This window comes from Elgaria multicarinata, chromosome 13 (assembly GCF_023053635.1).
Source record: "Elgaria multicarinata webbii isolate HBS135686 ecotype San Diego chromosome 13, rElgMul1.1.pri, whole genome shotgun sequence".
NCBI classification, from domain to species: domain Eukaryota; kingdom Metazoa; phylum Chordata; class Lepidosauria; order Squamata; family Anguidae; genus Elgaria; species Elgaria multicarinata.
This window is the reverse complement of record NC_086183.1, coordinates 24,695,867-24,838,842: the sequence shown is the minus strand read 5'-3', so window position 1 is coordinate 24,838,842 and position 142,976 is coordinate 24,695,867. Positions and strand designations below refer to the sequence as shown.

At 46.0% G+C, this 142,976-nt stretch overlaps 4 protein-coding genes across 7 annotated transcripts; 1 reads left to right on the top strand and 3 right to left on the bottom strand.

Annotated features, from left to right (window-relative positions):
* Positions 1 to 9,545: 9,545 nt before the first annotated feature.
* Positions 9,546 to 12,615, bottom strand: LOC134408099 (lens fiber membrane intrinsic protein-like). The gene is made up of 4 exons (XM_063140186.1): positions 12,441 to 12,615; positions 11,541 to 11,690; positions 10,930 to 11,064; positions 9,546 to 9,607 (listed from the first exon to the last, which is right to left on the bottom strand). The coding sequence occupies exons 1-4, from the start codon at positions 12,613 to 12,615 to the stop codon at positions 9,546 to 9,548; spliced, it is 522 nt and encodes a 173-aa protein (XP_062996256.1).
* A 21,662-nt stretch (positions 12,616 to 34,277) lies between these two features.
* Positions 34,278 to 53,541, top strand: LOC134408164 (myelin-associated glycoprotein-like). Of its 2 annotated transcripts, none has more exons than XM_063140313.1 (9): positions 34,278 to 34,379; positions 42,083 to 42,247; positions 43,417 to 43,797; positions 44,955 to 45,248; positions 46,365 to 46,637; positions 49,424 to 49,714; positions 50,763 to 50,862; positions 51,277 to 51,442; positions 52,829 to 53,541. In XM_063140313.1, exons 2-9 carry the CDS (start codon positions 42,205 to 42,207, stop codon positions 52,964 to 52,966), a joined length of 1,686 nt encoding a protein of 561 aa, XP_062996383.1. In that variant the 5' UTR covers positions 34,278 to 34,379; positions 42,083 to 42,204; the 3' UTR covers positions 52,967 to 53,541. The 2 variants fall into 2 exon arrangements, with proteins under 2 accessions (XP_062996383.1, XP_062996382.1); XM_063140312.1 differs by having other exon boundaries at positions 49,424 to 49,738.
* A 2,072-nt stretch (positions 53,542 to 55,613) lies between these two features.
* Positions 55,614 to 63,957, bottom strand: HAMP (hepcidin antimicrobial peptide). The gene is made up of 3 exons (XM_063140254.1): positions 63,743 to 63,957; positions 59,159 to 59,233; positions 55,614 to 55,957 (listed from the first exon to the last, which is right to left on the bottom strand). Exons 1-3 carry the CDS (start codon positions 63,818 to 63,820, stop codon positions 55,856 to 55,858), a joined length of 255 nt encoding a protein of 84 aa, XP_062996324.1. The 5' UTR covers positions 63,821 to 63,957; the 3' UTR covers positions 55,614 to 55,855.
* A 25,557-nt stretch (positions 63,958 to 89,514) lies between these two features.
* USF2 (upstream transcription factor 2, c-fos interacting) lies at positions 89,515 to 119,817 on the bottom strand. Of its 3 annotated transcripts, none has more exons than XM_063140762.1 (11): positions 119,734 to 119,817; positions 108,505 to 108,551; positions 105,768 to 105,883; positions 105,347 to 105,466; positions 99,939 to 100,092; positions 98,733 to 98,820; positions 96,046 to 96,104; positions 94,537 to 94,631; positions 92,458 to 92,505; positions 92,140 to 92,268; positions 89,515 to 90,573 (listed from the first exon to the last, which is right to left on the bottom strand). In XM_063140762.1, exons 1-11 carry the CDS (start codon positions 119,784 to 119,786, stop codon positions 90,484 to 90,486), a joined length of 999 nt encoding a protein of 332 aa, XP_062996832.1. In that variant the 5' UTR covers positions 119,787 to 119,817; the 3' UTR covers positions 89,515 to 90,483. The 3 variants fall into 3 exon arrangements, with proteins under 3 accessions (XP_062996832.1, XP_062996829.1, XP_062996830.1); XM_063140759.1 differs by lacking the exon at positions 119,734 to 119,817 and adding an exon at positions 114,349 to 114,527; XM_063140760.1 differs by lacking the exons at positions 92,458 to 92,505; positions 119,734 to 119,817 and adding an exon at positions 114,349 to 114,527.
* Positions 119,818 to 142,976: the final 23,159 nt, after the last annotated feature.

The following is a 142,976-nucleotide window of genomic DNA, read 5'->3' as shown; positions in this document are numbered from 1 at the left end:
AGCATAGCTTGTGAGTCTGGGGGCAGATAAAGACCAATGAGCCATTGCAATGGACGCAAGGGCAAACACCGGCAGCCATGAGCAGGGGCAGTTGTGTGGACTAGCCGTCATGCACCGTTATTTTCAGACAGGATGGCCAAAGAGTGGTTTAGCTATCCCAAATGGACTTCAAATTCATTTCCCTCTTCATTTCCTGGCTTTGGAAAGCTACATTGTGTTCCGACAGCTAACTTGTGTGAATTGTAATTTGTGTGAACCGTAATTTGCTTCCAAACCAGAACTGGAACCCTAGGTCAAATCATGGTTTCCAGTTTTACCGTGGAGGCAAATTGCATGTTTTCCAAGCCACTATTTGCCTAATTTGGACATCATAGCGAGCAATGATTTGTTCAAATGGGAAGGTGAGGGAAAGACTCAGCCTTAAGCCTATTCATGAGAGTCAAACCATGGTCTGGTTATTACATCTGAAGATGGACAAGTGACACGCTTCCTTTCAGTGTGCCACCATTCCAAAAACTAGAAGAAGACTATGCTTAACCCAGCTAGATATCCTGACTGCTGGGATGTCCACGACATGAAAACAGCCAATCTGCCATTGGTGGGTCCTTGGGCCCCTGTGGAACAGTGAACCACAAGAGTTAGGAGACAGTCGTTCGGTGAGTCAGCAATAGCACCATGCCTAGGAGGGAAAGGAGAGGAAAGACCTTTTTAGGGCTACGAAAGGAAAACTCAACTAAACCATAGAGAACTGCATCCTGTATTACAAGGAAGGGGCCAGACCTGCTAAGGAGCCATGTCTTCCATTTACAAGCCTTGGCTACTATTGCTGGGGGACAGGAGATACTTATGGTTAATCAGTGATGATGGAAAGGCACTCTGCCCATGTTCAGAGATGTCCTTTCCCTCACACACCAACCCCAGCCGTCCAGCAGGTGCAAAGAACTAGGGCCCTGCTGCAACTGTGTGAGGATGCAGGAGGAGGCCAGGGAAATGACCAATGCAGCCCTGCTCTACACATACCGAAGTTTATTTATTTATTTATTTATTTATCATACTTATACCCCGCTCCTCAGCCAAAAAAGGCTCTCGGAGCGGCTTACATTTAACAAAAAAGACAGTCCCTGCCCTCAGGCTTACAGTCTAATAAAGACATGACACACAAGGAAAAGGAGTCAAGGAGGGAGGGAGGAGAGAGAGAGAGAGAGAGTCCAACAGGAGCAGGCCTCGATGTTACTTCTGCCTGCTCCTGTCCCCTCGGTCCTTCTTCTTCCCCACAGGGCCAAGATGGCAGTTTGCCCTGTGGGGGGGGGGGGAAGAGTCCAGCAGGAGCAGGCCCTGATGTTACTTCTGCCTGCTCCTGTCCCCTCGGTCCTTCTTCTTCCCCACAGGGCCAAGATGGCAGTTTGGTAGCGGAACATAGGAATCTGCCTTATACTGAGTCAGACCACTGGTCCAAAGCCCAGTATTGTCAACACTGACTGGCAGTGGTTCTTCCAGGGTTTCAGGCAGGGATTTTTCCAGCTCTTTCTGGAAATTCTTGGAATTGAATGTGGGGCATTTTACATGCAAAATGGGCGCTTAGCACAACTCACCTGTTATGAAATAGGTAGGAATGGAGGCCCAGCTGATGCCATAGGATGAACCAAATATGAGTGGATAATGGGTGTAAAACAGGGAGATGTTGAAGACAGTTGTGAACACAGACATGGCAATCAAGTTGAGGAACCCTACAACAGAAAGGGGGCAAAAATGAGAGCATACGTTGTTGTTGTTGTCAGTTTATTGGATTTTTTTTATTTTCTGCTACATTACTCACAGTGAAGTCTTTCCCCTCCTGCTCCAAAAAAGAGGGCATGCATGACCGCCCAGAGAGCTTCGGCTGTGGGGCGGTATATAAATATAATAAATAAATAAAATAAATACATGACCAAAAGACAGACAGACAGACACACAGAGAGAGAGAGAGAGAGAGAGAACAAATGAGGACATCTGCCCCATTCCCTCCTCATCGTGTCCCCCGCCCTTTTCTTCATATCGGTCTGTATTTAAAGACTAAAGGTTTCGTGGACAGAAGTAAAATCATAAAGCAAAAATTGGACATATAATAAGTTAAGTAGATTTTTTTAAAAAAAAAAAAAATCAAATCAAATCAAATCAAATGGCTGCACAGCATTTTGTTGGCCTGAACTGGTTTTGCAGTGGATTACTCTACACACTAGAAAATTTTCCCCATATTGATTAGCATTGATTTTGTTTTAGTAATATAGCACAACAACACACCTTCTCATGGGAGGCTGCAATCCATAGATCTTGAGTCCAACTGTGTATATTTGGGGAGTTATTCACTGTTGTAGAATAGCAGGTTTAGCTGTGTGGTCTCACCAAACCAGGCAGCTTGCCCAAGAATGCGGATCGTGCCTTGGGGTTCCACCAGAACCAACCGCCTCCCCATTGCAAGAGCAGGAATCCCACTTCCAAATCACAAGGGAAAGGATTAACACTGCCCTTACAAAAGGAGAGAAGCTAGGCCAGTGGAGGCTGGTGGCTCTGTTTTTGCTGGGGCTCTAAATCCATTCTGAGCTTCAGTGAGAACCAGCCAGAACTCTGAAGAGCTATCCAAGGTACTGAACCTATTTTGGAGGTAGGGCTCAGCAGCTTGCATAAATGATGATGATCATGATGATGATGATTGCATTTATATCCCGCCTTTTTTCCTGCTAAGGAACCCAAGGCGGTGTGCATCCTCCTCCTCCTCCTCTCCACTTTATCCTCACAACAACAACCCTGTGAGGTGGGTTGGGCTGAGAGTTTGTGACTGGCCCAAAGTCACCCGGTGGGTTTCCATGGCCGAGTGCAGACTAGAACCCGGATCTCCTGACTCCCAGTCTGACACTCTAGCCACTACACCACACTGGCTCTCTTTAGAGTTTTGGCCGGTTGTGACTGAAACCCAGAATGGATTCACAGCTTCCCTGAAAATGTGGCAACACCAGCCTCCACTGGGTAAGGTTGAGAAGGCCAAACAAAGCAGGAAAAACTTTGGAAGTTGATTTTTATGAAGTCAAGCCATAAAAACTAGCAGGAATTCCCCCAGAGTTTTGGGTAGGAGTCTCCGCCTTCCACCCATAAACACACACACACACAGAGCCACCCCTGCCTACAGCACTACCCGGAAATACCAGGAATCGTACCTAGGACATGCATGCCTAGCATGTGCTGCCCCATTGAGTTACAGTCCTTCTATTTTAAAAAGCCCCACAGCAGCGTTACCTGCACTGAAGCTGAAGACAGCAGCAGATATGATCACGGACCGGTGGAATATCTGGCTACGTTTGCAAGAGATACAAATGCACAGGAAAGCTAGGAGTCCGCAGAAACACCCCATCACCAGGAAGGCTCGCGTGACATGGATATATGGGGCTTTGATCCAGGAAAAGAAAGCGTTACACAGAGCAAGGTTTATGGGTGGAGTTAGGAAAAAAGGGGAAAAAAAGGGGGGGGCAGAGATCAGTTAGTTCTGTCATCAACCAGAGGTAGAATCTTAATGCAATTATGTTATCTGGAGAGAACCAATATAGACACCATAGGCGTGCCCAAGGGGTGTGTCCAGGCACACCCTAATGTCTCAAGCAATAAGTACTGAATTGAGGGGGCTATTAAATAGGGGGAAATATGAAAAAGTGCTATCTTAAACCAAAACCAAACCTGAAAACAAAGTTTAAGAAAACTGATACAAACAATATTCAAATTTTAGGTATAACTATGCTTATTACAATAAAATCATATTGGTAGAAAATATTTTTAATCTTAAAGCAAATACATACATTTAAAATTTAAACAAAATAGTCCACAAATGGCAAATATTTTTTCCTTTTTCTGCTTTTCAGGTCCGATAGGAACTCCCTATATCTGGGGCATAAAAAGTTGTTTTTTAAAATATTTGTATATTTTTTTTAAAAAAAATATATTCACATATCCTTTTCTCACTATTAAATAGGGAACCAGATGCAGCAAAAATAGTTCTCTGGCTGCTTCGCTGTCACTGCCCCTGACAGTGTGCCGCTGCTCTCAGCAGCATGAGTGAAAAAGAATCGCTTTTCTGGAAGCTTCTCTGCCAGGAGCCATGCTTGAAAGAGGCCAGGAGGAGGGCCCTCGAAAGCTAATATCTCAGAAGCCCCTCCTCTAGCCAGTGTTTCACCACAAAGCCCTGCTTGCAACAGCCCTCCCACAGTCAGGCAAGCTGAACGTGGAGTAGGCCTCAGTGACTACAGTGCATAGTAAATAAATGAATAAAAATAATGTCCTTTATGATTGAGTATTCAATAAATGTTCACCTTTTTTTAAAAAAAAAAAAATCCTGGATGCATACCCTAATGAAATGTGCTGCACATGCCTATGATAGACACAACAGTCATCACTTGGTGGACGTAGTACTTACTTTCAGTTCCCATCATATGGGGGCCTCCAAAGTCCAGGAAGGTGTGGTGGTAAACATAGGAGGGTGCTTATGGTGCCATTTCCCTGCCTTATTCAACAAAGTTTATGGTGGATCCAGAGGACAATGACGTCTTCCACTCGCAAACACACCCACACACACACACCCAGTGTTTCCCCACAACTTCTTACATTTTTTTTCTTACTGCAGGAAATCAAGGGAATTCCTACCCGATGCCTTCTGTTTGGTAGAGCTATGTACCCATTGTCTAGAAACATCCATTTTTATTAGTTTCTCTAAACAAGCAATGTATTGCATGCTTGTGGTTGGCCACTTCATTAGCTTTTTAAAAATTAATTTTTTAATCGGGGTATAAGTATGATAAATAAATAAATAAATAAATAAAATAATAGGAGCTGGTTATTGAGGAGTCTGCTTTCTATGGTTTATTTATTTATTTATTTATTTATTTATTTATTTATTACATTTTTATACCGCCCAATAGCCGAAGCTCTCTGGGCGGTTCATTTTTTTAAAAAACCCACACCCTGGCACTTGGAAGAGTTTGGCAGTTCCTCCTGAATGCCTATTGGCGATCATGTGGGCTCACCCTCTCCAACAGGCATTCAGGAAGAACTCCTGGGCTCTTGCAAGTGGTGCCAGGGGTGCAGAAAGAAAGAAAGAAAGAAAGAAAGAAAGAAAGAAAGAAAGAAAGAAAGAAAGAAAGAAAGAAAGAAAGAAAGAAGACCCTTCCAACAACTGTCTGCACTTAAAAAGGTATGTGGAAATCCTGTCTCCCTTCCCAAGGAGAAAAAAATCTCCAAAAGTCTCACTTCTCCCAGCCTTTTTCGCCAGCATTTTCAGTCCCCTCTCCCTGAAATGCCGAAAATGGAAGAATCAATTTTTTTGGCACAGCACTAGTATAAATACGAAAGAGGGATATAGTATCACCATGATGGAATTCTATCGATATGACATGAGGTTCCGCCCACCCGCTCCCAAATTGATAGCATTGGGGGACTTCTTACCTAGTTCATTAAACGAATAGGTGCTGCATTCTTTCCGTAAGCAGACCTCCCAGAGACCACTGTGGACCATGCCTTTATGGGAGATTTCTAGCACCCAGTAGGTGGAGCTCAGAGAAGTGAGATGCAGCAGCAAACTGCTGATGGAGCAGACTCCACTGCTGACTTGCAAGGGCAGTGTCAAGAATGAGAATTCGTTGTACGACGCCAAGCTCGTGGCACCCCTTAAGGAGACAGTGGTAGAGGAATTGCTGCGTGGAGGGCAAAGGAATGAGACATTACCATCATTAAAGAGGAAAGGGAAAGCTACCAGGCAAAGTGTGCCGCAACAGGCAACATGAGCACGCTGATCTAGGGCTGTGCACCGCCTCGAGGCTGTACCTCAAATCCAAAACGAACCAGGCCAATTCAAATCCGAATCGCCACGGAATCGGGCAGAGGCAGTCCGGAGTGGATCGGGCTGGGCCCAAAGCACCTTTGGACTGGTTTGACCCAACCCGGGGCAATGGTAAGTTGCTGCCCTTGCCCGTCCATGGGACCTGCTTGAACCTCTGTGAGGGTTATATGTACCTTATGAACCCATAGAGATTTTTTTTCAATTCCCCACCCCTTAGGAAAACATGCCCGATGTGTGGCTCTCACAAGGGTGTCACTTGTTCACCGGACTTTTTCTCCAACCAATTCGGGGAGTGACTCTTAGGTGTAGTGGAGAAGGGCCATTTTCAACTCTACTTGGAGTCAGCTGGGTTTGACCTTGGCAATGCATTTCACTTGGCCTCTATTTTCCCCGGTTCAGACATCTTGGGCCCACAATTCACTGCTGTCATTGGGGTTGCCAGGATGCTGAAGCCTCAGACCAGGAGCTTTGGAGATAAGAGGTGGGGCTTAGTCCGCTAGGAGCAGAGAGTGGTGGGAAAGGGGTAGGGCTTAGCAGCACGGGGTGGCAGCAGGCAGGGCTGGCCCAAAACATTTTGCTTCCAGAAGCAGGTTTGTTAGTCCTACAGAATTGCATGGTTTATTAGTCCCTGATATAAAATGTGAACAGTAATTCTGTACTTATTACTTTTAATCCTGAAGATTAGAAATCTTTACTGCAATTTTGGACTTTGTCCAACATTTCTCTTCAGGAAGGTAATGATTACCATTCCTTTCTTAAGGTTTGCTTACCTATTACTATAAAGGGTACAGACCATGGGATTCATAGTGGAGATCAATGCTTACCAATGTCCATTTATTTGTTTGTATTTCAGCAGTCTACCACGGGGGTTAGAACCTGCAGCCAACATGCCAAGCATATATGTTTATATTATGATGAATGCTTAACTTTTGAAAATAGAAAACGTGTATTACTGATGAAGGTGGAAACGGTGCATACAATCCAGAGTCGTTTATTTATACGTTTTCCTTTGTTTGCGTTCTTTTATGTTTGTGACATGTTCTTGTCTCTGTTAATCTACAGTAACTTTGCTGTTTATTAAATGTTTGTTAAACGTCCATTGACATTCATTATATGATTGCTGGCTAGGATAAATCACGTTAAGGCTTTTGTATATGTTCAGCTCATTGGGTTCCATATACTTTGTGCGCTCAATGCCAGGAGTGTTGGTGGATCTTTTCCCTTTCTTTGCAGTCTCACAGTGAGGGTTCCTCTCTTTTTTTGCTTTTGCCAGAAGCAGAGCAGCAAATGGTGTCCCCACCCACCCCAAGTCAAGATGCACTGCATCCAAAGCCACTTAAGTCACAAAAACCTACAAGCACCTCAATACCTCTCCCCATCCCTAGCAGTAGAAATATAATAAACACAAGGCAAATTGCAATTTGCTGCCCTTTTATGACACCTAAATCTGCTGCCTGAGGCAACTGATTCACTCTGCCTCATGGTAGGGCTGGCCCTGGCAACAAGGGATGGCAACTGGCAACAGAGTTTGGTAGATCATGAATACCCGTACACTGCGCTCAAAATCTAAGGTCCTTCTCCGAGTGCCTACCCCGAGGTAAGCTCGGAGGATGGCAACAAGGGAGAAGGCCTTTCCAGTGGTGGCCCCCCAATTATGGAATGATCTCCCGGATGAGGCTCACCTGACGCCAACATTGTTATCTTTTCGGTGCCAGGTCAAGTCTTTTCTCTTCTCCCAGGCATTTAACAGCATTTAACAACATATGCTAAGTTTGTTTGTTTTTTAATGGACCCCAGAACTGTTGTTGTTTAAAATGGATACTGTTGTTTTATACTTTTGTTTTTATATTTTTGATGGTTTTAAATCTTGTATACTTTTTAATGTTCACTGTTTTTGACTTTTGTAAACCGCCGAGAGAGCTTCGGCTATGGGGCGGTATAAAAATTTAATAAATAAATAGATCAAAGGGAAACCTGATGGAGATGAAGGCTGAATAATACCAAACGTTCTCATCAATCCAGTTTGAGAACAGCCAGTCATTCCCTTAATTCTGGCCTTACACACTAAGTTTTTACCCCTTCTCTTGGGGACCCTAGGAATGGGGGTAAAAAAGACCCTTCTCCCTCCCACACTAGGTTCTCCCTCAGACATACATTTTTGTTATTTGAGGTTGCATCTTTTCGATGGGAGAGTGAGGATGGAGCAATGGCTACCTTTGGAAAAAACCCTGGTTGCCTTGGCTACCACTACAGCGCCAGCCACTCCCAAGCTATGTGAATTCTGACCAATCAGGTTCTTAGGGCCTTCTGTCTACGAGGGTTCTGACCAATCAGGTTTGAGTTGCTCAGTAATGGGAAGAAGTGTTACCTGCTATTTTGGGAGCAAAAGAAGAATCCCATACTTTTCCACGACGAATTTTTGGCCTAATTCATGCTCCTGCTAAGGTATGACTGCTTGATAGTTTCCTCACATTTGGCCATGGGCTGGGGAAGGTCTGCCCTCTTAGTACCTCTGATACCCAGCTGCATCACAAAAGTGAGATCAAAGCGTGTGAAGGAGATCTAATCCAGCCGAGTTATGCTGAATATGGCCACATTCATAACCTCACCAGGCCAGTCCCCATTTTCTAGTCTTTGTTCAAAATAAATCATTGCACTGACAACCATGGTTTGGCATGATGTTTAAGCCCACACTATGTTTTGCAAATGGCCATCAAGGCAGGTCTGAAAACGTAGTTTGAAGTTGGTTTGGGCAAACCAGTTTGGGCATACTGTGGTGTCACATTAAATCCTGGGGAATGTCTCTGCTCTCAGAGGCTGCTGTTTTAGGTACCATTCAGGGATTTTCAGGTAAGACAGGGGAAAGAGGTTAACAATACAGACCACGGTTTGGCCATACTTATATAACACAAATCATGGTCTAAAAGAGAGTTAGCACAAACCATAGTTTGACCTGAATGTCTGAATCAGACGTTGTGGCTGTGTTCAGAAGACACCTTAAACCATGGCTTTAACCATGATGGTTAAGCCAGAAAGCTGGACTGTGTTCAGAAGACACCTTAAACCATGGCTTTAACCATGGTGAAAAAGGCAAAAAGACTTATTCACAATGGTTAAAACCATGGTTTAAGGTGTCTTCTGAATGGAGCCAATGTGTAGATACTATAGTAGAGTATCTGAAAGTAGCATGGCCACTACTTCTTTTCTTCCACTCCGCAACATCATAGTGTCCTGGGATTATTTGCTCTGACACTGAAAACAAGAATGACAACTGCTTGGGGGCAAAGTTACCATCTTTTTAATGGATCAAAGCTCTGTACTTTCAACAGCTTCACAATGGGTAGCAAGGCTACCCATTCTGGGAAGCGCTCCTTCTCCACTGCACTTCAGACATATCACCTTACAGTAATCCTTACAACAACCCTGTAAGGTGGGACAGTATCATTCTCCCTCTATTACAGACGATGGGGTTGGGGCCGAAAGATCAAATCACGCAGCAAGCCTAAGGGTGGGCTGAAAGATGAACCATGAGTTTCCAACTTATGCTCTTTGCCTCCACGCTACTCCAGAAACAGGTCAAAGGATGCGTTACTCAGTCAATGTTGTGCCTTTGGACAATCATCATTTCCCAAGGAAGGATTTTCACCCAAGGATTAAACCTTGCAGAATCACGGCGGGTGCCATTATTTTAGCGGGCCCCAGACAGTCTTTGGCACTCGTGCATCCGATAAGCGCACACGTAAAATATACCTGCAGATTGGAAGAGAAGGGAAAGAGAGAGGTTTAACTGAATGCTTTGCATTTTGGAGCCAACAAGGTACAGTCACAAAAGCCATTGTAAATGCAGTAGGGATGTGCATAAAGGCGAAATGCAGCCATGCCTGATCTCACCAAATTCCACCTTCGATTGAGATCTTCACTCCCTTTTCCTTCTCCCATGAAAATTAGCATGTGTTTTCATGCATATCTTGTTTTCAAATGTACAGATGAGTTGTGCGCATCTTTGAAATGTATTTATTTATTTATTTATTTGTTGCATCTTTATACCGCCCAATAGCCGAAGCTCCCTGGGAGGTTCACAAAAATTAAAACCATTCAGTATAAAACGAACAGTATAAAAACATGATATAAAATACAATATAAAAGCACAACCAGGAAAAATGTAAGCATCCTCCTGTTGATTAAAGTGAAGTCAAACAATGGGTTGCCCCCCCCCCCCCAATCTTAATTACCTTTCCCCCAAATGCCTCTGGGCCCCACATGGTCCCAGAGGCTGTCAAATGAACAGCTGGAGCGTGTTCAGAGGAGGCAACCAGGATGATCAGGGGTTTGGAAACAAAACCCTATGAAGAGCGACGGAAAGGACTGGGCATGTTTAGCCTGGAGAAGAGGAGATTGAGGGGAGACATGATAGCACTCTTCAAATACTTGAAAGGTTGTCACACAGAGGAGGGCCAGGATCTCTTCTCAATCATCCCAGAGTGCAGGGCATGGAACAACTGGCTCAAGTTAAAGGAAGCCAGTTTCCAGCTGGACATCAGGAAAAAACTTCCTTAATGTTACAGTGGTACGACAACGGAATCAGTTACCTAGGGAGGTTGTGGGCTCTCCCACACTAGAGTCCTTCAAGAGGCAGCTGGACAACCATCTGTCAGAGATGCTTTAGGGTTGATTCCTGCATTGAGCAGGGGGTTGGACTCGATGGCCTTGTAGGACCCTTTCAACTCTACTACTCTATGATTCTATGAAATGAGTGTTTTGTGACTGGATGTGTCCTCCATGGCAGCTATTTTGTGAAAGGACACCCCCTCCCCTCCATGGCACAGCTATTTTGTGATAGTGCCCATGACATTTTCTCACAATATGAAATATGCCCACCAGCCCCAAAAGGTTAGGGGGGTTCTGAGTTACTGATCTAGACTACTTAGCTATACCAAGGTTTCAGCCTCATGCATTCCTCAGTCCATGCCCTGGAATAAATTGGCATTGGGGAAGGACGCACCCATGACCTACTGCAACTGCCCTTGCTTTGGACAGCCCTACTTCCCCTATTGGGGAACGGGAACGGATACCTGCAAAGAAGGTCATCAGGAGGGCGACCCAGCCCAAGATGTAGGACCAAGAGAAGCGCCACTCGCCAAACCGTTTGCCCAGGATATTGACGGTGACCCCGGTGTAAATCCCCATTGCTAGGAGGATGAATATTGCTAGGAGGAGGGAACAGGAGGAAGAAACTGTTAGACTGATGAGCAGATGAAAGCTGGACGCTGCCTTGCTTCTTTGCCTTGCGCACCAGCTGACCCAGCATCAACGGAGATGGCTTTAAACTGGATGACTGTTGACCCCAGGTAAGCTTGCAAGCTCACATGCTAGGGGAAAACATGACTGGTAGCTGCATCTCCTCCGCCACCCTCACCAGGGGAACCAAATGGCTGCAGGCACTTGTGAGGCCCACAGAGGGCAGCCTACTCAGGATCCTCCAAAATCTGGAACCAAAATCTGGAACCAGCTGAGGAGGAGGAGGAGGAGTGTCCACTCTTGACTCCTCTCTTTGGCCAATTCTTCGAGCCCCTTGGCCACCCAAAAATCACCTAGAAATCCTGTAGTTCTCTCTGGGTGTTTGGCAAGGCTTGAATTCCGTGCTTTGGAAAACAAGGCAATTTCCATGAGAAAAGTCACTTACTGGAAATGAAGAAGAGGACGCCGGCAGCAAAAGACCTGTTGAAGCGCTGGAAGGTGGAGACCTGGGCGAAGGACAGGATACCCGTGATGATGCCCGCAAAGCAAGAGAGGGCGGAGACGATCATGAAAGCCCGAGTGGCATTCCAGTAGGCTACAGGGAATAAGACTGAGAGCAGTTCTCACGTAAGCAAGAGAAGGATGCCAGAGCCATTTCTGATCACGACTGCAGACTACATCAGAAGCAGGTAACCTGGATGTTTTGGACAAGAGCTCCCATCATCTCCAAATGTTGCCCATGCAGGCTGGGGGCTGACAGGAGTCGAAATCCAAAACATCTGGAGGCTGCCAGGCTGCCTCCTCCTGAGTTAAACGCTTGTCAAGTTTGACGAGTGGAGCTTTAAGTTAAAATATGGTGGTGCTTTGCGCTTCACCTGTTTTAACTTCAACTCCACCCATTTTGCACTGGGTCCCACCCCCTTTTGTTTTCAGTCCCGCCCAACACTGGAATGCGCCCCCCCCCCCCCCCGTGAGCTTCTCCGAAATGGAATTCAGCCCTCGGGCTGAAAGAACACCCCGGAGTTAATCTAACCTATTCAAATCGAACTGCCAATCAAACTAAATCAAACCCAAATCAATCAATCATCCTGTAACAACAACATGCAGGCCGCCACATCAGCCTTCTCTCTCCGAAGGTCTAGGTCAGTCTTCCCCAACCTGGGGCCCTCCGGGGAGTGTTGGACTACAACTCCCATTGTCCCCATCAATGGCATTGGCTGTGGATGATGGGAATTGTAAACCAAGACGCTTGGAGGGGAAAGCTGGCCTAGTGAAAGAGTTCTTCACAGAGTTTCTTTCCCTGCTGCAGACCCAACGCCTGGATCAGCTCAGAGTGGTCTCTTACCAATGCTCTCCATCTGCATGTAGCACTTCCCCGAGAAGCAGTACCGCCAGAGACCCTGGTGAGCAAAGGTGCCGGCAACCCGGTACTGCATCCAGTAGTCGGTCACCGTGGACACCACCAGGAGGATGTTCCCCACGGAGGCACAGAACAAGCCTCCGCCCATGAAGCTGTACATCCCCGCCTAATTCTGAGGAGGCACTTGAAGGAATAAGAATGGGAACAGGAGAGCCTAGTGGTGAGAGAAGGGCGGGATAAAGATTACCGGTGAGGACATTGTTTCAGACCTGTAAAGCAGGAGATAGTTGAAGGGTGGGAGAAATTATTATTATTATTATTATTATTATTATTATTATTATTATTATTATTATTATTATTTATTATTGCATTTATATCCCGCCTTTTTTCCTACAAGGAACCTAAGGCGGCGTACATAATCCTCCTCCTCTCCATTTTTATCCTCACAACAACCCTGTGAGGTAGGTTGGGCTGAGAGTCTGTGACTGGCCCAAAGTCACCCAGTGGGTTTCCATGGCCGAGTGGGGACTAGAACCCGGATCTCCCGATTCCCAGCCCAACACTTTAGCCACTACACCACACTGGCTATCAATGCAAAGATTTTTCATTATTATTTTTCCTTATTATACGTGTATCCTGCCTTTTTCAGCTTGCAAGGAACCAAAGTTGGCTCACATGATTCTCCTCCTCTCCATTTTAACCTCACAACAACCCTGTGAAGTAGGGTAAGCTGAGAGTTAGTGACTGGCCCAAAGTCACCCAGTGAGCTTTCTGGGTGAGTGGGGTCCCAGTCCAACACTCTAACCATTACACTACGCTGGCTTGGGATGGCCCAAGACACTTTGGAACCTAATGTAAATAAATAAATATGCAATAGCCTTCCTGAGCAACAGAACAAATGGTGTATCCCCCGCCCCAGCCCACCCCCAGCCAAGCCAAGTACTAAAGCCTAACCAAATTATTTAACTACATGAGGCAATAAATAAATAAATCCCAAGTAAATTGTTTTACTTCCCCTTCCTGGCAGTAAAACAATAGAATCATAAACTGAAAGCTAACCAGTTGCTACCTTTTCTTGACACCTGAGAACTTTGTTATGGGAAGGCATACAAATATCGTAAATAAGTAAATAAAATTCACTTCCTTGAGACGGCTCCCTCATTCTGCCTAAGGGCCAGCCCTGTAGACTTCCCCCTTTTATGTCCAAAACCAAAATAAACCAAATCAGTACGATCAAAATGTAGTAAGAAAAATAATAATGTATATAATAAGAGCCAGTGTGGTGTAGTGGCTAAAGTGTTGGACTGGGAGTCGGGAGATCTGGGTTCTAGTTCCCACTCGGCCATGGAAACCCACTGGGTGACTTTGGGCCAGTCACACTCTCAGCCCAACCTACCTCACAGGGTTGTTGTTGTGAGGATAACATGGAGAGGAAGATTATGTACACCGTCTTGGGTTCCTTAGAGCCTCGTGTGGCGCAGAGCGGTAAAGCAGCAGTTTCTGCAGCTGAAACTCTCCCCACGGCCTGAATTCGATCCCAGCGGAAGCTGGTTTCAGGCAGCCGGCTCGGGTCGACTCAGCCTTCCATCCTCCCGAGGTCGGTAAAATGAGTACCCAGGTAGCTGGGGGAAAGGTAATAACAGCTGGGGAAGGCAACGGCAAACCACCCCGCTATAAGGCCTGCCAAGAAAACGTCAGCGAAAGCTGGCGTCCCTCCAAGAGTCAGTAATAACTCAGTGTTTGCACGAGAGGTTCCTTTCCTTTCCTTTCCTTGGGTTCCTTGGAGGAAAAAGACAGGATATAAATGCAATAAATAAATAAATAAAAATATTAAATCTAAACTAAATAGGAATCTGTCCTCTTTTAATGGTTGTCCCAAATCTATGACATGAGGCAGGTGAGTCCCCGTGCTGCGTTGTCCATCCTTCCAACCTTCTGGGTGTGGGTGTGTTCCCAAATCCCACTGTTTGGTTCACTGAAAGGCATCCCCCACAGCCCGCGTTTTACCCACACAACAATCCTGAGGCAGGAAGTGGTAGGCCGCGTGCTTTTCAGGCAGAAGGACCCAGGCTCAGTCAGGCTGGAGAAAAAGACACACACACACCCCAGAAACACTGACAAGCAGCCACCGTCAGTGCGTGTAGCAGGTAATACAGAGCTAGACAAACCCACGGCCTTGCTTGGTATAAAGCAGATTCCTATATTGCTCTGAGAGGGGATTTGAACCAGGTCCCTCTGCTTGCTCGTACCCAGACAAGCTAACTGCTCTACTATACCGGTCCACTTTAATTGCAAAATGATATATTCACAAACTTCTAAGCATTTTAAAGTCAGATTGTTTTTTCAAGGCAACTGCTTAGCACCATTCAGGAGACTTCCATGTGCTGGATTTGAACCCAAGTCCTTCTGCTTGCTCGCACCCTGGCGGGCTAACCAGTACGCCACCATGCTGCTCGTCTTTAATTGCAAAACCATGACCCATCCATGATCTTGTAAGCATTCTAAACTCAGACCTGCTTTTCAGGGCAAATTCTCAGCAGCATCTGGGGATTTTTTTTTGCTAGTTCTATACATTCGTAGTCCATCATGATCAAAGTCCATCCCACTCACCCCCCAAACATCTTTCTCTGCCTGCCCCCCCTCCCCAGCCCTATCTTGGGTGGACAGTTTGGTCCTTCCTACCTGCACAACCAGGGAGCCACGTCTGTCTTCCCGGCTGAGCTGACCCTCCACGACCTTTTTCCGGGGAACCTGCGACAGCAACATTTTGGGCTGACTCTGCCCAAATCATCTCCGAACCTCTACTGGAAATGGCCAATGATGGAGGGTCGGGGTGACGGAGGGGGCCGCTGCTTCCAGAAGGCAAATGTGCACAGACAGCAAAGCGCCGTCCTGCATTCACCGAACAAGGCAAAATCTGCTGACTCTGAACCTACTCTGGACTTGCAGGGAGGAATGGGAGAGAGGGGGCTGTTGTGCCAATCCATTTCTTTGCACAGTGGACAGAAAGGGAATCGAGGCAACCCTGCTGTACCCTCAGGGATCCGCTTGTCCTAAGGAATAAGTACAGAATTGAAGACGCAGATGGATGCAATGTGGTGTAGTGGTTAGAGTGGCTGGCTGGAGAAGGCTGGGTGATGGAGGACTTTTTCTGTCTAAACATGCATAGGATTGTGCCCTTATTTTAGTAACTTCTTATATATTGACTTTTAGTTCAAATCGTCAACCTTAGGTTTTATGTCCACTACGAACTTTAAATCCTTTTAATCTTTTCAAGAACTGCTCCTTGGTTTTACGGTTGTTTTGTTCCGTCTTTTCATTTTGGATTGCTTTTTTAAATTTTTTAGTGAATACTGGTTAGATTGGTTAGAATACTGTTAGAATACTGTTGGGGGGGGCATTATAAATGCCCAAAACGAAGACATATTTCAAATGCCGAATCTAAGGGTGCCATGCTATGCATGTTTAGACGGAGAAAAGTCCTACAACGCACAGCATTCCCTAGCCAGCTGTACCGGTTGAGGAATGCTGGGAATTGTAGGATTTTCTTTCTAAACATGGATATAGAATTGTGTCCTAAATTCATGACGTTGCAGTGGTGCACTCAGCCACAAGAGGGAAACAGAGGGTCATATTTCACAGGGATCTAACACACCGCACTTTGTTTCTGGTGAATTTAGAATGAGCAAGCCCATCACGGATCTAGAACCACCCACGGCTCCTAAATGTGTTTCCGAGCCCAAAACGAAGTGCTGTTTTTGACTTTTAAAGCCCTAAAAACGAGAGAGACTGGGAGAGACTGTCCCTGCTGAATTCAAGGCATTCTCCTATCTTCATTTTACGCCCATTCCCCGTGCATCTCTGCTCCAGCAATCACCACCAAAAGGACGACCCCAGCTGAACGCACCCAGATAAATGCAACCACATCCGCTTTGCTCAAAAAATAAGCCACGCTGCTAAAACGAAACCAACTTTATTGCAGGAAGTAACAGGTTATCGAGAAAAAGGAGGCTCGTGTCATAAACTTAAAACCGTCACATCGTGATGGACGTGGCCTGAACAGGATAAAAAGCTGAAACCCAGGAAACCAGGTTCTTTGAAATAATATTAAATTCTCAACTGCAAATCGCTCCACTGTATTTATCTTGGGTTTTGAAAGCAACCCAGGTACGCTACCCGTTAGCTACATAGGAATTTCTTCCTCCCCCGCCCCTCCCACACACCAAACACACACACATTTTAACAGCCTCAACATAAAGCCCAGGAGTTTTTAAACAGCTAGGTTCGTGCACCTAGACTTGCAACCTAGACAGGCTGCAAAATTAAGTTTACATTTCCATCTTCTACTGTCCCTGGGATGGTACCATTTCAGACTGCAGGGAGGCTAGGTATATATCTAAGCCCTTCTCCCCCCGCCCACCCCCCAAAAATAATAATACTGAAGTCTATCACATTAGAAGGAAGGCTAGACTAAAATCCTCTCTTCCATATATCTGTTTTTTAAAGGAAGGGTTCGTTTTTGTCCTGCCTTTTAACGTTAACAGAGGCAGCGTTCAAATGCCGGATTCCCCCACCTGGAGTCTGAAGTGGTACAGCCTTCGTGACCTCTGCCCCGTGTGATTTATCTGCACGGTAGACCCATCCCTGTCCAGTCTTAGATTTCCTTCTCAAGTAAAGAAGGGCCGTGGCAATAAACACCTGCAAGATACCAAATTTATTTCAATTTAACATCAGCAACTTATTATTAATGCCACAATTCTAAGCATGTTTACGACGAAAAAAGTCCTATATCTCCCAACATTCCCCAACCAGCCATGGTTGGCTGGGGAATTCTGGGAGTTGAAGGACTATTTTTCTACTTAAAGATGTATAGGACTGCACCCTAAACCAACCGAGGAGGTTTTAGAGGATGCTCCCTTCCCCACCAAAAATTTAACTTGTTCTTATTTTAAAGACAAACACAACCAAAAACTTAACCCTTCCTAGTTAAGAGAAATTCCAGAGCCCCAAACTAGTTAAAACTAAGCATTTGGGCACAATTCCATGGACTTCAACCGTCTTGCAGCCAAATTCTTTGGCTTAAATGGGTTTACTGAATTAAACGGGGGGGGGTTTCTGATCGTATTTGACTACAAGGAAGACCACGGATTTGTGGCCCATATTACAATTGTCATGGGAGTGCCATCAAAAACGGCATCTCTACTTTAGGTTTCACACACCTCAAACTGTCATGCTGACAATGGCTAACAGCAAAGATGGCAGCCATCACACAGAGTCTCCACACTACTGATCCATCTCACGGCAACCACCACCAGAAGAGCAGACTTCCTGTGTGATGGCGTCCATTTCTACCACAAACCACTTTAAACCAGGGTAGAGGGGCAGCCGCCATGCCCCAGGGAGGGAATTTTCAGCGGCCATGTCTGGCAACTGTAACATATGCCGAAACAAAAAGAGAGGCATTTGAAACAGGAAGCGTTTTGTGCCTCTTGAGCATGGCTCGAACTGGGACTCAGTTGTGAACCAGTCTATGCTTCAAGTTCAAACCGGTTTGAAACTAGTTTAGAAGTCCACAGGTCGCATCCAAAGAACCGGCCCCAGGAAGTGGCTAAGACTCTTTTAACCAATAATTTCTAAATTAAACTCTCTCCGGGGAGTTGTGAGGGGAGTCATGATGGTTAACTCCCATTTGAAACTGCTTCTAAATTTCTGTGGTATCAAGTAACCCAAAGAGAGAGAGAGAGAGCAATTCGCACAAATGACGCTCCCAGCTGGTCGGTCTCTTAATACAGTTGGGAAACCTTCCCCCCATTCACACCCAAATATCCTCAAGTCCCACACTGGAGTCCCCACATTACTAGTATACTGTAAGCAAATTGTAGGACAAGCAAATCCAACCAAAGGTCAACTATGGGTTTATGTTATCATGTCAACTACGCTAACGCTTCCATCTTATCAAACCAGAGGGGTCAAACCAGAGGGGTCAAATTCCAGACAGGGTCAAACTTGATAGGAAGCTTCCCCCCTCCCTACCCTGAACCAGTATGCTTCTTCTCAAATTTCTTCCTTAGACCTCCTCCCAGCCAATCGGGTGGCGTGGATCTGCTCCCAAGATTGTGGTTCCTCGCCAGCTGCATCCTTGGGGGAATGTTCCTCCTCGTCCGGTTTGGACGACTCCACATCTGTGTCGATGGCCAGATCCGTGGAGCCTTCGGAGCTGGACTTCCCTGGCAGGTCAGTATAGAGGCCCTTGAGGTATCGGACAAAGGAGCCGTTCTTGTACCGATCCACAGGAGATGCGGCAGGCTCCGTCGCTGCAGCAGGAACTGACTGGTCCTTGGACGCTGACTCTGGAAGAGGTTTAGGCAGATCAGCGGACGGAGCACACACACCTTCCCAATCTTCACTGGTTTTGGAAGCGTCGCTTCGGCCTTTCTTGGGGGAAGAATGAGGAACGCTCCTTGGAGCAGTGGTGGTCGCTTGCTTGCTCTCATAATCCGTCTCCCAGTCTTCTCTGTTATCTTCAGCTGCTGGTTTGGCCTTTCTGGGATCTGCAACGTTACCTGAAAAGCTAGCCGGTTCCTGCATCCCTTGGGCCTTCCGCCACCCCAGCCCGGCACCATCTGAACATCTTTTGGCTTCTGGGGCCTCCCGTGACATCTGCCAAGGGCTCCCCTCTTGGCTCCTTTTACCACTGCTAGAGTTTGAGCCAAAAGAAGACTCTTCTCTTCTCCTGCCCTGCAGCCCTGACTTCCAGGGGTTCGACTCCCCCATGCCCTGCCTCCGGTCCCCCCAGGACCTTCCAACGTTCGGCCGCCTGCCTTGCCAGTTATCCCAATGACGTCCTCCTCCTCCTCCTTCCCCTCTTTGGTTCTCCTTCCAGCCCATCAGGGGCTGGGGCCTGTTCCAACCCCCTGCTGAATTTGGCTGGCTGGAGCCAGACCAGGCCTTCCCATCACATTGCTGGGCAGGGCTGACCCAACGGTGCCCATTATTTTGGCTCTCTGGGACACCAGCGTTCTGTCCTCCGTGTCCACCGTGGCCTCCATGAGGTGCTCCAAAATGGTGGGCCCCACTAAGCTGCTGGACGCCAGCAGAGCTGGGCACACTGTGGCAGCAGCTGCAGCAGCAGTTCACGGCATACTGAGCAACAGGAGTGGGGCATGAGGATAAGGCCCCTTGTCCGCCATGAACGGGCATCGGAGACAGGGCATTCTGTGCCCCTTTGGCAGCGCTATTGAGCAGGAAGTAGAGGACATCCAGGCGTACAGGCACTGTGTACGAGGAGAGGTTGCTTGAAGACGACACCCGGCCCAGGGAGAAGGGCTGCAGGTCAGAAGATCCGGATGCAGACAGTTCATTGGAGGATGAACCAGATGACACCACGACTGGTCTTCTCTCTAGAGAGTTGCTATTGGCCGGCTGTTTCTCAGCCATTGGGGACCTCCGTGCAACTCTAACGCCAGCAGTACGTTGGGTGAAACTGCAAAACAAAGGGCAAGACAGAATGGACAAGACAGACGAATTTAGGGAGTCTCTATTATTTGCTAGGCGTAGTACTTATTATTTATTTCATTTAAAACATTTATATTCTGCCCTATATCAATAAGATCTCAGGGCGGCGTACAGATAAAAGCATACAGTATAAAAACAGCAAATATACACAGCTAAAAACAAATTAAACCATAAACCAAGTTAAAACAATATATAATTTAAAAGCAGTAAAACTATTAAAACAGTTAAAACAATGTGCCATCTTAGTGAATTTAACCATTAGAGGCTTTGTTAAAAAGCCATGTTTTCACTGATAAAGTCAGCGTTGGTGCCAGTCGGGCCTTCAAGGGGAGGGCATTCCACAGTCGGGGTGCCACAACAGAGAAGGCCCTCTCCCATGTCCCATCATAGCGTATGTGTTGTGCTGGTGGGATGCGGAGAAGGGCTCCTCCAACAGATCTCAAGTCCCAGGCAGGCATATATAAAGAGAGGTGCTCCCTCAAGTACCGAGGTCCCAGGCCGAGTATTATATGGAAGGGAACCAATTTTCTGCCTGTGAAAGACCCTTCTCAGAAGGTCTGTACGGCTGCTGTTGTTTTTCAATCTCTGAATGCAGGCAGACTATAAGAGTACCCACAGCACAACCCTTAGGCTGCAATCCTGTACAGACTTAAGTGGGAGTAAGGCACACTAAACTCAATGGGACTTACTTCTGAGTAGACACACCTAGAATTGCATTGTGAAGAGCCAAAACAGAAGTGACAAATGGAGACACATTTCTGCATTGCCTATGTCTATGTCTGTGTGTGTGTGTTAAATACCTCTAAATAGTTCACAAAAATATTAATCATTTGCTTAATAATAAACAGAATACATTACCTGCTGTGTCATACTTCTAGTTACCCAGAGGACCTTCTCTTCTGCTGCTCCCAGACTGTGGAACTCGTCAATTTGTCAGTCTGGTAGCATTCAAAAAAGCTATCAAGACTGATCTCTTCCGGTATGGAATTTTAGAATGTTTTTAGGATGTTTTAACAATGTATATTATGTTCTTAATTCAGTTTTACATATTTTATATTTACTGTTGTTCTCCGCCTAAATCAAAATGGAGAGATGGGTAAGAAATTATTATTATTATTATTATTATTATTATTGGATGCAATTGTATTCCCGATTTATCCATGATTCATTCTTTAAAATATGGAAAAAGTAGTATTTAACTTAAACTCAATGAGTTTGATAAGAGTCGTGGGTAGTTTTAAAAGATCACTTGTAAACTTTGGATCCAATTCATGTTTTTAGATCATACTGTGCGCTCCTGGATCACATTTCATCATTTGTTTATTTTTTTGGGATCACATTCAGATATTAACTCACCAGATGGTGATTTTTTATTTTATTTTATTATTATTATTATTATTATTATTATTATTATTTAGAGAAGCATAATCCCCCTTTGAACCAAAAGTAAATGAAATGCCTCTGAGCATCTGAAAGTGCATTCCACTTACATCTGAATTTACTACCAGCCCACATAAATCTAGGACAGCGGAAGGTAATCCAAGTTAACAGTGAATAGCTTTGCAAGCTACTTGAGCCGCAGGACACCTCTCCTTTAGCACAGAGTAGGTTACCTACTAAGGGTGCTCTGAGATCTTCTGGAGAGGCCTTTCTCAGTCCCACTAACATCCCAGGCACGCCTGATGGGTACGCGGGAGAGGGCCTTCTCGGTGGCTGCTCCAAGGCTCTGGAACTCCCTTCCCAGGGAGTCTAAGCTGGCTCCCTCTGTGCTACAGTTTGGGAGCCAGGCAAAAACTTTTGTTTCAGCAGGCTTTTGGAACTATACTGGACCTGTGTTAATGTATTGGATCCCCACCCCACCCCTTTTAACCTTATAGTTGTTTTTTTTAAAAATAACATATTTTTAATTTTACTGTAGGTTTAATTCTATTTTAACTTCTGTAATTTATATTTATATGTTTTAATTGTACTTGTTTTAATCTTGTAAACCGCCTTGAATCCCAGTACTGGGGAAAAGGCAGGATATAAATAAATATAATTATTATTCCAAGTAGGTACGTGAAGGTCATGTCTCCACACATCCTTGTCCTTGAGTTAAGAAGAGCTGAGGATGGCCAACTGAGAGTGCTCCCACATGCTGAGATGAGGCGGGTGACTACAAGCAGACAGACCTTCTAAGGCAGCCTTTGTCAACCTGGGGCGCTCCAGATGTGTTGGACTGCATCTCCCAGAATGCCCCAGCTGGCTGGGGCATTCTGGGAGTTGTAGTCCAACACATCTGGAGCACCCCAGGTTGAGGAAGGCTGTTCTAAGGGGTAGGCTGACCATATGAAGACAGGGCTCCTGTATCTTTAACAGTTGTATTGAAAAGGGAATTTCAGCAGGTGTCATTTGTATATATGGAGAACCTGGTGAAATTCCCTCTTCATCACAGCACTTAAAGCTGCAGGAGCTATACTAGAGTGACCAGATTTAAAAGAGGGCAGGGCATCTGCAGCTTTAACTGCTGTAATGAAGAGGGAATTTCACCAGGTTCTCCATATATACAAAGGACACCTGCTGAAATTCCCATGCAACTGTTAAAGATACAGAAGCCCTGTCCTCTTTTTCATATGGTCACCCTACTAAGGGGTAGTAGTCCAGTTGTTAAGTCCCCTCCTCAAAAACATCTCCGACGTTTTGCCAGGCAAATTTAATCTCGCTTGCAATGGTATTTTCCTGCCAAGTGCTCTTGGATTTCTTTCTCACGTTTATTTTATTTATCTATATTTTAATTTGTAAGCAAGCCCCGCCTTTTTGGGTTTCAGAATTCAGCCATTCTAAGTGCTCTGTGTTTTGTTTTTTTATGTTTATTTTATTTAGGTATGCTTTAATTTGTGAGCCACCTCCAGAGATTCTGTGTTTCAGAATTCAGGATGTCTAGCTGCTCTGCATTTTTATATATATATATATATGCTTATTTTATTGTCGTAGGCTTTATTTTGCAAGACACCTCCAGGAATTCTTGTGAACTGAAGGGCAGGGTATAAAGCTATTTTTATTTTATTTTTAGGAGTGCCATCTTACAGTGTGACCCCCTATACCAGTCTACTCAGAAGCAAGCCACTGAATCCTATACCCACTTACCTGAAAGATAACCCCACTGGACTCGACAGCCTGACTTACTTCCCAACAGGCATGCATAGATAGGATCGGTGCTGCAAGGCTGCAATCCTAAACGTACTTAACCAGGAGCAAACCTCATTGAACTTAACGGCGCTTAATCCTGAGTGGATATAGGCTTGTCCCTGCTAATCTGTTATTCAGATTAACCTGCAGGGACGGAGGCGCCTAGATGGAGCTGTTCCTTGAGCTCCTAACTCACTTCGTGCAATGGGAGGAACGAGAGGCAAGGATCCATCCGGAACAAAGAGATCAGCTGCAGAAAAGCCTTCCCTAACCTGGTACCCTCGATATATACAGGGCTACCAACACCCAGCATCCCCAACCAGCATGATGGGAGTTGTAGTCCGACACAACTGGGGGACAATAGTACTTTTGCTTTTTTTCTTCTTCTCCTAAAGGGGTTCTTTCTGGGAGTCACATAACTCTCTATAGGGCAATTTCCTTTAACCAAACCGCCTTACCGTCTCCCCCTGCCTCCACGTGGCCACGGCTGCAACTGCTGTGCAAAAGAACGCGGCACGAGCATGCGCGTTGGCCGGCAGAGGGGCTGTGGGCGGGGCGGGCGCCGAGGGGAGGCGGAGCCAGAGGCGGTCGTTTAAATAAACCAACAAAACGTGTGGAGGGGAGGAGCCTCTGAAGCACAGGAAAGGGGCGGAGCCTCACGCCTTGCAACTATGCTACTACAGCAAAAAAAGAAGAGAGGAAATAAATAAAAATAATAATTAAAAAAAACCGAATGAGAGAAGAATGGGGCTTGGTGATCTGGGAGGGGGAAATGAAAATTTGGAGGACTAACAATGAAAATATAATAATAATAATAATAATAATAATAATAATGATGATGATGATGATGATGATGAAAGACACTGGGGGTAGACAGGAGTGCAAAAAGATCACAGTCCCTTGGGAAGGTTTATTTTATTTTTCCCTCCATATTGCCAGCGTCTCCCCACTACCTTCTCTCCTTCCTAACAAACAAGGTGCCTGTACGTTTAACAACAGCATGACAGGCTGAAGTTCAGCGGATCAAGCTTCCCTCCTTCCCGCTTCCAGCATTGAGAGGCAGCGTTTTGCGGGGTGGAGACGAGAGCGAAGAGCCACCTTCTAAACTCCTGCTTCGACAAGCATAGGAGGCTCCCTGCTGGGGGAGTGAAATCTGCAGCCTTATTTATTAATGCATTTATTTTTCTTGGATCCAGGAGATTTCCTACATAGTAGTGATGGAGGCAGAGATAGGAATTCCGAGGTAGAATCTGGACTTAATAATTTACAGACACTCTCCCTTATATGGTTATATTCCTGTTCTCCTTACCCATTCATTCAGTTGGTGCAATGCTGTTTCCCTCAATTTGGTGTCCCTCCAGATGTGTTGGACTACAACTCCCATCCTCCTGGCTGGGAAGGATGGGAGTTGCAGTCCATGTGGAGGGACACCAGGTTGCGGGGGGCTGAGATCTTCTGGTATCAGCATGGTGCTTTGTACAACAGTTGCTGGGGAACATGGGTGGGAGGGTGCTGTTGCAATCATGTCCTGCTTATGCGTTTCCTGCGGGCAACTAGTTGGCTACTGTGTGAACAGAATGCTGGACTAGATGGACCCTTGGTCTGATCCAGCAGGGCTCTTCTTATGTTCTTATATGTTCACTATAAACCATTTCTTTTTAAGGAAGATAATCAGTGGTCAAGCTACAGATGAACAGGGACACCTTTGAGGTTTCCTTTGAACATTGGAAGAAATGCTCATTTCTGCTTTTTGCTCCCCCTGTAGCATACAAAAAACCCACCCCATGCGCTCCCAATCTTCTGCAGAAAGGCCTGGAGCTTAATCATTTCCACCTTCCCTGGTTCCTTTTTTTTACAAGAAGCAGCAGGAAGCAGAAATATGGACGGACCTGCTTTTCATCTGTTTTCATAGCCCACAAAATTGGCTTCTTGGGTGTGGGGGAGATGCTGAGGTCCTGCTTCACACCCTTTTAATTAGGAAAGGGCCCCAAAATAGTTAACAGAGAGAAGATGCTTCTCTTCTTTAGCCTGACATTTCTCCAAGGAGACAGAAGGAAAGAGCTGATAACAGAAGCTCAGAAGCTGCCCTTTCATTCTGGCAACTCCAGCGATATGCGAAATTAGTTGCTTATCAAGGCTGAAGGTTCTACTACCCTCAGAATGAAGAATGTGATGTAAATGCAGGGCCTTTCTGCTTCAGGAATTTCTAGGTTCAGTCCCGCTGCCATTCAGGAGGTCTAGCGTAATCAAAAGGGTGTGACCCTATGCATGCATACGTGGGAATAAGTTGTATTGAATCCATTTAACAGTACAAACCTATGCATAAACTTGTACTCAGACACCAGTCCTACTGGGTTGGATCCAACAGTTAAAGCTGCAGGAGCCCTGCCCTCTTGACCAGATACAAAAGAGGGCAGGGCTCCTGCAGCTTTAACTGTTGTGACGAAGAGGGAATTTCATCCGGTGCGGCATGCCTACAAATGGCACCTGCTGAAAGTCCCGTTTCTATACAACTGTTAAAGATACAGGAGCCCTATCCTCCTTTTCATAGGGTCACCCAATCCGTCCCCCGCACCCCCAGCTTCTCTGAAATTGAATTTGGCCCTCAGGCTGAAAGAGGTGCAGGGGCAACAGTTTAAAAAGCAATTGTTCGAAAAGGCTCAATACGAAGGTTTCTACTTTTCATGTCCTTTAACAGTAGCCTGAAACAGCACATCTGTTAAACTACCGAGTTTACAAACAAAAACAGGGATGCCAACTTTCTTTCTTTTTGCCTTCCCCTGCTGCTGTGCCTGTAACAGTCCTGCAGTCAGATAATAGGAGATCCTGCTTCACCAGCTGATGTGTGCAGCTGAAAGAGCAAGCCAGGGGATTTTTATTTTTTGGTTCTTCTCTGGTCGGTTAGCAACACCTTTTTTCACGCCACAGACCACATGTAAATGCAAAAAGAATTTCGTGGAAATAGGGTGCTGATAAACCCTACTTGAAGAATTTTGCATTTATTCCCCATTTTCTCCCTCACCCTTCCCCATAGAGACTCTGGAGTCTTTTAGCGTTTCCCCCTTCCCATCTCTGCACCTGTCGAACGGGCACCTGTTGAACATCAGGCAACTGTTAAAGGGCATGGAGGCGCTGACAAAAAAGGACCTCTTTCAGCGTCACAACAACACTAAATCAGCCGTTGAGGGGAGGGGGATACAAAACGCTACCATCTGGGCTAGAGGCGCCTCTGGCTCAAATCCCTACTCATCCTCAAAGATCATTTGATGACCTTGACTGGCCCATATCTCCTCTCTTCAGCTTAACTACCTCAGGGGGTTATTGGAGGGATAAACAAGATAAGAATTACAAAGCACTTTTGGACATGAAAAATGTGAGAGGAGAAAATAATAATAGTAATAATAATAACAACAACACTATAATGTTGTGCCATAAACAATAGATGTTTTGTTGTGGTGTGTACCTTTTGTTGTGGTGTGTACCAGTACACACACACACAGACACACACAAGTCTGCTCAGTTTACTTAACATATAGATCACAGAACTCAGCTTTCTTTGCATGGGTTTATTTATTTATTTAAAGATTAATAGCCTGCCTTTAGTGGAAACCTTAAAATTAGAATTTATTGTTGTTACCGGGGGGAAAAGTGCGTCTTAGAATCGAAGAAATACGGTATTGGTTTAATGCACATACACGCACAAACACCCGGGCCAGATATACACTAAGCAGGATATAACAGTTTGAAAACGGTTTGAAAAAGGTATATGTAATGTGTCCTGAGCCTGAACAGTTGTCAAAACTGTTATAAACAGTTATAAAGCAGTAGTGTAGATCCTGCCCTAGTTTAAAGATAAAGAACCACAAAGAACTGTTGGCCATCCACAGTTAGCACCTTGACAGCAGATCGAACAGGCAGGTATTCAAGTCACCTGGTTGCAATCTCCCACACTAGGGTGAAGTTTACTATATTTCCTATTTAAATTATAACAATAACTTCTACATTTCTAAACTGTCCTGGCCCACAGGCTTACAATCTAAGCAGATGCAACACACAAGGAAAAAGAAAAGGGGAGGGAAGAGGAAAAATAAATGCTTTTCAGCAGGGCTGGTGGAATGGCTCAGTTTCCCCTTCTCACCTCTCTCCTGCTGGAACGACTGCTGGACGTGACAGCTGAGAGAGGAGGAGGCTGTGATGTTTTACTGCTTATGCCTATGTTATTAAGTACAGAGTATAAGAATTTATTGAGGTTTGCAGAGTTTTAAGTACCACTGTATGGTTGTTGCAGATGGGTAAGTATGAACCATAGAGAGGAGAATGAGTGTTGGATGGAAGGAGAGTGCTGATTGGATGTTTGTATAGAGCGTCTGGATTGGCTGTGAGAAGGGGCGAAGTCGGAGGACTGTGGAGACTATATAGGAGGAGAGAAGGAATGGAATAGAATGCTTTGGGATAGAGATATTTTATTTATTTATTACATTTTTATACCTCCCAATAGCCGAAAGGTCTTCCTGTTTGTTGTTTTGGTGGATTAAAGTGTGGGAATGAGAACAGTGTAGTTTAGAAAGGAGTACTTGAAGTTATATATTGTGAAACATTAAAGTGAAGTAACCTATGAAACCATTACGCTTTGTGCTCTGAAACCATACGCTTGTCACTGAGATAAGCTTTGAACCTGCATGATCATCTTGTTAAATAAATAACGTTCATTTAAACCTGGTGTGGGCATTGGAGTACCTGGGGAAGGGTACCGGTAACCATATGGTGGCAACAGAAGGGAGAAGGTTGGGTCAAGGGTGCTGATCTGTGCTGCTATGGGGGCCGAAGCAGAAGTAGGTGCGCCACAGGGACAGAGTTGGCATCTCTAGCCCTGACGAGTGCACCTGAGCTGGGTCCTTTGGAGTCACAAAAGAAGTAAAGTGATCCAGAAGTAAACCCATTGGAGGGTGGGCGTCACAGAGGCTTTATATCAAGTGAATATTCAAATAGTTGCCACATGTTCACACGTTAAATAGTTGATATCTGTCAGCACAATCCTGGTACATTTCCACCCAGAAAGTCCCACTGAAACATTGGAGTTTACTCTCAGGAGACCAGGTATAGGACTGCAGCTTGTGACACCCTGGAATTTGATTTTAGTAGTTCAATCTAACAGCTGACATGAAATGGTATTTCAAACGCGACAGAGCATGATAGGTTGGCATGAAATAGTAATCAGTTATCTGATTGTAATTGTTAGATGAAACATGCTGGTGTTGAATGTTTGACAGTTGTTGACTGCTCATGAGATTTCGTATCTGATACCTTCCCCGCCCCAGACAATTAAAAATGCCAACAAAACTGGAATTTCCCATTTTTGGACTTCCACATTCGTGTCCCTCCACCAACATTTAAAATGCTATTTTGAACAGGGTATGCAAATCTTCATGGTCAAAATCTGAGTTGCAATAACTGGAAATCTGACTCAGTTTCGAATTCCTGGGTGTTCTAGCTTCAACTGCAGTCGAAAGTAAAAGTAATAAAATTAAAAATGGATGCAGGCATCTGTTACGGGATGGCTATAAATGGGCTGTGCGTGGTTAGTCATTTGCACAAGTATGCAAACAGAGAGAGAGGGAGGGAGGGTTCCTGATATTCAGGGCTGCTTATTCTATTATTTCTGCTTAAAAACTTGAGGAAATAGCTGTGTATGTGATTGAGTGGGAGGCATGTGAGAATAAGAAAACCGAAAGAGAAAATAACTTGACAGAGAGATGTGCATTTCTGCTTTTCTAGTCCGGTTTCCATTTCCTCCAGTGCAGATGCTTTCTCCACAAAAGGGTTGCTTACAGGTCGCTCATCATGGGTGGTGAAGTGGCAAATTCTGAACAGCAGGCACTCATCATGCAGCTGCATTGATCTAGATCAACAAACCAGTTCGTGGTTTTCAGCTCCTCCATTCCAGTAGCAGGTCTCTTGTAAAGCTCATGGGCCTTGATTGCCCATTTAAGACCAGCCTGAAATACTTTGCTTTTCAGCAGGGAACAATATATAATTGCTAGGGAATCCATCCCCCCTACCCTTCCAGTTACTGTGAGGATTGCAGCTAAACTCAGGCCTTAGCTAGACCAGGCTATATCCCGGGGCGAACCCCAGGATCATCCCTGTGCGTCCACATGATGCACAGGGGATCCCAGGATCAGGGAGGGATCATCCGTCCCTTGCCCCGGGATAGAGCACTCCCCTTTGGGCCCACTTTTTCTGCGGTCTCAGGCTGAGCCCGAGACCACAGAACGTGTGACCCATTTCCACGGCTTGACCCCGCTCCGCGCGATTACTCGCACAGAGCCAGTAGCGCTGCGTCCATCAGGGGTAGGGTGGGGGAGAGGGGAAATTAATTTATTTTTTTTAAAAAAAACCTCTTTGCGCACGATCGTTCGTGCACTGCTGTCTCTTTAAGAAAATTAAAAAATGGCGGGTGCAACGCCTCTCTTCCTGAAGTCATCGCGCCTTATGTGTAAACGGGGCAGAGATCTCGCGTTAATCCCAACGCGAGATCTCCCCTCCTCTGTCCTGGAACAAAAGGTAGGTCTAGCTAAGTCCTCAAACAGAACAGGGGAGCTGGAGGGGTATGTGGCAATGATGTCAGCATCCTTGCTGATAAATATGTGGTGCTACTGCCTCCCTGTGTGTCCTGGGTCCACTACACCACTGCTGCTCACGTTCAGCATCCCTGTTATTTTAGCTTCAAGGCTGATACAGCCCAAGTCTGCCCATTAGGCAAGAGGATAGTGAAACCCTACCCGTGTTTACTGACTCAGAACTAAGAACCGTTGTGTTCACTGTTAGCTCCATCACACCGGGGTTTAACATGCTCTCTACCTTCGCTTCTCTGCCCGTGTTTTCCTTCTTCTTTCAAAAGTTTAAGCACCCAATGAGCACGAGGCCCATTGAGTCTGCTGTTCTAATGGCGCTGCTTCTCCTGCACATAGCAGGAGAGAGCAGCAATTCCAAGGGGTTTTTTTAAAAAAAATCGGACTTAATGAGGGCTTTTTTTGTGGCGCGAGGGAAGCCAAAAGGCACGTGGGAGGCAGACATGTCATGTGAGGGACCTGAGCAAACTCCATGAGTGCCCAGTAACGCACATACAATAAAACACTAATCGGATGGAGCTTTGTGACTCACTTCCAGGTAAACAATAAAAGAACAGAAGAACAGAACAAGAGCCATGCTGAATCGGACCGAGGGTCCATCTAGTCCAGCACTTAGAAAGAGTACCTTGTAGAATGGGAGCAGGGAGGAATTTATTTATTCATTTATTGTACTTATATCCTGCTTTTCTTCCTCCAAGACGGCATACATGATCCTCCTCCTCCTCCTCTTCATGTTATCCTCACAACAACAACCCTGTGAGGTAGGCTGGGCTGTGAGCCTGTGACTGGCCCAAAGTCACCCAGTGAGCTTCCATGGCTGAGTGGGGACTAGAACCTGGATCTCCCAACTCACAGTTCAACACTTTAGCCACTATGCCACACTGGTGTAGTATCTTTTTAAAACATTTTCTTACTTAAGAATGCTCAGTGCCCTCACGAAAGCACAGAATGTCAGATGGGGTCGTGACATAAAGGTGTGCTCTTTTAGCTCTTTCAGTCGAAGGCCCTAACATAGACCACCACTACACTCACACTGAATTGCACAAAGGCGGTAGAAACCACCAATTGGTGGCTAGGGGAAGGGTGTGTGGCCAATGTGGGGAGATTGAGAATGAAGACTGGAAAATTACACCCACTCCAGTATCTGCTTGTGGTGTGATAACAGTGTGTATGAGGTTTGGGTGTTAAAAATCCCAGAACCGCCTCCTCCTCCTCCTCCTCCTCCTCCTCCTCCTCCATCATCATCATCATCATCATCATCATCATCATCATCATCATCATCATCTCAGAGTACTGGATTTCAGGATCAACCAGCTAGATTGGCAGTACTCCCAAGGATGCATTTTTATTTTTAAAAAAGCTGGTCAATACTCACAACAAATGAATAACTAACTAGCCAAGGCAATCAAGGGCTACGAAACGCTGTGATGACCACAGGCTGTGGAAAAAGAGGCTGAGAGGAATCCATGAGGGATAAAATGCCCTTATCATTGGTATTATCCCTGGCAACTAAGAATGGAGCATCCCTGTCTAAAGGGAACCATTATACACCTCCCCTACCCTATGCTGGCTGGGCTCCAGGTTTTTGAGGGTCCTTCGGCAACACCCTCAATGAACCTCCAGACTCAGTAAGTTGACCTTCTCACCACCATTGCCACCAGCTCTTATTGCTCCTCATCTTCCTATTCTTCAGTCAGTGGTACAACTTGTGTGCTCATCAAGTAGAAAGCCAGTGAGCAAGCAGGGCATGGCATCTCCTGCTTTTCCTTTTCACCTTCACTGTTGCCTGGTCCAGAGGGAGAGTCAGCAGAACAAGAGGCTTGCAAGATCATAAAATGTACTGGGACAGAACAATTCATAAGGAAAAGACAATACCAAGCAACTGACCAGACATAACAGTTATAGACAAAAAAACACTTACCTCATCGACACAGAAATACACAATGACAAAAAGGTTGTAGAAAAGGAAGAGGAAAAGAGAGAGAAATATACACCACTGGCTATAGAAGCTAAAGAACTATGGCAACAGGAAAAGGTCAACATTATTCCATTAATCACACATCAGTCACCGGCATCACATCAAAAATATATACAGGAAACCTTCAAAAACTGGGCCTACCAAAATACATCCATACCAACATCCAGAAAGCAGTCATATTTAAAACATGTTCAATAGTCAGGAGATTTCTGAATCAGTAAAAGACAGCAAGACTTGGCAAAGCCCATCATGTTCATGTAGAAAAACGGCCACGAGCTGAAAAGAGAGATGATGATGATGATGATGATATTTAACTTTAGTGCTTCTTAGTGAGCAAGGGAGTAGAATTACTGCTTTTGTACTTTCCCTTACATCCCTGCAAGTAAAAGGGCTGGAGGCATGATTTTCTTCTGCTTCTTTTGCTTCTTCTTCTTCTATGAAAACTGAACATCCACAAAAAGCGGTCCTGCACTATCCTTATAGGCCTCAGCAATCCCCACACCCCAGGAATCATCATTAGCTGGAGGAGAGAAGAGATGGGTGAGTGGGCAGCAGCCAGGCAGACCAACTGCCCTTGACCTCCTACACTTACCCAGCAGCCACCCTTGAGCTACAGCCAGTGTGAAATAGCAAAATGTTAGACCCTTTGGTTTGTTAAAGAGCCAAAGCAGCAGAGGATACGGCCCCTGCGGGTGTTTTGGTCAGCATCTGGAGAAGAGAGAGGAGGTAGCTAGATCTCTTGATGTCACTCTCCCTCCCCTCTGTCTGCCTCTGGCCCTTTCTACACCATCCGTTTTCCCCTGGATCATCCCTGTGAGTCCAAGTGACACACAGGGGATCCTGAGAGCAGGGAGGAATGATCCCTTTATTTCCCTGGGATAACTGAAACCTCATTTATCCCGTTTTTATCTGTGGTTCAGGGATGATCCCGAGGACCGCAGGCAGTGTGGGTACCCGTCCTGGCTTCTTCCTTCTTCCCCACGAGTAGCGGGGGTCATCAGAGGGAAAGAGCTGGGTTGGGGGGAGTCCAGGTCCATCTGGGGTGGGGAAAATGATTTACCTTAATTTTCGCTGGAGCGTGAGTGTACTCCAGCTCTTTCTCTTTTAAAAAAAATAGGTGGCCGTGATGGGCATGACACCCGTGATGTTGTGCCCCATGTAGACTGAGCGTGATAATCCCGGAAGCAGGTAAGTCCGGGACCAGCCCCTCTCCCTCCCTCTCCCCCCCCCCCCGTAGGTGTAGAAAGGGCCTCTGTCGCTCTCTCTCACACACACACGCGACATGCTCAGAATTCTGTGTGCAACAGCACAGCATGGCCTCCAAACTTAGAGGCATGCTAATACGGATGCTCTTGATTGAGATGATCCTCCCTCCTGTACATCCTCTCACTCTAATGGCTAGGTTTGCACGACTACACGGCTGCTTAGTGTTCGCTAGTCAAGGATCAAAATGCATCTCTTTATACACACACACTCCCCCTCTCAGAGAATCATCTTCTAGAGTCCCAGGATACGGGTGGCCCTCTGAACATTTGCGCACACGTATACACACTAAGGCCACCAGCGTATCTTTTCTTAATCTTCTCTCCAGGATAAACATACTCAGCTTTAGACAGACAGATAGTTGGGCAGACAGACAGACAGACGAAAATATATCTACAAAAATTAAAAGGCAAACTTTGCTAGATAAGATTACAGGTAAAGATAACAGGTCCAAGACTGCAGATGGATGGATAGATAGATAGATAGATAGATAGATAGATAGATAGATAGATAGATAGATAGATGGTTTTACAAAAATTAAGCAGTCAAGAGGCCAACATATTGCTAAATAAATAGACTGCCAGATCGGTATGGGTAAATATATTTACAAAAATGAAGTGGTCAGATCCTATATTGCAGATAGATAGACAGACAGACAGGGGGAAAGATATTTACAAAAATTAAAAGGTCGGCTCTCATATTAGAGACAGGTAAATAGACAGACAGCTGGAAAGATATTTTCAAAAATGAAGAGGCCAGGTCCCATATTATGGATGAATAGACAAACAGATAGAAGGGAAGATATTTGCAAAACTTAAGAAGCTGGGTCTCATATTAGAGACAGATAAATAGACAGACAGAGAGAGGGGGACATATTTACAAAAATGAAGGGACTGGCTACCATGTTGCAAGTTGGTGTTGGTGTTGACCACTAGGTTTGGAAATGTCAAACGCCACTGGTGTGTGTGTGTGTGTGTGTGTGTGTGTGTGTGTATCGGGTGAGAAATGCCCAGAGAAGTGTGTGCCATTCCTTTTTGCCTGCAACTCAGCAGTGGCAGCAGGTACTAGAGCAGGTCTGTTAGTGAAGGCCAATTGCGGATGAAGGCTGCGAGCAGCAGAGCAGCAGAAACTTTGCAAAGCCCCAGGCCAGAGAGAGAGAGAGAGAGAGAGAGAAAGCGAGAGCAAGAGAGAGAGAAGTGATTATTTATAGTTGGCAGGAGCGGGGAGAGGACACGAGAGGGAGGGAGGGAGGGCTGAAATGGTAAAGAGAATGTCACACAGAGGAAGAAATAGAGCGTGAGAAGGACGCTGCCCCGTTCGCAGGTGCTGGGGGGCGGACAGCCACTGGGGTCCCCAAATCTGTGACAGGTGAGTTCTTTGGAGAGATGTAGAGGGAGAGCAGTATTATTATTATTTTGAGGGAGGGGGATCGGGAAGAGTTGGAACACAGGTTATGAGGGAGGATTCTTTGGTGTTTACTAGAAGAGTCCAGCTGCATTCCACAGCTGGCAAGAGGAGAGAACCCAGGCGTCCTGGCGGTTGTACTTATTCCTAGCCTCTTCCTTTTTCTCCCCGGCTGAAACCACAACTCCTTGCTCACAAATCTGCAAATATCCGAGAGCTTTAATCAGAGCTTGGGGGGGGGGGGGGGGGAGAGAGAGAGAGAGAGAGAGCGAGAGAGAGCGCAGAGGAGCTCCTAGCATTAACCCGGGAAAACCTTACCCTGTCCTCAAAAAAGAGACAGCTGCTCCCAAGACCCTCTTGCCCTATTGCAGATGGGTTCGGATCTTGCTGGTTCCCCACTCCCCTTGTACTAGAAAAATAAATTTTAAAAAATAGCACAGATCTCAGCTCCCTCCCCCAAATAAGAATGTGATGTGAGAGATTCTGCGGAGGCTTCGCTGACCTCCCATACCAAGCAGGGGAAGATGGTGTTGGGGTGTGTGTGTGTGGGGGGGGGGGGGGGAGAGATGAATAATAAAGCCTAAAAACCCAGAAGAACTGGGTGCTTGCAGCTGTCCTTGGCTCTACCTGCTAGACACTACTTCCCTTACATCCTGCAATCTCCTGTGCTTCAAAAACAGGGAGGCTCCTAAGGCTGCATCACTGGGTTGAGTAATTGGTTGGATTAACTGATCAGAACGAATCTGATCAACTGAAAAGATGGGACCAATTAATCAGGCAGAAGATTATAGCTGTGTGTATGAAAACTGCAGATGGCACTGGCCATCTTAAAAGAAACATTTGCTTATAGGCAAGAGAACAGTGTATATTATTATTATTATTATCATTATCATCAACATCGTCTTTATTTGTATCCCGCCTTTTGCAAGCTCAAGGCGGCTTTTCAAATTTAAAACATATACAGTTGAAAGCTATAAATAGAAATATACAAAAGGTTAAAATGTAATTAAATAGGTTTCAATATTAAAATATTTAAAACGTTTAAATACATAACAAATTTTAAAAGTCCCAGGCATAGATGGCGATCCAGATTATTCACCAAAGGCCTGCCGGAATATATATATATATAAAAAGGTTTTTGCCTGCCTCCGAAAATGCATTAAGGAGGGAGACAGTCTAGCTTCCCTGGGAAGGGAGTTCCAGACCATAGTCCCAATGTATAGGGGTAGGTAATGTTAGACTCTGGACTTAATGGTACTGAGCCAGGGGTCATGTCCCGTATTTCTCTTCACCACCAGCAGCATTCCATGCTGTACAACTGCTTCTACATTACTGATATGTTTGAGCAAAGAACAAAACAAGATAAAAATCCTTTGACAATTCTGATTTTTTAAAAAAGAGAGAGAGAAGAAAGAGATGCTCTGAGCATGTAGAGTTCGACATTTTAAATTTACTTAAATGATAGCACCATCATGCTTACAGGAATAAAAAGGGGTTTGTTTCTGATGCTGTGATGCTAAACGTATTTAATCGGGACTAAGCATCATTCCGATGTTAAAAAAGAGAGAAAGAGAGAGACAAGGATTGTGTGTTTGTGCGTGAGTGTAAATATAATAAAAGGAGCATCAGTAACCATGTGCATGTCAGGCCAGCCACCTCTTTACTACAAAATGACTTAAAAATAAATAAATAGAAGAAAAGATGTTGCACCAATCTGGATCGGCTTCAGTGGGCCCCGGCACGCCCATGCTGGCCCCAGGGCTAAAGCTGGGCTTTTTTGCCAGTGCCCTCATCACTTGTCATGGGGGTGGGTGGGTTGTGGAGCCCTGGCCTTCAGCCCCAGGTTGCTGTCCAGCCCTAGCTGCACTACTAGAAGAGATGGGGTGGGTGGGCTGATTGAGTCTATTACCAGGGATGAGGACAGGGACAGGGACAAGAAGGCAGAGGTTTGAGTGAAAAGATGAGCTGCAGGGAGAAACAGCAGCTGTGCCGTGGAGGCATCTGGCTCTTCCATCAACAGGTTCTCAACTCTGAGGAAGACCTCAGCAAGACCCCGGTGGTGTAGCAGTTAGAGTGTCAGACTGGGACCTGGGGGTTCTGAGTTCTAATCCCCCACTCAGCCATGAAGTTCACTGGATGGTTTTTGGGCGAGTTAATAACTCTCAGCCTAACCTACATCACCGGGTTGTTGTGAACGTGGAGGCCACGTTGGGTTCCTTGCAAAAGGAGGGAAATGGTGGGTGGGCTATAAATGTAATAAATAAAATGTAATAATAATAAGAAGAATACTGCACACGGGCAAGTGGCGGGTGACAAGGAATGGGTGTGGCTGGAGAGGTACAATATCAAAGGCCAGGGAGGATGGAGGAAGGAAGGAAAGCAGGAAGAAACAAACAGACAGAAAATGGGTGGGGATTACCCCTATTGCCTCTGGCTGATATCAGAGATGTTCTATGCGTTGTCCTTATGGTGGTCACTGATTAAAAAAGAGTAAATGTGTGGCCCAAAACAAGAGGACATAAATTTGCATGTGATTTGAGTATGCTAATTTATCTAGAGAGATGCACATTTAGATGTAATTATTATAATTTAAATAGAAGTACAGCAAATCTCGCCATAGTGTGGAAGACAGGGATCAGGTGAATTGTGTGCCTACCTGATCAGTCTGTTGTCCAGTTCGAACTGCAACTTCAAGGCCCCTGGGTTCTTATGGTCCGTTATCTTTAAACCAGATTTGGATAGGACATCCTTTCAACTAGAATTTAGGCCTCTATAAAAGAAGGCCCGTAGTCACCTTGTCCTCCCAATCCCCAACAAGGGAAATGAATAATGGAATCTATGGCAGGAAGGGCTGCTTAGTAGGAAGATTTAAACTGAAACCAGGCCCATCCTGTTCTCTGTGCATGGTTTTGGCCCTGGAAGGCGTGAGAACCATCAAGAGCAGAGTGCCTCGGAGAATATGCAAAGTATTTTCCCCTGCTGCTAAAGGCTACTGTATCATATATTGCTCATTTCCTGCCCAGAAACCATGTAGGGTGCAAGCCATGCACAGATCAGCCTGTGCCCATAACACAAAAAGCTTAACTTCCTGCGTCTGGCCGACCATGTTGTTACAAAAGACACAACGGTGAGCCAGGCTGGGCTTCTTCTTTTTCCTGGTCAGTTGGCAACCTCGCCTACTCAGTGCCAGGCGCCCTGGGAAGCCGCAGCTAACGCTGGCTTCCCGCTGCATAAGTAGATGCAGTCAAAAAGATGTGTTTGTGCATTTGTCACATGCCATGATGGTCTATGTACGTGTGTGTAGGGGGAGGGACTTCAACTTGTGCAGCAATGCATCCCTCGTGAGTCACACATCTAGGCTGGGTTTTCAGATCGGAAGGCGGCCCTTTTCATTTTAGAAATGTTTAAACCCTTGCTTAGCCAGCGGGGCGCGAGGACGGAGGAGAGACAGTGGCTTTCAATCAGGGTGGACAGCAGCTTTGATTGCCCTCGGGTTACGGCTCCGTGCGCAGCTAGAACATTATGCACACTTGGTGGCGGTGCTGCTGCTGACACAGCTGTGCGCCTCGTTGTGGGCTGGAAGCAGCAGCAGCCTGTGTGTCGTTCGCAGGCTGGGATGCGTGGAGAGAGGCCTTGCATTTGTCCCGTTGTGCGTAGGAGAGCTGGGTGTGCGTGTGTGTGGAACGTTGGAGATTAGAAAGGGTTGTGGTCGGCTGGAGGGTGGACGGAATGTCACAGAGTCGAAAGGGTTGTGGTCGGCTGCAGGCGACAATTAACTGAGCTATGTTAGAGGTGACCAGCCGGCGTTTGATGTTCTGGTGCGCACCATGGAGGCTGGGAGCTCCGCTCCCCAGCCAGGCCTTGGCTGCCTGCCAGTGGAGGAGCGTTTGCTGGCTCACACGCCTCTATGTGTCCCTGCTGTGTTCCAGCAAGCCTGTCACTGAACTCCAGAGGGAAATCTACTCTAACCAGAATTGGCTTCTTATTTATTTATTTATTTATTTATTTATTTATTTATTTATATAGCACCAACAATGTACTTGGTGCTGTACAGAATATACAAATAAAACAGCGATACCCTGCCTAGAGGCTTACAGTCTAAAATCACATTAAAACATATGAAGGGGGAAGGGGTTACACAAAACAGAAATAAGGGAACAATCATAGCAATGAGAACAGTAAATCGGGCTAAAATACCAAAAGCTATGGAAAACAGATGAGTTTTCAAATGCGTTTTGAAAACTCCTAGGGAGGTTGTGGGCTCTCCCACACTAGAGGCATTCAAGAGGCTTCTGGACAATCATCTGTCAGGGATGCTTTAGGGTGGATTCCTGCATTGAGCAGGGGGTTGGACTAGATGGCCTTGTAGACCCCTTCCAACTCTGCTATTCTATGATTCTATGATTCTATGATCTAAGGTGGAACTCAGGTTTGAGAGGGCCCTGAGCAGAGAGAGGACATTAGTAGGGCCTAGCAAGTAAGCAGGACGACCTCTTGGCAGGCTTACCTAGCAGTAAGCAAAAACAAACAAATGCAAAAAGCACTAAAATGTGTTACTGAAGAATTTATTTATTTAAAACATTTCTTAGCCGCCTTTCAGGGCAGAAGCACCCCAAGGCAGCTGACAACCTTGAGGCCCAGTATTGGGCAAAAGGCGGGATACAAATAAATATAATAATAATAGTATAAACATTAAAAGCAATAAAAGCGTAGACAGTAAAATATAATTTAAAAACAATAAAAGCTAACAGTAAAAATAAATAAAAACAAGGGCAATAGCAGCCGAACAGTATTCATTTATGAGAAGGCCATAGTAAAATGAAACGTTCTTAAGGCCTTCTTAAAAGCCTGTTAGGATGGTGCATGGCGGAATGCTAGTGGGAGTTTGTTCCACAGGTGCGGGGCCATTGCTGAAAAGGCCCCCTCCTGTGTGGAGACCCACCTAATTTCTCTCACTGCTGGGCAGGCGAGAAGGGCCTCTCTTTTTTATCTTAAAATGCGGGCAGGCTGATCTGGGTGAACAATTGCACAAACCTGTTGTGAAAGTGAATATATTTGAGTCCAATGCAGATATAAGTGCCTCAAAAGAATGAGAACTGTATCAGCGGAATTAGGAATATGCAATTTACAAGCGTACCAGTTTATAACTTGTTTCAAACACTTCTTCAGAAAAAACACTTCTTGACAGTTTTCTTCAGAGAAACACTTCTTTGTTCTTACAGTTCTTATTCCAATTAGTTTCGGTTGATTCCAGTGAACTCAGGGTTAACTAAAACAAGTAAGAGTTTTGGGTTTTTGTTTTTCTAAAAGAATTTTGTACTATCTATGTAAGTGAAGGTTTATATGTTGCTAATGAGCAAAAATTTCACCATCGAGGTTATGAGGAAACCCCTTGGAAAGATCCTTCCATAGGGAGATAAGTCTTAATTCATGTGCATCTTCCTTAGTTTTAACCTTCAGTTGCCAAAACAAAACAAAACATTTCTGTTAGTAAAAGATTAAGTTCTATAAAACAGCACGAAACCTCCTTTGAGAAGAGCAACATTCTGAGAAAGGAAGGGAAGAAGGTGATGAAAATGGAACATGTCTTCATATTTTCCTTGCATATTGTATTCCTTGTCTGTTTTCGTTGTCCATTATGGGGCGGAGAGCGAGAGCTGGGGGATTCTTTTCAGCCGATTGCAGGAACCCTTTCTCCCAGTTGCATCAGAACGCAGAGATTTTGCCAGGAGCCTGACCCTTGTGTTTTGACATCGTTGAGTTTAAGCAGCCAAGTTAAAGGAGGCCCTGCGTTTTGGGATGGCGGGGATCCCAACTCTATGCTGGAAAAAGCTGCCATACGCAACCCAGTGGGTCTTTCTGCTAGCGAATAGCTCAAGGAAGCGAGCCAAACCACAGGGGACCGGAGTCGACAGAATTTCTCCAGTCAAGGGGCTTTCTTATGCCAGCCCGCAGCTCATCTGGGTTGAACCTCTGAACCTGTTTTCAATGACCATCAGAAACGCAAGGAAAAGGGTTTTCTTGAGAATGCGCAGAGTTAATTTCCTTCAACGTTAGCCCAGAAAAGCAGACAAGTTACCAAGAGGGTCGGATAATATCAAGGACTTACATGACAGACGCAACAGACTGAAACACTTTCATACTTTTGCTGTCATGGGACTTACGAGATTTGCAAAGGATTGCAGTTTTCTTATTTCCAAACCCTCATGGTGATTGCAAAGGCTTGAAATGGGGAAAAGGGGAAGAGTTGTAAAATGACATGCGAAACAAATGCACAGTTCTTAAGAAGAGAATAAGGCCTTAGCTAGACCAAGCTATATCCCGGCGCGGACCCCGGGATCGTCCCTGTGCATCCAGATGATGCACAGGTGATCCCGGGATCAGGGAGGGTGATCCCTCCATTGCCTTGGGATACAGGCCTCCCCTTTGCAGTCTTGGACTGACCCCGAGACCGTGGAGCATGTGGCTCTTTTCCGCGGAGCCAGGAGCTGCGCATGGGGCGCAGCACTCTTCAGGAGCTCTGCGCCCATCGGGGGTAGGGTGGGGGGAGCGGAGAAAGTAGGGTTTTTTAAAAAATACACCCTTACCTTTGCGCACAAGCGTTCGTGCACTCCATCCCTTAAAAAAAAATGGTGGGCCTTACGTGTAAACGGGGGCTAGATCTTGCGTTAATTGCAATGTGAGGTCTCCTTTCCTCTCCCCCGGACTTTCAGTTAGGTCTAGCTAAGGCCTAAGACACCTCCTGCATCAAACCAGAAGGCCCAACGTCCTGTTTCACATAGCAGTTTACCAGATTTTCTCTGACCCTTTTTTCTAGAGTTATTTAAACTAGTCATTATCAGGATATCTTGAGACGTGCTTGCAAGCATATCTTGCAAGTTATTTATTTCAAGCATTTCCTTCCGTCCTTCCCTCTTCTTTAGCACCAAAAGCTCCCAGAGTAGCTTACAAAGATCACGAGTATGACAGCCTCAGCTCTCGGGCTTGCAATTTAAAAGACACGACGCGCAAGGAAATAGGGAGGAGGAGGGAGGAGGAAAAGTGCAAGTTCGGGCACCGGTTTTTGAAGTTACAGAGCTCATGATTGGTCACTCGCAGACATTTGCAGGTCCTTTTCATGGCGTCACCAACCTCCGATGCCTGCTTCACTGTTTCCAAGTGGGAACCCATCATTTTTATAAAACCCTGAGAACGAAAGCACTGTACCCGCTGCTTCTTCATGGGCTGATAGATGGGGCCAGGTTGATTTCCCCCTTGCCATGATGTTCTACCTGAGAGGTAGCATCCCAGTGACCCTTGGTCTCCTGGCTGGAGGCATTAGACAGAGTGTGCCTCCCTTTCAGCTCTGCAGCCCCTTATACGTAAGGTAGTGAACTGACTTCCCCTACCACGACCTCTGTTCTTATGCCTTTAACAGTCGGTGTGGCAGAGGTCAGCGGATGAACCTTTCCATGGCATGAAAATAAAGATGATCACCTGGTTGTGTCATCAGCTCAAGCAGCTGTTAATGACATAGGAGCCGGGGCTAGTAAGAAAGCTGGCAACGCCACATGTCTGCCATCTTTTGAAAGACCATCTCTTCCATCCCATTGACCCATGATGGAATTAAAGTAGAGACACACCTTGACTTCTGTTTAATTACATCCTGCTTTTCTTCTTCCAACCAGTTTCCCCATCTGTGGGCTCGCGTGTGCATGACAGAGTGGAGAAGGAGGCGAGAAGAGGGATCTCTCCTTCCCCCGAGCCCTGAGACTCTCTCAGGGTTGCAATCCCAGAGGGACGTCACAACATGAAACACTTCAGCAAATATCTCCGACTGACATTTCTCCTGGGTAAGTTACGTGATGCTCGCTGGTCCAAGATACCTAACAAGAGGCCTGTGCCCAGTGTGACAACGTGCCTGTTCCACAGCTGCCTCACCCCAGATGCAGAGGCATTTTAATATCCCAGCTGTGCTTAGGGCAACAGTGAAATATTTCATTTACTATATTTCTCTGTCGCCCCAAAGCTGACGCTGTCTGCGCAGTTCACAAAAGTTAAAAACCATTAAAATACATTATACCAAGTATGTTTTTATTATTATTAAAAACAACAACATATAAACAGGTAGCACACAAACAAACAATGAAGACATTAATAAAAAGAAAAGGTCCCAGATCCGATTTCATATTAGGTTTAGAACTCAAAACTTGACATCAGTTGAGAAATTTGGTAGGGAGCGGATCAAAAGGAAAGACGTTATCTGACTGTCCTTTGAGGACTTTTCTGGGCTTCATCCCACGTACCCATTTCCCTCTAATTATCCCCATAGCGTAAAGCTGTCATTGTCATTGTTGTTAGCTAAATCATACCCCGGGCGGCACCGCTCCTAAGATCCTTTGCATACCAGGAAAGGGTTTAACGGGGAGAAATGTAAACAAATCATAACAAATCAACAAATGACCCAATATGATTCAAATTTGGTATGCTTAAAGCCCTCCTTAATATCTATTACTGTGCCAATTTGGATGTCTTTATCTTTAAAACTTACGCAGATGTAAGCATTTGTTTAATTTGTACTTTAAACATATCAAATCCTCCTCCTGCGCCCCCAGTGGCCGCTCGGAGAACAACAAAAGGTTTGCTCCTAAAGAGGTAGTAAAATAGGTCGGTTCTTTTGGCTAAGAAGCACAATTAAAGCAGGATGCCTGGGAGTGCTTCACAGTCAAAGCAGATTATAAACTGGAAAACTTCGGAGTCCTTTGCACACAATTCACAGTGATTGCACAGTATAACCCTGGTGTGATGAAGCTATCTGTGTGATTATTAAACAAGGGTCGATGCTGAATTAAACCTCAGCTCCTCACCTGCAGAAGCATCATTAGAGAGAAAAGCTCTGCTTTCCGGGATGCAGTCTTGGTGACATGACCCATATCTCTGGTTCCCAACATCTTAGCTGAAGTTGAAGCCTCTCTGCCCTGTTCCCACCAGCCCAACCTTTTCTCTCACCCCCCCCCCCCAGTTCTGTTTTACAGCCCCGTCTCTGCGGCCTGGACTTCCACCCTGCCCAGCTCAATCCAAGCCTTACGGGGCTCCTGCGTGGTCATTCCGTGCTCGTTCACCTACCCGGGCTCCCGTGAATCCTGGGGTGGCAAATTCAGCGTGACTTGGTACCAGTACCGCTCACGAGGGTACCCTGAAATCTACAGCAGCAAAAGTTCAAGCACTGTCCTCCCTGAATACCAGGGGCGGACGGAAGTGCTAGGAGACCTGGAAATGGGCAACTGCACCCTCAGCATCAACCCTGTGAATAACGCGGATGCCATGAGTTACTACGTCTGGATCAACCCCGAATCGGTCAAGCACCGCTTCTATGACGTCACAGTCCAGGTGATAGTGACAGGTGAGTTAGATCTTTGTGCATGGGCAGCAGACCAAAGACAGCAGAAGGGGGCTATGAATAAGTGCATCATCAGACAAGCGTTTTATAGCGCCACTTACAGATGTTTGCAGTCCCTTTTCACGACGCCGTCCACCTCCCCTGTATCTCCCGCTCCTTTTTATCTTTTTACCGTGACAAAACAAGACCTGGAAAAGCCAACTTTTGGGTTTTGAAGCGAAACGCGCCACCATTTCCTGCTGCGTGCAGGAAAAGCAGCACGATAAAAAAGGTCCACTGAATGGGCCATGTGGTCATTGTTTACTTCCTCTTTCATCCCTGTGTGAAGAAAGAGGAAGTATTGTGGGACAGAAGGGGGGAAGCGACGGTAGGGAAATGCGATTCCCCCCCGTCTGATGACGCTTTTCATGGCTACCCCCATTCATTCCTAAAAAAGAAGTGTCAAGGCAAGTTTGGAAGCAACACACCTTCTCCAGTGAAGGTTGGAGGACCTCTTTCAGTCCAAGGGATGGATTCAATTTCAGAAAAGCTCTCAGGGGCCTTATTCCAATGGTGTTCAGACCCAACGACAAACAGACCAGGGCCAAACCCCCGCAAATACCACGTATGGCCCATTTGGAGTCCACCAGCAGAAGAGCCTTTAGCGTGGTGCCCCCCCTTTCTGTGGAACTCCCTCCCCCCTGGAGGTCAGGCAGGCACCAACACTGGCACCCCGTGAAAACAGTTCTATTCCAGGAAGCATTCCTTGACTGACAGCTATGGTTTTTATAGGCATTCTTTTTTTTTGTTTTTAAAGTATAATTTTAGTACTGTTTCAATTTTTGTATCTTTTCCTGTTTTAATTCTTACGTCCACCGCTCTCCAGAACCTGTTTCAGATATTGAGCAGTATGCACATTTTGTAAAATAAATAAATAAATAAATAAATATTAAATATTTGGATAAGGAGAAGTGTAGGGATTGGGCAGAGCACAGCTTTTCTATTCACTGCAATCTTACATGCATCCATTTCGCATCTGATATTATTCGCTCCTTTTCCTTCTATGCCAGCCTTCCTCAACCTGGGGTGCTCCAGATGTGTTGGACTACAAGGAGATGCAGTCCAACACATCTGGAGCGCTCTAGGTTGAGAAAGGCTGTTCTATGTCCTTTTGCTTGCAGACACTCCAAACCAACTGGAGCTGAGCGACCCGGGGCTACTGACAGAAGGTGATCGCACCATGGTTACCTGTTCAACGCTGCACACCTGCCCCTTGGCCCCGCCTACCCTCAGCTGGAATCATTTGGGAGCCAGAGCTGTTACAATCCAGGAACGTCGGGCGTGGGGCGCCTGGAAGACTGAGTCGGGGTTTAGTTTCAGCCCTTCTCACAAGGACCACGGCAGATTTCTGCAGTGCACGGCCACTTTCCCAAACCAGCAACAATCTCGTGACGGGATCTACCTGCAGGTTAAATGTGAGTGTCTGAACATGGTCCTCTGGGGTAATGGGTGGCAACTTCTGTACAAGGCACCTTTCTCTTCATAGCCAGGGCTATCGATGCTTTATCCTTGAAAGGTGATGGCCATTTTAAATCCCTGTCTCAAGACAACATTCGTAGGGTGCCAAGGCAGTCACCCATCCAGATACTGACCAGACATGGACCTGCTTAGTTCCAGCAAGGCAGCTGCAACATGTACCTTCAGACCATAGTCATGGGCCCTAGCAATAGGCAATGCCACAGTTGGATAAAAGCACAAGGAGGGGCTGCTGGACCAGACCGCAAGTCCCTCTAGCTCAGTAAACTGCCCCTGGACATGGAGGTTCCATTCAACAATCAATATGAAGGCTGTTCCAATCAGCTCTTTTCTTTCTTCCTAAACAGCTGAGACGCTTGTGAAATCATCACCTGATTCCCAGTGCTGAAGATTTAAAACTTCCCTGGTGGTGAATGAAAGATGTTGCAATATTAGTAACGAATAAAGTTGTTCTTGAGCATGTGGGAATGACAAGTGAGGAACAGGACAAAGACTGAAAGAATAGCTTTTATCTCTGCATTATATTTTGCCACATTGGTGGTGGTGGTGGTATTATTATTATTATTAATAATTATTATTATTATTCATGCTGCCTCTGTATGTGCTTTTTTATTTTTATTGTATGGGCTTTATATTGCATTGTGTGTTTAGAACAACATACCTTATTCTATTTTAAAATCAGAAGACACGAGAATTTTTTTTAGAAAAAGACATTTAATAATTCTATAACTACTAATCATAGAATCATCGAATAGTAGAACTGGAAGAGGCCTATAAGGCCATCGAGTCCAACCCCCTGCTCAATGCAGGAATCCACCCATAGAATCCTAATCCTAATAATAACTACTCAAGTTACTTTGCTGGCTTAGGCGAAGAACAAGATGGCGGCCCCTCCCATTCCATGGATAGAAGGCTTCAAGTCTGAACACCATTCTCCACTACACTTGAAGCAGCATGCTAGCTTAGGGTGCATAGGACACAGCTCTCCCCTCCATCACCTTGCTACCGCCTCCCAGCAACATGGGCTTCTCCCCCAATTTGATTGTCTCTTCCAGATTCTCCCAAAAATGCAGTGGTCTCTGTAGTGGGGAACCCAGTCCTGAAAGAAGGCGACAGCGTCACCCTCCGATGTAGCAGCCAGAGCAATCCCCCTGCTGTCAGCTACCGCTGGTTCTCCGGGCCACGCAAGGCACCACTCCGGGCAGCCGGTGTCGGAGCAGAGGTGAAGCTGGCGGATATACGGAGGAACTCGGGGCCGTACCACTGTGTCGCGGAGAATGACGTCGGAATGGGGGAGGACTCGCCACCCACCTACCTCAACGTGGAATGTAAGACAATGATTTAAGTCCTCTCTTTTAACTGGTGCTTTATTTTTGGCCCCACTCTACTTTTAGGGCTCCGAAAAGCTGGCAAATCCACACCGGCTGCTGGCTTATGGTGTGGAGATGCCATCTTTTCATTCATCCAGAGCTCCTATACCTTTTACAGCTCTTTGGCAGACAGGAACTCCACTGGTGAAGCTTTTGCTATCATTGCATCTACAGACAGGGAAAGTTTGTCCTGATGAATTTTGGCCTATCAGGAACAATCTACTAGATGCATGCTAAGGTGCCAATGACATTAACATTCAGAATAGGGATGCCAACTTTTTACAGGTACCTGCTCCTGTGGCTGTAACAATAGCTTAACAATAGCATCATCATAGAATCATATAGAATAGTGGAGTTGGAAGGGGCCTATAAGGCCATTGAGTCCAACCCCCTGCTCAATGCAGGAATCCACCTTAAAGCATCTCTGACAGATTGCTGTCCAGCTGCCTCTTGAAGGCCTCTAGTGTGGGAGAGCCCACAACCTCCCTAGGCCATTGGTTCCATTGTCACACTGCTCTAACAGTCAGGGAGTTTTTCCTGATGTCCAGATGGAATCTGCTTCCTGTAACTTGAACCCATTATTCCGTGTCCTGCACTCTGGGATGATCAAGAAGAGATCCTGGCCCTCCTCTGTGTGACAACCTTTTAAGTACTTGAAGAGTGCCATCATGTCTCCCCTCAGTCTTCTCTTCTCAAGGCTAAACATGCCCAGTTCTTTAAGTCTCTCCTCATAGGGCTTTGTTTGCAGACCCCTGTAAATATCATCATCATCATATGCAGGTGTCAGCATGGGATCATGCTGTGTTCTGTGCTGTGAAAAGCTTCCCACATATCAAGGTGTTGTTGTTGTTTGAAGCCATAGGAGATCAGGATAGTGTATGTGTGGGTTTTTGTTTTGTTTTTTGCTATCAGTTGGCAACCTGATCAAGGGGCTTCACCACAGGCATTGGGCTTATACAGGACACAAACTGGGTCATTTTTCTTCTTGACTGCTCTCCTTTCTCCCTCAGTTACCACTTAGTGAGGGCGGAAAGAAGGGTGAAACAGAGCTAAAGAGCTAGCTCTGGAAAGATACAGGATCCTTTTCCCAGTCAGGAGCTGGCAGTCCTTGAGTGAGACAAGATGTTTCTTATGATCCTGCCCAGTTGCTAAGATTGTCTTCAGATGCACCTCTCTGGGTGCCCCCACCCACCATGGTGCATCAGGTGGCTACCAAGGAAAGAGCCTTCACTGTAGTGGCCTCTTGTCTCTGAAATGCCCTTCACAGGGAGATCCGCCTGACGTCTTCACTGTATACGTTTAGATGCCAGGTTAAGCATCTTCCTCTTCCAGCGGGCATTTAGCTCCTAATCTGTTGCTCTGATTATTAATTGTATTGCTGGTAATTGATTTTACTGTGGCTCTGATTATTAATTTTACTCTTTAATAATTATTAGTAGAATATATTGGTATTTCTACTGTTGTATTTGTTTTCTTGTTATTTTCTTGTTGTTTTTTATGATTGTAAACTTCACTAAGGTGGTTTTATTCATTCATTCATTCATTCATCCATCCATTCCCATAGTATTTCACTGAATTCCATTTCAATGGGGCTGCTAAGAAGGCACCTTAAACCCTGCTAGTTAAGGCTTTTGGTTAAGCAGCACGGTTTAAGGTGTCTCCTGCAATGCATTTTGCTAAACGCTGGTCACTCACTAGCCACAGTTGGACCGCCTGCAGCAGAGTTAGCAGCTCTAACCATGCCTTAAAGTGTTGTGTGCAACAGCATGGCTTGTGTTTAGTGCTAACCTCAGAGAACCACAGTTTTGCTAACCACAGGGCCTAGGGTGACCATATGAAAAGGAGGACAGGGCTCCTGTATCTTTAACAGTTGTATTGAAAAGGACATTTCAGCAGGTGTCATTTGTATATATGGGGAACCTGGTGAAATTTCCTCATCATCACAACAGTTAAAGCTGCAGGTGCCCTGTCCTCTTTTAAATCTGGTCACTCTAGTATGGCTCCTGCACCTTTAACTGTTGTGATGAAGACAGAATTTCATCAGGTTTTCCCTATATACAAATGACACCTGCTGAAATTCCCTTTTCCATGCAACTGTTAAAGATACAGGAGCCCTGTCCTTCTTTTCATATGGTCACCCTAACAGGGCCTAAAGTGTCATCTGAACAGGCCCTACGCCACTCAATAGCCAAAGCTCTAAGCGTTCACAAAATTTACAAACTGCAAGTACAAGACAATAAAAACCCAATCTAAAATCTTTAACACAAGAGCATTTAAAAACAATTGAAACAGCTAAAACAGTTACAGTAAGATACAGGACCTGCCAGACTCAAGTTTACATTTAGGTGGTAGGTGAATTAATTCATTAAATAAAGTAATAAACAAACAAAAAAACATCTTTGGGGAAGCCACAGGTAAACCACCCAGAGAGGTTCGGTTATGGGACGGTATAAAAATGAAATGAACGAATAGGTGTTAAATGTACATTTTGACCCAAATGTCTAAATGTACGCTTAACACCTTTGGCTTCCCCAGAGTGACAGCTTTAAGTGTTCTTTATGGCCCCATTCTGAACACACCTTAAACCATGCTTTAACCATGGTGAATAAAGCAAAAGGCCTTATTCACCGTGGTTAAAGACATGGTTTAAGGTGTCTTCGGAAAGGCCCAATGAGGCATTGGAGCAAACAAACACTGTCAGGATCTGGTTTAATTAAAGAAATACATCTCTGCCTTCCATGTAGATAAACCAGTGATTTTGCCCGAAGGAAACTGCACTGTCTCAAGGACCGGAGAGACCGTAACCTGTTACTGCTTGGCGGAGGGAAACCCCCTACCCGGCATCGAGTGGCGTCTACTGAACCGTACCGTTCCGGGGGACTTCAACAGCTCCGAGCTGCAGGCGGCGTCGGTCTCGTGGGGCCAGGCCATCATCGGGGTGCTGAGGGGGCCCTCCTCCAGCCTGACCAACGTGTCTTGCACAGCCACCAACAAGCACGGGCCCAGCCAAACCGTTCTGCCCACCGTCCAGGCAGGTGAGGCTGAGGGCAGATCAGGAGGTAATGCCTAGAAGGCCAAAGGAAATGGGATGCTCGTCGGATGATTTTTGGCCAACTTGCATGCCTGTTATTCCTTTAGTCCAAGAGTGGGGAGCTTCTTTCAGCCTGGCTGAGTGGGGTGGGGGTGGGGAATTCAATTACAGAGAAGCTTTCAGGGGCTGCATTCCAGTGGTGGGCAGGGCTAAAGGAAAAGGGGTGGCGCTGAAGACAAAAGGAGTGGGACCAATATTCCTCCTCCTCCTCCTCCTCCTCCTCCTCCTCCTCCTCCTCCTTCCCATGCCATTCGCCTTCAAAGGGTAGATGGATGGCTCCCAGAGAGAGGGACTTCTTGGTGTTGACACCCAAATTGTGCCACTCCCTCCCAGGGCCATGTTTGCCTGGCGCCTCCCCTCTTAGCCTTCAAGTGCCAGGCCAAATCTGTATTGCACTCTTGTACCTTGAATAGCATTAAATGGAGGCTCTTCGTTTGCCTTTCATCTCCTGCTTTATTTCTTCTTGGGGGTTTTCCTTGAAAGGTTGTTTTGTCTCTTTGTTTTACGTGCTGTTTCGACGCGCTGCTGTTATTGTTGCTTTGGTGTGTTTTGTCATAGTTTCCGCACGTGCCTTTTTAATCAAGGTTTGTTTTTGGAGAAAAGGGAGCGTCAGCTTGTTCTGTTCATTTGTTTGTTTTTAAAAGCGGAAACTCAAAACTGTTTGCAACAGTGAATACAGTAAAATAGAGTTGCAGTTAATGGGAACTGCAGCTGAAGTTCTGCCTGCAGCTGAAGTTCTGCCTGCAGCTGAAGTTCTGCCTACCAGCTAGCTGCAAAAGTGGAGGGGTGGCCCTGCAGATGTTTTGGCCTACAACTCCCATCATCCCTCACCATTGACTATGCTGGGTAGGACAGAGGGGAATTGTAGGCCAAAACATACGGAAGGCCACAAGTTGCCCACACTTACCTTGAAGGCACCTTTTGTCCAGTCTGCACGCTGAGGGCGTCTTTACAAATGCCAGCTGCCAGGTTTCATTCTCTGCTTTTTGCAGGGGACATCAGCCTCCTGCTCATGGCATTCGGGGGTGCCGTTGGGGGCCTCCTCTTCTTTGCCCTGCTGGGAACTGTGGTCTACAAGGTGACGACGAGCAGGTAAGAAAGCCGAAGGAGGCACTGAGTCCATCCACAGAAACGCCCAGGGCCGGCCCTCCTATGAGGCAGGGTGAATCCGGCCTTTAGGAAACTGCAGTTCCAAGCAGATGCTGATTTATTTATTTAGGGGGAAAACTAGCCTGTTGAGCCCATGCACCATGAAGACTTCTCCTTTTCTATGGAGGGTTGCCAACTCTTTTTTTTTTTTACTGGTCCCTGCTCCTGTGCCTATACCAGTGGTGTGATCTGCAGGCATTAGCACATAATTGTGTTTATTTCCTGGCAAAGCTTCACAGCTGATCCATGCATATCGAGCTGCTTTTAAATGTGCGGTTTCCCTCTTGGTCAGTTGGCAACCTATTCTCTACATGGCTGCAGCAACACTCGCTCTGTTTTTCTTTCTTCTGCTGCCAGGAAACAGAAGCAAGAGGATGAGGATGACGAGGAAGATCCCACATTGTATGGGAATGTAGAGCAGAAGACATCTCTTAAAGCAGAAAAGCCGCCCAAATCTAAAAAGGAGGAGCAATTCAACATGTACAACAAGTCCAACGCAGGAGGCAGCCCAGCTGCTGACAACGTAAGTTGCAGCATCAGGGCGAAGCAATACCCCAACATGCTTCCCTAGGGCAGTTGTCTTATTTAGACCCAGGACCCACCTTTAACTGCCACCTGCAACAGGAGATCCACTTTTAATCAAGCTTTCAACCTTTATTTGAGAAGTAGAACCAGAAGTTAGAGAAGAAGGATGAGCAACAAAATGTTGCAGTGCAGAGAGGTCCTGGTCAGGAGTCAGCCAACTACACCCTTTTCCAGAATACTCCATTGCCTGTCCCTGTTTTTCCTCCCTCCCACCCAGCCCAATAGTCTTTTGCAGCCACTGAGCATGCTCAGCCCTCATCAGGCTGTTTTGGGTTTTCCCCACTTTCAGTTTTCTTGCCCACTGGAATATTTTGGTTGTTTTTTGGAATTCTGCAAACCTTGGGATTCTCCCAAGCCTGCAGATCCCTCCCTCTTGGGCGTGGATGGTGCCATTCGGGCTGCAATCCCATAAACACTTTCCTGGAAGTAAGTCCCATTGAATGCACTGGGGCTTATTTCTTAGGAAACAAGTATAGTAGCTCCATCAGACAGGGGAAAGAATCACGGTTCCCTACCGTACCTTCTCTGTCCCCGCTCCTGTCCCACAATACTTTCTCTTTCTTCCCGGAGAAGAAAGAGGAAGTAAACAAAGGGTCAGTACTTGGGAGCATGAGTTTGCTGATAGTATATAGGATTAATTGATTAAAGGCACAGTCCTATGCATGAGTTGACAGAAAAAAGGCCTACAACTCACTGGGGCAGGCTGGGAATTGTAGGTCTTTTTTTTCCTGTCCAAGAATGCATAAGATTGCATTCTAAATACCCTTTTCCCTTAATGCAATCCTAGGGGTTCATCTGAAGTGCGTTTTACTGCATGCTCATTGCTGCCCACTCACAGTTTTGCGTGCGAGCTGTAGATGACGCCGTCCGCCTCCCACGCCTTCTTCCCTTCTTCCAGTGACAAAATAGACCTCCAAAAATCCGACTCTTTTTTGGGAAACGGAATGTGCCGCCATTTCCTGCTGTGTGCAGGGAAAGCGATGCGATAAAACAGCCCTTGAGAGGGCCACATGGTCTTTGTTTACTTCCTCTTTCTTCTCCAGGAAGAAAGAGAAAGTATTGTGGGACAGGAGCGGGGGCGGAGAAGCTACGGTAGGGAACCATGATTTCCCCCTGTCTGATGGAGCGCCTATACTTGTTTCCTAAGAAATAAGCCCCAGTGCATTCAATGGGACTTACTTCCAGGCAAATGTTTATGGGATTGCAGCCTATAAACTCCCAATTAATCAGGAAACACATTGAAATGTTGGCTGGCTAAGAGCTACCTTCTAAGTCACTTGAAGTCAAGCTCTTCTTCTTTTTGTCCCTCCATCCTTTGTTTTAGGATTTAACCACCGAGGCTTACGAGACAATGGACATAGCAGAAGATTATGAGAATGTATCAGCATCTGCAGGACATTATGGGAACCTGGGCAATTGGCAGCCCTCCTCCGGCACCGATCAAATCTACTCAAATGTCTGATCTGAGACGGGAGTGGACAAAAGGAGCATGTCCGGATCTTTTTCTATTTAATGAATATAACTAGAAGTAACACTAACTAGCTAGAGCAACGGGCACGATCAGGCAGGAGAGCTGGGGAGGCAGGGTGCAAATTAAGATACCTAAATAAATAAACCTTGCAGGGATCCCCAGCAGTGAGGTGGACCACCCAGAATTCCCTGGGGAACAATATTTGTATAAACCGTTGGGACTCCCTGCTACAGGGAAATATTAGTGTTAACTCTCAGGACTTCCTGCTGTGTGGGGGGATATGTTATTGGCGTAGAACCTTGGTGGGGGAAAATATTTATGGTGTTACCTCCTAAGGCTCTTTGCTGTGGGGAAATGTTACTAATCCTCACCCCCTGGTATTGCCTGCTGCACGGGGATAGTTAATGACGCTAGTCCCCAGGACTGCCTGCTGAAGGGTCTGGAGCTATAATAACCCCCTTCTTCTTTTCTAAAACTGAGATCTTTCCTGCTGTGCTGAACCCATTGTGTCAGTGGATTTTACTGTCAAGACTTTCAAAGTATATGTCTCTATTTTTGTACTTTCAGCACGTCCACGCCGCTTTTATTGCTGTGATTAATTTGGACTCGGGGTGTGGGGGAGGGCACCATTCAGATCTCTCTGCGGGTGACTGCATTACATTAGAAACTTCAAGGACATTGTACAGTGGGTTGCAACATTTTCTTAAGAACACAAGAACATCCTGGATCAGACCAAGGGTCCATCTAGTCCAGCACTCTATTCACACAGTGGCCAACCAGCTGTCGACCAGGAGCCCACAAGGAGGACACAAGTGCAACAGCACTCTCCAACCCATGTTCCCCAGCAACTGGTACACACAGGCTTACTGCCTCAGGTACTGGAGGTAGCATATAGCTATCAGGACTGGTAGCCATTGATAGCCTTCTCCTCAAGCAATTTATCTGACCCTCTTTAAAGCCATCCAAATTGGTGGCCATCTCTACATCATGTGGTAGTGAATTCCACAGTTTAACTATGCTGTCGGTGAAGAATTACTTCCTTTGATCTGTCCTGAATCTCCTACCAATCAGCTTCATGGGATGACTCTGGGTTCTAGATATTATGGGAGAAGGAGAAAAAATGTCTACTGATCCACATTCTCCACACCGGGCATAACTTTGTACACCTCTATCTGGTCTCCCCTTATCCTCCTTTTTTCCAAACTAAACAGTCCCAGCTGTTGTAACCTTCTGAGTTCCTGTGCCCTGAACAGATGGAAATCCAGCATCAGGGACAGCTTTTCTTCCATCACTGTATACGATTCAGTGTATAGCTAGCCTCCACCAGTTGAATTTCTGCCTGTGATGCATCTTTTCAAGGCATGGAATCCCGGCCAGAAAGAAAGGCAGCGGTGGTGGCCATATCCATAACTGTGACTGCTGTTCTACAGGCTTTTGTAGAGGATGTAGGGCAGCAGTGGGGTGCCCCAGGACACCTTTCTTGGGGCCCATCAAGGTTCCCTATCCCTTCCATGTTTTAAAAAAACACCCACACATATTTTGTTGCTGACAGCTGGAATCACTTCTAAGCAAAGTAAGGCCTTCCAGCTGCTGCCTTCTTCATTTCCCATAAATGTTGCTGGGCTACATGTTGGGATTCAGAGACATTCTTAGGAAATGAAAATAAAAGAGAGAAAGAGAGAGAGAGAGAAATGATGAGTGAGGAGGTGAGGAAGAAAATGAGTTTGCCTTTTGTGAGATAGGTTTCTGTTGGAGCTGAAAGCTGTAGGTTCAAAGGCATTGTTTAATGTGTTCTGTCTCAGCATTGTCTGCCTTGTACACAGTCAATTGCCCCTTGTGATTTGCTACACCCTTCCGGGCAGTCATTTTGTGATGGTGCCCATGACAGTTTCCCAAATTACCAAAGGTCCCCCACAAGTCTTCTTATCCCTCGTGAATGTGAACAGAGAGACCTGTTGCTTTGGCACAGGAGAAGCCACTTTGCCCTGTGGGGAGAGGAACGACGACAGTGTGGACGCAATGTATGGGGCTGTTGTCACTGGCTGCTTTGGCAGGGACCCAGGCTGTTCCGGTGGCATCCATGATGATGGAAGCCAGTTTTGGCCTAATTTTGAGGCAAATTTCACAGGGTCCTTATCAGCAGAAATTTCAAGGTGTTAAATAGATTTCAATAATGATAATTAAATTGCGCTGTGTGTGTGTGTGTGTGTGTGTGTGTGTGTGTAGGTGCAGCAGTAGCTTAGCAATATGTAGAGTCCATTCTTTAAAGTTCCAGGTGGCCCCTCTAGTAAAAAAAATAATTAAAAAAAATTCAAGAGGCTGGAAAACATTGTCACTTAAGAGCGCTGGTATTCGAAGAGACAAACCGGATTCCCTACTGACCTGACTCCATATTACATAACTCTGTGTGGCTTTTTATACAGTACATCTCAGGTTACCGCCACATTTTGAGCTAAATTTCAAGGGCTGCATTCCACTCCCCAACCTAAAACTTCACCGTGGAGAATTTCAAGGGAAATCCAATAGTGTTTTTTTTTTTTAAGTATATGATTAATTGCATTTATCAGAAGGAGAAGAGAGGAGTTGAACACCTCTTCTCCTGAGTTGGGCAGAGTAATCGCCAATTCACGACGACAACTTGTGAGGTAAAAAGTCTTTTAATTCCCAGTAACAAACAAGAATATACAAAGCAACCCCCCCAAAAAAAACACACACAAAAACCAGTGCCAAACTAATAAATAAGGAGTATGTGTCAGGGGGTAGTGGGGGGGTCACGTTTTTGGGGGGCGGACTGTGGGGAGGGATCCTGGTGTGTGTGTGTTGCTACGACAGCAAGCAGCCCAACGTTGCTGCAGTCATCCATCAAGGCCTTCCTCCTCTTCATGTCCGACAGCAGAAACCGCACCCCTTATTCCTGCAGCATTTGCAGCAGTACATGCAGATGGACAAGGCGGTGGAGCGCTTGGGCCTCTGTAGAAACATCTGTGGTGGGAAATGAAAAGACGGCTGTGATTTAATGGATAACTTAAAAAAAAAAAATCTCGCTTTTCCCAAATATTGTTCATTTTGTCGGTGCTCTCACAAAACGGCTGCAGTTGGGTGTGGGCTTGGCCATCCGTGAAATGAATGCCACGACCAGATCTACGCCTTGAGTGTCATCAGGGGAGCATTTTATCGCATGCGTGTTACTGCCCATTTACGGGCTTTCCCTGAGTCCTTCAGATGAACCCATGTGCCTCCCACTCCTTCTGCGTGGTTTTCTGGCGCAAAAAAAAAGACCCACTGAACGGGCCACGTGGTTGTTGTTGCTTAGGGTGACCATATGACTTCATTTGACCGGATTTGTCCGGGTTCTGATGGCAAATCCGGGAGGGGGAGGGGAAATCCGGATTTTTTTTTCAAAGAGCAGCTCTAATGGGAATTAACAAAAATGCTTATAACACCATTATTTTTTAAGATAAAGACATGACATTTGGCACAATGGTAGCTCTTAGGAAGGGCTTTAGTCATACCAAATTTGAAACAGATCCGTTCATCCATTGATTTATTAGAAATTTTTTAAAAATTGAGGTTTTAAAATTATTATTTTTAAAACCGTCATTTTTAAAGTTAAAGAGATGAAACTTTGTACCGTGATAGGATTTAGGTAGAGCTTTAGCCACACCAAATTTGAAACAGATCTGTTCATCCATTGATTTTTTAGGAGTTTTTTAAAAAATGAGGTTTTAAAATTATTATTTTTAAAATTGTCCTTTTTAAAGATAAAGAGCTGAAAGTTGGCACCATGATAGTTTTTAGGTAGAGCTTTAGCCATACCAAATTTGGAACAGATCTGGGGCCAGTAGCAAACCCTGTTAACAACAACAGCAGCTTGCAATGAGTGAAGATACAGTCAGAAAAGATATTTCAGGGAAGGGGAGAATGTAACACAGAGAGTACAGCAAAAGCTTCAAAGTACAGCAAAACCTACAAAAGTAGGAGTGAGTGAAGTTAATTTCAGATACATTGAATCTCTCACTTGTTCTTTATTTCAGTGATGTTAACATTAAGATGTTATGTAGAACAGATTTGTCTTAAATGTGTGCTGTAAAATCAGACATGTGACCAAGGCTATGTTCGGGTGGGCACGCCCCCTTGATACTGGATACGCCCCCTTGGGGGACGACCACGTTGTCCTCCTTTTTGGTTTCCAAAATATGGCCACCCTATTGTTGCTTCCTCTTTCCCCGTGTAACGAGATCGTCACTATTGTGGGACAGCAGCTGGAGGCCATAGCGACAGCAGGGAAACGCAAAACTCCCCCCCCCCCCCGGTCTGGTGACGCTCTTTGTGTCAAATCATTATGAATTTGGAATTAAAAGCAGGAAATAACACTATGGGTATCATCAGACGGAGGGGGGGGAATCATGTTTCCTTCCCGTCGTTCTTGCTTCCTGCTGCTCTCTAATGGGTGTTTCATAGCGAAACCTCTCTGCACACGGCAGGAAATAGTGACCAATTTCGTTATAACTCAGAGGAGTCGCATTTTGTTTTGACTATTTTACTACGGAAAAAGTGGCAGAAGGAGTGGGAAACGAGAGGGAGGCGTGCAGGAGGTGGATGGCGTCATGACCCGTGAAAATCCGTGAGTGCCCAGTAACGAGCATGCTGTAAAACACTCGTCTGATGATGCTCTATGAAAGTGAATGGGTATTGTGCCCCAACAGTTATCAGTGCACTTCAATGCTGCTATAAAGCAGCTGCAGATCCAGCTCGTGGTGGCCACAGCCGCTCACAAAATACTCATTTCCCAGAAGGCAAACTGGTGAGGCTAAAAGAAAAGTAACTTGTCCCAAGAACCTCAGTTTAAGGCAGCGATGGGGGTCTGACCACCCAAACGCAAACTGGATCTTTTCAACCCCAATAAAGATGGCTCTAGAGGACAGCATTTCACATTGCAGAACGCCAGCCTCCCTGTTGTTGTTTTAAAAGTATTTAATTTTAACAAATCTTAAGATTTTTAAAAAAATAATAATTGAGGGGTTGGGGAATCTGCTGGACACCATGCTGGAAACCCCAGGAGTAGATCCACTGAAGTCAATGGGACCTTTGTTGGCCATGACTAAAAGTCTCATTAATTTCTATGCACGACTAAATCGGGATCTGCTAATCAGACTTGCAAGGGACCTTTTGGACCAGCTCTAGGTAGGGCTGTGACTGTTTTGCTTTTAAGATGCTGGGTACCTCAATCAGAATGCCTCTGAGCATATACAGAGAGTATATTCTCTTAGGGTGACCATATGAAAAGGAGGACAGGGCTCCTGTATCTTTAACAGTTGCATAGAAAAGGGAATTTCAGCAGGTGTCATTTGTATATATGGAGAACCTGGTGAAATTCCCTCTTCATCACAACAGTTAAAGCTGCAAGAGCTATACTAGAGTGACCAGATTTAAAAGAGGGCAGGGCACCTGCAGCTTTAACTGGTGTGATGAAGAGGAAATTTCCCTAGATTCCCAATATATACAAATGACACCAGCTGAAATTTCCTTTTCAATACAACTGTTAAAGATACAGGAGCCCTGTCCTCCTTTTCATATGGTCACCCTAATTCTCTGACTGAGCAAGAGGGTTTTTCTCTCTTTTTTTCTAAGGGTTTGCAACTAAAGGAAAGACAGGTCAGGAGACACCACAAGCACATGAACAGAGGGCCTCTTTTGCCACTGCAGTACTATTAAAAGACAGGATTCAGGGTTGCATCCTGGTACATCAAATGAACATTCATTGTGCATAGGGTGACCATATGAAAAGGAGGACAGGGCTCCTGTATCTTTAACAGTTGTATTGAAAAGGAAATTTCAGCAGGTGTCATTTGTATATATGGGGAACCTGGGGAAATTTCCTCTTCATCACAACAGTTAAATCTGCAGGTGCCCTGCCCTCTTTTAAATCTGGTCACTCTAGTATAGCTCCTGCACCTTTAACTGTTGTGATGAAGACAGAATTTCACCAGGTTCTCCATATATTCAAATGACACCTGCTGAAATTCCCTTTTCTATGCAACTGTTAAAGATACAGGAGCCCTGTCCTCCTTTTCATATGGTCACCCTAATTGTGCAGAAAGAGAGAGTCATCTGCACCACACACCTCTCCCTTTCCTTCCACACTGGGGTAATACAATTAACATTTGGTTATAGAGGTCTCACCTGCAAAGCGGAGGTTTCTGCCACAGGCTCTGCCTTGTATGTATCCAAGCTGACCAGGTCTTTCTGGACTTCTGTCTGTAAAGAGAAAGCAGGAAGGATATTTGCTTCAGCGCTTCAATTTTTGAATGGGGGAGCAGACATCTTGCAACAGTTCACAGGAAAAAGCCCCAGTTCATTCTCACTAAACCCAAAGACAATGCAATGTCCGATTTTAATTCCTTCGTCTCTCCCCCAGCGCTCCCTAAAGACTATATCCTTGGACCAAGAGACTGTCCATTATACTGGACGTTTTAGCAGGTCCTTACTCTTGTAGCAGTGTGATACGATATGCTGCCATGTCAAAAAACCCTCTCCTGCACAACTGGATAAAACCCACAGAGGGAAGAAGCCAGGATGGGCAGCCACACCACCTCTGGTCCTTGGGATCATCCCGGGACCATGGGAAAAGCCAAGAAGAAAGGGTATGACAATATCCCATGGAAATGCAGGGATCTCCCCTCCCTGCTCCGGGGATCCCCTGTATGTTATGTGGATTGTAAGCCTATGCGGCAGGGTCTTGCTATTTACTGTTTTACTCTGTACAGCACCATGTACATTGATGGTGCTATATAAATAAATAAATAAATAAATAAATAATAATAATGCACAGAGATGATGCCTAGGATATCGCCTGGTGTAGACATGCCCCTAATCTACACCAAGCAGGATATAGCACTATGAAAGTGGTATATAAAAGGCAGGAGCTACACGTATCAATAATAATAATAATAATAATAATAATAATAATAATAATAATAATAAATAAATTTATTTGTTGCCCTCCTCTCCCTCTGGATCGAGGTGGGGTACAACACAAATAAAAACACTATAAAATACATACAATTAATTCAAACGTTTAAAACCAGTGCATCATTAAAAGCAGCACACCATTAAAAAGGGAATCTTAAAATTCAACTGGATAGGCCTGCCGGAAGAGATCAGTCTTTATGGATTTCTTAAATTCTGGAAAACTGTTAAGTTGACGAATCTCTCCTGTCAAGCCATTCCACAATCTGGGAGTGGCAGAAGAAAAGGTCCTCTGGGTTGTCAGCCTTGTTTTTGTTGGCTGGAGTAAATTCTTCCCAGAGGACCTGAGTGTGTGGGGCGGATCCTCCACATCTTCCTTGAAGGCCTTAGCTAGACCTAAGGTTTATCCCTGGATCGTCCTGGGGTCATCCCTGTTCAGGCAGGGACAAAGCCAAGACGATCCTGGGATAAACCTGGGATAAACCTTAGGTCTAGCTAAGGCTGAAGTCTTCAAAACACCATCCCATTACTTCCCTGCCTAATATACACCAACAGTTGTCAGTGCACTTCGATACCGCTATAAAGCAGTAGTGTGGCTCTTGCCTTTTATACACAGCTTTCATACTGCGTTCATGTGGAGGATATGCATCAGGGTTTGCTTTGAAAGCAAAACGGTAACTTGTTTTTTCTGGAGTGCTTCGGCCCAATGACTCATCTAGAGAATGCTTCCTTACCCACTGCCATCATGTCTGGTTATCTCTTTGATAATTGCACATGGTATCTTAAAAGCCCAGCTCTTACACTATAGGAGAGGTATAGTTGCCGTTCCCCCTGTGGCTCCAACTCATGCCATTCACCCGTCTAGCTGGGGCTCTGCAGACTGGGAGGAAGGTCTGGGAAAATGGCATAAGCTGGCATTCCCAGTCCCCCCACCCACTCACTGGCATGCCCTCTTTCCCTTCTCTCTGAGGCTCCTTTGAGACCTCTGACACAGCCGCACTGTACTCGCTGCACCAGCTATGAAAGGATGCGGAGCTCAGATTTCTGGCTCCAAGGTCAGAGCACTCTCTCCAACCTCAGATCCAAGAATCCAAACTATCCCATCCCGCCCCGCCCCGCCCTAACTATGACTAAGGGCCATAGGATTGCTCCCTAAGATAGGGTTGGGTTTTTTTAAAAACTAGGTAGGACAGATTGGCAAGTACAACAAACAAATAAATAGATGGTCCAGGTCACAATATCCCATTCTTGTACTTCTCATTAATTAACCTGGAATACCTCCTAGTACCCTGTGATTCTACATCCACAGTAACTACCATAGCTTACTATCTGCTGTTTTCCTTTCAAGCATGCAAAGATCATTAAGCCCACACTGTCTATGATAAGAACATAAGAAAATTTATTTATTTATTTATTTATATACCGCCCCACAGCTGAAGCTCTCTGGGCAGTTTACAACAATTAAAAATAGTAAACATTAAAAGTATACAAAAATTTAAAAAACATAAAAACAGTATAAAAACAACAGGATCCATTTAAAAACAACAATTCTGGGGTCCATTAAAAACAAACTTAACGTTGTTAAATGCTGTTAAAATGCCTGGGAGAAGAGAAAAGTCTTGACCTGGTGCTGAAAAGATAACTATGTTGGCGCCAGGCGAGCCTCATCGGGGAGATCATTCCACAGTAGGGGGCAACCACTGAGAAGGCCCTCTCCCTTGTTGCCATCCTCCGAGCTTCCCTCGGAGTAGGCACTTGGAGGAGGACCTTAGATGTTGAGCGCAGTGTACGGGTAGGTTCATGTCGGGAGAGGCGTTCCATCAGGTATTGCGGTCCCAAGCCATGTAGGGCTTTATAGGTTAAGACCAGCACCTTGAATTGGGCTTGGAAACATATAGGCAGCCAATGCAAGCAGGCCAGAATCGGTGTTATATGCTCAAACCTCCCTGTTCCAGCTATCAATCTGGCCACCGCATTTTGCACAAGCTGCAGCTTCCGGACTGTCTTCAAAGGCTGCCCCATGTAGAGGGCATTGCAGTAATCTAATTTGGAAGTTACCAAAGTATGGACAACTGAAGCTAGGTTATCCCTGTCCAGACAGGGGTGTAGCTGGGCCACCAACCGAAGTTGGTAGAAAGCACTCCGTGCCACCAAGGCCACCTGAGCCTCAAGTGACAAAGATGGTTCTAGGAGAACCCCCAAGCTACGAACCTGCTCCTTCAGGGGGAATGCAACCCCATGCAGAACCGGTTGAACACCCCCCATCCGATCAGAGGAACCACCCACCAGCAGCATCTCAGTCTTGTCTGGATTGAGCTTCAGTTTATTAGCCCTCATCCAGTCCATTGTCGCAGCCAAGCACCAGTTCAGCACATCCACAGCCACACCTGATGAGGATGAAAAGGAGCAGTAGAGCTGCGTGTCGTCAGCGTACTGATGACAGCGCACTCCAAAACTCCGGATGACCGCACCCAACGGTTTCATGTACATGTTAAACAGCATGGGGGACAAGACCGATCCCTGCGGAACTCCATACATCGAAAGCCGCTGAGAGATCAAGGAGAATCAACAAAGTCACACTCCCCCTGTCCTTCTCCCGACATAGGTCATCATACAGGGCGACCAAGGCTGTTTCCGTGCCAAAGCCGGGCCTGAAACCCGACTGAAATGGATCCAGATAATCAGTCTCATCCAAGAGTGTCTGGAGCTGGCCCACCACCCCCCGCTCAAGGACCTTGCCCAGGAATGGAACATTTGCCACGTGCCTATAGTTATTAAGATTTTCCGGGTCCAAGGAAGTTTTCTTCAGGAGTGGTCTCACTACCGCCTCTTTAAGGCAGCCTGGGACCACTCCCTCTCACAAAGAGGCATTAATCACTTCCTTGGCCCAGCCAGCTGTTCCACCCCTACTAGATTTTATTAGCCAAGAGGGGCAAGGATCCAGTACAGAGGTGGTTGCGCGGACCTGTCCAAGCACCTTGTCCACATCCCCGAGCTGTACCAACTGAAAAAGAGGGATTGCTAGAGCTGTATACTACAATATCTCAGTAATCCTTGCCACAGTCCAGTACGGCTAGTCCTCTTCCTCCCCAAATTACAAATTAGGGGCCACCTCTGATTTATTACTTCAGCTTAAAGGAGGATCTCAGTTCTGACAGCACTCTTGACTATTAAGCAACATGAATGTTCAAGGGCATGAAGGGTGAACCAATGCATCCCCTCCAATTTTGGTTGCGATCTTTAGAATCATAGAATCATAGAATATAGGGTGACCATATTTGGGAAACCAAAAAAGAGTCCTGCAGAAAGTACGTTATTCCCCCGCCACCTTAAAGAACCCATCATTAAAGAACCCATGTACATTGATGGTGCTCTATAAATAAATAATAATAATAATAACCCGATTGGAGTGGAGGAGGGGAAAGGATTTCATTCTGCACCACCACCATCCACTCCAATTGGGGCCTTTTCTATAATGTCCACGAATGACCCACTTTCCCCTTTAAGACCTCAATTGGAGCTCGGGGTGGGGGAATGATGTGCCTCAAGAAAGCATGTCACTCCCTCCTGCCATGCTAATGGCAGCCTTAAAGAGGAAGGTGTGTCATTCCAGGACATTATTGAAAATTATAGAAAATCCCCCCTGACACCATGGAAAGAACAAAAACCAGGACAAATCTGGGGAAATCCTGACAGTTGGTCACCCTATAGAATAGCAGAATTGGAAGGAGCCTACAAGGCCATCGAGTCCAACCCCCTGCTCAATGAAATCCCACCTCATAATCATTTGATTCTCACCTGAATTTTGAAGGCACAGAGGTTTCTGGTGGCACCGCTGAGAAGAATGAAGATGACGCAGGCCAATTGCAGTTTCATCTTTCTTTTTTGGGATGGGCCTTGTTCCTCCTTTTTTCTTTGATCTGTTTTGTCTTCTTTTCTTTTATTCAGGAACTGCTGTTCTCTCTCTCTCTCTCTTTCTCTCTCTCTCTCTCTGGGATAGGCCAAGATTATGTTGTGCCCAAGCAAGCAAGGGAGCTACCTTTATACTCCAGAGAGGACCTCCTCCAATTGGTATCAGCCAATCCCCTGCGTTCTACATTTGGGAGCAATAACCTGGGAGCAAACAGGTCGATAGGCTTATCATATTTGATCAGAAACTTGTATTCCTCAATGACGGGGGGGAAAAAACTGGGCCAAATTTCCCAACTGATGCAAATTGAGGTTGTTGGTCTATGACACTTTGCATCCTTATTCTTGCACTCTACGCAAGAAACAAAATGAATAAATCTTGCTGTTTAACAGCAGGAGTAATACACTTCAGTACACATCACATTCTTTCCTAGCTTTGGATCTTTGATCTTTTCTGGGGTTTCCCCAACCACTACAATGGATTTACTGTAATTTTCTGACCTGAGTTCTTTTAAAAATAATAAGACCTTCAAGTCAAAAATAGGAAAATACAGTTTCTGGACTAGAATTTCCCCTCCCCAGGTTTTGCAATATTTCTTCCAGCCTGTCAGCAGAACAAGTTTCACAAATTTCAAGAATTGTTTGAGAAACAAATCTGAGGAAAGAATGCAGTTCCTGGGAAATGCTCGGAAATCAAGCCATGGTCACCTCAGCTGTAGAGGTAGCAAGACATTTCTGAAAAACAAGATCCAGGTTTGGATTTGAAGTATACAGATTTGAATTCAAATCAATTTCAGCTCAAGACTCAAGGGGCAAGTCTATTGTGGGAGACCTGTTTGAGTCGACAGAGCAAACATTAAATTGGATCCAATGATTTAAAATTGGATTCGATTACTGACCAAATTGCAAATTTGCAGAGATTACAGAAAAGACGCTAACAATGACATTTGTCTTTTCTCTGTATAATCCTGTGCACCCAAAGCTTTGGATCCAGACTTTGTCACACTTAAAGTAGACCCATTAAAATCAATGGGACTTAAATTAGATATGACTAATTTAAGTCCCATTGATTTCAGTCTGGATCCTGCCCGTGATATATTTGCTTTTCTGAATTACAAGTGTTTATATTTCTCTTCTTCTTGGTTAATGAAAATTTTGAATACAATACTGATTTAAAATAATGTAACAGTGCAAGTTCAAGACATAAGTGCAAAAGCTATTTAATCAAAAGCACCCAGCACATTTTGAGGAGAGGTGGGAAAATCGAGGAAAATCTTTAAAAACAATAATTGAACAATCATCCACAACAGTAAAGGTAACCATTGGACATATTAAAAGTGATATCTTTTTGAGAGGTATTCTGATGTAAGTCCCATTTTGATTCCAGTGGGTCTGCTCTAAGTATGGCTAAATCTGGAACCTATTCATTGTCTAGAATATTAAGGACTCTATATGGCCAAAATCAGTCCCAAAGCCAGTCCCCTGTGTGATATGACAACCTGTTTTTGAAACTGAGGTGAGTTTTAAAAGCAATTTGTGAGAAGGCATTTGGGGTAGGGGAAATATATATATATATATATATATATATATATATATATATATATATATACACACACACACACACACCAAGCCCTTATACTCGATCCTATGCACATTTACCTGGGAGTAAACTTCATTGGTGCAAAGAGGCTTACTTCTGAGTAAACACGCCTAGGCTTTCTTTGTAATAGTAGCAAGTTGGAACTCAGCCATATCCTTAGAAATTCTTTTGTTTGCACTTTAGGGAATGTTTAGATTTGCCTCAAACCAACTCTGTTTAGTTATAGGATACAACGGAGTTAATAGCAATGGTGTTAAAGTAAAACCATGTCTAGACTTTTCAGTTAGTGAAGGTCTGAATTTAAGAGAAGGCAACAATCAAATGAACATCCTATTGGGAGGGGGGAACCCACTCCATGATAAAACCTATCTGTACTTTGAGAAGTTTTGGTAAAAAATCTATATATCTAAAAATACTTTTTAAAAAATGTCAATTGAATAGGGTGGAATTGTGCAAGATGATGATGATTATGTTTATTTATTTATATAGCACCATCAATGTACATGGTGCTGTACAGATTACACAGTAAATAGCAAGACCCTGCCGCATAGGCTTACAATCTAATAAAGTTGTAGTAAACAATCAGGAGGGAAAGAGAATGCAAACAGGCACAGGGTAGGGTAAACAGGCACCGGGTAGGGTGAAGCTAACAGTATAGAGTCAGAACAAACTCAATATTTAAAAGCTATAGGGAAAAGAAAAGTTTTTAGCTGATTTTTAAAAGCTGTGATTGAGTTGGTAGTTCTCAAGTGTTCTGGAAGAGCGTTCCGGGCGTAAGGGGCAGCAGAAGAAAAAGGACGAAGCCGAGTAAGGGAAGTGGAGGTCCTTGGGCAGGCGAGAAGCATGGCATCAGAGGAGCGGAGAGCACGAGCGGGGGAATAGTGTGAGATGAGAGAGGAGAGATAGGCAGGAGCTAGACCGTGAAAAGCTTTAAAGGTCAACAGGAGAAGTTTATATTGGATTCTGGAGTGAATTCCAGAATGAAATAATTCTGGAAATGATAGTAGATGCTGTTTATTAAACTTCTGTTAACCTCTCAATCTATTTTTTTGTAAGATCATATAAAATATGCAATGCCTGGTTAATTCTGGCGATATGCTTTACATTGATGGTGCTATATAAATAAATAAATAAATAATAATAATAATAATAATTGTTGCTGGTTCCTAGACTGGTAATCCTGTATTTATTTATTTTAAACCCAGGTTGCAATCCGATACCATACATTCCCGTGAACTCAATGGGACTTACTTTTGAGTAGACATGTCTAACATCGCACTATTAATTAAGAAAAGGGATTTAATGAAGTTACAGTGCAGTCCTTTACATGTCTACTCAGAAGTAAGCTCCACTAACTTAAATGGGGCTTACTCCTAGGTAAGTGGGTATAAGATTGCAGCCTCAGTGAACTTAACACTTCTTAGAAGATGTGTACATAAATGATAAAATGTGGGATCAGACTTGGTAACCATTAATTTATTATATGAACTTGATGATTTTCCCCCCGCCTTAGGCTCAAATGCTGTAGTTATCAAATTGTTGAATATATTTGCTAGTAGACATGAAATAAATAAATGAATAATCATTATGAAATAAAAAATAAATAATAGTTCTTTAATACTGATACTATTATTTATTTCTTTATTCATTTAATACCACTATTCATTTTACAATACCACTATTATTTACGGGGGGGGGGGGGAATCTGCAACAAGACCAAAAGACAGGAGTTATATAAAACAGGCAGCAACAACACCTGGCTTCATGTCATTTATTTATTTACCATTTTTTTAAAAAAACAAAATACCCATATGCTAAACTATGATGAAACCAGAGTTTTCTTAAAATAATAATAAAAAATGGTTGATTTATTTGTAATTCATTTTTATAAGTTTTGAAACAAACAAACAAAAAATCTCATCACCAAGACACCACAAAATTATTGTAAGGGAAACACACACACCCCAATATACAGGAAAATAAGCACAAAAGTAAAAAGAAAAAGAAAAAAGACCAACTATAGTGTCATTATTTAAGAATTTTCACACAGATCTGTTTTAAAAGCATTAAGATTGTACTTCTTCAATTGTTTTATTTCTGCCAGTTATCCACTGTTAATACAAAATACCCCCTTAATTTTATTTAGGGGGTGTCTTTATATCAATATAAAAAGAATTGCTAATAATTGCAATTTGTTTATCTTTCTCCCTCCCACCCCCCCCACCCCGGATTCCTTAATTAGATAGCGTAGTAAATAAATACTTTTTAATGAATCACTAATCTTTAATTTAGCTTGATAGCTGAAATGTCGATAACTGGATTTCTAGTTTTATTAAGAATATTAATAAATATCCTGTACAATGTCTCCTTGTCATTGACACGATTCAGTTTTTTTTGGGGGGATGGGGGTAGAATCTGGAACAAAGTTAAAAGGTTTGTTGACTTTCCTTCCATTTTCAAATGAGCTATCTGGATTTGACTGCCGAGAAAAAAGCACATTGTATTTTGAAAGGTACATTCAGTGGTGTAAAGGTGATAACACTTTTTGATCAATCATGTTATACACAGACAGTTGTTCGTCTGGAATAAACAAGATTAAAAGAAAACATCAGATATTTGATAGTACAGAAATGTAACAAATAAATAAAGGAACAAAAATAATTCTTCTAATTCTAAAATCAAATTAAAAACAACAGCAACCAAAAACAAAACAAGGTTTATAATTTTAAACAAAACAGTAGATATAATACACAATATTTCCCTCTGACACCCCAAAGAGATCTCAATTTTAAAAAATGTACTTATGGTGCAATCCAATACACGTCTGCTCAAAATTAAGCCACACAGTCCCGTGGGACTTAATCCCTGGTAAGATTGTGTAGGACTGCAGCCTTAGCTGATACTTACCTTTTAGATTATTACAGCCTTCAACATTTCGATATGCATTTTGTTAGGGGTTGTTTTTTGTTTGGCTTTGGTGAATACCTCATTCTTTGTCATTCTGAGAAATTCTAGACAATCTGAGTAAAAGAAGTCCAAAGGATTGCTCACTGAATTGATACATATTTTTGTCATGGGGAAATGGTTAGTTCAGTGGATCATTATCAACATTTCTGTGGTTCAAACTAGCTACAATATTCGAGTATCAATATTGAGTCCAATATTCAGCCCATTGAGTCTTGAGCTGAAATTGATTTGAATTCAAATCTGTATACTTCAAATCCAAACCTGGATCTTGTTTTTCAGAAATGTCTTGCTACCTCTACAGCTGAGGTGACCATGGCTTGATTTCTGAGCATTTCCCAAGAACTGCATTCTTTCCTCAGATTTGTTTCTCAAACAATTCTTGAAATTTGTGAAACATGTTCTGCTGACAGGCTGGAAGAAATATTGCAAAACCTGGGGAGGGGAAATTCTAGTCCAGAAACTGTATTTTCCTATTTTTGACTTGAAGGTCTTATTATTTTTAAAAGAACTCAGGTCAGAAAATTACAGTAATTTTCAAGCATTTATGTTAATTTTGTTTTAATCTGGAAGAAAACTCCCTATAGATAATGTATCTATTTATTTATTTCATTTCTATGCCGCCCAATAGCTGAAGTTCTCCGGGTGCTTCACAACCAATAAAATCACAAGATACAGCATAAAAGATAAAAGGGAAGCTTAAAACCAAAATATAAAAGTACAATCAGGGACCCACAATGCAGGACATGGTCCAAGAGCACCCTTCCACCCATGTTCCCCAGCAACTGGTGCATATAGGCTTACTGCCTCGTTTACTGGAGGTAGCACATAGCCATCAGGGCTAGTAGCCATTGATAGCCTTCTCCTCCAGGAATTTATCCAACCCCCTTTTAAAGCCATCCAAATTCCACATCTTGTGGTAGTGAGTTCCATAGTTTAGCTATGCACTGTGTAAAAAAATGCTTCCTTCAGCTCCATGGGATGACCCCAGGTTCTAGTATTTTGAGAGAGGGAGAAAAAATGTCTCCCTACCCACATTCTCCACACCAGGCATAATTTTGTACACCTGTAATATGTCTCCCCACAGCCTCCTTTTTTCCAAACTTAATAATTCCAGCTGTTGTAATCTTCCCTCATAGGGGAAACGCTCCAGCCCCTTGATCATTTTAATTGTCCTTTCCTGCACATTTGGCAACTCTATAATATCTTTTTTTAGGTGTGGTGACCACATCATTCTAAGTGTGGTCGCACCATAAATTTGTATAAAGGCAGGGTGATACTGGCAGCTTTATTCTCAATTCCTTTTCTGCATTGAGCAGAGGGTTTAAACAGAAGGCACCCTTCAGCCCAGCTCTATGCTTCTATGTATTGTGTCCTCATTCTTTGTTTTTATAATGAGGCTTTGTGTTCTGCCTCTTCTTCCAAGGAGCTCAGGATGGGAAGCATCAGATCAGGTCGTTTCCGTATTGCACAACAACCGTGCGAGGTAGGAAAAGCCGAGAGATAGGGAGTAGCACCTCAAAGCCTCACAGCGCAAGGGAATCCTAGAAAAACCTCCCTTGACACTGTGTTCCATTGCAGCCTTTATAAAAAAGGGTGGAAAGTTTAAACCTAAGCCTCTTTCTCCACCCTTCCTATTACATTAGATATAGATCCTGCCTTTTGCCTCCTACTAGGCACCCAAGAAGGCTAACTCTTCCTCTTCACTTTATCCTCACAACCACCCTGTGAGGTAGGTTAGGCTGAGAGTCCGTGACTGGCCCAAAGTCACCCAGTGAAATTCATGACCGAGCGAGGACTAGAAGAACCTGGATCTGTCCTTTCCACCCACCAAACAAACAATGGACACATAACACGTTCTGGCTGTGTGTTGTGTCTGTTATGGGAAAAATGCCTTCTATTCTCGGTGTCCCGGGTTCAGTGACAGATACACTCCCCTTCCAGGCAGAGCGTGTGGCTGCCTTGCATTAACAACGAGATGCTCGCCTCTCGGCGAATGTATTTGCTCAGAGCCAAGAGGAGATGGTTTGTTTGCCATTGCTCCACTCTGCTTGCATCCCTGATTGGGATTTGGCTAGGCTCCAGCCAATCTGGCTCCGCTCGGTCGGCCAAGTGTAGACCCAATGGCGCCAGGCAGCACACCTTGCCTTCCATGGACTCTGTCCTTGGTGGCATCAGTTCCAGGCAGCCCACTCCTCTGGAGACAGGAAACGGAGTCATCGTGTGAGCACAGGGGGAGCACAATGGAAGACAGGACAGAACAGCACTGTTGTGACATAATAGGTGTGGAGTAGTGTAGTGGTTAGAGTGTTGGACTGGGACTCTGGAGATCTGGGGCTCTAGTCCCCACTAGGTCATGGAGCTCACTGGGGGACTTTGGGCCAGTCACAGACTCTCAAGCCCAGCCTACCTCACAGGGTTGTTGCTGTGAGGATAAAATGGAGAGGACTACCACATAAGTTGCCTTGGGTTCTTCGGAAAAGCAAAAACAGGAGGGGTAGGATATGAATATATAACAATATTATATATTAAAATCAACCAATCAATAAAAAGGCATAACTCCCGAATCCCCTGCTCCTGAGTTCCCAAAACAAAAGTGGGGTACAAGTGGTATATGTGTCTTGTCTACTAATAGCACATTCATTTCCATAGTGCTGGCTGGCCTATTTGCAAAATAGGATATTACAAGTGCTCTTGTTCAGGATTCCAGCCAGCCATACCCTTTTCTAAGATGCTCCATTCCATTTCCCATTTCCCCCTCCAACATTCAACTAACATCCCATGGTCAATGTACCTGCTCTGATCCCATAAGAATCAACACCTGGAGAGTTAGTTTACTATTAGGATAGAGGACTGGAACTCAGGAGCCTCTGAGAGCAACCAGCAGCCATCTGAGGGTTGCCAACTGACCGGATAAAATGGGCTCACCTGTGCCAGTTTGCTCAGCAGGTGAAACATTTGAACGAATGAAAACGAGCAGGGTTGGCCCTGCTGGGCTCTTGCCAAGGCCCACAGCCCAGCAAGGACACCGCACTGCTGATGCTCGAAGCTCCCTGAGCCCTGCTGCTATTCCTTCTTGCTGTTGGTGTCTGTCCACCTCTCCTCAACAAGCAAATGGTTGACCCTAACAAGGAGCACCAGCCCTTTCTTGCCTTGCCGTCTCCTCTTGGGCAGTGGTGTGGATCAAACCCACCAGGAGAGGGCAAGTGAATGGGCAGTGGTGACTATATTGGGCCTGCTCAGAGAGGTCGAACCATAGGATACTGGACATGGCCAACATTCCCTTCTAATATCTACAGGCAGAAAGCCTATATACACGAGTTGCTGGGGAACATCCTATTGCACCTATTTCTTTCTGTTATTGGCAACAATCAAATGCACCATAGCCAGCAAGAACAGAAACGTTCTGGGGTGATGTTTCAGGGTACATTATATTAAAGTGCAAGAGCGCCCACCGTGTCTGCTTCACTAATAGCCTCCCGGTATCTCATGCGCTTCTGCCGCCTTAGGGAACTCCACCTTGTAGGTGCATCACTAAACTGGAATAAAGCACATCGCCTAGACCCGAAGGGAGAAAATCTCTCTAGGGATAGACGCCCTCAAAATGCAGGTCAGGGAACGTCACCTTGTGATGCTCCATCTGCAAACAAGCTGGGAGAGCTTGCGACAGAACCCTCTTTGCCCTCTTGATGTCTCCCCCCCTCCAATGTGGGGCACAGACGGCGACAGCCAAGACCTCAGATTACGGATGGCGCCAGGCAGAGAAACGGACAGGCGACAGGCAGGCTGGCCAAGTCACTCGCAAACCCCCACCGTCCCCTCTGGGCAGCCTGTCCTGCGGCGCCCTTCGCAGGGTGGAGTGGATGATACCTTGCTTGTTTTCAACGCAGCTCAAGGCCACCGTTACTACAGGCAGAGGCTAGCACTCAGGAAGGCGGCCACGGTGGCATACGGGGGGTGGGGGGCAAATGCAGAGGGATTGGAGGAAAATCAACGTTCGCAACCACCCCCAGTTCTGGAGGGGAGCGGTTCTCGCGAGGGTGCCCCTTCATACAGCGGTATTGCTGTTTTGAAGCAAAGTGCTTTCAGGAAGCGCAAATGCAGCCAAGCTACAAACTCCTCTGCCAGCGGCCAGACACAGCACACCAAAGGATCCACACTGTGGTTAGAGACAGGTGGGAATTTCGGTCAGGTTTCTTTCTTTTCTTTTTTAAAGGAAGAACTCACCAAACTTTGCAAATTTCTTCATGAATGGTAAAGGAACTGAGGTTGTTGATTTTTAATGTTGGAGGGGTAGAAGGAAAACTAACAAAGGGCTTTCTATGAATCGCTCTTCAAATTGTGGGTTTGAATCCCTGGGTATTCAATCCCGGTGTGGGTGCTAATTTAGGGTTGTCACCTCCCTAATTTGGGGGGAACAGGAGCCTCATTTTTAAGGGGTACATGCTAGTCAGGTGCAACACAATAGTCTCCGTGCTGGGAATAGCTGCAATTGAGCTGATGCAGATGGATGGGCGTTTTGTTGAGGGTTGGTTTTTTTTGTGAAGATTACTTACTAACGTTTGCAAATTTCTTCATGAAAGGGGCAGAAAGAATTTGAGACTTTTTTTAAAAAAAAATGAATGTGGGAGAATGGGATGGGTGAACGACCAATGTTCAGGGTTCTCCAAGTATCGTGTCACTGCCTGTCTCTTGCCTGATTCCCGTTCAAGTTTGCAATCGCTGCTCGCTCTGTGTGAATGGGAAACTTGCATAAATCGAGCAGTGACCGAACGGGGAATTTATGCAAATCTCCACACATTTGTGCAAATTAGGAAATTTGCTCAAATCGAACTGGGAATCAGGGATGAGATGAACATGAGCACATGTTCGACAATTTGCAAATGTTTCCGGTGGACACATGTTCGTGTTTCTGTTTGGCGCTTCAAACGGGGCATGCTTACATGTTTTGTGAGCAAAAACAAAATTCTCCTACGCCCCTAGTGGGAGAAAGCAGTGTTCTTCCCCCCCCCCACCCTCCCACTAATATCACCATCTGCAAATGAGATGGAGAATTTTGTAAGGAATAACCAGTCACCATCTTCACTATTAATGCATATACATAGATCATCTTGCTATTTAACTTCAGCTGTTGGTTTTAACTTCTTTTGTTTTGATTTTATCATAAAAACCGAAGAAGTGCCATGCTAGATCAGACTGAGGGTCCATCTAGTCTAGCACTCTGTTCACCCAGTGGCCAACCAGCTGTCGACCAAGGACCAACCAAGCAGGACATGGTGCAACAGCACCCTCTCACCCCTAGCAACTGGTGTATACAGGCTTACTGCCTCAGATACTGGAGGTAGCACATAAACATCAGGGCTAGTAGCCATTGATAGTCTTTGCCTCCAGGCATTTATCCAACCACCCTTTAAAGCAGCGGTTCTCAACCTGTGGGTTGGGATCCCTTTGGGGGTCGAACGACCCTTTCACAGGGGTCGCCTAAGACCATTGGAAAACACATATTTCTGATGGTCTTAGGAAACTGTATTGACCGAACTATGTCATGTATCATCTTTTGTATTATTAAAGCTATTGTTATGTATTATTTTCATTAACAAACCATCCCATGACAATGGAACGTGTAGAGAAGAATGAAAATAATTTTATGGTTGGGGGTCACCACAACATGAGGAACTGTATTAAAGGGTCGCGGCATTAGGAAGGTTGAGAACCACTGCTTTAAAGCCATCCAAATTGGTGCCCATCACTACATCTTGTGGTAGTGAATTCCATAGTTTATGTGGGAAGAAGTATTACGTCACTTTGAAGGCTTTCACTACTTTAGACAATTCATAAACTGTGAAAATCATCATCTCCAAACAAATGGGCAAAGAACACTGAGAGCCAGTGTGGTGATTAGTCATTAGCATGACAGACTAGGAATAGGGAAACCCAGACCCAAACTTCCACTCTGGTATGAAGCTGACTTTTTAACTTTGCATTAGGAATGCTCTCTTGTTCTGTTTGTGTATTCCTAAAATGCCTAGTTTCAGTTCAATACAGTGCAATCCCATACATGTCTATTCAGAAGTAAGCCCCAATGAGCTCAGTGGGATTTACCCAAAGATGAGCATAGGATTCTCCTCCACCTCTTCAGTCCTGTCCCCACATTACCAATGTGCAAACACATTGAGAAAGGGTAACACACTGCAAAACAATCTTATGTCATCATCTGTGCAACTGAGTCAAGAGAGAGATGTGGGGACAGGTGGTGATGGTCAGGATCAAGAAGAGAGGGGTTTTGGGGGAGATAAGGACAGAGGGAGAGATTAATAACTGGGCTTCTCTCGGAATTCCTACTCTGCCACCGTTACTTGTCCAATTCTGTTTCAATTGAAACTCAGTTGCAGAGGACGTGGTTTGTATGCAGAAGGCACCAGGTTCAATTATTGGCATCTTTAGTTAAAAATGTTCTGCTGGACCCAGACTTAGGCCACAGCTAGACCTAAGGTTTATCCTGGGATCATCCAAGGTTCGCCCCTGCCTGAGCACTGGATCCCCTGTGTGTCACCTAGATGAACAGGTTTGACCCCTGGACGATCCAGGGATAAGCCTTAGGTCTAGCTATGGCCTTAGTCTAGGTTGGTGGGCACATTTGGAATTATTCTAGAGCACTGTGGGTGCTGTCACAAAATGAGTGTCATAATAATAATAATAATAATAATAATAATAATAATAATAATAATTTATTTCTTACCTGCCTCCCCCTCTGGATCAAGGCAGGGAACAACATTAAATAAAACAGTATAATGCATAAAACTGGTTAAGAGAGCATATAAAACCAATACAATATTAAAATAACAATCACAACATCTTAAAATTCTTAGGTTTAAAATTCATCTGGGTAGGCCTGTCGGAAGAGATTAGTCTTTATGGCTGTCTTAAACTCAGAAAGAGTATTAAGTTGACGAAACTCTTTCGGCAGGCCTACCCACTGTCACGGTGGGAATGGCCTCTCAGAAAACACACATTTCACAGAAGGCAAACTGGTGAGGCTAAAAGAAAAGTATAAGGCAGAGGTGGGGAATCAGAGCACCAAAATAAAAAAAACCACACTTTTCAACCTAAAGATGGCCTTCCAGTTTAAAAAGAAAGGGTGTTTAATTTTAAAAAGTCTTAAGAAATAAGGTGGGGGAAAAATTAAAATCTGAAAGTGTAGAGAGCCTGGTGGCCACCATGCTGGAACCCCAGGAGTAGATCCATTGGAGTCAATAGGACTTTTGTTGGTCATGACTAAAACTCATTAATTACAAGGGCTCTACTCTAAGCATGACTAAATCTGGATCTGCAAATTGGACTTGCAAGGGATCTAACGGACTAGCTCAAGCCAAGTGCGACTAAGCATATATAGAAGGCATATTTCTGAGTGATAGAAGAGGGTTTTTTTCTACAGGTGTGCAACCAAAAGAAAAGCAGGTCAGGAGAGACCACAAATACATGAACGGGGGTCTCCTTTGCAACTATTGCAGTACTATCAAAAGACAGGATTCAGGGCTGCAGCCTGGAACATTCATTTACAGAAAGAAGGAGACATCTGCACCACACCGCCCCCTTGCTTCCACACTGGGGTAATACAAGCAGAATTTAGCTATATAGGTTTCACCAGCAAAGCAGAGGTTTTGGCCACAGGCTCTGCCTTGTATATATCCAAGCTGACCAGATCTTTCTGGACTTCTGCCTGTAAAGGGAAAGCAAGAAGGGTATTAGCTTAAGCAATGCCATATTTTAATGGAGGCGTGGGGGGGGGGGAATCTTGCAACAGTTCACAGTAAAAAGGTCCAATAAACTTTCACTTAACCAGAAGACAATGGCCAGATCTAGACCTTGTGTAAAATCATTATGAATGTGGAATAAAAAACAAGAAATATCACTTTGAAGGCAGTATAGGGGATGTGGATTGTGCCCTAACAGTAGGGTGACCATATGAAAAGGAGGACAGGGCTCCTGTATTTTTAACAGTTGCAAAGAGAAGGGAATTTGTGCAGGGATCATTTGTATGCATGCAGCACCTCATTACAGCAGTTAAAACTGCAGGAGCCCTGTCCTCTTTTGTATCTAGTCAAAAGGGCAAGGCTCCTGCAACTTTAACTGTAGTGATGAAGAGAGAATGTCACCAGGTGCTGCATGCATGCAAATGACACCTGCTGAAATTCCCTTTTCTATGCAACTGTTAAAGACACAGGAGCCCTGTCCTCCTTTTCATATGGTCACCCTACCCAATAGTTATCAGTGCACTTCAGTAGTGCTATAAAGCAGAAGTGTAGATCTAGCCCCTGCAATGTAAGTTTCAACTCTGGATCACATTTCTCTCCCGTCCCTGATAACTTTGCTCTAGACGTTGGCCTGGGGCACTGTCCTTTTCATTATCATGGACACTTTAGCAGGAACTTTCCCTTACTGCAGTGTGTTGCAATAAGTTGCCCCAGTTGAAATTCCCTTTCCTGCACAACAATATCAAACTTGGATGGGGAAGCTTATCTTTCTTTCTTTCTTTTCTTTCTTTCTTTTTGTGGAGGACCCTTGAGAATCATCTGCCAGGCACCACATTTCATTTATTTATTTAATGCATTTTTATACTGCCCAACAGCCAAAGCTCTCTGGGCAGTTCACAAAAATTAAAACCATTCAAAGTATAAAACAAATAGTATCAGAGCATGATATAAAATACAATATAAAAACACAGCCAGGATAAAAACAGCAGCAGTGCAGAAATACAACTTTAAGATACGAATTTTAAACAGAAAAGTTAAAATTAAGTTTATAGACTGTTAAAATGCTGAGAGAATAAAAAGGTCTTCACCTGGCATCTAAGAGTACAGTGTAGGTGCCAGGCGAACCTCCTTAGGGAGCTCATTCCACAGCCGGGGTGCCACAGCAGAGAAGGCCCTCCTCCTGTTAGCCACCTGCCTCACTTCCTTTGGCAGGGGCTCACGGAGAAGGACCCCTGAGGATGACCTGAGGTAGGTACGTATGAGAGGAGGCATTCCTTCAGATAGCCTGCCCCAAGCTGTATTAACAGTCAGCAGGGCCACAGCCAAAAATGTAAAGCCCTGTCCACATTTGCCTCTAGTTCAGGGAAGTAACAGGAAGGCTTTCAAGGAAAAAGCAGAGGTTGTGCATCAGGTTTTCCTTGTAAGCAAAATGGTTATAAGTTGTTTTTGTTGGGATTTTTTTTTGGCCCTATGACGCATCTTAAGAATTCTTCCTTGCCCATTGCAACCATGTCTGGTTATCTCTTTGAGAAAGCCACATTTTAAAAACCCAGTCCTTACATTATAGGAGCGGTACAGTTGCCGTCTCCCCCCTGCGGCTCCACTTCTGGCCAATTCTGGGAACAAATCACAGAGGACCAGGGCCGGCCTTGTTGGGCGTCTGCCAAGGCTCTTCCAGCAGCAAGGGAGGGGGGCCATTGCTAACCTCCAAAGTTGCAGTGCTAATCAGGCCCAGAGGCAAAGGGCTAGCGAATGGGCATCAGCAACAGGGAATTACAGGGGGACAGCTATAGTAGCACAACAGCAGCGGCTTGATTAGCATTATTAATTTATCCTGAATGCCTCCTAGCACCCTGGGATTCTACATCCACAGCAACTGACATGGATTACGATCTTCTGCTTCCTTTCTAAGCATGCAGAGACCATTGAGCCCATACTGTCTATTCCACGTTGGTGGTGGCTGAGTTCCAAACAGCAAAATTCAGCTTCTCCAAACAGCACTGTTTTTTTAAAAAATGAAGAGTTGGATAGTTCTTTGGATTCACTGTCTTTTTGCATCTGTGGAAAGGGAGGCTCTGTGTTGCGTAGTGCCTGGGTATTCATACAGGTGCGTTTTACATGCATGTGCCCCAGCGACCAGATGCATCCAGTTCTCTACTCAGACCTGAAACTCTTACAAGATCCCTTGACAGAGCTAAACCCTGAAGAAGGGCGCTAGCAGTAATAGCATTTTAAGAAGGCAATCCCCCAAGACCAAAACAGATATGGCTGCAAGAAAGGCAAATGCTATTTTGGACTGCATTAATAGAAGTATAGCTTCCAAATCACGTGAAGTACTGGTTCCTCTGTATTCGGCCCTGGTTAGGCCTCATTTAGAGTATTGCATCCAGTTCTGGGCACCACAATTCAAGAAGGACGCAGACAAGCTAGAGCGTGTTCAGAGGAGGGCAACCAGGATGATTGGGGTCTGGAAACAAAGCCCTATGAGGAGAGACTGGAAGAACTGGGCATGTTTAGTCTGGAGAAGAGAAGATTGAGGGGAGACATGATAGCACTCTTCAAATACTTGAAAGGTTGTCACACAGAGGAGGGCCAGGATCTCTTCTCGATCCTCCCAGAGTGCAGGACACAGAATAATGGGCTCAAGTTAAAGGAAGAGAGATTCCAGCTGGACATCAGGAAAAACTTCCTGACTGTTAGAGCAGTACGACAATGGAATCAGTTACCTAGGGAGGTTGTGGGCTCTCCCACACTAGAGGCATTCAAGAGGCAGCTGGGCAACCATCTGTCAGGGATACTTTAGGGTGGATTCCTGCATTGAGCAGGGGGTTGGACTTGATGGCCTTGTAGGACCCTTCCAACTCTACTATTCTATGATTCTATGGTTACAGTTTGGGATTGTATTTCTGCAAACCTCGGGTTTTCCTAGGCATGTAAGCACTTCCCTGTTGTGTGTGGGTGGTACCATTTTGTCTTCATTTGGCAATGGCACTCACACCTTGAACATCAGAAAAAGAGAGATTACCAGAATTGTACGCTACCATATATCAACAGCTTAATGGTTTAATACGTTTTTAGCTGTGGTCATTATTTATTGTACACTATGTATATTATTTATTGTTACCCCGCCCTGAGATTGGGATACAAATGTTTTAATAAAATAAATAATCCTTGTCATATCCCTGAATGGCCAGTTATTCTAGATTGGGACCTCTCTCTGAGAGAAGAGTTGCCGGTTTATGAGTTCAAATTAAGTGAGGAGTTCAAGTCCGCTTGCTTTCTTAACTTCCAAGCAACACAAGTGCTCAAGGATGTGAAGGGTTAACGAATCTATCCCCTGTGACCTTGACTGTGATCTTTATGATGCTTCTGAAATTTCCACTTCATAATTTGTCATTTGATTCTCACCTGAAATTTCAAGGCACAGAGGGTTCCGCTGAGAATAATGAAGATGACACAGGCCAATTGCAATTTCATCTGTCTTGTTTGGGATAGGGCTGGTTCCTCTTTTTTTATTATTTATCTTCAATCTGTTTTCAATCTCTTTTATTCAAGCAGTCCTCTCTCTCAAGCAAGGAAGCTACCTTTATACGCCAGAGAGGCCCTCCCCACATGGGTATCAGTCAACCCATGCATTCCATGTCTGGAAGGGTACCCCAGAGCAAACAAGTCAATAGGCTTAGTATGTTTGATCAGAAACTCCTATTCCCGAAACACGGAGAAAATAAGCCAAATTTCCAATTTATGGAAGTCATGCTGCTCAGCAGCAGGGGTAGAATACTTCAGTACACAGCACATAATTTCCTAACTTTTAATCTTTGTTCCTTTCTGGGATTTCCCCAACCATTGCAACAGATTGATTGACTGTAATTTTTTGACCTGAGTTCTTTTAAATATAACAACTTCAAATCAAAAATAGGAAAGCATAGCTTCTGGACTAGAAACCCCCCAGAGTTTGCAATGTTTCTTCCTGTCAGCAGATTAAGTTTCACAAATTTGGAGGCTTGTTTAAGGAAAAAATCTGAGGAAAGGATGCAGTTCCTGGAGAATGCTGGGAAATGAAGCCATGGTCACCTCAGCTGTAGAGCTAGCAACACATTTGTGAAAAACAAGGTCCCGGTTTGGATTTAAAGTATACATCTCAATAGATTTTAATTCACATCCACCACAACCTGGAGGGGGTTCAGAGAAGGGCCATGAGGATGATCAGGGGTCTGAAAACAAAGCCCTATGAGGAGAGACTGAAAGAACTGGGCACGTTCAGCCTTGAAAGACTGAGGGGAGACATGATAGCACTTTTCAAATACTTGACAGGTTGTCACACAGAGGAGGGCCAGGATCTCTTCTCGATCCTCCCAGAGTGCAGGACACGGAATAATAGGCTCAAGTTACAGAAAGCCAGATTCTGGCTGGACATCAGGAAAAACTTCCTGACTGTTAGAGCAGTATGACAATGGAACCAGTGACCTAGGGAGGTCATGGGCTCTCCCACATTAGAGGCATTCAGGATGTAGCTGGAGAATCAGGTAGGCTTTAAGGTGGATTCCGGCATTGAGCAGGGGGGTCAGACTTGATGGCCTTTTAGGCACCTTCCAACTCTACTGTTCTATGATTTGTCTGGAGCAAATACCTGAAATGAGAAGTCATACAACACACCTCTGTCTGGAAGTAACAACTTCAGAGCTCTTACCCTAATCTCAGATATTTGTGGTGTAGCTATAGCCATTAGGAAGACTTTTGAAATGGCTGCCATTCAAATTCCATCCTCAATTTTGCATTCTGGATTACCTGGTCATGCTTCCAAAGTGGAACCGATAACATTAAGAACACTCTCTTTTTCTGCGTGTTTACTCTCGTTTTTTTTTAAAAAAGAGATTTACAAGTGCCTAGTTTCAATTCATTACAATGCAGTCTTATACATGTCTACTCAGAAGTAACCCCGAGTGAGTTCAGCAGGATTTACTCCAAGGTAAGCATCTCCTCCACCTGCTCAATCCTGTCCCCAATTACCAATGTGCAAACACACGCAAAAGGGTAAAAACACTGCAAAACAATCTTTATGTCCATCTGTGCTATTGTATCAAGATCCGCTTTGTGCTTGTACTTTGCCAACATTCATATGCGCGCCCACGTACACTCATAAAACACACCAGAAAAAAGCAAACTTGTCACAATGCACATATGATTACAATCAGGATTCTTTGGTATGTGTTCTTCTTTTTCTTTTTCCAAGGTGCTGGAGCATATGTCTGTGTCAAACATGGCACAAAGAGAATCTCAAGGCAATCAAAAATATGATCACATCAAGATTGTTGTTTTTTTATTATTATTGCAGAGCTGCATGAATGTGCACTGGTAACATACATCCGCTGCAAAGACGACACAGCCGAAAGCTGCAGCAAACCATGCATGCTGCAATTCCAGAACGAACTTTAGAAATTCTCATCAAACCAAATGAAGCAGAGGAAGAATAAAGGAATGGAATGGGGGCAATCCTGTTATTCCTAGGAATTCACAGTGGTCTTCTGATAATCTAAAGGGCTGACATGCATGGAACAGAACTGCTCTCTGTTGCTCCAGAAAGCAAGACTAGAACTGGTGGATGAAAATGGCAGGAGAGCAGATTTCAGCTAAACGTTAGGAGACACTTTCTGAGGTGTTTGACAGAGGGACCGAGTGATTCAGGAGGTGGTGGGCTCTCTCCCAATGAAGGTATTGAAACAGAGGTTGGACAGCCATCTGGGATGCTGCAGTTGTAACTAGGGCTGTGCAGCCCCCCCCCCCCCAATCTGCCTGGGAGGCTGATCCGGAGCTACCGAAGCAGCCTCAATCCACCTCAGGGCTACCTCAGGGGTTGCCTGACCCGCCTCGGCAACTAAGCCAAGATTCAGGCCCTTTGAGGCAACTCAAAGGGCTGAACTTTCTTTGGATTGGGGCCTATAGATTTGTTTGTGAAGCCTCGAGGCCTAAACCTCACAAGAAATGGTGCTTAGAAAGCAAGCTTCTGTCATGACTCCATTTGATTTAACCTTTGTCTCCTTCTCCCCCCGCCCCAACCTTCATCCCACGCCAGATCGAGGACATGAAGAATGAAAACAGCTCCCCCCACCAGTCTCCTTACCTGCTGCCTCCATCGCCACCGCCAACTTTCTTCTGGCGGCTTCCGGTGCCGCCGCCGGCAGAAATGACCGGAAGCAGGCCGCATGATTTTAAGATATTGTGCAACCTCTGCTGATTAGTACCTCTATGGCCACCATAGTTTGTTACCACAGAGGTACTAATGACAGCAGAGGCTGCGAGATATATTAAAATTGCGTGGCCTACTCCCTTTCATTTCCGGTGGTGGCACCGGAAGCCGACAGAACCAAGATGGCAGTGGCGACGGAGGCAGCAGGAAGGAGACTGGGGGGCGGGGCAGCTCCGAAGCGCCCCGAAGCTTCGGAGCCAATTGGCTTCGGGCCACCTTGGCCTTCGCCTGAACCGCTTCGTATCAGTGATTCGGAGGTCCGAATCACCACGATCTGCTTCGGATTTGGATCCAAGGCGGTGCACAGCCCTAGTTGTAATCTGCATTGCAGTTCTTGCACTGAGGAAGCAGTTGGACTAGAACAAGGGTTGGCAGGCTTTAGGCTTGTGGGATCTACTTAATTGTTGTTTTTTAACTAGATGTCCAAGTTCCCCCAACTGCAAAACTGTCTAAGGAGGGAAAACATATGCTAAGAATTAGGGATTGGGAGGTCCCTGAGCATATGCTCAGCCCTGGACAACACACACACATAAAACATGCTCCCCTGCTGAGTTGCCTAATTCAGCAGCAGGCAATGTAGTGTAGTGGTTAGAGTGTTGAACTGGGACTTCAAAAGAGGCAGGATCTAGACCCCACTTGTCCATGAGACTCACTGGGCAGGGCTTTGGGACAGTCACTGCATCTCAGCCAAACCTACCTTACAGGGTTGTCGTCAGGATAAAATTGAGAGGAGGATCATATATGCCATCTTGGGTTCCTTGGAGGAAAGGTTGGATATAAATGTAACCAATAAATAATAATTATTGTAGTTGATATGGTCTTTAAAATGTGTGATAATAGGTCAATATAACAAAAATCACACATTACATGTACTGATCTAGAAGACGGTCTGCAACATGGGGAACTTTCTTGCATTCTAATCAACTTGTTAGAGAAAAGCTAAATATGGCTGTTGAAAACTGTCTAGTATCAACCCTCAAACTTATTTTTGACGTCTGTTGAAAAAGGAGCAACTGTTTTATGGACTACTTTCACTTTTCAGTGAACTATTTTGAGAAATATAGTATGGTTACTGAAGAAGGAATCTGAAACGTCGTTAAATCTCCGGAATCTACGTTTTTCCATAGTGTTTTCAGTCCACCAGGTTCTATCACAGTGATATGTAAGACTTTTACCTGTAGCAGCTTACCAATCGACATGGATGATATACAGGTGTTTAAGAGGGAATAACCTGAATGTTGATACTTGGATTACCTTGTGGGTTTGGCTCAGAGGCATTTATATCGATTAACATACGATATATCATTTTATTGTCTGGGTTTACATGCATTATTCTGTTGTATTATGTTATGTGTGTTATTCATGCATTAGATCAGAACATATAATGTGTGATTTTTGTTATATTGACGTATTCTACTTTATGTATTATTGTATATGCATGTTACAAGTTGGATGTGTATTTGGGTGTTAATTAATTATGGTGCTATACTTAGTTACACCTTTGTTATGCTCACCTTGATTATTCCTCTAAAATAGATGATTTACAACAATACAGATGCGATTGCAGTGGTATTTACAACACAATAGAACCTTCCTTTGACTCTTTCATATTCTGACCACAGTGTGGAGATTCTTATTTTGTGTTCCTTTTGTGCTCTCACAGTAGGGTTTTCTCTCCTGCAAATCACCCACAGATCTACTAGTACATCCTGAGCTATATCTTCTGCCTGTCCCTGGACTAGCTGATCTCAAAGACTCCTTCCAAAGTTCTAGTTACTCTAGTTATTCTAGCACTTTTGGTTTTTAATTGAGGTGTTCAGAGGCAAAATGAGGCTAAAGTGTGTGTGTGTGTGGGGGGGACTTTGGCAGTCTCTTGCTAAGAGGGGTAGGACTGGTATGTCTCCTGCTCAACAGCCCAGAAGAACAGCACAGGCCTGGTGAGAAGGCAAGAAGATGCTGTCGCATAATCCATGAGTGTAATAATCAGTTCCGTTGAAAATGAGAGATCAACACTCACAGTAGCTAGGCTGTACGTTGAGAAACTAAAGCTGCCTTAAAGATGTGAACCACCCAGAGAGCTTCAGCTATGGGACAGTATACAAAAATAAATAAATAAATTTAACCGTTGTTTTTAAAAGGAACGCCTCCTCCCGTATGTACCTGCCCGGACCCTAAGGTCATCCTCAGGGGTCCTTCTCCGCGAGCCCCTGCCAAAGGAAGTGAGGCAGGTGGCTACCAGGAGGAGGGCCTTCTCTGCTGTGGCACCCCGGCTGTGGAATGAGCTCCCTAAGGAGGTTCGCTTGGCATCTACATTATATGCTTTTAGACGCCAGGTGAAGACCTTTTTATTCTCCCAGCATTTTAACAGTCTATAAATAGATTTTAACTTGGTGTTTTAAATTTGTAATTTTGCATTGCTGCTGTTTTTATCTGGTTGAGCTTTTATATTGTATTTTATAGTATGCTTTTATACTGTTGTTTCATACTTTGAATGTTTTTAATTTTTGTGAACCGCCCAGAGAGCTCCGGCTATTGTGCGGTATAGAAATGTAATAAATAAATAAATAAATAAATAAAATGGATACTGTTGTTTTTATACTGTTGTTCTGTTTCTGATGATTTTTAAATTTTGTGTACTTTTTTAATGTTTACTGTTTTTAACTTTTGTAAACTGCCCAGAGAGCTTCGGCTATGGGGCGGTATATAAATGAAATAAATAATAAATAAATAGGCCCATCAACCAATTCATGGTGTGTTACAAACACACACACCAAACACCAGCCTTTGAACCAATTCAATTGAAATACATTTGTCTACTACCAAAACCTCATCTGAGGCACCTTTTTCTTTCGAGACACCAGAAATAGCTCAGGGCAACTGACGCGCATGCCTTTAACCTTGTAGGCCTGCTGCTTAATAATCTGGGCCGCTGTTGAAAACCGCTAAAGCTTTAGATAATTAATCCACCAAGTATAGCTTGCAGCCTTAGAAAAAGACCACTTTGCTCTCCTCCCGCTCTGCAAAGCCTTTCAAGTGAGGTCGACAGGCATCCGTTTCAAGAACGGAGAGGTTGGTGGGTCATGTCCTGCAGATAATTAGGGGCGGTTCAGGGACCAGAAACGCTGCTGGATCAGCCTTGCGCTAAAGCAGCCTTCAGGCAGGCTGCGTCCCTCGGGAGTGGTACAGACAGTTCAAGCCAGTGGGGTTGATGCTGTTGTACTACAACTGCCATCAGCTCCCGCTAGCATAGCCAACGGTGAGGCTTGCAATTCAGCATCGCAGGCCTATCCAGTGGAATTTTAAGATGTTTTTAGGATGTTTTTAACAATGTATATTATGCTTTAATTCAGTTTTATCTCTTATTGTTGTTCCCAACCTCGATCAAAATGGAGAGGCAGGTAAGAAATATTATTATTATTATTATTATTATTATTATTATTATTATTATTATTATATTATTATTATTATTATTTATTATATTCCCCATCCCCAGCCCATGGCATCAATAAGTGAGTACGTGCAGGTTGAACTTAGCCTGGATGCAGATCACAGGAATGGCATGTGCGAATTCAGGATGCCAATGGAGGCACCAACACCAGGCATTCTTGGGCAGAGGCCATTGCTGATGCCCATTTTCCTTTGCCCCACCCCCAAGCAGCAACAGCCAGCTGGATCTAGCCACCCTATCGGTCAATCAATCAATCAATCTTACATTTTGTTCTTGCCCATTTCCCTTCTTGCACGAAACCCAAGGTGGCCTAGTGTCATTCTGGGAAATGAAAAAGGCTGCCCACTCTTGTCCTGAATCAGCCTTCCCCAACCTGATGCCTCCTGCTGTTTTGGACTACAACTCCCATCATCCCTGATTGGCAATACTACAGCAATACTACAAACGAGAAGGATCTTGGAATTGTTGTAGATTGCAAGCTGAATATGAGCCAACAGTGCGATATGGATGCAAGAAAGGCAAATGCTATTTTGGGCTGCATTAATAGAAGTATAGCTTCCAAATCACGTGAGGTACTAGTTCCTCTCTATTCAGCCCTGGTTAGGCCTCATCTAGAGTATTGCGTCCAGTTCTGGGCTCCACAATTCAGGAAGGACGCAGACAAGCTGGAGCATGTTCAGAGGAGGGCAACCAGGATGATCAGGGGCCTGGAAACAAAGCCCTATGAAGAGAGACATGATAGCACTCTTCAAATACTTAAAAGGTTGTCACACAGAGGAGGGCCAGGATCTCTTCTCGATCCTCCCAGAGTGCAGGACACGGAATAACAGGCTCAAGTTAAAGGAAGCCAGATTCCGGCTGGACATCAGGAAAAACTTCCTGTTAGAGCAGTACGACAATGGAATCAGTTACCTAGGGAGGTTGTGGGCTCTCCCTCCCTAGAGGCATTTAAGAGGCAGCTGGACAAGCATCTGTCAGGGATGCTTTAGGGTAAATTCCTGCATTGAGCAGGGGGTTGGACTTGATGGCCTTGTAGGCCCCTTCCAACTCTGCTATTCTGATTGCAGCCAGCCATCTTACACTTCCTAGTACTGCCAAGTAAACCTGCCAGGACCTGCTACCAGAGGAAGGAGCCCCACCGAAGAACGCTTTGCTCAATTCCCATCCGGCCTTTACCCAGCATGCCTTGTGGAGAAAGAGAAGCTAATTCAAGGCCTTGTTTTGAACATGGCCATGCAAACTGCTCACACTTCTGAACTCACCAATTCGTAAGAGCTGTGTTGATCAGACCAATAGGGTTGCCATGGATGTCTGGAACGCCAGCCTGGTGGGCCTTCAGCTGGAAAACGCCGAAGGGCAGCAAAGTTGGATTGGAAGATGGTCCTAAGGGTAGACAGGTTGGGTGGACCCACCTTCTGCCTCTACTGCCATCTGCGGCTGAGTGGCTTGACGTCTAATGTTGGGTTGGATTGTGGGGAGCTATCTTTAAAGCCCACACAGCCATGAAGCTTGTTGGGTGACTATGGGCCTGCCACTTGCTTAGCCTACTCTTTCTAGGGTTTGCTATCACAGAGGACAGTCTCCTCTTTGAAGGCCTGTCAGAGCACTGCCTTTGATTTGAAGATGTCCCCTACTTGAGCAGCTGTCCAGTCCATCGGTTTAAAGAAAAAGAACCATCCAAAGGAAGAGTTGGGCCTCAAAGCTTCCCATCCACAGTTAGCAACGGAACAGCCGAATGAGTAAGGTGCACAGCCTAAATCATCGCAGTCTCCCATGCTCTGGTGAGACGTGCTGTATTTCTCCTCAAATTGTAATAATCAGAATTTCTCCGTTTGCAGCTATACGCATCCATTATTGCATGCAGGAAAGGAAAGGAACCTCTCGTGCAAGCACTGAGTCATTACTGACTCTTGGAGGGACGCCAGCTTTCGTTGACGTTTTCTTGGCAGGCCTTATAGCGGGGTGGTTTGCCGTTGCCTTCCCCGGCCGTTATTACCTTCCCCCCAGCTAACTGGGTACTCATTTTACCGACCTCGGGAGGATGGAAGGCTGAGTCGACCCGAGCCGGCTGCCTGAAACCAGCTTCCACTGGGATCGAACTCAGGCCGTGGGGAGAGTTTCAGCTGCAGAAACTGCTGCTTTACCGCTCTGCGCCACACGAGGCTTTAGTGTACGCAAGATGTATGCAAATTGATATCCCCATTTTGGGAGGGGAGAGAGACACTTCCGCTTTTCTTAGCGATGCACAAGTGCCCCCCCCCCCCGCCCAAACATACCTCATTGAGCTGTTGTGAGGACAAATGGGAAGACGTTGTAGAAGGCAGACTAGACTTCCTTTTGTCACTTGGGAAAATGGCAAGATATAAATGTTGAAACCACGAAGTTAGGATTGAGGGTGTGTGTTCTCCTTTCAAGACCTGTATTCCCTCAGGGGAATACTTTGGAGGAACTGGGGAGGGGAATCTGTTCAGACCTCTGTCCCTCCCCAGAGAAAGAGAGAATTGGGGGGGGGTGTTGAAAGAGAGAGAAAAGGAATGCCCCCTTTTCATGCTCTTTCTGCCACCCCTTCTCTCTTTCTCTGGGGACGGACAGAGGTCTGAACGGACAGCTTGCAGAGGGCTTTTGAGACTAGGCCCAGGGCTCTCTTTGCCCTAGCTCAGGCTCCCCCAACCTCCAGACCTTTCGGACTACAACTCCCATTATCCCCAACCACTGTTCAGTGACAGGGGCTTATGGGAGTTGTAGTCCAAAACATCTCAAAGGTACCATATTGGAGAAGGTTGCCCTAGGTTGTCAAAATTCTGGGGTGGGGGGGGGAAAGCCCCTCAACCCACCCTGAGGGAAAGGAAAAGGGAACTTCTGGTGTACTTTCAATCCATCCGCCCCACACCCAGCCGCAAACAAACGCTGTCAAACCACGAAATGATTTGATACAATATTATTTCTGTGCAGGTTTTTTTTCCTTTTCTTTTATATATATAAACAGAATTATTTCCTACTTTCCAACAATCAAACTCTGCAAGCCAACTCATTAATCTTTTTTTTTTTTTTTTGCTTTTTTTGTGATATACCATTTGGTTTTTCCCTTGATTTAACCTCTCCCCCTCCTCCGTACATTCATTGGGGTTGGAGCAGGTCCGAACAGTACAATTTTTTCTTCCATAAATCCAGTTGCAATCCTGGATATATTTTTTTCCAGGGGGGCTGGTATATATAGATATTTAAAAAAAACAAAAAAAAATCCCAAACCTAAGGTACTTGCTATTACAATAATAATAATATTATTTTCATTTTAGGAACCATTTATCTTTTTCTTTTAAAAAAAAATCTGTTTGGAAAGGGGGGGGGGAACCCAAAATATAGGAGATTACTTCTTTTAAAAAATCATCTCCTGATTTCATTTTTAAACCTGAAATCCTAAAACACTGCTGAAGTTTAATTAAAAAATTATATAATATCAAAAACACACAGAAAAAAGCAACCCTGTTGTCAATTCAATCCACCACTAAAAACTTTCCTAATGGCCTGGGTTTCAGCTATCATACAAACACCGTACCTCTATACAAACGCGCTTTGAAACTAATAAAATAAAGAATAATTACAAGAAGAAAAAGAAAAAAAAAGGAAGAGGAAGGGAGGATATCAAAGTTAGCTTTAGGATTGTATTCCACTGGGCCTTAAAAAAAAGGGAAAAGAATACACATTTTTGTGTAACGACAGAGGGGTTTTGAGTTAGAGGACAGGCAAAATTCAGTGGCAACCTCTCTTGTTCACAAGGCACAATCCAGCATAAATCCCATTGATTTGATTACAAGGAAGTTCCCACTAACTGTTGCTGAATTTAGCACATGGTGAAATGAACACATCTTGCGCAGGAGCGCACAGAATGTGTTAGTAAGCGCACATGCACAATTGCACAGGGAACGTTAGTTTCAGGTTGTCATAAAACCAGGGGAACTTAACCCTGTGGATTGTGTCCAAGATATTCTGAGAATATATTCAGAGGTGCCACACTTCTGCTTTCTCGGTTCAGCAGCCATACCTGAGGAACCAAGCCCCCACCCCACCCCACCCCTATTTTCAAGGCCATAACCCAAAGAATCAGTCCATTCGCCAACTGGTAGCAGACTCAGAAATGGACAAGTGCCAGAAGAAAGAGAACATGGTATCCAACAGCTTTTAAACAGCCAAGCTCAGGAGGAGAAGGGAGCGTTTTCCCACCCCAGAGATCCAGCAGAGGAGGAAACCGGGGAGGGATGGTGGTAGATGGCTAACCTCTGTTAAAAATCTACTATAAAAAAATGCAGGTCTGTTTAATCTTAATATATCCTAAGTAGAGGAAGGAAAGTGTGGAGGGGGATTAGAGGAAGAGACGTCGGGGTGAGGGGCGAAGGCAAGAGGGCCTATTTCGGAGCAGTAGCAAGAGCTGCTGTGACTAAACCGGCCATGTGATCAGACGCTGACACCCCCAAACATTTTCCCCCTCCCCGCGACCGGTCCCCATGCGAGGGGGAGTGAAGCAAGGTTCATTCAGAGGAGGGTTTCTCTATACAAAAGAAGGACCAGTAGAACTGGAGGTTGAGATCCTGAAGAAGCTCGCGGGTGTGTGTGTTGTTGTTACTGTCCCGGGGCGTCTCCCACAATCTCAATCCCATGTTGCTGCAGCTGTGCTCTCAGGAGGGCGTTTTCATTCTTCATGTCCTCGATCTGGCGTGGGATGAAGGTTGGGGGGGGGGAGAGAAGGAGACAAAGGTTAAACCAAATGGAGTCATGACAGAAGCTTGCTTTCTAAGTGCCATTTCTTGTGAGATTTAGGCCTCGAGGCTTCACAAACAAATCTATAGGCCCCAATCCAAAGAAAGTTCAGCCCTGTTCGGGCACTCTCAGCCTGAATAGGGCAAAAATGTGAAGGGAAGGAAGGCTCCGGCCCTGTCTGTCTCTCTCGACTTGTGGAGGGTGGCAATCTAAAGAAGAAAGCCTCCTGTGTTCTTGGGGGTTCTCCTTGTGAACACGAACCCAGAAAAATCCACTCATGCGGAGGGCCTTCACGGATACAAGCGTCTCTCCTCTTCAGAATGTCGCCCTCCACAAATCCAGAGAGGGAGACGGTGGAGCTGAAACACTCCTTCCCCTCACATGTTTGCCTGATTAATGCTTTAGTCACACTAAAGTCCCATTGTAATTAATGGAACGGAAATGTTTCACAGCTAAAATGGGGCTATTGGTTTCAACAGGAGTTAGGCACAACAAACATTCTCTGGATTTAAACCTGTATGTTTATATCCATCTATCCATCCATCCATCCATCCGTGGAGTCAAAGGCTTAGTTCTTACGAGGCTGATCCAAGTGCATTTCAACTGTGCCACTTTCCCCTGTATATAGGGGTTCACAGGACGGAATGCTCCTCCATGCAATTTTTTATCTTTTTAAATCCCTCCACATAGAAAATTAGCCACCAGAGCCAATATTTCTGGCCTAGCTTCTTCCTCATGTTTGTTTTTGATGTGAAAATACATTTTCAGTGGCGGGGTGGGGAGACGCATTTCATGATGTGGTATAGGCTAAACACAGGTTTAGAACTAGGCCAAGGTTAGCTGTAGATAACAAGAGGATTTAAACGGCCCGTCAACGCCTGCGCTTGGCAAAACACTTCATGTCATAGACTTCGCCCTGACCAAAGCCAAGACTTGACCAACAGGCAAATCAAAGGTGAAATCATACTCTGAAATACAGGATTAGCATTACACAATTTAACGTCTACTATGCTTTTGTGAACCGCCCAGAGAGCTCTGGCTATTGGGCGGTATAGAAATGTAATAAATAAATATGTTTCCAAGGTGAAATTTATTCTGGAACAAGTTCTCCAGGCCTGACTCCAATGCCAGCTAAAGTTAGCTATGGCTAAGGCTGTGATCCTATCCACACTTACTTGGGAGTAAGCCCTACTGGACATCAAGAAAAGCTGGATTCTGAGGCCTGTATAAAGTTTGCAAGTTTAGATCATTTTTCTACCTTGCAGTTTTTTAAAAACTGAATTGCATCACATTGTTCTGGGTTTTGCTAGTCTTAAAGAAGGGCAAAGAGCAGCCATGAGATATTAAAAGAAGTATTTTCTGCTAAAATTGAATTTTAAGAGAGGGAGAAGCAGCAGCAGAAGCAGCAAAATCTTTGGAATTTCAGGCCCCAAGCTTTGCACCCAGTCTGGGCTTAGTTCTGCTGCTTCTTTTGACACACCCATAAAACCACGGCCCTGGCAGGGGATGCGAAGATACCTGCTGTCGTAACAAGTCGTTGTCCATCTGCAGCCTTTCAGCTTCTTTGAAGGTCTCCTGCATTCGCTGGTTCGTTTGGCGCAGTTCGCGGATGTAATCACAGGCTTTGGACAGGATGCCTCCTTTGCTCTGTAGGATACGCAAGACCACAGTCCCTAAGTCCCATGCCGCCCTGGAGCTGGACAGAAGCCAGGGCCCCTCCCTCCTCTGTCTCGCTTGGGGCGGGAAGGGCCACGCCCACTGCAACCAGGGCAGGCCTTCTACTTCCTCCCGGAGCCTATGGGCGTCATCACAAGGGGGAAAATCGCGTTTCCTTACCGCCGCTTCTCCGCCCCCGCGTTTGTCCCTCATTACTTCCTCTTCTGCCTGGAGGGGAAAGAGGAAGTAAACAAAGACCACGTGGCCCACTCAGGGGCCGTTTTCATCGCGCCGCTTTTCCCGCACACAGCAGGAGATCGTGGCACGTTCCGTTTTTTGTTTTTGTTTTAATATAAAAAAGGTTGGATTAAACGGGGTCTATTTCGTGGCGTAAAATCGAGCTGGCGTGGAAGGCACAAGGGAGGAAAGCGGCGTCATCTAAAGGACGCGCGTGCATCCGTAAGCGGGAAGCAGCGAGCGAGCGATGAAACGCACGGTCCTCCTCGCATAGCTCAGTGTTAGCAAGTTTCGGGGCGGGGGAATAAACGTATCTATGTATTCTGCTAAGAGAGCATTTGCCACTAGAGGGAGAGAACAGGCATTGCGTCCCTCAAACAGCTAGAGCTGCAAGATCATTAAAGGACACGAGAGATTTCTAATGGGGGCCTTCGGAAGGAAGAGGAGAAAAAGGCTAATAGCTTTGTTCGAGAGAGTGTTCCCGGAACAAAGGAGCGAGTCGGGCATCCTGGGGCTGTGTATAACTAGAAACGCCAGAATAAAATTAGGCAGGCGAAGCAAATTTGCAAAGAGCGGCTCATTTGCATGCCTCGTTCTTTCTGCCATGGTTATAGATTTTCTTCTGCGACACTTGGGATATTGTCCTTTCCCTTCCCTTCCACCCCCCCCCCTTCTACTGGAGCACAGACTGACTGGGGAAACAAGCATGGCGCCAGTGGACAGCATGCTCAGGCAAGAGCTGGGGCTCAGCACCCCATGCAGGGCCCACTGCTGTGGCCGCCACCCCAGCTGCAGCCAGCTGCCTGCCCACAGTGACAGCTAGCGGCCTCTCGGGTAGACCTGCAAATCAGGCTGAGCCGAGCACTGCGCTGGCAAGAGACATTGGCCCCGTTCAGACAACCCGCTAAACCATGCTGCTTAACCACAAAATGGTTAATGCGTTCCATTAACCATTTTGTGGTTAAGCAGCATGGTTTAGCGGGTTGTCTGAACGAGGGCCAGTGTGGTGTAGTGGTTAAGAGTGTTGGCCCGGGACTCGGAAGACCCGGGTTCTAGTCCCCGCTTGGACATGAACTCACTGGGTGACTTTGGGCCAGTCACCGGCTCTCAACCTAACCCACCTCACAGGGTTGTCGTGAGGATACAATGGAGAGGAGATCATATAAGCTGCCTTGGGTTCCTCGGAGGGAAATAAATGCAATACCTAAGTTTGGTTGTCCAAGCTCAGAGCTCTGTTCAGCACTGCCTCAGTCACCAACAGCCATGAGTATGGCTGAAGCAGCTGTGCCAACAGAAAGGATCAAGAGATGGCTCCAGGAAGGATACACTGGACAGACTGTGCGTACATATATATTTGCATGTATGTGGTCTGGTCCACACCAGAATTTAATTAACACCCGGGAGGGGGGGGGGACTTTGGCAGCTCTGGGGACCAATGTTGTTACCCCCAGGGCCTGCCCTCCTTCCCTGCCCCTGGAACTGCTGGTGTTAATTTTGCCACCCGATTTTGGCAGCCATGGCAACACCCCCCCACCACCACACTGCGATTTCACTTCAAAACAATACATGTGGAGGAGCATCCCCCCCCCTTTGTTTTCAAGCCAGACGGTGCTTCCGGAAGCCCCCTAGGGACGCGATTTTGCTCGAAAACAAGCCCCCCCACGTGCCTTGTTTTCAAGCAAAATAGACCCCCCCTCCCCCCCCCCCACACACACACTTTTGGTGCCAAAGTGGCACTGACTTTCAGAGGCAAGCTGCCGGGGCCCCGAATTTCAGTGGCGGTCATGGAACAGAGCTGAAAAAAAGACGGGCGTGTGTGCTAATACGTCCCATCTGTTGCCCCCCCCTCCCGTTTCTGGGTAACAACCAACCAGGGGAAAGGGGGCAGGATAGCTTTCAGCCTCCTTGGGTTCTAGGGAAGAATGTCCCAAGGCTTCTATCCATGATAACAGCCAAACCCCTCTGCCCCCAAAAAACCACAACCCTGACCTCGTTTGACCCCTCCCTGGCCATTGCCCTCACCGCCCCCGTCTTGCTGTTGTCTGTGTTGCAGTCTGGAATGATTTTCGAGAGCTGGACAATCCAATTGTTGATCTTGTCCCGCCGCCTCCGTTCAACTAGACAACGACAGAAGGCATTGATCAGACAGTGCGGTTTCATGGTGCCGTGATGCTGCAATGACCCCCCTGCCCACACCTGGGGATGGAGGAGGAAGAGGGAGAGAGCCAGGCTGTCCAAATCAGCCGTAATAATCGGTGGGTCTGAACAGCATCATTACTAGGGTGACCCTCTGGAAAGGAGGACGGGGCTCCTGTATCATTAACAGTTGTAGAGAAAAGGGTATTTCAGCAGGTGTCATTTGTATGCATGCAGCACCTGGAGAAATTCCCCCTTCAACACAACAGTTAAAGCTGCAGGTGCCCTGCCCTCTTTTAAATCTGGTCACTCTAGTATAGCTCCTGCAGCTTTAACTGTTGGGATGAAGAGGGAATTTCACCAGGTTCTCTGTATATACAAATGACACCTGCTGAAATTCCCTTTTCTATGCAACTGTTAAAGATACTGGAACCCTGTCCTCCCTTCTATATGGTCACCTACTGATCTAGAAGGGGGGCGATGACCAGCTCTGGTGGAAAGAAAAAGCACACACATTACACCCTTAAATTACCCTGCAGCCACGCATGCCAAAAATTGGGAGTGTAAACAGGTGTGTTGAACCGCTTTCAGCCTGAGGGCTGAATTTCATTTTGGAGGTCGGGGGGGGGGGAGGGGGGCTGTTTTCCAGTGGTGGGTGAGGCCCAAAATATCACCATATGTTAGCTTAAATCTTTGACTGCCAATAACTACGCCTTCAACCTTTTAGAAGGCTGTTTTTATCTGGTTGAGCTTTTATATTGTATTTTATAGTATGGTTCTATACTGTTGTTTTATACGTCGAATGTTTTTCATTTTTGTGAACCGCCCAGAGAGCTCCGGCTATTTGGGCGGTATAGAAATGTAATAAATAAATAAATAAATAAATAATAAAAAATAAATAGAACCGGGGGAGAAATTGTGCAAAAGCTGGGAAAACCACCCACTGGGCCATGTCACTGGGAGAAAAGTGGGTGAAGCCTGGGGAACACCAGAGGTTTGGCTTTGCCCTCCCCCCCCTTGCCCCTTTGGTTCTGCGCCCCTGTTTTAAAAAGGGTGGTTTGGGAAGAGGAGCTGATGGAGCAAACATCCCTCCCAGCCTTAAACAGAAAGGACGTTGTGGAGGACTCGTTGCTTCTGGGGCAGCAGCTTTCACATTGGCCAAGTTCCCCTTTTCAGATAGAGGAAACGGTCCCCCGCCCCCCATCCCTGTGCCAGGCTGTATGGCGGCAGTGGTGGCATCACCGCTGGAACGGAGGGGCGGAGGATGAAGAACCAGGCTCTTCCGGCAGCTTTTTGAGCGCACTACGGGCTTATGGGAAGACATCGGTCATCTCTGCTCTAGTTGCAACAACAACAGAAAAGGAGGTTTTCGAGCCGTTTGGCCCTGCTGCGCACCTTCATTGTGCTGGGCTCTTCGCCTCTCGTCCCGCGGCGTCCGCGTCCCGTCCATTTTCCTGGATTTTAAAGACACAGACGTGGGGGAAATCAGAAGTTGGGGGGGGGAGGCTTCACAAACCCCACTCGTATCCCCGAAGAAGGAAGCAGTTGTAGTACATCACAAAAATAAAGGGTGGGAGATGGTGAAGACTCCAAATTTCACCACCCCACAAATATAGGAACTGGGCAGTGGAGAAAGCAAGCTCCTTCCTGACCTAATAATAATAATAATAATAATAATAATAATAATAATAATAAATAAATAAATAAATAAATAATTTGTCATTTAAAGTGACATCCTGCCCTCAATATTTCACCAATCTTCTTGAAACGCGCAGGGTATGTAAAACCAGCATTTCTTTCTGGCAGTACTCCGTTTCAGAAAGATTGGTGAAATATTTTTCATTTTAGGATGCTAGAATGACCCACCCCACAATAACTCCTTTTAACATGGTGGAATGCTTTTTTTTTACTGAGCAGCCTTAATAATAATAATAATAATAATAATAATAATAATAATAATAATAATAATAATTTTGTCATTTAAAGTGACATCCTGCCCTCCACATTTCACCAATCTTCTTGAAACGCGCAGGGTATGTAAAACCAGCATTTCTTTCTGGCAGTACTCCGTTTCAGAAAGATTGGTGAAATATTTTTTATTTTAGGATGCTAGAATGACCCACCCCCCAATAACTCCTTTTAACATGGTGGAATGCTTTTTTTTACTGAGCAGCCTTAATAATAATAATAATAATAATAATAATAATAATAATAATAATAATAATAATTTATTTCTTACCCGCCTCTCCATTTGGATCGAGGCGGGGAACAACAGTAAGTATAAAATACATAAAACTGAATTAAAAATATAGTATACATTATTAAAGCTTCCTAAAAACATTCTAAAATTCCACTGGATAGGCCTGCCGGAATAGATCAGTCTTTATGGCTTTCTTAAATGCTAAAAGATTATTAAGTTGATGAACCTCTCCCAGCATGCCATTCCACAATCTGGGTGTGGCAGAAAAAAGGGTCCTCTGGGTAACAGTTGTCAGCCTAGTTGTGGCTGACTGAAGTAGATTCTTCCCAGAGGACCTGAGTGTGCGGGGCGGATTGTACGGGAGAAGGCGATCCCGCAGGTAGCCCGGACCCAAACCATGTAGGGCTTTAAAGATAATAACCAACACTTTATACTTTGCCCAGAAACTAATTGGCATCCAGGGAAGTGATTTTAAAACTGGTGTTTTAAAACCTCCATTAAGTCTGAGGCAAAGAGGCACTAAGGTTTGTTTCTGAGAGAAAACATTGTCATGTAGAGTCAAGGTCCTTACCCAGACATGTTTACTAAAATAACGTATGTGGAAGGTTCAGCATGCTCGAAATACAGTACGCTTATAGCAGGCAACCACTGGTGCTCCCAATGTTTTGGACTACAGTTACCATCAGCCCCAGTTGACTGGTCAGGAATCATGAGAATTGTAGCCCAAAACATTCCCCACTCCCTGGTGTTGACTATCTGCTTGGCAGCCACAATGAATTTCAGCTTCCCGCCGTGCAGAAGACAAGTTATGATATGGCTCCCTGCTTCGGGGGTGGGAAACTTCCGGAGGTTGAGGGGTCGCACTGACTCCTCCCCCAACCCTGAACCCTCCGAGTGCGCACTCCACCGCTGCCAAAACTGCCATTGTTGAAACGGAAGCGAAAAACGTGACGGTTTTGAACAATGGCACCACACTTCAAGGAGGACGCAGATAAGCTGGAGCGTGTTCAGAGGAGGGCAACCAGGATGATCAGGGGTCTGGAAACAAAGCCCTATGAAGAGAGCCTGAAAGAACTGGGCGTGTTTAGCCTGGAGAAGAGAAGATTGAGGGGAGACATGATAGCACTCTTCAAATACTTAAAAGGTTGTCACACAGAGGAGGGCCTGGATCTCTTCTTGATCCTCCCAGAGTGCAGGGCACAGAATAACGGGCTCAAGTTACAGGAAGCCAGATTCTGGCTGGACATCAGGAAAAACTTTCTGACTGTTAGAGCAGTACGACAGTGGAACCAGTTACCTAGGGAGGTTGTGGGCTCTCCCACACTAGAGGCCTTCAAGAGGCAGCTGGACAACCATCCGTCAGGGATGCTTTAGGGTGGATTCCTGCATTGAGCAGGGGGTTGGACTCGATGGCCTTGTAGGCCCCTTCTAACTCTACTATTCTATGATTCTACAAAACAAGGTACACGGGAAGTACGTGCCTCATTTTCGAGCAGAATCCTGCTCCTGGGACGCTTGCAGTGGCAAATTCAGCAGCGACAGGGCCCCCGTGAAAACGTCTATGGTGGGCAAGGTGCGGCCCACTTGCTGCCTCCCTCCTCTCTACATGTGCATTTCACACTAAGCCCTCCACTGAAGTGGTTTCCTTCACTCTGCTCCTATTGTAGTTAGCTCTATCTGCTCAAGTGGGCTCAGCAATCCCTGCCTTCCGGCCCCTTCCTGCTTAGAATCCCTCCTGTGCACGACAACCTTCTTCTGCAGCTCAGCTTCTGGTCTCCCAGCACTTCCTTGCCTATGGAAATGACTGTTATCAAGGTACTGGGTTTTAAGTATGCCAGCCAGGCACATTCTTTCTCCAAGTCAGTCCCAACGCCATACGTACGGAGAATAGGGATGAGTACGAGGGGCGATGGTACGTTGCGTTCCTGTCTGCAACACGTCTTGCGGGGTCATCATCACGTAGAACTGGCCTATGGGAAACAACACGGAAAAGATGTTTTCCCTGGGGAATGCAAGGGCTTTCCCCCCCTCCCCATCTAAACATACAGAGGATTGCACCCCAAGCTTTTGGAGAGTCATTCCAGCCTTTCAGAAAAGGGGGGAAATCGTGCAAAAGCCGGGTCGCCACTCAACGACCAACAGTCGGGAAAAGGGAGGGCCAGACCGGGATCCAAGCAGGCCAGATTTAGCCCGGGTTCTACACCCCTGAGCATAGGCGTGCACAAGGGGTGTGCTAGGTGTGCCCAGGCACACCCTAATGTCTCAAGCAATAAGTGCTGAATTGAAGGGGCTATTGAGTAGGGAACCAGAGGAGGATCCAGATGCAGCGAAATGGTCCTCTGGCTGCCCTCCACTGTCACTGCCCCACTGCTTCCAGCAGCAAGAGTGAAAAGGAATCACTCTGCTGGAAGCTTCTCTGCCAGCAGCCACACTTCAAAGGGGCCAGGAGGAGGGCCCCCGAAAGCTAATATCATCTCATAAGCCCCTTCTCCAGCCAGAGTTTTGCTGCAAAACTTTGCAGTTTTGCTGCCTGCAACGGCCCTCCCACGGTCAGGCAAGCTGAATGTGGAGTAGGCCTCAGTATCTGTAGAGCTTAATAAATAAATGAATAAAACTAATGTCCTTTATGAAGGAGTACTCAATAACTGTTCACCTTTAAAAACAATCCCAGGGGCACACCCAAATGAAATGTGCTGTGCAAGCCCATACCGCTGAGGCACCCTGGTAGTGGAATGCCCTCTCCTTGGAGGCCCGACTGGTGCAGATGTTGGCTTCGTTCCAGCGCCATGTTAAAACGTGGCTTTTTATCAAAGCCTTCGGGAGCTAAATTTGCCTAAAGCTGCACATCGTTTTGTTGATATTGCTTTTAATATTATTTTTTTACTGGTATCAGTTTGTCAATGGTTCAATCCCCTTTCAGCTGTGTAAATTATTCATTCTTTTCTACTGCTTGAATTGATTTCACCTGCACACTGTCCTGTGATCTCAGTGATATGGGGCGGGTTACAATTGTTTTGACAAATTAAACTAAAAGAAACGTCTGCTTTCCTACCTCCGTGTCAAAAGCCCTGCTTTATGAGCTTCTTACCTCCAGCCTGTGATAGCGACTGATCCGTCGTCTGCACCGACACCGCTGTGGCGTCCCCCACCGTGGAGGCGGGGAAGTAGGCAAACCGCGCCTCCCCACTGACGGCGTCTGTGGCTGGACTCCCGCCATTGCTGAAGGGGTTCTGGATCACGGCCTGTACAGAGAGCAATGTAAAAGGGCAAGAGGAGACCTTGAACATTCCGTGTCAGGATTCCTTTTCCCAGAGCTGGGAAATGAAGCAGTGGTTATAAATGAAGGTAGCAGGGAGAGAGAAAAGACCTGGGTTCGATGGGGAGGGGGCAGAGGTGAACACGCAGATTTATCTCTGCGCATGTTTACATGGAATGCAAGTCTCCCCCACCCCAAAAACACACAAGCCCTTAAGTGTCCAGCGAAACGCAAATCTTGTCATTTTTAAAACGAGAGTTTAACACAATTCTACCCTTCCTTCCCCATCAATTCAATCCCTGAGCCAGCCCCTGTTCCAGAACCTCTTTTCAGAGTCAGATCAGGCCCCGGACCATGTCAAGGAATGAACAACATGCCAGAGCATGTGCAGAGTTCTTTTATCCCAGTACTGAACAAAGGCAAATAACAAGAAGTGAAATAGTTAGTTTTCAACATTTAGGCCCTGTCTTTCTATGAAACATTATGAATGTGCCGTTTGTGGGAATATTCCAAAGGTACTGACCAAACTGGGTTTTCGCCACTGAACATATGAAGGTGTCATATTCTAAATAAGAACATTGGTCCAATGGAAGTATGCCAGCATCCAAGGACCTGAGGTTGGGAATCACTGTATTAAACTAACATAGGGATGGGCAAACTCCCCGTGCGTCCTGTTCACATTCTGCTCGCTGGACTCCCACTGGTTGGCTTATCCCGGCAGGCCTGCAGGGCAAGCAGCTAGGCAGTCCGTGGGCACCTGGTGAGAGCTGGAACTTATACACATGAGCTGTGATTCTGCACAAAATGTGGGTGGGAATATTTACGTAAATTGCGATTTGCACAACGTCACAGCCATAAATAACGCAATTCGCACAAAATTGCAGGTGCAAAGGACCATTTACGCCTCCGATTTTGCGCAAATTGCACCATTTACAGCTACAATTTTGCGCAAATTGCCATTTCTGTCAATGTTTCCACCTGCGATTTTGCGCAAATTTGGATTTGCACACAGAAAAAGGTGGGAAACCATGAGTTTGCCCGACTCGGTGCATGCCGAATCGAGCCAGCTCAGGGATCCGTGAGCTGGCATCCGGGGCCCGAGCTGGCGAAAACCTGGCAAGCTCCACCCTCAAACTGGATTCTTCCAACTTCACTAATAGTATTGAACCAACATGTTGTCCTGGAGCACAATTTGCAGAAGCAGGAGGAGGACTCTTGTTGGAATGAAGATTTGCTGGGATGTTCCAAGTGCACACTGCCCCCTTGTGACTAAGAGTAAGCAACCCTTCTAAAACATAAAATGCTGGCCAGGCCAGCTGCAGAGACAATAACAGTGACTTTTATTTATTACAGCTAATAATTAGGGGCGATTAAAGTACTCCCGACAGCTCCATCCTTCTGCACATCTGCTCAGAAGTAAATCCCACCAAGTTCAATGGGACGTACTCCCAGATAAGTGCAGAGAGCAGGAGGGAAGGAGAGAACCTGTGGCCCCCTGCAGATAAGGTTGGACTACATTTCCCATCATCCCATGGTAGCTGGGCTGACGGGAGTGGGAGCCTCAAAAACGGCCAGGAGTCCCCCCTCCTAATGTATAGAATTGCAGCCTAAGAGCGATGCCCAGCCCACATTTTCCTGGGACTAAGCCCCATGGAATTAAATGGGATTTACTTGTGAGAAACAAGTAGCGGATTACATTGTATCTGAGTATGTGTTAAAACAGTGGCCTGGTTTGCATGATCACCGTGGCTTAAACCCGGCCACAGTGGTTTGTTTAAGCCATGGGCTGTTCCAGTTGCCATTTGCCTAATTACTCGCCTGGCCACTTATTATTATTATTATTATTTATTTATATAGCACCATCAATGTACATGGTGCTGTACAGAGTAAAACAGTAAATAGCAAGACCCTGCCGCATAGGCTTACAATCTAATAAAATCATAGTAAAACAATAAGGAGGGGAAGAGAATGCAAACAGGTACAGGGTAGGGTAAGCAGGCACTGGGTAGGGAAAAACTAACAGTAGAAAGTAACAGTAGAAGTCTGCACAACATCAAGTTTTAAAAGCTTTAGGAAAAAGAAAAGTTTTTAGTTGTGCTTTAAAAGCTGTGGTTGAACTTGTAGTTCTCAAATGTTCTGGAAGAGCGTTCCAGGCGTAAGGGGCAGCAGACGAAAATGGACGAAGCCGAGCAAGGGAAGTAGAGGTCCTTGGGCAGGCGAGAAACATGGCATCAGAGGAGCGAAGAGCACGAGCGGGGCAATAGTGTGAGATGAGAGAGGAGAGATAGGAAGGAGCTAGACCGTGAAAAGCTTTGAAGGTTAACAGGAGAAGTTTATATTGGATTCTGAAGTGAATTGGAAGCCAATGAAGAGATTTCAGAAGCGGAGTAACATGGTCAGAGCGGCGAGCCAAGAAGATGATCTTTGCGGCAGAGTGGTGAACAGAAACCAACGGACTGATGTGAGAAGAAGGAAGGCCAGAGAGAAGAAGGTTGCAGTAGTCCAACCGTGATTATTATGTCATCTAAACATGGGTGGCATGGCTTGTTGCAGGGGGAAACAACCCTCAAACATCCAAACAGGGCATGGGTTGTTGTTGGATTATTTGAGGGGTGTTTCCCCCCTCCAACAAAACATGCAGCCAGAGATTGGATGATGTGACAAGCCAGGTCAATAGCTCTAAAGCAACCAGCACACGTCCTTCGTTATTACACTATGGGAAAGACGTAAAAATATTCTGAAGCCATGGGGGAGAAAATAACCTCCCCCCACCCCCCGGAAACACACACACACACATTTGGGGACAAATTGAAAAATATATATGCAATACTTATATTTTTGGCACTCTGTATGGGGATCTAAAGTCATTTGGTTACTTTAGGAACATAAAGTGTAACACACACACACACACACACACATATTCTTATAAAATTACCTTAAAATTAAAAATGTTTAAAAGTAAACTCAGTTAGTAAATTTGTTATTATTACCTGAATAAACTATACTTAATATACCAAACGTATAGCTAAAAGGCCAAACGTGATAATTTGAGGCACCAAACGAATTTATACATTTTAGGTTCCTATTTTATGTCCGAACAGAAGGAACTTCAGTAAGTAGCACAGGGCTGGGCAGCAGATAGAGTAGGATCTATTGGTAGATGTCCGGGTGGTCTGCAGTCGATCCACAAGGGTTTCTGGCTCTCAAGCAAGAGGAAGAAGCCTTGTTTTCATCCTCAATTAGGGTGCTGAAATCTAGGAAGATTGGGAGGAAGGTGGAGTAGGTTGTGTACGTGTGTGTGTGTGTGTGTGTGTGTAGAGAGAGGAAGGATTTGTCAGGAAGCCTGGAAGACAGGAAGTCTACCAGCAGTTTACCATGAACACTTATGAGTTGGAAGTCAAGGAAACAAACTTTTGTTGCAACTTCTCCATGTGAAGCAGAATTTGCTGCTTTATCAGACTTATGTGGTGAAGTGACCTGGTTTGTACAGTTGTTAAAAGATTTTTTTAAAAAGGGATTTAACAATACCATTTTCTTTACCAGTTAAAGTACATGAAGATTCACAACCTTGTATTTCTTTGGCTAGATCTGATATGTTAAAATCCAAGACCAAACATGTTGCAATTAAGTACTGTAATGTTCAAGAGCACATCAGTCGAGGTTTCATCAAGTTGGTGTATAGGAGATTTGTTTACAAAGCCTTTGGGCATACAACGCCATGCAGAATTGATTGGTAAACTAGGTTTTGAGTTTTGCAGTGCATGAATGTGTTTGTATCTATTGTATGATGTCGTTTTCTGTTGTTAAATTTTGAAGGGGTGTCGGGGCGGAAAATTTATCTCCAGAAAGACAAGCCCTGGGGAAAGAAAAAAAAACCTGGACTTGGCACAAAGCTTCACGCAGGTGTTGCTCATCAGTGCTGGAACTGTGGAGGTTGAAAATAAGGAAGGAATTTCTCGCCTCATCCCTTAATTGAATTATTGGATGATGAAACTGTTGCATCATACTGTGTATGAAATGTATATATATCTGTGTATGTGGAAGGTTTTGCCTGCTGGTCGCTGATGGTCGTGGTGTGTATGTCTCTCGCTGTTGAAGGAAAATTTTTGTATAGGAACGTTATGCTTATATACCTCAGTAAACTCTACTGCTGAAGAAACCACTTGTGTGAGTATTTCTTATGAGGAAGGCACTCAGTCAGCCGCGCAGGAAGCCAAACGCTGGAACGCTGCTGTTTAAGCTCTGCTAAAGTACGCGGCTGGATTTGTGTGCACACTCCAGCTCTGGTACTGGAACCTCCATCCGAGCATGTATTAAGAAGCATCTCGTTTTGCAATTCTACGCCTGCCTTTTCAGAGTCACTGGGGCTGGCCAGGGAGAGAACAGACTTCCTCCCAGGAAGCATGAGCTGACACGTAAAAGAAGTCAGCAAGCCAACGCAGCCGGCACGCAGGGCCCGGCAAGCCAATAACCACATCCTCGCATGCACCTCTTCCGAAGAGGGACGCTACCGGTTTCACACTTGGCCACTGAAAACGATCCGCCCCAAGCAGGAAGCGGAAGAAGTGCCGGCCCGGCTTTCAGGGAAGAGGTCAAGGCAAGACCAGTCATGTTGCCATAAGAGAAGGCCATCAGCTCTTGACCTGCCCAGCGAGCGCAACTGCCGGGAGGTGGGACGGCCAAACCTCAGATCATCACACCTAGCTGTTTTTCACGCCTGGTTCAAAACGGGATATTACTGGAAGCCTGTTGCATGATTTCTTCGCTTGCGGCTTATTTCTTTAAGAACACAAGAAGGGCCCTGCTGGATCAGACCAAAGGTCCATCTAGTCCAGGACTCTGTTCACACAGTGGCCAACCAGCAGTCAACCAGGGATGAACAAGCAGGACATGGTGCAACAGAAGCCTCCCACCCATGTTCCCCAGCAACGGGTGCACCCAGACTTACTGCCACTGCTACTGGAGGGAGCACATAACCATCACAGTTAGTAGCCACTGATAGCCTTCTCTCCCCCAAGAATTCATCCAACCCGCTTTTAAAGCCGTCCAAATCGGTGGATGCCACTACGTCTTGTGGCAGTGACTTCCAAAGTGAGCTACGTGCTGTGTGAAGAAGCTTGTTATTGTAAGCCACTCTGGGCGTAAATATTGGAAAGGCGAGGTGCTTGTCGCTAAAAGCAAACAAAGCAGCAAAACACATCCGCAGCTGCGCTTCGGAGGCCGACGGAACTGCCCCTCACCTGAGCAACAGCCTGCTGGCCGCTAGCGAAAGCCGCCGTCGAGACCACGCTGACGGCCCCCGTTGCGTCTGTTTGACCATCCAGCTGACTGTCCGTCACCTGAACTACTCTGTATGTCACCTGGGGAAGAGAAGGCAAACGTAAATCAATAAACCCAGTTACTCATCCAGCGGTACTGGGAACTTCGGTGTGTGTGGTCACGCCCCGCACAGACGTCAAATCAAAGAGAGCCTGTTTGAAGACCATTCGGGGGCAGCGGTCTGAAACGAGGATCCTTGGCCAGCCAAATATAAACTCAGGATCCGCCCTGTTTGCTGCCCCGCAGCCTAAACTGCACACGTTATACCTGCATACGGACGGTCACACATGGAGGTTCAACACCCCACCGGTGTACCAGAAGTGCCAAGCCGGCCCCCGTTACCTGTCCTCCATTGTTCTCTGTGCGGAATTGGTACTGGATATTGTGGTCTGTAAAAGCGGCTTGCTGGACGCTGGCGATGGCCACTGCAGTCTGCTCATCCGCGTTCGTGCCGTCCCCTGGGAAAGGGAAAGGAAACCGGTTACTACCGGCAACAGGCACTCCGACGGCACGGTACGACGGCCTCCACGACACAGGCTCTGTTGGGTAAGGGGGATGCCTTGAAAAGATGGGAAAGTACAGGATTTGGGCAGCGTGTGTGTGTATATGAGAGAGAGATGTGTGTGTGAGGTACACACACAAAGATGTCTGTGCATGTGAGATTCACACACACACACAGCGAGATGTGTGTGCATGTAAGATACAGAGAGAGAGAGAGAGAGAGAGAGAGAGAGAGAGCACACATAGGCCACACAAGAGGTTTTTGAACTCTGTCACAGTGGGCCTATTTGAATGACCGGTCATCTCAGCATTTAAAACCTCTTTTCTGCTTCAACCTCTCATTTATCTACACCATAGGTGGCCAACCTGTGCCAGAAGACAACAGGATAAGGCCATGCCTAGACCCATGAGAGGCTGAAACATATCTGAGTGTCCCCTGGGCAAGCGCACCTGGCTGAGGTGGCAGCAACTCCTCCAAGTGACGCTAGGTCAGGGACACGGTGGGAATTTAAAACGGGGCTGCTCTGGATGCTGGGCTGGGGGAAGGGGGTGGGGAGAGATAATCAAGAGAGATAATAAAGAATTGTGCCCTGTCCAAGGATGCCAGGTGCCAACATCAGTCCTGCCCATGAGGCTGCCTAGCCATGGATAAAGGCCCTGCAATGCTGTCTGCCTCTCCCAGAATGCACGCCTGCCTTAGACACAGTGCAGCGGACCACAAACAGCAGTGCACAATGGGGGCGGTGGTGGAAGAGAAGAGGGCTGCATGTGTAACCGTAGCACACAGCAGAGTGGCACTTCCTTGCCCTCACGGGAGGGACCTTGCATCTCCCATTCCAAGGGTCAGATAGGAGGCGATGGGAAAGACATTCCGCGCTTGGGTCCCTAGAGAATTGGTGCCAAACGAAGTAGACCATATGGTCCAATGTTCTGAGCTGGAATAAGGTTGCATTCTATGGTCCCCTGTTGACTTAGTGTATGGTATGAAGTTGATCCCTCCTCTTGGTTTGCATGTTTTAAGGGCAAATAGAGATCGCTGTCTTAACCACCTCAGAGGGTTTTCTAAAAATTGGAATGCCTAGGTAGGAGAAGGAACAAGTGCTGGGAAATGAGAAAAAACTTCACTGTGCTCACATAATGCACATGACATGAGGGAAGGTTATTATAACAGCTGGGAATGTTTAGCTTGGGGAAAAAAGGAGGCTAAGGGGAGACATGATAGAGGTGCACAAAATTATGCCTGGTGTGGAGAATGTGGACAGGGAGACATTTTTCTCCCTCTCTCAAAATACTAGAACCCGGGGTCATCCCATGAAACTGATTGGTGGGAGATCCAGGACAATTAAAAGGAAGAACTTCTTCACACAGCACATAGTTAAATTATGAAATTCACTACCACAAGATGTAGTGATGGCCCCCAATTTGGATGTTTAATTACTTGGTAACGAGCCATGTAACATGAATTTTATCTATATGAAATGGAGGGGGGAAATCATAGTTACTTTGGAGTGTGGCAACGAGGGACAGGGCCTTTTCGGTGGTGGCCCCCAGACTGTGGAACAATCTCCCTGACGAGGCTCGCCTGGCGCCAACGCTATCTTTCCGGCGCCAGGTTAAGACTTTCCTTTTTGCCCAGGCATATGGCGGCACATCTTCATCACCCACATGTTTAGTTTTTTTAACGGTTTTTAATGCTTTATGGGTGTATGTTCTTTTTTAAAAAATTTTAAATTTTATATACTTGTTTTTATCTCAATTTTAGAATTTCTGTAAACCGCCCAGAGAGCTCTGGCTATGGGGGCGGTATATAAGTGTAAATAAATAAAATAAAGTGAAGATGCTAATCTTTCACACAGAGACGCTGTGGCGTTGTGATTATGATGGTAGATTTGGACCGGGGAGAGCTGCACTCCAGAAAACTTCCTAAGCCAGTTACCTCTCAGCCTGGCCTTCCTCGCAGGGTTGTGGTAATCAAAATGCCAGTGTGGGGAAAAGGAGAAATCCCTGTGTAGTTTGCCCTGAACCCTATAGAGGATTTATCTCAAATGGAAACATGGTACAAATATTGCTAATAAATACAATACGAAGCTGTGGTCCTCCAGACATGGTTGGACTACAGCTCCCAGCATCCTGCCGACTGGCCATGCTGGCTGCAGCATTAGAGTCCAACCATGCCTGAACCAAATCAAAGAAAACATATACTAATGGCGGTAGATGATAGAACTGATTTTCTTGTTGAACAGAATGCAACAGAACAAAGGAGTGTTTTCTTCTCTCTATCTCAAAATAATCTGCAGTGATAAATGCCATAATCTGCACACAAGGTGCATCTGTGTGAACAGGACATCAGGGAGGAAGTGAGATGGGAATTGGGATTCTGGCCACACAAATCCGCCCGGAGGATCCAGGCAGCAGAAGGCGAAAAAAACGACTCAGGTATGTTCACGCACAGACATTTGGTACGCCTTACTTATTCGGGCGGTGCCCTGGCTGTAGAAACCCCTCCCCGTGCGGGGGCTATAACTTGCTCACGCAGGGCGGTTGGGCATTTCTGGGCCAGCCCAGGGCCCCTCCTCACCTTCCTGCAGCTCGACTCCCTCTTCACCTTCTTGACCTTTCTCGTGGCTGTAACACAGATGGGGGAAAAAAAGAGCCATCATCAACAAGGCCTGTGAGAGAACCTACGGGCGCAAAGGGGCACTCCCGCGCACACTCTAATCACTAGGTCAAGGGGGTTGAATCTCATGCCTGGGGGGGAAAGTTCAGTCCATTTGAGGGGGAGATCCAGCCCACCTGGGAGTGGGGGGAGGGGAGAAGCTGACCAATCTCAGATGGGGGGACCTGGCCCACATCAAAAAAGGGGGGGGGAATGTGGCCCGCCTCGGAAGGGGGGGGATATGGACCATCTTGGAAGGGGGGAAGCTTGGAGAACGGCAACAAGGGAGAGGGCCTTTTCAGTGGTGGCTCCCCAATTAATGATCTCCCCGACGAGGCTCGCCTGGCGCAAACGTTGCTATCTTTTCGGTGCCAGGTCAAGACTTTTCTCTTCTCCCAGGCATTTAACAGCATATGCTGAGTTTTTTTTTTAACTGACCCCAGAATAGCTGTTTTAAATGGATAGTGTCTGTTTTTATGCTTTTTATGCTTTTAAAGTTATGTACATTTGTTTTTAATGTTCACTGTTTAAATCTTTGTAAACCGCCCAGAAAGCTTCAGCTATGGGGCAAGGCAGTATATAAATGTAATAAATAAATAAATAAATAAATAAATAAATCTCGCCTGCCTCGGGAGGCTGGGGGGGCGGGGTATGGATTCACCCTTCTGGACGCCCACACCCCTTTGCCCTGGTTCCACTCTCTTTCTCCCAAGAGTCTGCTGGTTTCCCGGCTTTGGAACATTTTTCTCCCCCTTTCTAAAAGGTTGAAAACCGCTCCTAAGGATTACTTACCGGCATTAAGAGCTTTAACCCACAATATGCTGGAACGTCTGCCTCACCCTCTTTGCCTTCAGCCCCCACCTAACCACCAGAATGCAGCCCCCGAGAGCGTTTTCGAAAAGGAATTTGGACCATGGGCTGAAAGCGCTTCGACACCCCTGCGTGAGATCCTACTCCCGTCCAAAAACTGGAAGGCTGATCCCACAGCTGCCACGTCAGCCCCAGAGCGTGAGGCCGTCATTTGTGCGATAGACCACTAATGCGTGCAACAGATGGATCGGAATTACATCCCAAGATTGTGTTGAGTGAAAGACCCCCTTCCTGCATTCATTGCGTGAAATGGCTTCAAGGGTATGCAGGAGCAATGGGGCTCCATCACATCCCCTCAACACCCATAGAGGAGGGCAATGAGGAAGATTGGGGATTTGGAAAATAAGCCCTATGAGGAGAGACTGAAAGAACTAGGCATGTTTAGTCTGGAGAAGAGGAGATGGGGGGGAGAAAAGATAGCACTCTTCAAACACTTGAAAGTTTGTCGCACAGAGGAGGGCCAGGATCTCTTCTCGATCCTCCCAGAGTGCAGGACACGGAATAACGGGCTCAAGTTAAAGGAAGCCAGATTCCAGCTGGACATCAGGAAAAACTTCCTGACTGTTAGAGCAGTATGACAATGGAATCAGTTACCTAGGGAGGTTGTGGGCTCTCCCACACTAGAGGCCTTCAAGAGGCAGCTGGACAAGCATCTGTCAGGGATGCTTTAGGGTGGATTCCTGCATTGAGCAGGGGGTTGGACTAGATGGCCTTGTAGGACCCTTCCAACTCTATTCTATGATTCTATGATCCTGGGATAAACCTGAGGTCTAGCTACGGCCCCAGTCTATTTAAAGTCTGGAGGTAATGACCAGCTCCTTGAATTGGACCCAGAAGCTTCGTGCCAGTCTGTGTGGTTGTAAGACAAGTGCAATATGGGGGTGGGTGGGTTGTGGCCCATCTCAGTCAACAAGTAGGACATCTTGTTTAGGTTTCTCAGTGGTTGAGGAATGTGAGGTTTGCTGAACCAAACCAGAAGAGCACAGGGAAAAATTCAGTTAGCAAAAACTGATGAATAAAATGATGCAAAAGAAGAGAAACGGAGTACGTATTGGTTAGTTTCTACCGGCTACAGAATTCTGTTCTCCTCTGTGCAGAATCTATGTTGCTTGGGCACGGAATGTATTTCCCCCACCCTGTCCCAGGGCATCTCCTACTGATTTATCAGTTCCCTGCTTCGCCTGAGACAGTCTCTCCCGGCGCGGTGCCCAGAAAGAAGCCGCCGCATCTCTGATGTGGGCAGCCACGAAGCCTCACTTCCTCCTTCCTCCGAACAACTGCAGGACCTTGATATTCAAACCCAGACATTCCTGAAAGCAGAAGATTCCGAAGCTGATGTCTGCCTGCAAGAGTTCAACATTAATATCCTCTTGCTTTCGCTGAGACGGGGCGAAGGGAGTGGGCTGAGGAGCTGGAAGGCATTTGGCTATCTGAATCCGCTGGCAGAGGGAGATAAGGCCCGTATCTCGACAGGAAGTTGGCACAGAGCAGCGCAGGGACGCTGCTGCCCTGCCGAAGAGGCCTGGGGGGAAAGAGCTGGAAAGCACGGGTGGCGAAACTCTTGGGGGATTTGGGGGGAGATGCATTCCCTCTGGGGTAATCCTTGGGGTGGTGGTGGAAACTGGTAGTGGGCAGGGCCAGGGCCCAAAGCAAGCCGGGTCACTTTCTTTCTCGCTCTCTGCCACCCCACCCCCCTCCTTTTCCTTCCTTGCCACCCCAATGAAATCAGGCCACGGGATGCAGGTTCCCATCCCTCCATCCCTCTTCTGTGCCCGGCAGAGAAACGCCGTGGAGAGCAGCAGGAGGAAAGGCATTCTCTGTTCCTCTTCTGTTAGACCCAAACACCTTATTTACTATTATTAATGCAGGTGAGCAACTTCTGTGGACTTATTTACAAGGCTTCACAAGAGGTTATGTATGAATGCCCCCCTACCTCTACCTAGCCCTCGGGTTCCCGAATAAGTCACTGCTCTCATTCACCCACCCACCCGTCCAACAACAACACCCCTCCTTAAATCTCTACCCTGGCTACGTAACTACTCTCGGAGGCAGCAGAAACACCCCACCCTTCCCTTCAAATCCCTCTCTGGCCACTGTTATTATTATTAATTGTTGTAATTATAATTATTATTTTACTTTGCCTTCCCATTCAAAATGCTCACGGTAGCTTACATGACTAAGACATTAAAATCAGATAAAATTGCCAGCAAGTACAGAAAGACCACAGATAATCATAGGTCAGAATATTTCTCAGGGGAGATTTAGCAGCGCAATCCTATCCACCTAAAGAAAGACGGCAGTGCACGTGCTGGCAACCTCAAGGCTTGACTTCTGCAATGCGCTCTACATGGGGCTACCATTGTACCTAGTTCGGAAACGTCAACTAATTCAAAATATGGCAGCCAGGTTGGTCACCAGTACATCTAGGGGTGAGCATATTACCCCAACATTAAAATCACTCCACTGGCTGCCAATTAGTTCCCGGGCAAAGTACAAAGTGTTGGTCATCACCTTTAAAGTCCTAAACGGTTTGGGTTCAAGTTACCTGAGGGATCGCCTTCTCCCATACAGCACACTCAGGTCCTCTGGGGTGAACTTACTTCAGTCAGCTAAAACTGGGCTGACATCAGTTTCCCAGAGGACCTTTTCTTCTGTCGCCTCCAGATTGTAGAATGGCCTGACAGAGGAGATTCGTAAAATTAACCCTCTGTGTGATTTTAAGGCAGCTTTAAAGACTAGCCTTTTCCGGCAGGCCTATCCAGATCAATGTAAAACCAAAAAAATTTAAGATGTGTTGATTCCTGTTCTAATGTTGTTCCCCGCCTCAATCCAAAGGGAGAGGCGGGTTAGAAATAAATAAATATATTATTATTATTATTATTATTATTATTATTATTATTATTATTATTACCCCAAAGTACACCCCTCTGCCTTCAACAGGGCCTACTCTCAAATAAGTGCTCATACAGGATTGAAAAAAACATAACATGTTGGGAAGTCTCCCTTTTCTGTTCCCGCGGCCGGAGACATCTGTGCCTGAGACCTTTGCTGTCATCTGCCCCCTTAAAAGACTGCGCCCCTTCTTCTTGGCTACCCTTTATTATGTGGGACAGCCTCCCGGAACGCACGACGACACTCCTCTTATTTTCTTTGAACCTCTCCTCTTTCATGAATCCTTTGCCCTTTCTGTTAACCTATATTTCGATGGGGGGGGGGGCAGGGCAATAGCACAAGGTGTATCCAGCCAGCACCCACCACACTCATGCACCCTTAGGTGACCAAGAGGCAGGTGGCTACCAGTTGGAGGGCCTTCTCTGCTGTGGCACCCCAGCTGTGGAATGAGCCTGGCACCTACACTATATTCTTTTAGACGCCAGGTGAAGACCTTTTTATTCTCTCTGCATTTTAACAGTCCATAAATAAATTTTAACTTTGCTGTTTTAAATTTGTATTTTTAAATTTGTGTTTCTGCACTGCTACTGGATTTTATCCTGGTTGTGCTTTTGTATTGTATTTTAGGCCATGTTTTTATACTGTTTGTTTTATACTTTGAATGGTTTTCATTTTTGTCAAACGCCCAGAGAGCTTCGGCTATTGGGTGGTATAGAAACGCAATAAATAAATAAATGATAACTTTTGGAAAACGGCAATTTCATTTCTAATCTCTCGCTAAGAAAAGCTCCAAACTGAACGGGGGAGTGGGGTCGCCCATCACCGGTTCATCCCAGTCCCTCTATTTCTCTGGACCACCATTTTACAGCCTTCAAGGACTGCACTGGTTGTTCGCTCCCTTCCTAAACCTGCCTCACAGCCCCGCAGCCTTATGTGATGCTCCCCAACTCTTTCTCCCAAGACCCTACATACTTCAAGGATACAAATAAAACTGAAGCTGAATCCTGATAAGACACAGACCCTGTGGGCTGGCAGTTCTCAGATCCGCATGGGGTTCTGCTCCCTCTGAAGAAGCATCTATGTAATTTGGATCCATCTCTTTCACTGGAGGCAAACGTGATCTCCGTGGCCAGAAGCGCCCATTACCAACTTAATACGATTAATACGCTAACTACGCCTGTTCCTGGCTAGGGATAGCCTAGCTATGGTGATCCATGCACTGGTAACCTCACGATTAGACTACTGCAATACACTTTATGAGGGCTGCCCTTGTGCCTGGCTCAGAGGCTGCAGCTCGTGCAGAATGCAGCAGCGAGGGCGCTCCCTGGGACACCCAGCTATGCTCACATAACATCTCTGTGTGTGTTTTATAAAAAAAACCTGCACTGGTTGCCTATTAGCTTCTGAGCTGTGTTCAAGGTTATATTATTGTTATACACAGTCCTAAACGGCTTGGCACCAGGATGCTTAGCAGATCGCCTTCCCTTATATCTACCCAGCCGACCTTTAAGATCATCAGAGGAGGCCTTGCCAGTCATGCTGAAACCAGCGCAATGTTGCCATGTAATACGGCAAAGGCAGGCCTTCTCGGTAGTGGCACCCACCCTTTGGGAAACCCTCCGCCATCCATTTCGGGAGGCCGAATCGGTGGCATATTTCAAAAATCTGAAAACGCACTTGCTCACCCAAACTTTCACCGGCTTGTAATTAAATTAATCATGCAGTTCCTTCTTACTGCTCCTTGTATTGCTCTTATTGCAATTGTTTTTTAATATTGTACTTTAAATGCAATTCTAATATTTATGTGTGAACCGCTTAAGGGTTTGACTACATTTAGTGGTATATAAAGATTACAAATAACTAAATTGGAACAGGAACAGGTTCCGAGGAGGGCAACAAAAACGGTTAGCAGTACCATTAGAAAGGAACCAGGTTAGGTATGTTTAGACTGCGGTTCTAACAGCATGTTAATGGTAAGAGCAGTTCGACAACAGAACTATCTACCTGGGGGACAAACGAGTTCTCTCTTCAAGGTCTTCAAGAGGATGTTGGGTGGCCAGCCATTCAGTCGCTATGCTCTGGATTTCCTGCACCAAGCAAGGGGCTGGACTAGATGACCTCAGAGAACCCTCCAATGCTACAATTCCATGTAGACACACTTCCTTCATCAAGCCTGACACTCTCCTCAATCATCTTTCTTCCCAAAGACCCTAGGGATGCAGGAAGATCTCATTTTTTTATAGCAAAGCATGCAAGCGTACCCTGTCTGCAAGCCCAACCAGATGCCCACTGCGAATATTCACAAACTGCTAAATATTTGCTTGCTTTCATTGTGTTCCCGATTCCAAGGTCAATGTGAGCAAACTGCCTCTGCAGATTGAATCAGCCACACTTTAGTCTATGGAAGAAATTTGCACAAATCTCCCATTTGATTGTGGCCCGCTTTGCGGAACTGAATTGGGCACGAGACGACCATTGCTCGTTCGCCAATCCCGAAATCAGAGTCCTCCCCGCCCACCCAATTTCCACCTATCTTCTTCTCATTCTACTCCTACTCTCACACCCTGTGCCTGCCCCACCAGAAGCACCTTCAAAATAGGGCACATTACATACAGAAGTAAATCACACACACACACACAGAGCAACCTGATTTTGCAAAATCTAGCACAGGGACAAAGAGGATAGAGATCTTCCTTTTATTAGCACCGGGGACGTAGAAGGGTTCTAATTATTCTTCCACCCAGTGGGGGTGGGGAAAAATGTCTCTGATTAGAAGGGGGACCTTATGTACATAACAGAGGAGGGAGCTGCGAGGAGTCTTGCTAAATCAGGTTTAGGCAATTCACAGCACACCTTTGGGAATTTGAGGATGAGACAAAACCTTCCCCCCTCCTGGAGGCCGACGTGGTGCAGTCCAGGAAAGGCTTTACCACTTGATTATGCTGCGTGTATAAAATGGGCCTGATGCTAAGACAGCAGCGAGTGTGGGGTTGCACAGGTACTCTGCCCCCTCCCAAAAAATCATACATGGTGCACGCTTCGCATTTCTGTGGCCCGGTGCAGGGGTGAGCAACTTGTGGCCCTCCAGAGGTTTTGGCCTGTAACTCCCATCAGCCCTTGCCAGCACAGCCAAAGGTGAGGCATGATGGGAGTTGCAAACCAAAACCTTTCCAAATTTTATGGCAGTAGAGGCTGATGGCGCCAATGTCAGTGGGGCAGTGAACCCGCTCCAGGGTTCAGCTAGAATTCTAAAGGAGCTATCTAAGGCACCTGCTTTATCGAGACCCCTGGCTACTCAGCTACCAGCCTAACCCCTGCCCCAAGCTTGCCCACAAACACATAGGTGCCTTTCCTTCCTGCCTCCTTTTATCTGTGTATAAACCACACCCCACACAGCAGGCACCAGCACTTGGCACACACTGTGAAAGACTGCCCCACCCTCCACCCACCATTTTTCTTTCTTGTCCCAGCCCATGAAGCTGCATCCTGAATTAGCACTGTCCAGAGGAATTGTGGGAATCCTAAAGGGCAGCTGGACCCAGCTGCCTAGGGTTGCTCTGAGTGATGCTTCCGCAACAAAGCAAACTTTCTGGGGGTCTTTAGCAGAGGAAAGAGTTCACCAGAGGACACTTTGCTGACACCCCAAGAAAACTGGAGCCAGTCCTAACACCTTCATCATACACTAGGCAACTGTATTCATATGTTCTTCATCCCTGTTTCCAATTAACAGCCCCTAATAGCTGGGGTGGCCAACTGATAATTTGGCCTACATCTCCCATCATCCCTCACCATTGGCTATGGTGGTGGGAGTTATGGGAATTGTAGGTCAAAACTTATGGAGGGCAATAGTTCGCCTACCCCTTTCATGAGCTGTACTACCTCCTGCCCATCAGGTGTTCACAACCCACCCCAGGGAAGAGTTGCGCCAATTCCTAGGTTGCTTAAGCCAGGAATTGCCACCACCGAGAGACATGATGAGCTGTGTGCCCATTGTTTCCATTTTCACTTAACAACCCAGGAGTTGTTCTGTGATGTCCAGACCCGGAAACTGCCATGGGTCATGAACTGAAAACGGAACTGACGAGCATGTGGCTCATCCCGTCACTTGCCAGAAGCAAAGCCCAGGTTAAACAACCCAGGAATTGCCGCCGTTACATGCGAACCAAGTCTAAGTGTATGTCATTTGCTCTCGGCTCCAAGTGGTGGATCCCTGGGTTCTAGCAAAATGAAAAGAAGATCCAACAAGTCTGAAGTCTGCCCAACCCTGGTGAAGAGCTAGATGGACCAATGGACCGATGCCATATAAGGCAGCTGCCTACTTTCCTCTCGGTACCATCACTGATCTCTGTCTCTTCTCATTCCTGTCAAGTCATACTTCTCTTACCCCGACCTACATAGAAGTATTTAGGCTGCAACAAGAGCACATCCACACCCTCTCATTTAATCTCCTCTCTCCCTGCCCCCCCCCCCCAAAACCCTGCAAATGCCCTAATATGAAAATCATGTGTCTGTATACATGTGTGTGTGGCGGGGGGGGGGAGGGGGAGATGGATAAGCAACTCATTTAGCTCCTCTTATAGGCCGTCAACAAAGGTAAGATAACAAATCTTTCAGCCCCACTGTAGCATATTGGCAAAGCAGTGTGATGTGTGAGCCTCAAGTCCCAGGTTCAGTTTTTATAAAATAAATAAATTAAATGATCAGCCTTATAAATAAGCCCTCCCACATTATTAGTCTGCAAAATTCACTAGCCTGCTAGGAGTTAGCAGAGGAAAGCTTAGATACATTTCTATTCTGGGTGCCACGGAGGGGGTGTCTCTTCTCCACCAGCCTGCTCACTCACCTGCATCCACTTCCTGGTCACCTATGGCGACCAGGAGAGCGCTTAAAGATGAGGCTCATGTATTTTATGTTTCTGCATGTGTAGCCCAGCCTTCTTCCAAAGAGCTCAGGGCAGTCTACATGGTTCTCCCCCCATCCCCACCCCATTTTATCCTCACTACAACCCTGTAAAGTAGGGTAGGCTGAGACATGGTGATTGGCCCAAGGTCACTTAGTGTGTTTTGTAACTGAGTGGGCATTTGAACCCAGCTCTCCCCTCCAATCCTAGTCTAACACTCTTAAACCCAAACTCAGAAGGGTCACTTGGCCTTAGACAACCTCCCTACTTCTGTCCACCCTCCCCCCCTCCCCCATGCAGTATGATCCAAAGGCACATGATGCAGCAAATCCTCCTGAAGCTAAGCATTGCTTTGAGATGGGAGGCAGCCCAGGGCTCCTATAGAATCACCTAAATTCTATTGGAGAAAAGCAGAATATAAATAATAATAATAATAATAATAATAATAATAATAATAACCCAAAACAGGGGTGGGCAACATGTTCTTGGAGACTGCTAAGATGCCTCCCCCCTCCCACATTTTTTTTTTATTAAATAATAAAGTTTTTGCTGGCAGCAGCCCAGGTTGCTTCAAAACAAAGTGAGGGTTAAGGTTTCCTATTAGGATTATTGCATTTATTGTATTTTTTTTAAAAAAGTGCTGACGTATTTTATTTTACGTACAGAGCTTTGTAATAAAGCACTACATAAATTATTGGTGTTACTATTGACTCTCCTTTCTTAGGAACAACTCAGCTTTGCTAAGTCCACGAAAGTGACTGGCAGCTTTTACTAGCCAAACGCATACCTCTCTTGGGCTTACTCACAAACTGCTTTTCTAGGTGACGAAACCTCCCCAGCCTGGTCACCCAGAGGCCAGTTTTCCTCACCACAGGCGAACGCCTGAGCAGCTCTTCACGAGCCTGGGGGAAATGCCAGAGCTTAAGCAGGGGTGAAGTTGTCCTGCAACCCAAGGAAAAGGGGCTACCTCTAAGTGGGGAACACATGACAGGAGTGTGGCCCGTAGGTAGAGGGGGTGGAAAGTGGCCCCTGGGCTCCCTCACGTTGCCCATCCCTGTCCTAGGGGTTCCTCGACACACATCCAGGGCTGTTTCACACATTACAAGGCAGCAAACCTGAGTTTGCAATTGAGGGTACACAGCTAAGCCCAGCTCTCTAGTGAATGAACCTGTATATGACACATGTATTGGTCAGGTCTATACTGTATGTGCATGGTATTTTAGGTGTACCCACAAACATGCACGAAGTGGCTTTTGGCCCTCTGTGAGTGGGACCCGAGTTCCTGGCCATCTCACCTCCACAAGCCTTTAAGACCCCACCAGCAGTTTCTGCTCCCCCCCCCCCCCAGGTCCCTGTCCAGCAATTCACCCGGTTATTTTTATTTGTTACATTCTCCGTCCCCCACCCCCTTCCACTACGACGTTCTGGATAGAGAAGGGTGTGGGAAAGAACCCCCTGCGCTGCAACGACCCTGTGAGGTAGGCATGGCCGAGAGATCGCAAATGGTACAAGGTTGCCCGGTAAGTTTCGAAACCTGGGCCTAGTCAAGACACTCCAACCCAGCCTTCCTCAACCCGGCACCCTCCAGATGTTTTGGGGGTACATCTCCCAGCATTCCTGACCATGGGCCGTGTGACTTGCAGTCTCAAACATCTGGAGGGCAGCAAGCCTGGGAGAAAACAGCTGCAACGGCTTCCCCACACTGTCAGGCCCACGGAGCCATTTCTTTGTCTTCCCGTCCGATCCGTGGAGCGCCCAAGTCTGGTTGCCTCTCAGGACTGCTTTGGCCACTCTTTGCTGATCGGGCGGGCCAGTCCATCTCTCCCCTGGCACTTTCCCCCACCCCACCCTTGACGCCTTCCACCCAACAACCAAACCCAGTTCCGTCCTTTCTCCCTGTGACACCAAAACCAGGGCGCGCACTTCGCTTCTCCTCTCCCAACACCTCCGAATACACGCCAGCCGAGGCTTCTCCGTCTCTTTCGCCCACCCCCATCTCTTCTGACATTTAAGATCTGGGGGTGGACGGGGGGGGGGGAGAGAGAGAGAGAGAAGAAAGAAGATCCTGTCCCCTACGACGGCACAGACACCTCCTGCACACAGCCTCCTCCGCCCACCCTTTCCTATCCTTGATCCCAGGCTTTCAACCCCGCACTCCGGCTCCTTAGAATCGACTCCCCACCCCCTTTATACCGCCTTCCCACCCACCCCACCCCACCCCCCACCCAGGTCCCCGAGAGCTGGTCTCCCAAGCTCTGTGCCTCGTCCTCCATTTTGTTCTCCCCCTCTCTGCGCTGCCGTCGCCGCCACCACCGCAGGACGACGAGGAGGAGGAGGAGGAGGAGGAGGCGGCGGCGGCGGCAGCGGATCATGGCTGTCTCCCTCTCCCCTCCCCCACCCTTCTAGGCCCGTGCAGAGAAAGGCCGGCGGATCCCCGGGAAAAGAGGGGAGAAGGGCCGGGCTGGGGAGGCTAGGATCCCTCTTCTTACCTGGAAGCAGCGGAGGCGGTGGCTGTGTCCAGGCCGGGATCCAGCATGTCCATGGGGGGAGAGGGGAAGGGAAAAGGGGGGAGGGAGGGAGGGAGAGGGGGGAAAGACCCCGCAGCACCAGGGGGGGAGGGGTGGGGAGGGAGGCAGGAGGAGAAGGAGGGGATGAGTTTTAAATCTCACGCCGGATGGAGGCAGAGGGGACGCGGAGCAGACACGGGAGCCGAGGCGCTGATCACGGGGACAAACACTCGGGTCATGTGAGGAGGAAAGAGCGAGCGAGCGAGCGAGTCTCTCCCTCCCCTCCTTCCCCAGCTGGGAGCCCGGGACACGTGAGGGGGAAGAGACGGGAGAGCGTGGGAGCCCGAGGAGGAGGAGGAGGAGGAGGATGCGGATGCGAGAGCGGGGGACAAACACGGGGGACCGGCGGCGGCGGCGGCGGCTGCAGATGGAACGTCGGCGGCCTGCTTTGGAACGTCGGCGAGCGGCAGCGGATGGAACGTTGCAACAATCCGAAGCGAGAGGGGGAGGGGATAGAACGTTGCGACGATCCGGGGCGGGGGAAGAGAGGGAGGGGGAGGAGGAGGGGGGAGGGGGAGGGATGGAACGTTGCAAACAAGCGGCCGCCGCCGCGGATGGAACGTTGCGAGCTTCGATCGAACGTTGCGACAGTGCGGGCGGGCGGGCGGGGGAGGCGCCTTTTTTTTTTTTTTTGCTTGGCGTTGTGTTGCTTTAGAATGTTGCAGCGGCGCAGGCAGCGAAAAAGAGAAAAAAGAGCGAGAGGATTTTGTGCGGCGGGGCTACCGCCGAGGAAAGTAGTGGTGGTGTGGTGGTGGGGAGAACTTGTGTGGGGAGGGTGCGGGATCGGCTACTCAGATTCTTCCTCCCTCCCCATTTTTTTGTGGTCCCAGAGCGCATGCGCGTGTGCTCAAGGGTATGGGCAGCTGCTGGAATTGGGGGTGGGGTGCTGACAGTTCAAACCTTCCCCGCCCTGAATAGTCTCCCGCTGGTTTGCGGGGGAGAGGAGACCGGGTCTGGGATCCATTTAGCTTAAGGCAACTCCTTAAAACTCTGTGCGTGTGTGTTTAAGACTGCAAAATGCTCCGCGCGTTGCGTCCGGGAGCAAAGGCTGTCGAACTCGGCGTCCGAGTAAACAAGCGCAGGCGCGTTCCAGGTTGGACATTCCGACGTTCGCCCTCACGGAGCGCTGTCGAGCATGCTCGGCGCGGAGAACGCTGGCAGGGGCTGCGATCCTACGCGCCCTTTGCCTGCGAGTAAGCCCGGTTTGAGCCTGGGATGGCGCTGTAAGAGTGCGGCCCGGCTGCCCGGAAGCGCAGGGCAAAAGCCATCCCTTGTGGGATCCCAGGGTCTGAAAACGGGCTTCTCCCCGCGGTTGGCTGCGTCTAAACCTGCTTTCCGCATGTTGTTTCCACGGTACGTGGAACAGCTCCCTTTGTCCCGCATTTAACTGGTTATCCATTTCGCTGGATTGCCTCATAGGCTGGGACAGGATAATTCCCAGAATTCCTAGCCATTGGCCATGCGGGCTGGGGCTGATGGGAGTCGAAGTCCAAATCATCTGGAAGGCAATAAATTGGGGGGAGGGGGAATTGTATTTGGAGAGAGATTCGCCTCCCTTCGTGGTTCATACTTGTACAAAACCTCTTGCCACGGATCCCATCCAGATGTATTGGACTACATCTCCTATCATCCTTAGTCAGCACTGTGATGGCTGAGGATGCTGGAAGTTGTAGCCCAACCCACCCGGAGGGTGTTAGGTTGGGGACGGTTGCCCTATTGTTTACTTTGATGTCTTGAGCATGCTCAGATGCAGCAACAGAAGCCCCTGTGCCCTCTTCTTGCCCTTGCTTGGAATCCAGTTTTGTCAATCAACATGGTGGCAGGAGGAATCCGTTTTAGGAGAAAGGGGAGAGGGACAGGGATTGTGCGAGTCCATATATTACAGTTATAGAAGGCTAAGATATATAGAGGGGGAAGTGAATTGTAGATGGCAAGGAGAGAGCATGCTCAGTACTTTACGCTTACATTGCAATCCAATGCATGTCTACTCAGAAGTAAGCCCCATTGATTTCAGTTGGATTCTCAGGCCCTCCATACCACAGAGATTTAAGGTGGCACCAAACATGTTCTGTTTTGTGTGCCACAATGACCTTCATGGAATATAATACAGTAGAACATAGGAAGCTGCAAGGCTGGGCAGAGGGGGGTGGGCAGTGGGCATGGGCCTATGATTTTGAGGGGAGCTACGATTTTGAGGGGGCCTACTCCAAATCCCCGTGGTAGAGGCAAATGGGAACCCTTTGGTAAAGATTTGTTACAAAGTAGCTCTCCTGTGAGTGAGCAGTACTGACTCCATTTTGATGTGAATTTCAAACTCGATGCTGTTTCACCCGAAGGAAATTTATGGTCAAATATTGAACTTGAGATTGGGCAATATTTCCCCAAATGTCCTCATCGCGTTGCACATTTTACTGTCATTGCCAGCAACAGTGGCCTCTAATGAGAGGAGCTTAAGTGCCCCAAAACAGATCAAATCATACTTTCGGTCTGCGATGGTGCAAGAACGTTTGAATGGATTATCAGTTTTGAACATTGACATTGACAAGGCAAAGTTGCTTGATTTTTCTGTTGTTGTTGATGAATTTGCCCAAAGAAAACCATGTAAAGCGTTTCTGAATGTGAAGAAGTAATGTCTTATATACATCTTGAATAAAAGTGCTTGCCGTTACCTTTTTTATAAATCGTTCTAGTTCATATGCATTTAGAACTGATTAAAAAAATACTTAATGAGCAGTTTGAAATGGGACCTACATTTCCCATCTGGCCCGGGCCTATTACTAGCTTTGCCCGGCCCTGGGAAGCTGCCTCATACATATTAGGTTGGTCAGTTGGCCCATTTAGCTCTGTATTAGTTCTTCAGGGTTTTAGGCAGGAAGCTTTCCATCCCTATTTAGAGATGTGGGGAATCGAACCTGAACCCTGAGCTCCAGTCCCTCCAAGATGCGCTTTGACCACATTGGAGAGAGGATGTAGCAACCAATACCTGCAAAAGGTCACGGTTGATACCTGTCCACCTCTAAACTTGCTTGACTATCTCTGCCCTTCTGGATGTATGACACATTTTATATAGGCAGCCCTATTTCGAATAAAGCAGTCTGGTCAAATGCACACATCGTGTTTAATTGTGATCTTGGTAAGATCCTAATGAGTAGCCAGTTTTGACGGTGCATTTGGAATAGTGTTGGAGGAATCCACAACTGATTCAAATGAATACCGATTTCTATGAATCTGACCTGTGATTTTTCTGAAGCTGACCAGCTTTTCCAATTCACGCAGATTCTATGGGCTTGCAGACTTTTTTTTCCATACGTGTGTGTGTGTGATTGGCTCTAATGAGTAAGTAGAACAAAATTCTGATTTTTTAAAAAAACAAATTCTGCCGATGAGCAAATGACAGAAGAAAAGACTTCCGGACAGTCTGCAAAACAAGACGCAACGGATTTACCAATTTGGAGAGGGATAAAAAACTATATGTCATCTAGTTATTATTTCATATACAGCCTTCCTTCCTGACCTCAGAGGGCAGCCGGCAAAATTCTTTCCACGAGGAGGAGGGTCAGATCGCTGATTCCCCCCGCACCACGAGGTCAAAGTGGAGCTTCTGAACTTGGATTGGGGGATTCAAATTATTCTATGGCAGCTCAGACATTATTGAGGGCCTGTAGAATTGTTCCCTTGCTGAGGATTCTTCAGGAACATTCAAGAAGGACGCAGACAAGCTGGAGCATGTTCAGAGGAGGGCAACCAGGATGATCAGGGGTCTGGAAACAAAGCCCTATGAAGAGAGACTGAAAGAACTGGGCATGTTTAGCCTGGAGAAGAGAAGATTGAGGGGAGACGTGATAGCACTCTTCAAATACTTAAAAGGTTGTCACACAGAGGAGGGCCACGATCTCTTCTTGATCCTCCCAGAGTGCAGGACACAGAATAACGGGCTCAAGTTAAAGGAAGCCAGATTCCAGCTGGACATCAGGAAAAACTTCCTGACTGTTAGAGCAGTACGACAATGGAATCAGTTACCTAGGGAGGTTGTGGGCTCTCCCACACTAGAGGCATTCAAGAGGCAGCTGGACAACCATCTGTCAGGGATGCTTTTGCGTGGATTCCTGCATTGAGCAGGGGGTTGGACTTGATGGTCTTGTAGGCCCCTTCCAACTCTGCTATTCTATGATTCTATGAGGGGTGAATTTCAGATGCCGCCTTGGAAGAAACCAAGAACGAGCCAGATTTCATTTTCTGTTGGTGTATATTTTAGCAACTATAAAACAGTAGATTTTTTTTTTTGAGAAAGAAAAATACCTTTTTATTAAAAACAACAATGCTTCTATCATATTGTATAACTGCTTTGCATAGTATTGTGTTATATAAAATGTTCATTGTTCTTCATAGCACTCCTAACAAAGCTTACTTCAAATCTTCAAGGCATTTTTTTATGCCCTTGATGGGCCACACTGGATAGGAAATTTAAAAAAAAACTACTTTGACCCCAAATTTCAGTGGCATAGCGCTAAAAGGCTTAGAGCTCTTTTGAGCTGCGTTTTAATGGAGCTGTACTTGTTTTGATATCCATTCTAAGTTTTATAAATTCTAAAGCATTTTTTTTAAAAAAAAATCTATTTGTTACTTTTATTTTGATTGAACACCTTGGAACCACCAGAATAAAAATGGCATTATCATGATGACAGAGACCCCATTCGGATGCAATGGCAGCATTTGGTGGGTCTGCGTGCCATGTGTGGTCCGCTCTGGTTTTCAGGAGCAACCTGCAAATGCTGCATTTGTAAGTTGTTCCCAAAAACAGGAGTGGATTGCACATCGCCTCTGGGCTCTGAGAGAAAGGGGACCCACTGTTCTGCTCCCCCCGACACTTCTGAAGTTTTTATTTAATTGCTTTAAACATTTGGTAGGAGCCTTTCTACAGAGCGCTTGAGGCAATTCTTGACAAAACACTAAAATTGCAAACCAAAGAAAAGCAAAAATTACAAAATACATTGAAGCAAGCGAGCACAACAATGACAATATAGCTATCCCAGCCACCCCCAGGTAAACACACTTAAGCTGTGAAAGCTTTGGAAAACAGGTTGGTCTTCACACTCTGGTGAAACACAAGTGGTGAAGAGAACTGGAGAGCTTTTCAGGGAGATTTTTCTGCAATGCTGGTGCCATGATCAAAAAGGCCCTACAACATTAATTGATACAATGTAGCCCCCTAAAGGTTAGCACAAGGATTAGGGTTTTGTACATAGACTCAAGAGCATGAGGAGGAGGAAGCAGTTACTTTTGTGCAGTTCCTGCCCCCACCCCTTATAAAAGGCTGAAATGTCTTGGTGAATGTCAGTCAGGGATTTAAGCAAAAATATGCTGGTATTTGGGCCCCACCACCTTTTCCCCTGCCCACCCCTGGAATGCTGGGCCTGAGAGCTTCTCCAAAATTGATTTTTGCCCTTGAGTTGAAAGAGGTTCTTCAAACCCCTGAAATCCCTAAACTATGCAAGACCCAGGCCGTAGCTAGACCTAAGGTTTATCCCAGGATTGTCCTGGGGTCAAACCTGTTCATCTAAGTGCCACACAGGGCATCCAGTTCTCAGGCAGGGATGAATGTGGGATGTCCAAATCACGTGAGGTACTGGTTCCTCTCTATTCGGCCCTGGTTAGGCCTCATCTAGAGTATTGTGTCCAGTTCTGGGCTCCACAATTCAAGAAGGACGCAGACAAGCTGGAGCGTGTTCAGAGGAGGGCAACCAGGATGATCAGGGGTCTGGAAACAAAGCCCTATGAAGAGAGACTGAAAGAACTGGGCATGTTTAGCCTGGAGAAGAGAAGATTGAGGGGAGACATGATAGCACTCTTCAAATACTTAAAAGGTTGTCACACAGAGGAAGGCCAGGATCTCTTCTCGATCCTCCCAGAGTGCAGGACATGGAATAACAGGCTCAAGTTACAGGAAGCCAGATTCCAGCTGGACATCAGGAAAAACTTCCTGACTGTTAGAGCAGTACGACAATGGAATCAGTTACCTAGGGAGGTTGTGGGCTCTCCCACACTAGAGTCCTTCAAGAGGCAGCTGGACAAGCATCTGTCAGGTATGCTTTAGGGTGGATTCCTGCATTGAGCAGGGGGTTGGACTAGATGGCCTTGTAGGCCCCTTCCAACTAGGGGTGTGCACAGACCCCCCGCTCCGCTTCACTTGCAGATCCGCCATTTTCCGGATCGGGCCGCTCCGCCCCGCCCCCGCTCCGCCCACTTCCGCTCCGCTCCGCCCGGAGCTCCGGATCCGGATCCGGAGCTCCGTTTCCCCCCCCCATAGGCTTGCATTGAAAGCTAAAAAATTATACAACTTTTTTTCTGTTCAAGTTAGAAACCTCATGTTTGGCACCATGACACCTCATGGGGATATACACACGCATGCCAAGTTTCAAAGCAATCCCATCATCCCCTGATTTTTGGCGAATTTTTGAAAATCGGGCACCCCACACACAACATCCCTGCGAGGTGGGCAGGGGAGGAGGGAGGGAAGGCAGGCAGGCATGCAGCTGGCATTTCTGGGGGCATAAGGAAGTGAGCCAAGGATAAGCCAGTAATGCATATAAAATGGAATAAATCAATCAATAAACAAAGGAGGGGTGGAATTAAAAGCAGCAGTGTTGCTCAATAAACAACAAGAAGAACTTTTTTTAAAAGGCTATATCTGTCTTTTACCAGCAATAGGGGGACGTGCCCGGGGGAGGGGGAAGTAGCTGCCAGTTCAAGACACTGACAGCCACAGCTCTGAGAAGAAGTAAAACGCTCACTTCGACTCAGAACAGGCATTGCTCCACCACTGAAAAGTGACCATTCACTTCAACTCATGAGAGGCATTGCTCCACCGTTTTACTCTCTTTGGAAGGCTCTAATGGCCTTCCAGTGCAGGAGAGAGTGGGGGCACATCCAAGATGAGATGCCCTAGGGGAGCTCATCCCCTTGCACCACATCGATTCAGTTGTTCCCCAAGGTTAGGGTGGGGAGCAGTGCTGTGTTTTCTATCTCTTATTCTTGGCTTAGTATATGATTTCAGGTTGTGTTTGTGCATTTGGTGGGGCTACTGTGTTAAAAAACACGGGGAAAAGCCCGTTCAGATGAAGAAAGAGAAGTTTCCCAGAATCCCAAGTTACCTGTTTTGCCTATGCCCTCCTCCAACTTTGGGATCATCATGACCGGGAGCTGACTCTGCCCCTCAGCCCTTTGAAAAAGGTATTTTTCCCGCCGATTTTTTAAAAACTTCTAGCCCGCAACCCGTACGATGCAGAAAGTTGAGAGTGGTCTCAAAATGACCCCCATCCACGACTCTCTGTGCACAAGAATTTCCAGAACGATAGCTTAAACCCCCCCCCCAGTTATCCCCGATTCTTTCCCTCAATGCAATCCTATGGGCGAAAAGCCGAAAACGCAGTTTGAGCCGCGCGGTTGACCCGATTTTCACAAAAATATAGCCCGCGACCCGTACGATGCAGAAAGTTGAGAGTGGTCTCAAAATGACCCCCATCCACGACTCTCTGTGCACAAGAATTTCCAGAACGATAGCTTCAAAAACAACGTAGTTATGCGCGATTATTTGCCGCAATGCAATCCTATGGCGAAATGTTTTCAAGATGGCGACCGGAGCGCTCCGCCTGAACTCGGAGCTCCGAAAAATGGTCGCTTCTCTTCGCCTTGCTTCTAGGGGGTCCGCGGTCCGCTCCTACTCCGCCTCTGGGTAAGGCGGAGCAGGCCAATCCGCTACTGCTTCTACGCTCCTAATCGGAGCGGAGCACATCCCTACTTCCAACTCTATTCTATGATTCTATGATCCTGGGATAAACCTTAGGTCTAGCTACGGCCCCAGTCTATTTAAAGTCTGGAGGTAATGACCAGCTCCTTGAATTGGACCCAGAAGCTTCGTGCCAGTCTGTGTGGTTGTAAGACAAGTGCAATATGGGGGTGGGTGGGTTGTGGCCCATCTCAGTCAACAAGTAGGACATCTTGCAGCTTCCAAGCCATCTTTGAGGGCAGCTCCCCACACAGCACAAGCACAGCAGTCTAATCTGCAAATTCATTTATAAATAGTAATTAAAAAACCCTGTCAAGGTGAGAGATGGGCAGCATTTGTCCCTTTCTATTGATCTCAACAACAAAGCTCCATGAGGAAGAAGACAGTTGTGTTTTGTTTTTATTAACCTCCCTAGATATTGGGGCACAGGCTTGGCGTGCGAGATAAAGGCATCTGTACCTGCGTGCAGCGTTTAGTGTTACAGTTTCTGGCCATCATTATCAATGGCCATGCCGTCAACGTCTGGAAGAAATGGGGGATAGGTTCGGGTGTCACACAGTAATGGAAAAGTCATACAAAGCAGCAGCATTCACAGTCTTACAAAAATATGTCCCGCTTGGAGAATGTTACTGATGAGGACTAGAATGGCCCATGGTGGGTGGGGCTCATGAACTGAATGTTGATGGGCTGCATTGGAGCTGAATTTGGGAGAGCCACAGGGCCGGGTTGGATATTTCGATGGCCTTTGCCATCCTGCAGTAGGAAGGGCACCTCGGCAGAAGCAGCTGCGGCGGCAGCCATGCATGGCATGCTGGTGATGACCATGATGTCTGGCCTCAAGGCGGGGCCACTTTCTTGTGGCGGCAGTCCCGGGGCGCTGCCGAGGGGCGCTTTGCTGGCGTAACTCAGAGCCAGCTGTTCCAGCTGCCTCTTCTTGAAGAAAGCCTGAGTGGTGGTGTGCAGTGGCTGGAGGAGGCGAGGGATAGGTTGCCCTGGGTGGAGGAAGAAGTCAAAGCCAGTGCAGTCAGCAGGATCGAAGGTGGGCAAGTGGGACCCCTCGCCAGGCCAGGCGAAAGGGAATGGTAGGGTGAAATCTTCAGTGAGTACCCGGATCGCAAAGTCATCCTCTTTGCCAAACTCCTTGTAGGCCCTCTGGATGCTGTGGAAATGCTCCTCCCATTTCTTCATGTCTCCATCATAGATGTCTGGAAAGGTCCCTGGGAGGGTCTGGACCAGCCTTTGAGGCGAAGAGGCTGTTGTGGGGCCTGGCAGGCTGTAGATGACTCCGGTAGGGGTACTGGGTGGAGCTGTCTGGGTGAAGATGGCTGGAGGTGGCAGAGATGGCAGCAGTGGGGGAATCAGGAAGTCTTGTGAGTTGTTTCCTTGCCTTCCCCCAGGTTTGGGGCCGCCTCCTTCAACAGGAAGGGACTTAACCTGTAGCAGTGGGGAAGGAAGACCTGGGGTTCCTCCTGTGAGTGCACAATCCAAAGGCAGCAAGGGTTAGGATTCGGTGTCGACAAATCCACGCACCTGCTCACCAAGGGTGAATGTCCCAACCCTCTGGTGAGCGGGACATCCAGTAGACAGCAGATATTCCTCCCAGGGATCTCATTGGTGCTGCAATTTGGAGAAGGTAAGAAATAGCAGGAGTCCCTTCCGAGTAGCGGAAGAGACTCACACTTTTTCTGACCTTAGTATTCCAGTGCAAATGAGAGAAGAGCCCACTTTTCTCCCAGGCTTTCTCCATGTACCAGAGAACTTGGTGGAGAAGAATAAATTAACAACCACAAATGATGGCTGACCAGTAACCTCATCTGGCATTTGTGGATATCTGGTTATATCTGCAAGAGAGGACAAGGAAGATCTTGGTTGATGTCAACGGCCATTCAGAGCAGTTTAGTGGCACCTAGTCAACCAAACAATTCTCACCCATTCCCAGGGAGGTCGATTGGTAGGTCAAGATCTTTCTAGTCCTTTTAAAGGTGAACTACGTTAATCATTGACTTTTTCTTGCTGTTTTCATTCTTGTCTTTTAACTTCCTCCCTTTTGGGGGCCGGCAATTTTTCTTGTTAGTCTTTGGGTGCCACTTGGGTCAATATTCTTGGGAAAGCAGCCCATAAAAGATGCAAACAACCAAGCAAGCATTCCAGGAAGATGGTTTCATTTAAACGTGACCTCAAGACATCAAGAAACGGGAACGTGGAAGCAGGTTTGGTAAGGAAGAAGAAGTCAAAAGCAAGTGCTGATGGAAGTTCTCAGCAAAGGGATGGATGAGTAGATTAAGGAAGTGTGATGGGGAACGATGGGTAAGGAAGCAGCAGATAAGACTCTCTCAAAGGGCTCGCTGCTTTCTCACCAGTACTGCCTCCAGTTGCTATTGCTCCTCTTCCACCTTCTCATCACTTATACCACTTCCTTGGTTGTTTGACAGGCAGAGATCCTTAACGGGCTCAAGTTAAAGGAAGCCAGATTCCAGCTGGACATCAGGAAAAACTTCCTGACTGTTAGAGCAGTACGACAATGGAATCAGTTGCCTAGGGAGGTTGTGGGCTCTCCCACACTAGAGGCCTTCAAGAGGCAGCTGGACAAGCATCTGTCAGGGATGCTTTAGGGTGGATTCCTGCATTGAGCAGGGGGTTGGCCTCGATGGCCTTGTAGGCCCCTTCCAACTCTGCTATTCTATGATTCTATGATCCCATGAGCAAGCAGGCACTGGCATTTACTTCTCCTTCCCACCACCACCACCACCGTCATCTGGACCATATCAAGAGGCAAGTGAGCAAGCAGGTTGCAATGATGAAAAGGAGAAGGAAGTTCTGGGAGGGCCCTACTAGGATGTGAGCCCTTGACAGGTACCCAACCATGCCTACCCTTGATGCTGGCCTTGTCCCTTGGCCTTGACCCTCCTCTTTGCCACTGCAACCTGCTTGTTCACCTTCCTTTCGCTCTGGCCCAGAAATGGTGTTGGTGAGAAAGAGAAGCAGTAGATGGCCCTGCCTGCTTGCTCACTGGCTCTCTTGCCTGTCAAGCAAGCAAGTGGTAGCAAGGATGAAGAACAATGGCAGCTGATGACAAAGGTAGTGAGAAGGTGGATTCACCAAGGGAGGTGGCTCATTGAGGGAGTCTTGTCCAAGGGCCCTGAAAAGCTGGGAGCTGGCACTGAAGAGTGGCATCAATTTTGAGATCCTGGAGCATTCTTCTAACTAGTTTTACATAAAAATCACTGACGAGAGGAAGGCCCTTTCTACACCTAAGGATTATCCCAGGAAAATGGAGGGATTGTCCGTGCCTGCTCCCGGGATCCCCTGCTCACAGGGATGATCCTGGGACAATCCTGGGGAAAAAGGCAGTTGTAGAAATGGCCAAAGAAGAAGGCCTGCCTGCACCCTGTCTTTCCCAAACGACACTGCCAGGAAGTTCCATTTTAAGGGGCATCACACCTTCCTCAAACTTCTGCCTCTGGATTGGCAGCTGGGGTCAGCTGGCACACCTCCAGAGGGCTTGAATTTGGCCACGGGGCCTCTGGTTGCTAATTCCTGCTCTGCACCCTCCCTTTCTCCCTTTCTAGAGCGAGTTCCCCCCCCCCTTCCTTCAGCCCCTCCAAGTCCTTTCACCTGGAGGCTGAGGTGGGTGATCCAAAGTCTGTGGTGCTGAAGAAGCCATTGTCATCACGTACAAGGCGTTGGGAACAATTGTTGACTGTAGTCACCTAGGAAACTACAATGGGCTCTATGATGACATCACAACAGATAAATGGGGAGAAGAGGGAACAGCATAGTGATACAAAGAATTGGTGTTGGAGCGGGTGAAATGGCTTAGCATAGGAGGGAAGCTACAGGGAAGATAAACGTTGTCAGAGTCTTCCACAGAACTTCCTATCAATACAGCAGCCCAATGGGAGCCGTGCAAAGCACTGTCGATCCAGCAGCAGGCTGGGATGCCTCCCCATGAGTAATTTTACTTGTGAGCGAGCCCCCAAGTGTGCTGCTTGAAATGGCCCATTTGTCCTTCATTGTTCCACTGTTGACCTGTGAGTGTGTGTGGTTTGGGGGGATGTATTTCATTCAAACGAAGAGCAGCACAGGAACAAAAAATATGTGGAGATGAAAGGGAAAGGAAAGGAAAGGAAAGGAACCTTTCATGCAAGCACTGAGTCATTACTGACTCTTGTAGGGACGCCAGCTTTCGCTGACGTTTCCTTGGCAGGCCTTATAGCGGGGTGGTTTGCCGTTGCCTTCCCCGGCCGGTATTACCTTTCCCCCAGCTAACTGGGTACTCATTTTACCGACCTCGGGAGGATGGGAGGCTGAGTCGACTCGAGCCGACTGCCTGAAACCAGCTTCCGCTGGGATCAAACTCAGGCCATGGGGAGAGTTTCAGCTGCAGAAACTGCTGCTTTACCGCTCTGCGCCACACGAGGCTCTAGATGAAAGGGACAAACGATAAAGAAACAAAAAGCAATTGAATGCAACTGAAGAAAACCAGTGCAGATACAGACCCAGAGCCAAGGGGTAAGTAGACATTAAGCCACCTGCATAAAAACATAAGAAGAGCCCTGCTGGATCAGACCAAGTGTCCATCTATTCCTGCGTTTTGTGCACCCAGTGGCCAACCAGCTGCCCACGGGAAAACTACAAGCAGGACATGAGTGCAGCTGCACCCTCCCACCCATGGTCCCCAGCAAATGCTGTCCATAGTTATACTGCCTCTGGTACTTGAGGTAGCACAGAGCCATCAGGACTAGTAGCCATTAATAGCCATCTCCCCAGAAAATCGTCTAACCCCTTTTGAAAGCCATCCAAATTGGTGGCCGCTGGCCTTCGCTAGCCACTTCTTGTGGCAGTGAATTCCATAGTTTAACTGTGCGGTGTGTGAAGAAGTCCTTCCTTTTATTTGCCCTGAATCTCCCACCAATCATAACAAATTAGGGATGGGGAAGCTTTTTAACGTCAAGGGCTGCAAGCCCTTGGGTGTAATGTGTTGGGGGTAGCAGATGCTGGGTGGGCAGGAAACTGTCCGTGAGCAGTGAGATGCTCACGGACAGATCTATGCCCACCATGTGCCCCTTAACTTATCTGCTGCCCTCAATGCAGTTGAGACTGTCCCATAGTCAATGTTGAAGTAAGATTCAACTGCCAGTTAGCCAACTCCTGTTCATGTAGGGTGACCATATGAAAAGGAGGACAGGTCTCCTGTATCTTTAACAGTTGTATTGAAAAGGGAATTTCAGCAGGTGTTATTTGTATATATGGAGAACCTGGTGAAATTCCCTCTTCATCACAACAGTTAAAGCTGCAGGTGCCCTGCCCTCTTTTAAATCTGGCTCAAGTTAAAGGAAGCCAGATTCCGGCTGGACATCAGGAAAAACTTCCTAACTGTTAGAGCAGTGCAACGGTGGAATCAGTTACCTAGGGAGGTTGTGGGCTCTCCCACACTAGAGGCATTCAAGAGGCAGCTGGACAACCATCTGTCAGGGATGCTTTAGGGTGGATTCCTGCATGGAGCAGGGGGTTGTACTCGATGGCCTTGTAGGCCCCTTCCAACTCTGCTATTCTATGATTCTATGATTCTATGGTCACCCTCGTATAGCTCCTGCAGCTTTAACCTGTTTTTCCTCCTTCCTCATAGAGCTGGCTTAGAACACCATGCAAGCACTCAGCAGCAGCAGCAGCAGCAGCTGTACTAGACTTCTCTTCACACTAGCTGTACCTGGTGTAACATACACCGTTGTAGCATATCTTAAAGTTTATTAATTAAATATCATCGCGGGAGCGCGGGCTGCTTGGAGGCCACCAATACAGCGCCGCCTGGCGGACCTGGGGGGCAGGGAGGTCGGGGGGAGGGGAGCAGGTGTTCCCCTCTCCCCGGGGTTCCTGTCAGCCTTGGGCCGCCTGCCCATCTCACATGAGATTAGGCCGGGGCCTGGGCTCACAGCAGGCGAGCAGCCTCCCACCCGGCCACCAAGGGCCCCGGCCGTGCCTCGCTCATGCTCCAGACCATGGCTCTGCTCCCTTCGTGGGGGGGGGACAAAGAGGCAGAAAGTGGAATAGGATTACCTTGGAAAGCCCGGAGGAGTCAGGCAAGGGGCTTAGCAACCTGTATCAGCTGACGTTACATATTGTTACTGTTGCTTAGCAACCTGTATCAGCTGAAGCCTTTACAGAAACAAACCTAAGCATTTTATATACCCTATTTCTTCAATTCTGACACACTTTTCCCCCCATTTTCTCTAAAAATGGGGTGCGTCTTAGAATTGCGGGTGTGTCTTAGGTTTTTTTTTCTGTTGGTGGTACTGAAATTAGTGTGCGTCTTACAATCGATGGCGTCTTACAATCGAAGAAATACGGAATATAGAATAGATATCCATGGCGTCCTTTCTTTTCTTCTTCCTTGCATCTCTGGCAACAGCAAAAAGTAAAAATAAAATAAAAATGGTTTCAGGGCTACACAGAACGGTCCTTCAGTTAAGTTCAGTGGAGGCTGGTGGCCCCGATTTTGGTGGGGCTGTGAATCCATTCTGGGTTTCAGCCAAAACTAGAAAGAAAGGATAAAGTGTTGGTTATTACCTTTAAAGCCCTACATGGTTTGGGTCCAGGCTGCCTGCGGGATTGCCTTCTCCCGTACAATCCACCCTGCACACTCAGGTCCTCTGGGAAAAATCTACTTCAGCTAGCAAAAACTAGATTAACAACTGTTACCCAGAGGACCTTCTCTTCTGCTGCTCCCAGGCTGTGGAATGGCCTGCCGGAGGAGACTCGTCAACTTAACAGTCTACTAGCATTCAAGAAAGCTATAAAGACTGATCTCTTCCGGCAGGTCTATCCAGTGGAATTTTAAGATGTTTTAAAAATGTTTTTAGGATGTTTTTAACGATGTTTATTATTTTTTAATTGAGAATTATGTATTTTATCCTTTATTGTTGTTCCCCATCTGGATCAAAATATAGAGGTGGGTAAGAAATAAATTATTATTATTATTATTATTATTATTATTATTATTATTATTATCATCTATCCAAGGTGCTGAACCCTACAGGTTCAGCTTTTTTGGAGTTCTGGCTGGTTCTGACTGAAACCCAGAATGGATTCACAGCCCCACTGAAATTGGGGCCACCAGCCTCTGTTGGTTAAATTGCCACTGACTAGTGGGTCACACTCTCATCACCAATGACTGAGGTTCCTTGCAGAGGACACTTTCCCCATGAATCGCCCTGCCTCATTCGCAGGAGGTCCAGATAATGTCATCTTCCATTTGTAACCCGTGTCTTCCCACCTCTTTCCCCATTTTTCTTTTCTTTTCACAGAAAATCTATTAAGGAGGAAATGACAGCTCAGCTACACAATGCCTTTCCATTGGTAGCGCTCGGAGCCTTCTGTCTGGAAGCCGGCAAATTCCGTTTTGGGCAAATCAGGAATGGAATTGAAAATTAAACTACCCTGATGCAAATCTACGGTGTCACTGTATTTGGAATACTGTGTACAGTTCTGGTTGCTGAACCCCAAAAATGTTATTGTGGAGTTGGGAAAGGTGCAGAAAAGAGTAACCAAAATGATCAAGGAGCTGGAGCAACCCTCACCCCCATGAGAGATGTTTACAGCATCTGTGACCATCTAGCTTAGAAGAAAGACGAGCAAGGGGAGACACATGCCAGAAATGTATAAAATTATGCATGGTGCAGTGGATGTGGTTGGGGAGAAAGTTTCTCTCCTTTTCTCATAATCCTAGAACCCAGGGTCATCCAATGGAGCTGAATGGTAGGGCGTTCAGGACAGACTGAAGGAAATAGTTCTTCACACAGTACATTGTTGAACTATGGAATTAATTAAGTACTGGTACTAACATTCAAAGCCCTAAACGGCTTGGGGCCAGGTTATTTGAAGGAACGCCACCTCCCATATGTACCTGCCTGGGCCTTAAGATCATCCACAGTTGTCCTTCTCTGTGAGCTCCTGCCGAAGGAAGTGAGGCAGGTGGCTACCAGAAGGAGAGCCTTCTCTGCTGTGGCACCCCGGCTGTGGAACGAGCTCCCCAGAGAGGTTCGCTGGGCACCTATACTGTACTCCTTTCGTCGCCAGCTGAAGACCTTTTTATTCTCTCAGTATTTTAACACCTAATTTAACTTAAATTTAAACTTTGCTGTTTTAATTCTGTATTTTAACCTATATCAATTTCTGCTGGGTGGTTTTATCCTGGTTGTGCTTTTTATATTGTATTTTGTACTTGTGTTTTTAGATTGTTGGTTGTTTTATTATGCTCTTCACGGTTTAAATTTTTGTGAACTGCCCAGAGAGCTTCAGCTGTTGGGTGGTATAAAATGTAATAAATAAATAAATAAATAAATAAATAAATAAATAATAATAATAATAGCCAAAGGTGTAGTGATAGCTACCAAACTGGATGGCTTTAATGGGGATAGACACTTCTACGAAGGACGGAAGCTCTCTGGGTGACTTTGGGCCAGTCACAGCCCGACCTACCTCACAGGGTTGTTGTTGTGAGGATAAAAGTAGAGAGGAGGGTTATGTGTGCCACCTTGGGTTCCTTGAAATAATAATAATAATTAAAAAACTGGGATATAAATGCAATAAATACATAAATACATAATGACTGCTGTATGCTTCCTTCTCTAGTGTCAGAAGCAGTATGCCTCTGTTTACCACTTGCTCAGAAATGTCAGTAGGATGGGGCTATTGAACTCATGTCCCACGGGAAGCTGGTTGGCCACTGTGTGAACAGAATCCTGGATGAGATGGACCCTTGGCCTGATCCAGGCTCTTACGCACCATAAGATCATATGCAATTTCCCAACAAAGCCACAGGGTGGCAGTTATAGACCTACTTTTTGCCTCTGTTTCAAAGGTCTTCAATTTATGAAACTTCAAAGTGAATGCTGGAAATGTGACTTCCTTCCTCTTGACAGTTCTTTTCTGGCCTCTCTTGGAGTGGAAGAGACAGCTTCCAATGGGGAGAAATATTTGTCTTGTTTCCCAAACAAAATGTAGTGGCAGGAATTCCTTGTCTTTCGGACTCCATTTTGATTTCTTGTGAAAAATGTGATTTGGAGGGAAGATTACAAATCAATAAATGAATAAGGTACGAAATGACCCATTCGTCACTGAGTGGATGAAACTACTCTGGAACAAGATCAACACTCTGGGCTTCTGCTCTAAGTCTCTATTAATGATAGAAGCCAAACAGGCCAAGGCCCTTTTGTCTCAAAGGATAAGAGACTGTGATACACAAGCTCTAAGATTTGCAGCAGATAGAACCTGCTCCGCTCTGTTCTTAGGTAGTAACTCAAGATTCGGAATGGCAGAAGCGAAATATTTTTCAGTGCTTACTCTGGCAAGATTTAATGTCCTGCCATCTACCCTCTTGCAGGGGAGGTTTCAGAAAATTACTTTTCATTATTGTTTGTGCCCATGTGGAAGCAATGAAATTGAATCAGTTGTCCACGTTTTACTCTGTTGTTGTTTTTATACAAAGATTAGAGAGAAATTATTACTTGACACCAGTTTAGAAATTAATGCACTTCTTCATTGCTTCAGGGCCACAGAGGACAGAGACACAATTGAGGCTTTTGCAAAATTCTTTTTGAATGCTATGAGAATAAGGTCTCTCCAGAATTGATTCTGCTGCATACTTTTCAAGTCTTATGTAATTTTGCCCTACTCTTGTGCATGTGTAAAGTCTGGTCGGTGACCATAATAAAGTTGATGATGAAATCAATAAATTAATAAAGTACGTCATTATACTCCCTATATTGTAGGCTATGATGTGTGGATGTGCAGCTTATGACAGCCCGGCAATGTAATCCCCTATTAAAAAAACTGCAGGTTTGCATTGGGGTGAGGCAATGGTTTACAACAACCTTGAAAGGTAGACCAGCGGTGTTGCAATTTCCATATTGTGAGGGAGTACAGGTTGAGAGAGAGGGGTCAATGAGAAACCTACAGCTTAGGCAAGCATTATTCCTCAGTGTCCCAGTGTTTGTTTATTTTCAGTTAAAGAAAAATGCAGTTGAGGTGTGTATGTGTGTGTGAAGAGTTGATCACAACAGCAGTCTAGAGGGAGGAGGTGATAAATGAATCTTCCATTCACTGAGGGTTGTTTCTGTAATCAAAATGGCCGCCTACCTGCTTTCCCAACTACACAAGTCCTCCTATTTCTCCTTGTCAGTAGAAAAGCAGGTGTGTGTGTGTGTGTGTGTGTGTGTGTGTGAGTGAGAGAGAGAGAGAGAGAGAGAGTCTGTTCAGATGGCACGCTAAACCATGGTTAGGCTGCTAACTCTTTTGCAGCAAATGATAAAACCGTAAAATAAAAGACGATAAAATACAATGTAAAGGTTTAGAAATGGAAAACAATGGTATAAATATATATATAATAACCAAATAGAAGCTAGCAGCGCTGCAAAGATTTAAAATACAATACCAGGTATAAAACAGAAACTGAACAAGTAAAATGCCTGGAAAGATAAAAAGGTTATCACCTGGTGCCCAGTGGAGCACAATGTAGGTGTCTGGTGAACTTCTCTGAGAAGCTCATTCCACAACCAGGGTGCCACAGCAGAAAAGGCCCTCTTCTTAATAGCCACCCACCTCACTTTCTTTGGTGGGGGCTCCCAGAGAAGGGCAACTGAAGCTAATATTAGGGTGTGGGCAGGTATATATGGGAAGAGATGATTCTGGCCTCAAGTTTATTATTCTTATATTTATTCTTATATTTATTCTTATATTTATTATTATATTTATTTGTATCCTGCCTTTTGCCCAATACTGGGCCTCAAGGCGGTACTACAAAGTTTAAAACATACATTTTAAAACATAGGAAAAGAAATGTAAATAAAATAAAATAAAATACACAACAAAATTGTAAGTCAGTAGGCGGAGAAAAACAAAAACAAAAACAAGGGGACAGGCCCTCGCCTTGGTGTCGCCCCCTTCGGCGGTGACCCCGCTGGTGGTGACCCCGCCCCCAAAGGAGCCTGCCTCTTAAGCTCCCAGTCCCCAAAAGATGTTGCAGCTGGAGGTGAGATGGTTCTGTGCTGGGAGCCTGAGTCTGCTAAGAGGCAGCTGGAAGGTTCCACAGACTAGGCAAACCCCCGAGTTTAGGGTTTTGAATGTTAATATCAGCACTTTGAGTTGGGCTTGGAAATGGACTGGCAGCCCATGCATGTGGGCAAGTTCTGGCATAATATGAACATGTTGGCCAGTCTCTGTTAACAGTTTTGCCTGCCCTATTTTAGACCAGCTGAAGTTTCCAGACCTTTTTCAAAGCTAGTTCCACATAAAACACATTGCAGTAATCCAAAGAAGAGGTTACCAGTGCACGCAGAACTGCAGCTAGGCTATCTCTGTCCAGATAAGGATGTAGCCTAAGCTGATAAAAAGTGTTCTGTGCCACCAAGTCCACTTGTGACTCAACTGACTGTTCCGGATCCAAGAGCACCCCAGACTACAACACTGATTATTTAGGAGACATGCAACTCCTCCAGAACAGGTTCAAAATCATTGGCCAGATGAACCACCCACCAACAGGAGTTCCGTCTTGTTTGGACTGAGTCTCAGTTTATTGGCCGTCATCCAGTCCATTAGCACACCCAGACATTGGTTCAGAATGCTTCCTGCCTCACCTGGATTTCTTGAAAAGGAGAGAGAGAGAGAGAGGTCCCATGGCTTGGGACTGCAATACCTGATGGAACGCCTCTGCCGACATGAACCTACCCGTACACTGCGCTCAACATCTAAGGTCCTCCTCCGACTGCCTACTCCGAGGGAAGCTCGGAGGATGGCAACAAGGGAGAGGGTCTTTTCAGTGGTGGCCCCCCAACTGTGGAATGATCTCCCCGATGAGGCTCGCCTGGGCGCAACATTGTTATCTTTTTGGCGCCAGGTCAAGACTTTTCTCTTCTCCCAGGCATTTTAACAGCATTTAACAACGTTAAGTTTGTTTTTAATGGACCCCAGAATTGTTGTTTTTAAATGGATACTGTTTTTTATACTGTTTTTTAATGTTTTTGATGGTTTTAAAATTTTGTATACTTTTAATGTTTACCATATTTAATTGTTGTAAACCGCCCAGAGAGCTTCGGCTGTGGGGCGGTATATAAATGTAATAAAATAAATAAATAAATAAATAAACAAGAGAGAGTGTGTGCTGGATGTCATCTGCATGTTGGTGAGACCTTAGTAGTATTTTATTTTTTCCCTCATAACCAAGTGCAAATAACAAAGGGTTACATCTGAGCTGATTCAAAGGTGGGAAAAACTCAGAAATACTTTTAGGTGTGCAACTATTGACCTCTCAAAATCCTCGACCTAATTTCTGGGCAGAGAAATTGTGTATGTGTGTGTGTGTGTGTGTGTGTGTGTGTGTGTGTGTGTGGGGAACCATTTCACCAAATTTCTCCAGGCCTGGCAGACATTCTCCAGGAGTTTCTTAGGGGTAGAGTTCACCATTAGCCTTCTATGGGTTTTTTGGGGGTGGTGTAGTGGTGGGGTTCAGGGTTGCAGCAGCAGTAGCAGCACTGGGATCTTGACCACCATTTTGCATTCTTCACTATATTCTGGACCTTCTCTCATTCTGGGTCATTTTGGAAGGAAAATGGTGGCTGTTAGATAAAAAATATATGAGGCGAATATTAAGGGGGGGGGGAATCTCCAAAATGGCCTTCATTTTCCAAGGGGCTGGGAGAAATGTAAAAACTCTAAAATGTTCTCAGAAAAAAATACACTGAGATATGTCTGCTCATTTCTAGGGAGAACATGAAAGAGTCCACGTTGCACTTGGCTCTGAACCTGGAGAGTCCTTTCTGCAAGAATGGCCTTCGTGGCAAATTGCTTAATCCCTGTGACCTTTCTTTATTGATAAGGCCATTTGGCCACGGTCTTAATGGAAGCTTTCAGTTTGGGCAGCCTGGCTTGTGATGACAGTTCAATAAATAACTGTTTCTGAACCACCCGCTCACACTCCGAGTGATTTCACACCCGGGGGGGACAGGAGCCTTGAGCCCAAGCAAAATGAAGGTCTTGGTTGTGGTGGTTCTTTGGGTGTCTGTGATCTACACAGATGCACAGGTAATGTGGAAATGGACCTCTAAGGGAAAAGTCAGTTTTTGATTGGGCAGGATGGGGGAGGATGGAGTGATGGAGAGACTCAATGTGACTCAAACACCATGGGTTGGATCCAGACTAACAGTGCAATCCTATGCACGTCTAGTCAAAAGTAAGGCCCATAGGTTCAGTGGAAGATTTCAGTGTACAGGATTTCAGCCTAAGGTAGTTGCATATAAGTCTCATTGGAAATTGTGAAAATTGAGACACAGTTCACAACTCCTATTGATTACAGAAGGAACTAAGCACAAGTAACTTAGCCTGAATCGGGCTCCTTGATTTATTTCTGTATATCATGGATGCACAACCGGTGGCTTACAGGTCATGTGCAGCCCCTGGCTGCTCCCAGAGATAGGAGATAAGGGAAGGGTTTCCCTTGTTAGCGCTAGTGGTGGTAGGGCCCATCCAGTGGAGTCTGATGGCTCTGATTTCAGTGGGGTTGTGATTCCATCCTGGGTTTCAGTCAGAACTACCCAGGGGAGCTACCCAGGTTGCTCAACCCAGTTTGGGAATACAGTTAGCACTTTGAATAGCTTCTTTAGAGTTCTGTCTGGTTCTGACTGAAATCGGAGCCACCAGCGTCCACTGGGTTCATCGTTATGCTGGCTGACTGCTCTGCTTGCAATTGCCCAGGTCACTTTAGCACCAGTAGGTGCTACCACTAGGTGCTTGAGTTGAACCATCACCAGGGGGAGATGGGGGCAGACATTATAAGTAACCCTGGCTAAGGTTCCCCACATCCTGTTCCAATGCAGATCCAATGCTGAATTATAGCTATATCACAGGTTTTGTGGCATTAGAGGTAAATTCCTTTATTGATAGTAGCTGTTAATTACCACCATTCCCCCCTCCCATATATATATATATATATATATATATATATATATATATATATATATATTTCATACAACATGATAACCCACACTTAAAGACTGAATATTCATTGAGCATGAGTTGTCATTGAACCATAAAATATTTTTGAAGCATAGCTTGTTGTGTCTCTGAACTTGGATGTGCTTACAAACCCTGGTTTGTTAATGACAAACATCCCATGTAGAGAACCCATGATTTGTTGATGAGTTATGAACTGATGGTTATAGGACTGAGTACCCATGCATCTTTATTTTTACAGGGTTCCTTTGGAGGACCTCCACCCTCAGTAAGTATGAGAAAGTCTGTTTTGGATTATTTTAGTTTTCTTGATGTGTATCTGTTCTTAATTCCCACCATTCCCCCCTCCCCCATATATATAGGCTGCTTTCATACAACATGATAACCCACACTTAAAAATATTTATTGAATGTGAGTTGTCATTAAACTATAAGTTATTGTCGAAGCATAACTTATTGTGTGTCTGAACTCGTATGAGCTTAACAAACTCGGTTTGTTAACAATCCAGATGAACTTTAACCATATCTGGGCCCAACACCAATACAATGCAGAATTATAGCTCCATCTGACGTTTTGGGCTTACAGGTACATCTCATTTCTGATAATGGCTGTCCCCAAATGTTTACATCCCTTGATTTCACCCATCGGTAGGGTCTGTGCTTCCAGTAGCATCCATTGTAAGGTTCTTGTGACAATATGTGTTGGGCAAGAAGCCGGACCGAGTAACCCTTCTTTTTACAGGGTGGCTTTCCTGCTCCCCAAGGTCAACCCTCAATAAGTATGATAAACTCTGTTTTGGATTATTTTAGTTTCCTTGATGCTTGTCTGTTTTCATTTCCCATTATTCCCCCCTCCCCCATAAGTATAGTTTGCGTTCACATAACACGATAACCCACACTCAAAGATTGAGTAGGAGTTGAATGCAGGTTGTCGACGTGCCATGGGTTATTACTGAAATATGGGTTGTTGTATTGTCTGAACCAACTGTGCTAACAAACCATGATTTGTTAACCACAAAAAACCCATGTAGAGAACCCATTGAAAGCTTGCATTGAAAGCTAAAAAATTATACAACTTTTTTTCTGTTCAAGTTAGAAACCTCATGTTTGGCACCATGACACCTCATGGGGATATACACACGCACGCCAAGTTTCAAAGCAATCCCATCATCCCCTGATTTTTGGCGAATTTTTGAAAATCGGGCACCCCACACACAACATCCCTGCGAGGTGTGTTAAAAAACACGGGGAAAAGCCCGTTCAGATGAAGAAAGAGAAGTTTCCCAGAATCCCAAGTTACCTGTTTTGCCTATGCCCTCCTCCAACTTTGGGATCATCATGACCGGGAGCTGACTCTGCCCCTCAGCCCTTTGAAA

Bases quoted from the DNA above. Each gene is read 5' to 3' on its own strand.
- LOC134408099 (XM_063140186.1), bottom strand. From the start codon at position 12,615: ATGTACAGCTTCATGGGCGGAGGCTTGTTCTGTGCCTCCGTGGGGAAC. The intron at 11,691-12,440 runs GTAAGAGACCAC...TATTCCCTGTAG, and splicing joins CATGCAGATGGAGAGCATTG to CCTACTGGAATGCCACTCGG. The intron at 9,608-10,929 runs GTATCCGTTCCC...TCCAATCTGCAG, and splicing joins CCTGATGACCTTCTTTGCAG to GTATATTTTACGTGTGCGCT.
- LOC134408164 (XM_063140312.1), top strand. From the start codon at position 42,205: ATGAAACACTTCAGCAAATATCTCCGACTGACATTTCTCCTGG. The intron at 43,798-44,954 runs GTGAGTTAGATC...TTTTGCTTGCAG, and splicing joins AGTCCAGGTGATAGTGACAG to ACACTCCAAACCAACTGGAG. The intron at 45,249-46,364 runs GTGAGTGTCTGA...TGTCTCTTCCAG, and splicing joins GATCTACCTGCAGGTTAAAT to ATTCTCCCAAAAATGCAGTG.
- HAMP (XM_063140254.1), bottom strand. From the start codon at position 63,820: ATGAAACTGCAATTGGCCTGCGTCATCTTCATTCTTCTCAGCGGTGCC. The intron at 59,234-63,742 runs GTGAGAATCAAA...TTCTCTTTACAG, and splicing joins TCTGTGCCTTCAAAATTCAG to ACAGAAGTCCAGAAAGACCT. The intron at 55,958-59,158 runs GTGAGACCTCTA...TTCCCACCACAG, and splicing joins CAGAAACCTCCGCTTTGCAG to ATGTTTCTACAGAGGCCCAA.
- USF2 (XM_063140759.1), bottom strand. From the start codon at position 114,512: ATGAAGGAAGTGTGTCTACATGGAATTGTAGCATTGGAGGGTTCTCTG. The intron at 105,884-108,504 runs GTGAGGAGGGGC...TCCCTTTCCCAG, and splicing joins GGGAGTCGAGCTGCAGGAAG to GGGACGGCACGAACGCGGAT. The intron at 92,506-94,536 runs GTGAGGGCAATG...TTTCCCCTCCAG, and splicing joins ACAACAGCAAGACGGGGGCG to GCAGAAGAGGAAGTAATGAG.